The sequence below is a fragment of the Bactrocera dorsalis genome, chromosome 1 (assembly GCF_023373825.1).
Source record: "Bactrocera dorsalis isolate Fly_Bdor chromosome 1, ASM2337382v1, whole genome shotgun sequence".
In the NCBI taxonomy this organism is placed as follows: Eukaryota; Metazoa; Arthropoda; class Insecta; order Diptera; family Tephritidae; genus Bactrocera; species Bactrocera dorsalis.
The window spans coordinates 36,152,610-36,296,788 of NC_064303.1; the positions used below are offsets into that span (position 1 = coordinate 36,152,610).

At 36.3% G+C, this 144,179-nt stretch overlaps 1 protein-coding gene across 1 annotated transcript; it reads right to left on the reverse strand.

The window, feature by feature from the left end:
* Window positions 1-54,509: 54,509 nt before the first annotated feature.
* LOC125777470 (uncharacterized) lies at window positions 54,510-96,458 on the reverse strand. Its single transcript, XM_049452503.1, has 3 exons — window positions 96,306-96,458; window positions 55,355-55,468; window positions 54,510-54,952 (listed from the first exon to the last, which is right to left on the reverse strand). The coding sequence occupies exons 1-3, from the start codon at window positions 96,456-96,458 to the stop codon at window positions 54,515-54,517; spliced, it is 705 nt and encodes a 234-aa protein (XP_049308460.1). The 3' UTR covers window positions 54,510-54,514.
* Between the last annotated feature and the right edge of the window lie 47,721 nt (window positions 96,459-144,179).

The following is a 144,179-nucleotide window of genomic DNA, read 5'->3' on the forward strand; positions in this document are numbered from 1 at the left end:
AGTAGACTATGGCTTCGAGTCAAAGAAATGTGCTGTAAATTTCGCATATTTAGTTATCATCACAACAAAGCTTCTTATTTTTGTATAACTCGTCTGCTCTTTGAAAGCTGTAGTTTTAATTATCCATGATTAAACATAATCGAACAACATATCTCGCATAAAAAAAAAATCTTTTGAATTGATTTATTATCTGGTCGACAATATATTTAACTTGAAAATCATAAAATATTCACGAGGCATGCTCATCATGTGCCATATGGTACCGCCTCCCGTGTTATGCTGACATTAAAACTCAGTTAGTAAACAATTGTATATCAATTACGATTTTGAGAAGACTAAAATCTATATAATATGAGTAGGTGGAAATATTCTCTAAAAATACTCTTTGGAAAAGGCTACATTTTTCAAGGTAATTTACATACTACAAAACAGCACTTAATTTCAAATGTTTATTTCTTCACTTATAATACTGTCTTCACTGATCTACGTAGCAATCAATTTTCTTACTTATCAGCGCCACCCACTTTTTTTGTCGTTAACAATGAATGTAATTTTTGCTAAACTCCCAACTCTGCAAACAACTATTCTTAATAGTGTCTACTATCGAAACAATATAGTTAAATACTAATTGTTTCTCTAATACTCCATGACTCAAGCCAAAGAAGAAAACGTTGCATCGAAGTTATAAATTTCTCAAATAAAAAGGTTCCTTAGATGATTTGATTCCGATTGTAAAATTTGTATCACAGCTATATGCTAAGTTATCCAACTTGAACAGTTTGCGTAGATATTGTACATATTATCTTATATAGAAATCCATGTCGAATTTAGTGAAGATATCTCGACGAATGAAAAAGTTTTTCAAGCAATAACTTCATTTTGAACTTTCAGTTTATTGGATAGTTATATGATTCGATCTGAACAATTTTTTCAGAGATTGCATTATTGCCTTTGATAATGATCCAAGCCAAATTTGTCGTCAAATTAAAAAGTTTCAACGTTTCCTCCTCGCTGTTACAAACCTCCTGCAAACTTAAGATGATATGTTCAGAGTATAAAAATATTATGTTTTAAAAAAAATAAAAAAAATACTGCTTTTTACTAAAACAAAGTAATATGTTAATGTATCAAGAGTTAAGTAAATTCTAATTGACATTTAATTTCCGTTCCCACCAGGTCGGTGGGATGCCTGAAGGTATGCGCTTTCAAGTGTTTCAGTCTTGACCTTCAAGAAGGGCATGTTCAAGTGAGCGAGTGTAAAACTTGAGAACAAGGTAGTAAATTTTAGCGGCAACAGAGAATAAGTATTGCCAGAAAAAGAAAGTGAAATTTGTGATAAAGATTCATATTATGGAAAGGAGGACCGCAAGTTTAAGATATTGGTGAATTTTAGTACTTGTTCATGAAAGCAAATTTCTGCAATGTCTAAACTAAGGGTCTTTTAATAATATTGATAAAATTTCAGAACTGTCAACACAGTTTTTTCTGTGGAGTAGTTTGCTACTTCGGACTGAGTAGGCAATTGAGAAGCAAAATCCTCTCTCGACAAACAAAAACCAAACTCTATAAGTCATCATAATTCCCGTCCTGCTATATGGTGCAAAGGCTTGGACGATGACAACAACTGATGAGTCCACGTTGCGAGTTTCCGAGAGAAAAGTTCTGCGAAAGATTTATGGTCCTTTGGGCGTTGGCCACGGCGAATATCGCATTCGATGGAACGATGAGCTTTATGAGATATATGACGACATTGACATAGTTCAGCGAATTAAAAGACAGCGGCTACGCTGGCTAGGTCATGTTCCCGAATGGACGAAAAGACTCCAGTTCTGAAAGTATTCGACGCTGTACCCGCCGCGGAAGCAAAAGAAGAGGAAGACCTCCACTCCATTGGAAGGACCAGGTGGAGAAGGACCTGGTTACGCGTGGAATATCCAATTGGCGCCGGGTAACATAAAGAAGAAACGACTGGCGCGCTGTTGTTAACTTGGCTATAATCGCGCAAGCGGTGTCTACGCCAATTAAGAAGAAGAAGTTTCGACAACAATTTAGTATTTTTAGAAATATCTGATAGGCAATTCTTTGGTAAGGCAAGAAGCTCTATTGATAAGGATCGTTATTATCAAAGCAGGCACGAAAACACACCAGTGAAAAAGAAAGGTACATGTACCATATATATTCCATCTAAAACTCGAACAGTGATGCTAAACGTTTCAATATAGGTATAAACTAAATAATAATTATACATATTCTATTTTTGAAGAAAATCTTTTTTAAATAAATTCCTAACAGATTTTTCCATGAGTTCTTAATGCATTTTAAAAATGTGTTTGCATATGTTGAATCTATGTATGTATATTCGAGTTTTAGTTGGATGTGAAACGTTCAGAATGTTGAAAAAGGCTTTCGGTGATAATTATTTGGCGCGAACCAGTGTGTTCGATTGCTATAAATTATTATTAAAAGAGGATCAAGAACGTGTTGGTGTCGAACCACGAATACGACGACCATAATCAACTAACAATCAACACGTCAATAAAATAAAGGAATTGATATTTGAGAATCAACAAATAATAGCAGAGATCTTACTGTCATCGTTGGAATATCGGGAGGATCAGTGAAAACCATTTTGAAAGATCATTTGGGCCTAAAAAGAGTGAAAGAACGATTGGTTCCAAAATCACGTAACTTTTTCGAAAAATAGCATCGCATTAACTTCTGTGAAACAATGCTTTCTGGTTACCAGGATGTGATGAAAAGTATTATTATTGACGATGAGTATTGGATCTATGCTGCCAACACGGAAACAAACGATCAATCGGCCAAATATCATGGCAAATGTGAGCCGAAGCCGAAAAACCACGCCAAAGCAGGAAAAACATCATGATTACGTTTGACAGTTTTCTTCGATTATTTAAGTGTGGCATATTATGGTGTGAAAATTACTTCTGATCAACCAAACTGTCAACAAACGTAAAGATATTCTTAAAAATGGACCGGAAATATGGGACGGCAACTCTTGGTTTTTCCACCATGACAATGCACTGTCGCATACTGCATTAATTCTTCATGGGTTTTTCGCCAAATTTTCAACCAATATCGTGCTGAAAGCAAGGTACTCGCCTGATCTAGATCCGTAGAACCTATGCCTATTCAGCAAGCTCAAGCTACCGCTCTGGGGAAATCATTCTGAGTCAATTGGAGACATTAAAAGTGAATGACTTTAACAACTGATTAGAGGATTTGAAAGAAAGTTGGGACAAGTGTATTGCTTTGAGGGGGACGACATTGAGTTTGAAGACTAAATTGAGAATTTTAAATTATAAACAAAGGCTTACTACTTTTTGCTCTTAGTATTATGTCATCGAAATTCATAGCAAATCTATTGGTTTTTCGTATAACAGTGTATCTATTATGTGTAGAATGGGATCCAAGTTTCATTTAGCAAATGAGGAAAGCTGAGGGATTGAAAAAATTTTTGTATATGCTAATAAACAAAACCTGTCTAGCTCTAAATTGTTCTAATTGCCCTATCAATAGTTTTGCAGACAGATGGACAAACAGACCAACAGACAGCTCGTCAAGCTAATCATTTAAATATATACTTTAGAAACTCAAGATACCCCGTTTAGGGTATAAAGGATTCTCCACACTCACAGTCCACTTAAATTAAATTCCACTTTTTAATACATATTAAGTTTCAAACTTTTATTTTGGACGCACATATAGTTTCTACAAAAACATTTTATTAGCATGGAACCCATTCTTTCTTTAAAACCGTAGCGAAGTTTTCTAAATATTTCATTGTCATTTTCTACACTCTTCTTTAGTGCCATTGCCAACTATTTGTTTTTTTTTATACCCTGAACAGGGTATATTAAGTTTGTCACGATGTTTGTAACACCCAGAAGGAAGCATCGGAGACCCTATAAAGTATATATATAAATGATCAGTATGTTGAGCTGAGTCGATTTAGCCATGTCCGTCTGTCTGTCCGTCCGTCTGTCCGTCTGTCTGTATATATACGAACTAGTCCCTCAGTTTTTAAGATATCCTTTTGAAATTTTGCAAACGTCATTTTCTCTTCAAGAAGCTGCTCATTTGTCGGAACGGCCGATATCGGACCACTATAACATATAGCTGCCATATAAACTGAACGATCGGAATCAAATTCTTGTATGGAAAACTTTCACATTTAACAAGATATATTCAAAATTTCGAAATTTGGTACAGATTATTTTCTAAGGCTACAATTTAATCTCCGAAGAAATTGTTCAGATCGGTTAGCTATAGCATATAGCTGCCATACAAACTGAACGATCGGAATCAAGTTCTTGTATGGAAAACTTTGACATTTGACAATGTATCTTCACCAAATTTGGTATAGATTATTTTCTAGGGCAACAATTTAATCTCCGAAGAAATTGTTCAGATCGGTTAACTATAGCATATAGTTGTCATACAAACTGAACAGATAGTTACTAACAGAAATGCACCTGTGAAGGGTATTTAGCTTCGGTGCAACCGAAGTTAACGTTTTTTCTTGTTTTTATGTGCAGATGATTCATCAGTTCTCGGACCGAGCTGACTGCATGGAATATCGTTTGATGTTAATGTTACATTCGCATGTTAAATATTGATTAATCAAAAACGATAAAAATGTAAAAAAAAAATCATATTTCATTACTGCAAAAATAGAAATGTGAATGTCAGTCTCAGTAAAATTTTCACAATTCCATTTTCAGAAACGTACTTGGAAATGCGCTTGCCCACCTGCTGAAACCACCGGAGTCATTGCAAGGGTAGGTTTAATTTGCTGTGGCAAGCAGAGTTTGGGGCTCGTTTCATTTCCACTTCGACCCAGAAATGGGTATGGTGCAGAAAATTTATCGTACACCCATACTTTATATATAAAAGTGCATATTTGTAGGAGTATATATGCAAGTTTTCATGTATGCACATGTGTATATTCATATATTCAAATATTTTTGTTGCGTTTGTGTTTTAATGAGCGCAAGATTACGTATTTCACACTCGTTGGTAATTTATTTACCAACAGCAAGAAGGCGTGTATTTATGTTATGCAAAATATTAAAATTAATTGTTTCTAACGACAATCTTGTGTAAGCCGCAGCTAACCGCTTTGCGGAAGCATAAATTCAGCCGTTTGACTTAGACGTTATTACGTATAAAATTTCGGATTTCTAGTTTTAATGACAGCTATTTAATATGGAATCTAATCTATTACCAACAGAAAATTTCAAGACCGGCGCATAATCTTTTAGAATTTAAAGAGGTGATCTAGGGACTTATGTCGTAGAAACTAAAATTATGAAGAGAACATTTCTCCAGCCTGCTGAATGACAGTAAAAGCATAACACCAGGACATGATCAACCCGATTTCCCAATCGATGACGATGAAGCTAACGTTCCATTGGCCGACCATGAAGATGTTCGAATAGCAGCTACCCATCTGAAGAAACCGCCGATATACTGGCAGACGAGCTATTCAAATAAAGCGGCGAAGAACCGATAAGGAGAATGCAACAGCTGCTTTGTAAAATATGGTCGGATAAAATCAAAGCCGCCGATTAGAATTTAAGTGTGCTCTACCTAATCCACAAAAAAGGAGACCCCGCAATCTACGCCAACTACTGTGGGATAAAACTCCTCAGCATCGTATATAAAGTTATATTTAGCGCCTTGTGTGAAATATTAAAGCCTACCGTCAACAAACGAACAAAATAAGTGTGGCTTTAGACTTAGAAAATCATTAGCCGACCAGATATTCACCATGCGCCAAATTTTCGAAAAGACCCGTGAAATGAGGTCTCTTCTTCGTCATTTTTAAAACTGCACGAAAAGGAGCTGGCCATAACATGCACGCCGTTAGTCCTGCTTTGTCCAGACTGGATAGGGAAGCGAAGCAAATGACAAAATATCTCCTGTGTTGACAGTCTTAACTTCGAAATCGTAGATAATTTCTCCTAATTTAGAATCAATATTAACACGAGCAGCAATGTCAGCCTCGAAATCCAACGCAGAATAACTCTTGCCAACGGGTGCTACTTCAGACTGTGTAGGCCATTGAGGAGTAAAGTACCCTCTCGACGAAAAAAAATTAAATCATTACGGGTTTTTCAAAAGGGACACTACGAAAGTATGAAAATAGGAACAGCATACGACAGCATATATTTTCCCGTTATTTTTATGTTTCTCTTCAGTGAGGTTTTCCATTCAGTCATGGAAAGGTATACCATCCAACAAAGAGTCGAAATTATTAAAAGCATCTTCAACGATGAACCTTATTTCTGGCTAAATGGCTTAGTCTAAAACAAAATATGCAATTTATTGAAAGATAAGTTTGTTGTACGTGTTATGTCACGAAATTGTCCACTTAATTCGCCGCCTCTGTCGTCCGATTTAACGCCGTTAGACTCTTCCCTGTGGCGCCTATAGTCCATGCCAACAAGCCAGCTACGATTAATGAACTTTGTACCAATATCAAGCTTGAAAATGCAACAGTATTGGCCGATTTATGCTTCAAAGCCGTCAATAATTGGGTTCAGCGTCTGGACTTCTACAAGCGTGGCCATGCAAAAAAAATCGATTTTCATACATAATGGCATCGAACGTACTTTTCCAGGAATGAAGAATTTCATTGATACCCCAAACCGTTTTTAGCGCTCTTAATAGAAACCCGTTACAATCCTCCTACATGATCCTCGTCCTGCTATATGGTGCAAGACATGGACGTTGAGAATATCTGATGAGTCGGTATTACGAGTTTCCGAGAGAAAGGTTCTGCGAAAGATTTATGGTCCGTTGCGCATTGGTAAGGGCGTATAGAGTATTCGATGGAAGGATGAGCTGTACAATATCCACGACGATGTTGACACTGTTCAGTGAGTTAAGAGACAGCGGCTACGCTGGCTAGGTCATGTGGATGAGAATATTCTGGCTCTGAGAGTATTCGACGCAATATCCGCAAGGGGAAGCAGAGAAAGGGGAAAAACCTCCTCTATGTAGCAAAGACCATGTGGAAAAGGGTCTGGCTATACTTGGAATCTCCAATTGGCGAAAAACAGCGAAAGGAAAGTCGACTGACACGCTGTTGTAAATTCGGCTATAATCGCTTAAGTGGTGTTTACGCCAGTTAAAAAGAAAGGTTTCATTACGGTATTCCACATCACCATCATCAGGTGTAAAGATACTCGGATGTTATGTCTTTATTATATGGGTGCGGGGTCAAGTTTTCTCCCGATTTTATCCATTTTAGACAATACACTTTTTGTAAAATACGCTCCCTCATTTTCATTGAGATAACAAACATGTTGGCCGATATTTGCGGTATAAAGTGATCCGGAAGTTCTGAAATTTTTGTATCAGGTATGTGGTATTTCAATTATACTATGTATATAACATATTAGCTAAAATTTGTCTTAAATTTTGACTGTAAATATTAGGCTCAAAATATTTGGTACCTAAGTAACCGGACAGCTCTAGTTGGATTAGGACAATTTTTTTCAGTCCATGACATATAGTATGTACTTCAAAAGCTTTTATTCATACTAAGTTTTATCCCATTATTTTAATCGCTTCCTCATTTGTACATAATATTTGGAAAGTGAACGAATCAATTAGACTTTAAACTTGTGATAAATGTTAAATTTGATCAAATTTGATGTAATCGTTATGGAACTTTTGTGAAGAACATTCCAATTGCTACAAATTCCACAAAGCGAAATAATTTTTCAAGTATTTGGAAGGGAGATAAGAGCCTTTCTTAGAGGTATCTAACACCCATTTTTTCAAAAAACCAAGTAAAAACAAACCTCGTTTTTTGAACTCATCCTAAAATATATAAATACGATGCACTTGCCGGTAACCGCGTCATTAATGGTGTTGGCATGAAAAACGAAAGCGGTGCTTTTCTACGTCACTTAGGACATTGACTCGTTAAATTTTTACGCCTTTATGCACTTTCTATCGTTTTACATTCCTTTGTTCTGCTACGAAATGCTTGAATTAAAGACGAAAGCAATCCCGTAAAGTTCGACAAACCAAATATTCGTGGCCCTAGGTGCCACATTTTTGTTGGCTGACTGGTGACTACTACACTGTTCATTACTAGGGCGATCAAGGAGTAAATGTTGTACTGTCGATGTGTTTGCTGCCCTTCTTCCATTTCCTCTTTTCACTACGTTGCATTTCCTGTCTTGAAATGCTTTTTCCCTTATTATACTTATAGTATTTTTTGTGGTTTGTGCTTTAACTATTTTTAATCTGTTTGTTTATACTTTGTTAAAATTTTTATAGTTTGCATAACAATCTTCAAGTGGAACATTAAGAAATTTCAAACCATAATACGATTACAATAGTATAAGGCTTTATATAATAATATTAATTTCCACTTTGTAATTTTGTCCGCCACAATAATCTTAGCCACACAATTTGGCTTTCTCAATTAACCTGTTTGCACCCCGTTAATTAAAAAACTTTCCAAGAAAACTAATACGGTTTTATAATGAACCACAAAGAGCAATCAAAACTGAAATGGGGTAAGAGATTTGCCAATATGTATAGAAAGAGAGCAATGGGAATGCCCCAACCTTTCTGTCCTGCCTTAAATTTTAGAAGTATCCTTATTTAAGGTACATTTATATGTGTGCTGTTAGGGTTGTATGTAAGGTGCTCATTTGGAACCAATTCAAAATTTAGCTTTTCGATTGAGACAACACTTAATTTTACATTCTCTTCTCTACTACTTCCGAAAAAGTTACACCCTTATTTTCCTTGTCGCAATGGAGGGTCACACTTCACTAGCTTTTGCACATTTATTAGCTCATTTGCTTGTTTTTGGTTTATTTGACCTTTGTAATAAGTTCTCAGTACTTCGGCACTCTGGTTGCGTGTAATTATGTCATTTATGAAACTTTATGAACCACTTTCTTCTTCATTAAACACCGGCCAACAAATGGCAATCTGAAAGTTTTAAGTGGTTTACAACATAGCCGCAAAATATTTGGAAAGTACACTATTTGATTTCAACTATTTTTTATTTTGCTGAGGGATTAGTTAATATTTTTAGTATACCCTACCTTTGTTTAGGGTAAATCAAAATTTTTTTTAATAAAGAGAGACTCATTTTTAATTTTATTACCAATTTGATATGAAATTTCGTATACATTCACATTTCCATAACTGCACATTTTTATATTATATTATTCATATGTTTTTAATAGTTACACATTCAAAGATTTTTGTATATGATTTTCAATATATTAATACTGTATTCCGTTCAATTTCACTTCGAGTGGTTAAAATCACGCTGCAAATATATTATTCATTATTTTTAAATTTACATACAAGTACATATGACGACTAATCGTCTGCATGCCTATCGCCTGTGGGAGAAAAATGCGAAAAATGTGTTTGGCTGCATAACCTTTTAAATAACATATAAATGACGATAACGGCACGCATAATGGGATACTAGCGTTAGAACACGAAACATATTTTTATTGCGATAACTGTCATTTTACTTTTGCTTTGCTAGTTCTCGCAGACAATTGTTAGTGCTCTCCACAAAATTGTAGGATAAATTCGTTTTGGAAATAATCATTAACTTAAAAAATATTCACATAATCAAAATATTAAGTATAGTTTCATAATCAGGCAGAAATTTTAATAAGGAAAGTATTATACAGAAGAAAAGTGGGAAACGATGAAAAAAATTGAGAAAACTTGGAAAAACTTATAAATGTCTCAAATTATAAAAATAAAAATTAAATTCATTGACAAAAGCGCAAAATATTCAATGCAGACGATCGCAATCTAGTTAAATTAATCTCTTTGCAGCAGTCAGGAGCAGTGACTAATTGCATTTGTCAGTTAATACTGAAACTGTTCGTAAGCGTTTGGTGCAGAACAAATTATTTACCAGAAGTCCAGAAAAAGTAGCGTTACTCAAAAAGAAACATGTAACTAGAAGCCCGCAACAATTTGCAGAAGTGCATGGCTCTTGGTCCTAAATGGCGAAACATATTGTGGTCAGAGGAATCCTATCTTGAGCTGTTTAGTGATACAGGTTCTCGGAACTTTTCCCAGCGGCCTCATAACTCAGGAGACAATCCTTGGCTTACAAAGAGAACCGCTAAACATCGCGACTCCAAAATCATGGTATGAAGCTTATTTCACATCGTGATTTTGGTCCAGTTCACTTCATTTATTATTATTGGATCAAAGGGCATACTACTGTGATAAAATTGAATTTTGTCCATTTCATCTCCTTCAAAGTAATTCCATCCCGCTGCAATACACTTATGCCAATGAATTTTCAGTCACCATAGCACAATATAATAAGCAATGCAGTATGATGTGGCGCATTATCGCACTTCTTTGTTCAATAAATTCAGACATAGATAAAATCGAAGGATTTACTTTTAGAGCCTTACAAAATGACGCGTATCTCAAATACTAATAAATACTTTGACATGAAATTTAGCACAGATGTCGCTAACAGTACTCCCAACTTACAGAAATAAAAATGTAGAAAAACTGTGGACCGATACCAAGGATATAGGAGAAACCAATCAATTCGAGGGATTTATGGCAGGTAGTGAAAAGTTCAAAAGGAGTACCAATAAAACGTTGCACGGATCTCCATGCCCGGAGATGTGATTCTGTGTTACAAAATCTATATATTATATCTATACTGTCAAACTTTGAAAGCATTATAAGTTAAAATTTTAGAACGGTCTCAGATTACATAAAATACTCTTTTTTATTTGATATATATTGCTACATAAAATTTTGTTTATTTTTAATTGAAATGTAAAAATATGAATAGATCCTAGCAAGTTCCATTGAAGAAACATTTAAAAATAAAAAAACATTTGTGTTAGTGAAAATTAAAATATTTGTTTTCCTCTTGTGGTCACTTCTATTTTTATGTGGACAATTGTATACAGTCTGTCAAGTAAGAGAGTGGTCGTGTTAATTTATAAAAAAAGTATTTTATGAAACTTTATATTTATATGTACATTGTACACATTACAAACAATCCACCGGTGTCGATAATTGCCTGGCATCTCCGAGGCATGCTTTCTACTAATTTGACAGCGTACTCGTAATCTAGTGGCAAGGATCTCCAGATCCGACGAATTTCGTAAGAAAATTGCTTCAAAGTGTATGTGCATCTTCCTCGACGCTTCTGTTTAACATATGCCCACACATTTTCAATCGGGTTTGCATTGGGCGACTGCGACGGCCAATCCAATGTAACGATGCCAAATTGAGTTTTCCACTGAATACAGAGCTTGCTGCGGTGTTTAGGATCGTTGTCCTCCTGAAGAATCTCATCTTCATTTTTTCTGCTGAACCATCGTTTGGCAGATGGCCTTTTTGTAGATTTTTATCATTTTCTCGGCATTTAAGTTGTCAGTAAAGAGGTACAAAATGCCAAATCCCTGCTTTGAGAAGCAGCCCCAAAGATGCGCCTTTATTCAATGTTATACGGTCCGCTGAACAAGCCTATTGGTGGAAGTTAACCAGGCTCGCATGAGAACAGAACGTGCCCATATAGAACATTCATCAGTAAAACATTTGACATTTTCAAAATCTCTATCAATATTCTCATGCCCCCAAGCGAGTCGCTTTGTCACAAGTTTTTCAGTCAACAGAGGCTTCTTCGTTGTGTTGCGCCATTTCAGATCATGACTATGAAGAAGGGTTCGGATAGTTTCGGAGGATATATCTAAACCTTTTGCCATTAATTTTGCTTGTCCTTGCCGCAGTGTAAAGCAGGATTCCGCGGAAACAGATTCACTATTTTCATATTTTTTATTCACTTTTTCTATCGAACCACGTTCTGGTAAATCATCGACATATATATATCGATATATATCGCTGTATCCACTTCTGTATAAATGCCTTCGATTTTCTCATATATTTAGCAGCCGCTGATTGCGACATTTTGGGACCTTGCGGGTGATGCAAAAGGACACAGCTTCGGAGAGCGACGCGTACTTAGCACTCATGGAGTTTAACATGATTCTCAACGACAACTGAACCTTTGTTGACAATGCATCGAGGACAAAGCTTCCTTCTATCGGCTTGCGAAGGAAATAGAGCGAAATCTTTCATTAACTGTCGGTAAAGTGGACCACGCTCTTATTTGACAGACTGTAATTATGCAAGCGCCACGATTTGCCACGATTACCATAGTTTTATTGCTCTGCTCTGCAACACTTTCTTTCACCACATTTACTAGGTTAGCCGTCTAGGAGGACTGCATTTTGGTATGTCGATAAACCACGTATAGTAGGAGATCCCACCATAGTACGACCATCACCTATCGTATTACGGGATGAAAATAATTTTTATATAAAATTTATTACATTAAAATATTAACTTCGAGGAGGTTGACTGGAAATTGTGATGCTAAGTGTAATTAATTAATAATTAAAAAAAAATTTTTTTAAACACTACACGCACTCTCTTACGCAATAAACTGTAGTCTAATCGAAAGTACATATATAGCTCATAGAATATACAAACACTGGGTTGTCTTCTTTTCTCCGGTGCAGCTTGATAACACATTTTTTGGTTTCTATTCCGGTGTACAGAAAATATGGTTTTCCAACTCGTGAGCACGTCTCGTATATCTGGTCGTGTAAAAAACATAGCATTTCCAAATTTATGCGACTATCCTTGTGTCCTGTTGCTTGTCATCTCAAACGCAATTTTCACTGGAAGCGTAATATGTTTGAACTGAAATGGCAAGTCATTGAAACTCAAAGGAATTCGTAGAATCAAGCATTCTGCCCCATTGTATTCGATAGGTGCGTCAAAATTAGTGGGGTTCCATCACACAGTTTCGGCGCATGCAGATTGCGAAACATAATAACGATAGATCCAACTTTGAGACGCAAATCATGCTGCGGCATACCAAGCCTCTCCAAAGAATTTAGAAATTTCACTGGATAATTCACGGCGTCGTCTTCATTTTCAAGACGATCGATCGATTTGTATTAGCGCCAGTCTCCCGGAATTCGACTTTGAATCTCCCAGTTTAAGTCAACAACATCGGTATTTTTGACAGCTAACATTGTGCGTGCACTTAAGGAGTAATAGTTACGATAATTTGGCCAATGTCCGAACTCATGATAAGTTCATCTTTCGTGAATTGATAAACGGCTGATGGAATTGATATCAAATCACCGGAAGCATCAACTGGTATTTACCCATTTCCAATTTTTTGCGAAGACGATATAACATGTCTACTGCAATATCATTTTTGTTCGTATCCCATACTCGTAATAGATGCGGATTTGAAGACTGACACATTGAAATGATTACCGCGAAAAGTGTACGAACTTCATTTTCAATCCAGTGATTAACATGTTCCAGCAATTGTAATTGCTGGCTTACTTCTCCAAAACTTGCACGCACCATACCATTCACAGTACGTAATGGCTCAAATGAAGTTGAACCGCATACATTAATCAATAGCAACCGGATGTAGAAACAATCGTCGTTTTTCGGGTGGATTGTGTAAATTCATCCTATGGCATTAGTTGAGAACACACCTGGATGTCAATCTACTGGTTGGCCTTGCTTTCTGCGTAACTATTTCTTCAACGATGGTATCAAAGTATTTCCGAATAGAGCAATGGTCTTGCAAACGGATCACTGACGAAAGTTGAGCAACAACTCGTAAATGTTAATTTTGTTGATGGCTGTACTGTATTCTCTGGAATGAAATACCCTCCTTGACCATTCTCAAATTAACTGCGAGACGCACAACAGTCGGAAAACGTTCATGAATTGCAAAAGTAAATATTCTACAAAGCGCTTTAGTGCAGCTCACGTATCGACCGTATCGTTCAGGACCAATAACCGGCTTGTTACTTCCTTTGGTGACGTACTTAAAACCTATTTGAACGATTTCACCAAACTGCAATATTCAACATTTACATGAGCTTTGAATGTGAATTAGACAACAGTGGCGAATATGGTACGATCCATGTGTTGTCGGCTTCCATATTCACTCTTCTAAATTGAATGCTGAATGTTCTGCCCTTGAACAGGTTCTGGTGAGCAAGGTCCATGAACCATGGTTTCCACCACTTCGTATAATACTGGATCTTTCTCTGCATCAGGAACTTCCGCAGAAATAATTTCATCAATTTGATCTGGTATAAACACCATTTACCATCCAAAGATGAATGCGTGCGTGCGGCAAACCTCTTTTTTTTGCAACTCAAGCATGAAGATAAAGTCCATCAAACATCGTAGCTGTTGTTTGAAAAGTGTTTCTGTGACATAGTGACGATCCTGATTGACCGCGATCCGTAATTCCGCACGTACGTCGCATCCTGGGAGTACTCGTTCAAGAGTGTTGAACTACCATACGTTGATGCCAAAAAAAACCCCGACGGATATTATCGCGACCTCTTGGTGGCATCGTAACAAATTTCAATATGTAATTGATCACTTTGTGTGAAACACACATAACGTTTTCATTGAATAATTTTCACGAATTTTTTTTGAATAGCCGCAATAAAGAAAGTAAATGGCAAATTTGAACGATTCAAAACAAAAAAGTGAAAATAAAAAAAATTTGTATGAAAAATATACTTTTTGGAATTCTGACTTTTCCTCACGAGAAGCATATGGTTTTTTTATTTTTAAACCTTCCCCGACCCACAGCGAACAACCTCTGAAAATTTCATCAAGATTGGTTCAGCCGTTCTCGAGCATTAGCGTTACTAACAAACAAACATTCATTCGTTTATATAGGGAAATAAGAAAACGGCTGTTTTTAGAGATTTTCCGGCAATGATTCGAATTTTTCGCGGTAAAGACCATCTGTGAACCAGAATGAACACTTAAAAAAGAATTGGCCAAAATGGTCCAGCCGTTTTTAAGTTATGCGCTTAGCAACACATTTTGCGATTAATTTTTATATACATAAATATGTACATATAGTAAGATAGAAAACACGAAACATAAAAAAATAGTAAAATATTAACTTCATATATTTTAATACTCATGTTTCTATAATACATATATAAAACTTATATATGTCGAAATTTATTGGCTCTTTAGCTTAAATTATTTGCTATTTCAACACAATAATTGCTTTCATATACTACAAACATATATAGAAAATTGTAAGTGGTAGAGCATTCCATTTACAATTAAGATTATTGTATTGATTATTTGGTAAATTACCCTGTTGTACATACTTACACGATTGTAAGTAAACATATGTTCAAATTAAGTATTAGTGCACATATTGCATGTTAGCGTAATATTTACCACAAAAAAATAAAAATAGTATCTTAAGAATATTTTGAATGAGAAATTAATTATAATTGTTTTCTTACCTTGTGTTTTCTTTTTCTTGAAAAAGAGATCAGCCGTTTATTTATATATTTTATTTACATATGTGTTTTCGATTATGCTTATATGGCAAATCATAAATTTTCTAAAATTGCACGCACATTCGTGAACCTGTCTTACTGTCTCCTACACGAATGTAAAACCTTTAAGTTGCATTTGTTGACCTTTGTTTTATTGTGTGGAAATTTGTATATATTTAGACGATTAACTCTTTAACAAATGTGAAAAATTAAAGAGTCGGGACGAATTTCAATGTTATTGATTCGCCAGTTCATTTCCGGCTATACCTTTTTTACCGGGCACCAATATAAAGTGCACTTGATTACGATCTGAAAAACAGTTCAGCCGTTTTATACACTCCTGAATCATTAGCGATATATCGCTTCAAATGCCGCTCGATTGTTGCTGAGTACGACTATAGTAGGTTGTGTAGGAGGTTTATCTCTACGCACCGACTCATAGCAAAGATTTCTGCTTGGAATATATGCTTCTATGAACTACGAAAAACTCTAAAAACTTTGTCGCAATGCAGTCTTTTCAATCATGGCTGTTACATATGATAAAGCTGGTAGCTGGAAGCTATGAGTGTACCGGAAATTATGTCAATGCCTAACAGAAGTGCGTAACAAAACATAATGGGCTATTGTAATCTCTTAACCGCCAACCCTAATGAAGTTATGCGAAGCGCATTCGGTTAGCCTCCACCAGATTTGCAATAATTTTAAAGATATCTACATATTTTACCTTTTGAATGTGGCTTCTAAACTTTTTTATTTTAAAATTGAGTTCATAGAATTCATGCTTTGTTCATTCCCTTGTTTCTTGTAACGAAATATTTTTATTACTTATTGCGTGTTAGTTTCCAGTTCCCGAAATTTATAGTTTTTTCAACATGTTTCGTATATTATCGCCAAAGCTTGGCTGTGTGACTGCTTATTAAGAGAGCCCGCCACAAGCCCATGTTTACAACGCCAGAATAATTATGATAACTAACAATTTTTATAAAGGGTGATTTTTTAAGAGCTTGATAACTTTTTTTAAAAAAAAACGCATAAAATTTGCAAAATCTCATCGGTTCTTTATTTGAAACGTTAGATTGGTTCATGACATTTACTTTTTGAATTACTTTTTCATTTAAATGTTGACCGCGGCTGCGTCTTAGGTGGTCCATTCGGAAAGTCCAATTTTGGGCAACTTTTTCGAGCATTTCGGCCGGAATAGCCCGAATTTCTTCGGAAATGTTGTCTTCCAAAGCTGGAATAGTTGCTGGCTTATTTCTGTAGACTTTAGACTTGACGTAGCCCCACAAAAAATAGTCTAAAGGCGTTAAATCGCATGATCTTGGTGGCCAACTTACGGGTCCATTTCTTGAGATGAATTGTTGTCCGAAGTTTTCCCTCAAAATGGCCATAGAATCGCGAGCTGTGTGGCATGTAGCGCCATCTTGTTGAAACCACATGTCAACCAAGTTCAGCTCTTCCATTTTTGGCAACAAAAAAGTTTGTTAGCATCGAACGATAGCGATCGCCATTCACCGTAACGTTGCGTCCAACAGCATCTTTGAAAAAATACGGTCCAATGATTCCACCAGCGTACAAACCACACCAAACAGTGCATTTTTTCGGGATGCATGGGGCAGTTCTTGACGGCTTCTGGTTGCTCTTCACCCCAAATGCGGCAATTTTGCTTATTTACGTAGCCATTCAACCAGAAATGAGCTCATCGGACAAAACGGCGCGTGAAACACATTTCGAACCGAACACTGATTTTGGTAATAAAATTCAATGATTTGCAAGCGTTGCTCGTTAGTAAGTCTATTCATGATGAAATGTCAAAGCATACTGAGCATCTTTCTCTTTGACACCATGTCTGAAATCCCACGTGATCTGTCAAATACTAATGCATGAAAATCCTAACCTCAAAAAAATCACCCGTTACTAGTAGAACAGCGTATTTATAAAAATTTATTTACCTCTGTGAAAAGTCACACCACCAATATCTATTTTCTTTAGATATTATATTTGGCCTTACCGTATATGGGCGGGCACACAGACGCATAAGCACTGCCATGTAAGGTATTTTTAGTTTTTCATATTCAAATTGTTACTTTTATTCTCACATAATCTGACACGCTCGCCATTGGTTTCATTATATTTGTAAGTTCGATAAGTAATTTACGTAAATTTGATATCCAACTTAGAAGTGTTGTCAAGTATAACGTAGAAGTAGATACGTACAACCTTTCTATCAATCATAATCTTAATATATGTATATGCTTCAATGACCTCAGTGTACTAATTTAATATTAATTTTCATCTCTCCAAATTTACCATTCATTAGCCTATTCAGCTCACTAGTTACCTAACAACTCTATTAGCATAGTGAAAACAAAAAAAAAAAAAAAAACAAGAAAAAACGTTCAGCTCGGCTGCACCGAAACTAATATGCCCTTCACAGGTGTATTTCTTTTAGTAACTATGTGCTCAGTTTGTATGGACTCTGTATGCTATAGTAATCCGATCTGAACGATTTTTTCGGAGATTATTGTTATTACCTTAAGCAGTAATCCAAGAGAAAATTCGTGAAGATACCACGTCAAATGTGAAAGTTTTCCATACAAGCCTTTGATTCCGGTCATTCGGTTTGTATGGCAGCCATATGCTATAGTGAGCCGATCTGAATAATTTCTTTCGATATTACATTATTTCTATAAACAATAACTCCTACCAAATTTCGTGAAGATATATCGCTAAATGAGGAAGTCTCCCATGCAAGCATTTGATTCCGATCAATCAGTTTATATGGCAGCCATATGCTATAGTTAGCCGATCTAAACAATTTCTTCGCAGATTACATTATTTCTATGAGCAATACCTCATACCAAAATTTCGTGAATATATTGTCAAATGAGGAAGTTTCCCATGCAAGATCTTGTCAAATGCAAAAGTTTTCTATACAAGAACTTGATCCCGATTGTTCAGTGTAGCAGCTATATGCTATAGTAAGCCGATCTGAACAATTTCTTCGTATGTTCCATAATTACACTGTGATAGTCAAAAAAAAAAGACCAGACCAAATTCGACGTTTTCCCCTATTTCGGGTCCTACGAATCGAACTGCATCATTACTTTTTTGAGTTACAATCATGGTTTCATACAAAAATTTTTGTTGAAGTTTTTCATCAAAGTGGCCCATTGTAAGAGAAAGGCATATTTTTCTTCGGTCTCTAACTTTTTTAATGTTGACTTTTTTGGTAAACTTTCTTTGGCAAAGCTTCTCAGAATAAGTCCGTCTTTAAGTTCTTAGATGACTGTAAACCCCAAACTCAATTTTTTTTGTGTCCTTATAGCCAATAAGTCGAAAAAACTGAAATTTAATCCATTTTTTTTAATGTTTTTTCCCTCACGTTTCGTCAATATTTTAATTTACCCTTTGATACTTATACATTAAGTGACATCTTGTAATAGTTAGAAACTTACGCAAAGACAACGTTCTGAACAAACTAACCATTAGAAAAAAAACTTAACAAAATTTGTATTTTTTAAAAAAGCTACGCTAACTATGTTTGTGTGCTGTTTTATTTTTTTTTTTGTATCTTATAAGTGTTATTAATAAGTATCATAAATTTGTACACAATATTTAAATTAAATTTAATAAGACTCATCTATCAATGTCCAACACAAATCAGCAAGCAACGAGTCAAGCTTTTAACCACTGCACTGATAAGAAATAACAACAAGTAACGTTTGAAAGAAACGTTAAATGCTTGCCTAAGAGTCAAAATTTAAGCATAGATTGCAGTAATTAATTTGACTTTGACTTCGCGGAAAGAACATTGTTTTAGTGCCTTGTGTATTAAGAAAATAAATTAAAATGAATAAGTGTCCAATTGGCCTATCGTTGTTCTGCTACGTATGTGGAAAATTTACAAGCCCTCGGAGTAGACGCAAAATATCTTCAGGAACTGCCGGCATCTACGAGGAATATTTCGATTTGCCCGTTATAAGAAACGTAGATTGGGTGCCAAATTCCATTTGCACGCAATGCAACAACAACCTGCATAACTGGTCAAAAAGACTGTGCCTAAAAATGGGGTTCGGCATCCCAATGATTTGGATAGATCCACAAGGGCATCATACTGGTAACTGCTACGCGTGCAAGAACAAATTTGCAAGACTAAAAAAAAAAACACAGTTTACAAAAGTGTTCAATCTGCACAGCTACCAGTATCTCACTCAGAAAATGGTCCGATACCAAGATGTCCAAGTCCAACTGACAGATATATTTCGCCAACATTTTCCACCGAGCCTACAGATCTACTCACAATGTATAACCGAACCGAAGTTGAAAGCCCATGTCGTCACTTGGAGACGTTTGAATACGATGGTACGACAGCAGAAATTATCGCAAAGACAAGCGATTTGCCTAGCACATCATCTTCGTTCGGTAAATATATTGTCTAAAGATGTGAAGGTGTATGGATACCGCAAAAGACAGGAGGAGCTTTTAGATTTCTTTGAGGTTAATGGCGACAAAACTTTTTCGTATTGTAAAAATATTCCTGGTCTTATGCAATACATGTACTGTGAGTACAAACCAGAGCAATGGCGCTTGTTTATTGACTCGTCGAAAAATAGTTTAAAAACAGTATTGATGTATGTGGATAACACAAAAAATCCGGTTCCAATCGCCATAAGCTCCAACACAAAGGAAACATACGAAGCACATGAAATTAATTTTGGACAGAGTTCAGTATCAGCAGCATCAATGAAAGATATGTGCGGATTTAAAAGTTATCGCCTTGCTTACTGGTTTGCAAACAAGATACACAAAAAATTTGTGCTTCATTTGTCATTGGGACACAAGCTTCGCACAGAATTTTCATTTAAATGTGACAAATGTTATCCATATTCCGCTGATACCAGCTAATAACATTTTGCTACCACCACTGCACATAAAATTGGGAATTTTCAAAAATTTCATAGAATCAGTAAATCGAGATGCCGAAGCTTTTAAATGTTTGACAGAAATATTTCCAAGACTAAGTGTTGCGAAAATAAAATAAGGTATTTTAAGTCGTTTAATAAAGGGTGATTTTTTAAGAGCTTGATAACTTTTTTAAAAAAAAAAAAACGCATAAAATTTGCAAAATCTCATCGGTTCTTTATTTGAAACGTTAGATTGGTTCATGACATTTACTTTTTGAAGATAATTTCACTTAAATGTTGACCGCGGCTGCGTCTTAGGTGGTCCATTCGGAAAGTCCAATTTTGGGCAACTTTTTCGAGCATTTCGGCCGGAATAGCCCGAATTTCTTCGGAAATGTTGTCTTCCAAAGCTGGAATAGTTGCTGGCTTATTTCTGTAAACTTTAGACTTGACGTAGCCCCCACAAAAAATAGTCTAAAGGCGTTAAATCGCATGATCTTGGTGGCCAACTTACGGGTCCATTTCTTGAGATGAATTGTTGTCCGAAGTTTTCCCTCAAAATGGCCATAGAATCGCGAGCTGTGTGGCATGTAGCGCCATCTTGTTGAAACCACATGTCAAACCAAGTTCAGTTCTTCCATTTTTGGCAACAAAAAGTTTGTTAGCATCGAACGATAGCGATCGCCATTCACCGTAACGTTGCGTCCAACAGCATCTTTGAAAAAATACGGTCCAATGATTCCACCAGCGTACAAACCACACCAAAACAGTGCATTTTTCGGGATGCATGGGCAGTTCTTGAACGGCTTCTGGTTGCTCTTCACCCCAAATGCGGCAATTTTGCTTATTTACGTAGCCATTCAACCAGAAATGAGCCTCATCGCTGAACAAAATTTGTCGGACGTAAAGCGCGAAACACATTTCGAACCGAACACTGATTTTGGTAATAAAATTCAATGATTTGCAAGCGTTGCTCGTTAGTAAGTCTATTCATGATGAAATGTCAAAGTATACTGAGCATCTTTCTCTTTGACACCATGTCTGAAATCCCACGTGATCTGTCAAATACTAATGCATGAAAATCCTAACCTCAAAAAAATCACCCGTTAGAACGAATGTTATGTGGATACACTATTTTCAGGTGTTCTCAATTGCCCCGATATGAGAAAACTTATGAAGAACGCAAAATTCGGAGAACTTCTAAGGCCAAATGAAAAAATTGCCTGGAACTCCGTTATGATCGTTATAAACCATTGCTTAGGAGTGCACCGGTCTGAAGATTGGAAAAAATATGAGGATGACATGGTAGACGCTTTTGAAGAAATAGGTGTGAATATGACCTTAAAAATTCATTTCCTTCACCATCACAAGGACCATTTTGAGCAGCAAGTTCCGACTGAATCCGATGAGCATGGAGAAAGATTTCACCAAGTCGCCGCCCCCCTTGAGCATTGGTATAGCGGCAAAAAGCTTGACTCGATGAGTCTTATTAAATTTAATTTAAATATTGTGTACAAATTTATGATACTTATTGATAACGTTGTCTTTGCTTAAGTTGCTTACTATTACAAGATGTCACTTAATGTATAAGTATCAAAGGGTAAATTAAAATATTGACGAAACGGGAGGAAAAAACATTAAAAAAAAAATGGATTAAATTTCAGTTTTTTCGACATATTGGCTATAAGGACACAAAAAATATTGATTTTGGGGTTTACAGTCATCTATGAACTTAAAGACGGACTTATTCTGAGAAGCTTTGCCGAAGAAAGCAGTTCGATTCGTAGGACCCGAAATAGGGGGAAACCGTCGAATTTGCTCTTGTTTTGAAAAAAGCTATCACAGTGTTATCTTAGAAAATAAACTGTGCCAACTTTTGTGAAGATACATTGTCAAATGTGAAAGTTTTCCATACAAGAATTTGAAACCGATCGTTCAGCTTGTATGGCAGCTATATGTTATAGTGGTCCGATATCGGCCGTTCCGACAAATGAGCAGCTTCTTACTCACCCGTTGTGCATACGTCGTTCTTTATTAATTAAAAAATTATTCCTTTAGTTATGACATATCTATACGACGAAATTATCCAACGTAAATTAGCTTTTTATTTTCAATTGTATTATAACTGTGCATAAATCACATTTCTTTCCCCACGAATATAATTACGGATTTTTTTACGTTTGCAGATTGTTGCTCGTTAGGGTTGAGATCAGGGCTATTTCCAGAACATAGAAGAGACTCAATTCCCAAGATATCTTTATATTAGTGCAAAAAAAATTCTTTGAAATTCCTTGTATGAATGGAACTTAAAAAAATTATTAATGAAAGAAAATGTCAATTTTATTGCTATCTTATATTGTTTGTCAAAAATGTCTTGCGGTATTTTCGCTAGTTGGCGCTGAAAGCGCGTAGTTCTAGTTTTATTCGTTGCATCGGGTCATGCTATATGTACCTTTTTGGAAAGCTCATTTCACGCGCTAACACGTGATTGATTGCCGTTTCTTTTAAGTCGTTCGTGAGTTATAGCGTCGCAAACATGGAGCAAAATAAAGAGAAAATACGACATATTTTACAGTACTACTACGATAAAAGCAAAAGTGCATCTCAAGCCACCAATAAAATTTGTGCAGCTTATCGACCCGATACAGTTTCCATTTCCACCGCACAACGATGGTTTCAACGTTTTCGTTCTAGTGTAGAGGTGGTCGAAGATGCGCCACGCTCCGGAAGGCCTGTCGTCGAAAATTGCGCTAAAATCGCTGAATTGGTCGAATGAGACCGGCATAGTAGCAGCCGTAGCATTGGTCAAGAGCTGGGCATGAGTCATCAAAAATTCATTTCAATTTCATTAAAAAAAAAGAAAATCAATAAAAATACCGCAAGACTTTTTTGACAACCCATTATTAATATTTCCCCAACACCATAACTTTGAATTACAATTTCTTACCGTCTTTTAATTAGAGGGGTGAGACGCATTTTTGCTGCAAGACATGGAGTGTTTATAGTTAATCGGTCTTTCAAATTTTTTTCTTTCATTTGACGTTTGAGAGTTAATTATATTTTATATACCCTGTTCAGGGTTTTGTCACGAAGTTTGTAACACCCAGAAGGAAGCGTCGGAGACCCTATAAATTATATATATAAATGATCAGTATGTCGAGCTGAGTCGCTTTAGCCATGTCCGTCGGTCCGTCTGTCTGTATATATACGAACTAGTCCCTCAGTTTTTAAGATATCGTTTTGATCTATCTACATATCTATCTTTCTGCAGCCAACATAACCCCGCCTATATGAAGCAAAAAATGAATGTCAACAAACACAGGGAATGTTTGACGTCGCTAAGCTGTAATCAAAAGAGACTCCTTACGTATAGCTGCAAACTAAACCATTGAGATTATGGAGGGAACACCCACTCTCCACCCCGCTGAAGGGCAGTGATAGCATAACACAAAGAGGTCGTAAACCCGATTCCCCAAATACTATGAAATACATATTTCCAAGCTTAGATGCATTCAACATTCAGCACGTTGCAAAAATGAGTGGTCGAACGAGGTCACATTACGTAGACAATTACAAGTTAACCTTTCGAAATGTGGTGTGTGCAGTAAAAAAAGGTCAACTGCGTTAGCAATGAATGCACGTACTTAAGGCATACAAAATTCTGTTCGAGACTTCGAAGAGTGTATCTCTTCATAATAACAGTATTTGTAGTACAAATGAATGCGTACTTGCACACATTCATACACATAGTAAGCTTGCGTGTCTGAAGTGCGTATATGAATAAAGTTTGTATATGTGCCAACAAATTGGTGTCTTAAGTAAGTTTGACCATAATTTTACCGTTAGTGCCTTGCGCTACAGTTATCTCTTTTATGAACATTGCAAAAGAGCAGAAAATTGACAGAACAAGACAGCATAAATTGCGTTTTTTGGTCCGTGCTTGCAAAAACAGCAAATAAAATATTCAGCTTAAGTAAAGACAACAATTTGCAAAAAGTGGAGAAATGGTTATGTAAATAAATTTTAGTGCATAAATGGGGTATTTCGTTTTTTGGGAAAATATAGTAAACAATTGCCACAATATGCACGTAGAATTTTGTGAAAATAAGATCGCATACTTAGAGAATGCCTTCAAATACAGCACAATGTTATAATATTTTAGTAAGATATAAGAACTTTATAGTCAAAACTTCAGAAGTTGTAGTAAAAATATTCTACAAATGATTTCACGATCTTTACAAGAAATATTAATAAACCATTAGGGTAAAGCGGGGTGCATTTGACATTTAATTTTCAAAGACCGATTTCCTTAAAGAAATTGTTGTATTTTTTAAGACAATACATTACTTTGGTAAAACGTATATTCAATACTAACTTAAAAAGGGCAAAGCCTAAGAAAACATTCATAACATTAGAAAATTACATATTTTTAACTCTAAATTATTTTATGTGCCCCGTACAAGGGGGACTTCACATCGTGAATTTGATGTAGGAGTGATGGGATCCGGAAGTTTCAATACGATCTAACTCCTTAAAGTGATGGAAACATACCCGACTTCCAGTTTTACTAAGATCCAAATATATGGAGACATGATATGAGCGTTGTACGCAGGAAACACTTCTGAAATTTCTCCAATATAATAAAATTTTTTCTAGCTGTATTCTCAAAGCAGTACTCGACCTTTAACTCCTCGTCGTCACTTAATTAAAAATTTAAAAACTTAATATCGTGGAATTTTTAAATTCGGAGTAACGTTTTTCGTAACTTTTGCTTTTTGTGGTTGTTTTCTGCCGAACTTGTCAGTATTCGTGCTTTTCTTGGACACAAACGGGGTATTGGTCTCTTAGCTTTAGGAGTGAAGTTTTTAAATCTGTTTTTATCTTGTTCACTTTCTGATGATGGAGCGTTGTGTCTTCCGGAATATTTGAACTTCAAAAAAAACCTTAGTTTCCACATAAATATTCATTAAAAAGTCTTCGCCTGCAAAAATCTGCATGTTGAGTGAGTAGATACCAGTCGATTAGAAACTCTTTAAAATAAAAAATTCCATCTGGAAAGGTTGGTTAGTTAATTTGACCATATCGTATATTGTTATTTTTCTGTCAGTAAAGGACCTCATTATAGACACATCTAAAGGCTGCAAGCGATGAGAAGAATGAGAAGGAAATGTCAGCAAAATAATACCATTGTCACTACAATAGGTAAAGCCTTCAAAACTGCAGTGAGAACAGTGATTGTTCATTAGAATATTATGATCGGCTGATCTTTGGAAGAATTGGTGCTAATGGTAGCTTGTTTCAACAAGCGTTTATAATGCCAACAATGGTGAAACCGCACGTTATCCTTTTGCTGCAATAATAATAAAAAAAGGTAAATATAGGTAAGTATTTTACTTTTGGCGACTCTATAGCAGTTCTTATGCTTGATTCATCAAGACTATAAACGTCCTTAGCCTCCAAGGAGTACTTTGAATACATCTTTATGTTTCCTTCCTTCAACGGCTTTATGTGTAAAGTCTCTAAGTCGAGCAAAACTTATGTAAAAGATAAATTTTTCAACTGGGAAAAAAGTTTTAACAAATGTAAATTTTAATTGTATGCTTGAATTTAAATAATGCATACGATTATTTTCAGTCTTGAATTATCCGTGGATTGCGTCTATCAGAAATAATTTGAGTCAAATTGCCACTCACAAATAAAAATTACCACTTCATCTGAAATACCAATATATGTATGTGCAAACTAACTGACATATTTTGAACAGCTGCCATTCAAACCAGTTTCGAAATGTTTACGATTGCATGCATAATTTCAGGCAATTATAGTAAATAAGTTATAACGTGGGTCGCTTAAGCGCATACTTTTCAAGACATTTTAAGCTTGACGTATTGTTCAAGTGCGAAAAATTTCGTACACAGGAATCCATAGCTCTTCTTACCAAACGTTTGACAATTATAGATAATAGTAAAATCATGCAAAGGTATTTAACTTTTACTGTAATTTTCTGTACTTTAAAAAGTTAATCGTTAAACTTCTCTCACGAAATGCTAATTCTTTGAGAATAATATAACAACGCTCCAGCCTACTCGGTGAGATGCCTACCAAAAAATACCAGAGACTTATAGAGGGCCATTTTCGACGCATGGTATTTAGCTTTTCGCATAAAAAATTGGGTGACTAGGATTAAGAGCTTAAGGGGAATATGCGCCCCAATAGAATGTATTAAAATTAATAGGAAGTATTATTTTTCTCAAATCAGCGTCTGCCAACCTTTTCTGTTTTTTTCACTGCAAAACACTTTAACATTCAAGGGCACTGCAGCGAAAATGCTTTATCTGTAATTTTTAAGGCATTTGTGAAATTTATATGTATCTCTATAAATGTATTGGGTCGTATATACGCACAAAAGCGGCATTTAGTGCAGGAGGTAATAACATGGTAAATCGAAGGACGCAGTCAACATACGTATTCGTATGTAAATATATACAAAGTGCTAAAGAAATCAGCCAAAAAATTTATTCTATTTGGAAAACTCATTTCATGTCTGGACTCTGCGTATGTATATGTATATGAGTTAATTACGCGTGAGATACCGACACTTTTATGGTAGGACAGGCCTAGCGTTTCTTTCGAGCACACTTTTACACAACACTTTTTAATGTAAAGTTATTACAATTATATTTTTAGCTTTTTTATTGTCTCATACATATATTTAGATCCAATTTCCTCTTAGTGCATTTCAATGCTCTCTCGAACTCGCATAAAACTCATATATATTTTTCTTTTAGGTAAAGTCGCAATTTCTCACTCAGTTCGTCATTCAGTCATTTACACTCACATAAGTACTAAGAGCACAACCCGGTCCCTTAACAAATTAGTTCCCGAAGAGAAAAAATTATTTTAAGCTGAATTCGAATATTCTTAAGTAAAGTGAGCTTTTTATTTGCCGCAAATTTTGTCAGTCATATTCTCATTGAGTGTAACTCACTCAGACCGGTGGTAAACAAAACTGACATACCTTAAGCTAATTTAATTTAACATAGGCGCTTTGATGAGTAGATTTCTATGTGTATGTAAACTCAACAGAGGCTTTACAGAGGCGGCAAATGCTATTTTTTTGCTTCATATATGTACATGTTTAGAAACTTATTTAACGCAAGATGCAATTTGTCGAACCAAACAGCCAAGTGTTATAACAGAATTAATATCTCTGGCAACGTGCGAGAGTTACATAATTTATTTATTAACAGTGAGAGCTTTTGTTATCCGGTAGACTTGAAAAGAGTCACTGAATTGCAAAGAACTTTCTATGGACATTTGTTTTGGAATTATAGGTGATGCTTAGCTTGCTTTACGAAGCTGATAATTATGATAACTTAATTCAAATTATCTTAGAAATTATAAATATTATATACTAAAATTGGTAATGAAGCCAGTTGAGCTTCTTAATATGTAAATACCGGCCGCTGAAGATAAAATTTCCAAAATGTAAGAGAATGTATTTTAACTACGTTATTTGTACTCGTATTATATGACTACATTAGTCAGCAGATGTTTCGTTTTGAAACTGCACTTCCTCCCTTTATTCTCGTAAACACCGCTTACGGCGCTTATTTAATATTTGCTCGTCGAGAGAGGACTTTTCTCTGCACTTGTTGGACAATGTTTAAATATATTGTGCAGAGATTAGAAGTTATTCTTCTACAAATTCGGTTGAAATTTATACTCAGTTATGTTAAAAACTTTTTTAAGCACTTGACCTACTGTATATAAGTACATTTCGAAGTTACTCTTCATACATTTGTTTACTGCTACTTTTAACCTTTTACAAAATCGCTTTATGTCTATATTCGGTTCTGTTAAAAAATTTTATTTCTGTTAACCATCAAAATTTAGTGTCTTTCGAAATTACTCTCCATTTATTTATTTATGGCTAGAAAAGTTTATTCCAACAAAAATTCGGTTAACGTTAAACTGTCTTCTGTTAAAAACCTATACAAACTTTACTCCCGTTCATGCTGTTAAGATTAAAAATTCTATCATCTTTCGAAGCCAATCCCTAAACATACATACATATGTTAAAAGTAACCCTTACTCTTATACAAAGTCGGTTTATGTCTCTTATATTAAAATTCTCTACAAACTCCCTAATTTCGAAAATATTCATATATATTTATATATTGTTAGTAACTTGCTCTTATACAAAATCAGTTTGTGTTAAAGGCTCTTATGTTAAAAATCTCCACAAACTCTCTGCAAGCTTATATTTTTAATCTTCAAAATTCAAATGTCTTTCTCCATATATATATTTATTGCTAAGTAATAACCGTTAGTTTTACCTAAACAAAATCATGTTAACTTTGTACTCACCTATGTTAAAAATGTCGACATGGTCTTTATTTCTCCGTAGACAAAACCAATTCACTCGCTGCAACTGCATTAACAACCCAATTAACCAAACTATCATAGTTCTTAGGAAACGAATGCGACGAACAGTCACCAATCGGTGCGAAAGCGTCGACGTACAAAGCGCAAACTTCGTGATTCAGTTTTACTAAACGTTTTTCCGGCAAATTTCATTCGTCGTGCTAAAAAAGAACATTTCTCCTGTACGACTTCGTAACTCAAATAAATATATCTTTTATGACTTTCGAAGTTTCGCTCAACAACGTTGTCGCTAAAAGCTTCCGTACTACGTTAGCAAGCGAAGTTAATTTGGCCGATGGGATAGCTTCGCTAACTCAATTTGCTCATATCACCAGTACATGGGGCTTGCAATTTGCAATTTAGTTTAGTTTTACTTTGGATTTCGTTACTGATGATTGTGTAGTGGTCTTACACATTTTGCTGAGCGTGTATTTGAGTGCGTATTTATGTATGCTGTTATTGCAAAATCATTAAATCTAATTAATTTTCTTACGATTAATATAAAGATTCTTTGGAAGTAAAAACTTGAAAGAGGCAACACTAAACTTCAACGATAAATAAGTCATTAGTTCTCGCGTGCGCGCCATGGGGTATACTTAACCAAATTAAATTTTCCGATATTTTCTACTTTTTCATTAAATTGTGCTAACGCGCGTTTTTCTGTAAGGGTAGTTGTGAAGCAGATCATTTTCACTTTCTACTTTTTGAAATATGACTTTCCAAATTTGAAATATGACTTCTATTTCTACTTTCTTGGTAGTCTGTTCGGTATTCCCATTAAATATTTTAACTAAATATGTTATGGACAACAGTCCATACGCAAGTTCGTGATTTAAAATAATCCTTATCAGCTTTACTAGATATCATTTAATCAAACTACCAAAAACAGCAGGGCTAACATTATTGCTGACATAGAAATTAAGGCGATTCTAATTAAGTCTTACCAGTTAAGCACATTCTAAAACTCTAAAGAAATTCAAATAATTATTTAAGGCTGATAGCAGTTCGGATTATCTTTGATTTGAATTTCGGTACCTTTTTACCTGGTAAATTGTGTTTGCCATCGTCGAAGTTTATTTTTAGCCACATTTTAAACCTGCATTACCACAAACAGAACATCTTACTTCGCTGCCACCGCCGTGGTGTATGACTTTATAAAATTTCAGCATTTTCTTGGCAGGGTAAAAGCGGACACAGTGTGCGATAATTACTTGCATCACTAAAAAATGGCGCAATATTTTTCTGGAGTTTTATAGTCAATTCCTATGAGCTTCTTTGGTATTTGACAAAACGGATGGAGCAAAACTACTGAAGCAGAGTTCTGACTAATATGCGTGTATAGATAAAGGTATTAGATCAGTGCAGTAGTCTTCGAAAATGCTAAGGAGTGTAGGAAATTCAGAACACTTAAAACTCATTAGAAAAGAAAAACTAAATAACAAAATTGAAAGGAAAAACAAGTAAGGAAGGGCTAAGTTCGGGTGTCACCGAACATTTTATACTCTCGCATGATAAAGTGATAATCGAGATTTCATTATCCGTCATTTACATATTTTTTTATTTTGCTGTAAATTTAATTAGAATTAAATTCTGAGAGATTTACCGATATTTTCGGTGAAAAATCAGGTTAGGTTAGGTTAGGCACTGAGTTCTTCGTGTTCGATATCAGCGACCTTGAAAAGTTGTAGTCAGATCACGACAATTTTTCCACAAGGGATACCTCAGCTCAAATACCGTACTTGTGTAAAGTTTTATTCCGCTATCATCATTGGTTCCTAACGTATATATGTATTATACAGAGAAGGCATCAGATGGAATTCGAAATAGCGTTATATTGGAAGAAGGCGTGGTTGTAAACCGATTTCACCCACATTTCGTACATGTCATCAGGGTGTGAAGAAAATATTATATACCGAATTTCATTGAAATCGGTCTAGTAGTTCCTGAGATATGGTTTTTGGTCCATAAGTGGGCGACGCCACGCCCATTTTCAATTTTTATTAAAAGCGTGAGTGCAGCTTCCTTCTGCCATTTCTTCCGTAAAATTTTATGTTTCTGACGTTTTTTGTTAGTCGGTTAACGCACTTTTAGTGATTTTTAACATAACCTTTCTATGGGAGGTGGGCGTGGTTATTATCCGATTTCTTCAATTTTTGAACTGTATATGGAAATGTCTGAAGGAAACGACTCTATAGAGTTTGATTGACATAGCTATAGTAGTTTCCAAGATATGTACAAAAAACTTAGTAGGGGGCGGGGCCACGCCCACTTTTCCAAAAAAAATACGTCCAAATATGCCCCTCCCTAATGCGATCCTTTGTGCCAAATTTCACTTTAATATCTTTATTTATGGCTTAGTTATGACACTTTATAGGTTTTCGGTTTCCGCCATTTTGTGGGCGTGGCAGTGGGCCGATTTTGCCCATCTTCGAACTTAACCTTCTTAGTTTCATCGTGATATCTCAATTTTTACTCAAGTTACAGCTTGCACGGACGGACGGACAGACAGACATCCGGATTTCAACTCTACTCGTCACCCTGATCACTTTGGTATATATAACCCTATATCTGACTCTTTTAGTTTTAGGACTTACAAACAACCGTTATGTGAACAAAACTATAATACTCTCCTCAGCAACTTTGTTGCGAGAGCATAATAACACAGTACAACAGCTAATCTGGGGGTGAGAAATTCCAAGTCAGGGTGATGGTACTAGGTCAGTATAGTAAAACCCTCAAAGGGTTTGGCGTTCGTATGTGTCAGTTTTTTTTATGACCTTTTAAATTTTTACTTTATCTTGATGTTTTTTCGCGAACCACTTGTCCGATTTTGATAAAACAAATTTAGAAAAATTAAGAATTACAATTTCTATTTGTTTTTATTTGTTTTTATTGAAAAAAGTGTCATTTATCCCCTTATTTATAAATTTTTTGTAGGCAATATTTATTAAAATAAATATAAATAAATAAATAAAATAAAAATAAAAAATTATAAAAATGTTTACTTTATTTTTTTTAGTAGTTTATGTAGTGTTTTTTTTTAATTTTTTTTTTTTAAAGGCGATAAATAACACTTTTTTGAATAAAAACAAATAGAAATTGTTTTTTTTTAATCGATTTACTTATTATGAGTATAACTAACTAGCAGTTGAAAAACTTTTTTGTTTACAAGTATACTTCAATAATTCTTTTAACATGCATGCTATTTTAAGTATTAAAAAATACGCATTGAATGTCATAAACACATCAAACTATGATTTCACTGAAATAAACGGTAGAATATTTTGCCTTATTGCAATGCCAAAGCTAAAGTAGTGCAGCAGCTGCGGCAAAAAGTAAAGATCTTGATTCCTAATTTATAAAGTGTGGCATATAATATTGTGTTCACACAGCAATTATAAATTAATATATAAGAAATTAATAACTTACCGAGTCATTATTAAATGTGGACTATTAGTTCTATATCATAAATAACAAAACTTATTCGTTTCTGCTTAAAATACATTCTATATTTAATTGTTATTAATTCTCCACAATCAACTGGAAGGAAATGAAATGTATTCAAGCATAAAAGCATGTATGCAAGCAATTTATATATTATGTCAAAAATTTTAAGTGTATAGGGTGGAAACCAACATATCTAATTAACAATAAACGGCAGAACAAAAAAAATCGCGTCGATACTACCCCAACTCTCAAATATAGTATTACGTATAATATTATATATATAACATTGCTTGGACTCCGACACTCTGGTTGATGTTTTACATCGTAAGGTCCCTGGTTTTGATTCCTGAAAGTTGCAAGAGAATAAAAAGTTTGGTTGCACCCGAACTTAGCCCTTCCTTGTTTGTTTAATTTTATTATAAATATGTATCCTACTAGCATCATGCACTCACATACTTCTACATTGAGATTTCTCACCGCAAGCTTATTAACACAAAGTGTGCTTATATTGCGGTATTCATCCATTTTGCTATCCCCGTAAATCTATGTGTATCCATTTATTTGCACTAAATTGATACCACAATTTTATTATAACCCAAAAGCGCAACTAACTAGATACTCAACTTTGCACAGCGTACTTTTATTTTCATATTATATTTTTTCAGCATTACATCCGGCTTTCTTTCATGCTGAGGCGCATGAGTTTTTCAGCCGCACTGGCAATTAAACACAACCAAAAGTTCATAATATGTTCAATTTTGTTCTTGTAGAATTATTGAGTTAAATTCTGTTTTCTTGACATTTCCTTTTTATTGAATGTGCAGTGCATTTAAAATGGCCATAGCAAGGGGAATCAATTTCTTTTATTTTATTTTTTCAAAGAATGTATGGAAAGCCTCTAAAACAGTCGATATTGTGTACTCTAAATTCTATAACTATACAACTAGAAAGCAAAGTATCTAATAAAATTTTTGAAAGATAAAAACAAAAGAACTTCTGAACCATAACTTTTGCCTTTTATAAAAACTAGAGATATTCTTGAACTTAGTGAAGCAAATCCCTAAATGTTGGATGGTTTTATTTCCTGTATGTTTGGTTATAGAAGATGAATTGAAGCTTGTTATCCTATAAATACTATATTTTAAGTTAAAAAAGAGTCAGTATGGTAATCTTTTTTAAATTTTTTTTTTTGCATTTCCTGTTCCTTTATATCTTTAGAATTAATGTAGGAACCCACTTTACCATTGGAAGGTTTCGAAAATGGCCAAAAAATAATAATACCGCTCGACGTTTGGAGCGCTCGGAGTGCACACCTAACACTTTAAACGAGTTTTTCTCAAAACACACTTTTTTAAACTGGCGGACATGATTCCGGTCAAACTACTCAACCGATTTGCTTAACTTTTTTTAAATGTTCACAATTACAAACAAACACAACACTACAAATGGCATGCTAATAAAAGTGGTGGATATAATGGCCTTGGGGATGCTGGCTGCTTTCTAAAATGATACCAATAGTGACTAAAGTTTTGGAATATAACTAGTTAATAATTTTAGTGTTTAAGTTATAAATTTGTTTTCTAATTATTTATTTATTTTTCAATGAAATTGGAACCAAATATGTCGCTGGATCAGAATAGCTTCCTTTGAATCATTTATATATATGTATGTAAGGTCAAATAGGACCAAAGTTTATTAATACAAATGAGTTTTAATACATAAAAGTTGATACAAAAAGAAATTAAATTATACAAAGTTGAACCTCAGTCTTTGAAAGCCAAATTCACACTGTGTTGCTGTCGGTTTTTTGCGTTCTCTCTTCCTCACCTCTTCCTGCCCGGCTGTCCTATATTGACCAGCGTTGCCACCTTACATATATATATATATTCACCCCCATCTGGCTTCGAATATTTAATTTATTATAAATCTCTAAGGTAATAATTTTAGAGAAGCAAAATCATCCGGATGGTAAAAACTTTCTGGTCAGATAAGGTCAGTTATCTAATAGTTTTAATAAAAGACAAATAAGAAACAAGAAATTTCATAATTGTAGATGTCACGCAAACTGCTACAGAAACTCTTAAACTATCTGAAAAGTACCCAACAATGAGCAACAAAAATTTCTCTACCAAAACTTCTCACCACAAATGATTCCTCGTCGGGCAACAAGTTTGAATAATTTACTTTTGTGGTTTGTTAATGTGTTTAAAACACCATGAAAGCTGAAAATCTAGATTAATTGTTGGTTATAAAGGGAAGGTGTGAAATGTGAACACGCCATTATATCAGGTCACTTTGCTTGTTTGAATGCACCAATCATTTTAGTAAAGTGCGACCAGAGGTTGTCAAATCAACGGAGAAATTTGTATGCTTTCGTTTATATTTACAGACAAATAAAACTTAACATGTTTGAAATAATTCAGGTAGATCGTAATGGTGATAAAGACTTTGAAGAAAAATTTAAAATATAAGTATTAGGGTGTTTTTTTTATTGAACTATTATTTTTTTTCAGCTCGTTACGTAATTTCCTTGGAAATACCATAAAAAAATTCCCTGAAAATTTTAGCCCTTAATATTAACATTAAGAACAGGACCAAGGTATGTAAAAATTTTCTATAGAAAATACACTACAATCGTTATTTTTCATCTTTAAATTCCTACAGATCAGAGCTATTTTACGCCATCTTTTTAACATTAGACGCATAGTTCTCAGAATTATTGTTCACTCTACAAAAGTTCAAAATAATGAGCTCGCTTAAAATTGTTTTATGGAATGCAAATGGTATACCTCGCCATAAACTGGAGCTGGCAAAATTTCTCAACGACAAGGAAATAGATATAATGCTTCTTGCAGAAACTCACCTAACCAATAAATACAACTTTAATGTATCGGGATATACCTTCTATTGTACGAATCATCCAGATGGAAAGGCGCATGGTGGAACTGGTATCTTAATAAGAAGTCGCATTAAACACCATTGGAACTGCTGAAAATTATCTGCAAGCAACATCAATATGCGTGCAGACAAAACAAGGTGACATTACTTTGTCCGCCGTTTATTGTCCCCCACGTTTCCCGATTACAGAAAAGCAATTTATAGATTTCTTCAGCTCGCTGGGAGAGTGCTTCCTTGCTGCAGGTGATTATAACGCGAAACACCCTCATTGGGGTTCCCGGTTATGTAATCCTAAAGGCAAGCAATTATATAACGCCCTTATATGTAAAAGAAACAAACTGGACTACGTATCTCCTGGAAAGCCTACATATTGGCCGACAGACCCGAATAAGCTGCCAGATTTAATTGACTTCGCAGTAACTAGGAAAATTCCTCACAGCCTTATTACTGCAGAAACAAGAGCAGACCTCTCATCAGACCACTCACCAGTTCTCTTCACTTTGCGGCATCAGTCACACTATAAAGAGCTACCTTATATGCTCACGTCAAAAGCTACAAACTGGTTAAAGTACAAAAAATACATCAGCACACACATAGAACTCGAACCAAATTTAGATACACCGGTCGATATTGAAAATACCATCGCAGCATTCGAATCAACCATTATAACAGCCGCCAAAATTTCAACTCCCCAAAATGGTTACATTCAAAACAAAAAGCATAGCTTAACTAATAGGGAAATTGAAATACTCGTATTACAAAAACGACGCCTACGAAGGGAGTGGCAGGTTCATAGATCACCAGCCTCAAAACAACTGTTGAAAGCGGCCACACATGCACTGACGAGAGCGCTCAGAAGTGAGGAACAGCGTGCGCAGTACCAGTATATTCAAAAGCTGTCACCGACTAGTACAAAGCACCCATTGTGGAAAGCACATCAAACTCTAAGTGCGCCAATAGAGTGTGAAATGCCAATACGTGACAATAATGGCAAATGGGCTCGGACTGATGCAGAAAAGTCAGCAACTTTCGCTGCTCATCTAAAAAATGTCTTCCAGCCAAACCCAGAAACTAATGACTTTACACTTCCAACCGTACCCTATTTGATGGAATCTGAGCCAGTGAAATAATTAATTAAATAATTATGGAGAAATTAAATCCAAGAAAAGCTCCTGGGCACGACTTAATTACTCCAAAAATGATTATTGAGCTACCAAATTGTGCTATAATCTGTATCTGTATGTTTTTCAATGCAATCACAAAACAAGCTCACTTTCCTCAACAATGGAAAAAGTCAACTATAGTGATGATACCTAAGCCTGGAAAGGACAAAACGCAGCCATCGTCCTATAGGCCCATCAGCTTGTTATCGTGCATGTCGAAATTATTTGAAAGACTTCTTATGCTCCGCATTAAGCCGCATCTTGAAACCCACAACATAATACCATCTCACCAATTTGGCTTCAGGGAAAAGCATGGAACAATCGAGCAAGTACATAGGATCACATCTGAAATTCGAACAGCTTTTGAAAAAGGGGAATATTGTTCTGCAATATTTCTTGATGTCGCGCAGGCTTTTGATCGAGTATGGTTAGATGGTCTTATGTACAAAATAAAAACGCTTCTCCCGCAAAACACCCACGAACTGTTTAAGTCCTACCTTTATGATCGAAATTTTGTAGTTCGATGTAACACCACTACATCTGAAGCCCAAACGATTGAAGCTGGTGTACCACAAGGTAGTGTTCTTGGCCCAATGCTATATGTTTTATTCACTTCAGATATCCCAGTAAGCGACCGCTTGACTATGTCTACTTTTGCCGATGACACTGCAATAATCAGCCGCTCCAAGTGCCCAATTCATGCAAATGCGCTGCTAGGAAATCATATCGTAGCTGTGGCCAACTGGCTCGCAAACTGGAGGATAAAGGTTAACGAGCAAAAATGTAAGCACGTTACATTTACCCTAAACAAGAGCAGCTGTTCGCCTTTGACACTGAACAGCGTACAAATACCACAAAGCAATCATGTTACTTACCTAGGGGTCCATCTTTTAAAACCAATCTGGACCTATGGGTGTGAGCTGTGGGGCAACGCGAGTAGCAGCAACATCGAAATTCTTCGTCGTGCGCAATCAAAAATTCTTCGTACAATCACCGGAGCACCGTGGTATATCCGAAATGAGAACATCCAACGCGACTTAAGAATTCCAGACGTACGAACTGAAATAGAGCAACGAAGCGCGAAGTATGCATTGAAACTTTCGGTTCACCCAAACCAACTAGCAAGATCGCTATTGCGTGTGAACAGGAGCTCAAGACTACGTAGAAACGACTTACCAGCCCAGATGTAATATATTTTAGGCCCAGTTTAAAAAAAATAATCACCCATGTAGGGTGTAAATTAAGTGCGTAGTTTAAGATTCGAAAACTTATTGTTAGGCTCTTAAGTAGGGTAGATTCAATAAATAATAGGAAAGTTAATAAAAAAAAAAAAACTCTACAAAAGTGCCCATTGCGACAAAGTCGAACTCACACCGGCGAGGTAGTACGGTGCTCTAAACCTGATTTTTCTTCGAAACTCCCATTTTTTGTATATATCTCGTAAAGGACAAGAACTCTAATAGTAAAAATTTTCTTAAAAGTCGTTTTTGTTATGTAAATTTTAACAAAAATATATGGAGTCAACGATTTGAGTGCGACAACTAGAAACGAAAATATTTTATAAGCAAAAAATAATGTATTACACAAATTTGTTTACTTTCAGTTAGTATTTTGTTGCTTAACCCTTATACTTCGACTGTGAATTGACCTTATAACCGAGGATTAAATTCTTGATTGATTGGACGGCGAACATACCTTCGACCATCAAGACCTTTGCGAATAATTTTTGTTACATCGCACACTGATCGATTTCATAGGCCAAAAAAAAAATAAAAGTTTGAAATTTACCACTGTTTGTAGCAAAGCCATTTCTTAACCACCAATAAAACTAAATACATTTTTACTCTATCCCATTCGTAGGGGCTACGAAAAGCGAGAGAAGTGAGACAATAGGAACACGTGGACTGTGCAGTGATAATAGCTTAGAAATTATCTCTTATAATAAATTAATATGCAATAAAAAATCGTGTTTACTCCCCATAAATCGAAATGAATATTGAGAACAAAGACATATGTTATACTATTGTAACAAAGTGGGTTTTATGTAATAATATGTTGATTTATTATTTTAAAACAATTGTTTTATAAGTGCCCTTTTGAGTGGTATGTTTTTCTTTATTCATCGATTTATGGTATACAAAAAGTTGCGATCCTTGTCTCGCCCTTAAATGAATCAAGTTTGTTTATATTAGTTAATATTTACTAAGTCTATGCTTTTGGTTTCAGCTGCAAATTTTTACAACTTTCTTTGTTATTCATGTTATTCTACCAGGCATGCGATTTTTTGTGTGTTACTTTTTATAATTTTTGTATTTACGTGTATGTATATAATTTATTTATTTTTTTATGTTTTTTTTCGTCACACATACATATATATACATATGTATTAGAGCTTTGGTTTTCATTTTATCATTTTCTCACTTTTATCAAATGTTTTTTTTAAACGCACATCATATCAGTGTAAACCTTCATGCCTATATAAAATAATATATTTTTGATTTTTGGTATTTAGAAAATGTGTGAAATAATATCCCTTATCACCGAAGCAAATTTAATAAAGCATTAGTATCTACTTATTAGAAGCTTCGTTAACACAAAATTTGATATTAACTTTTTACCCTGTTATCATAACATTTTAAAGGAAAAACAGTTATCATGAGCAAATAATGGTCTCAGAATCTGATGTTGAAGTTGAGATAAAAAAATTATTGAACCACACTGCGTCACGAATGGAATTAATGGACGCAATGAATCCTGTAATTACCTATTATTAATAGGAAAATGTGGCCTTGATCGCAGTTCTGGGTAGAGCGAATATACGCAGAAATTTGAAAATAATAACTTGGAAGACAATAATTCATATATAACGACATACATATGTCACTCTACAACTGATAACAAAATCGCAAAATGATGAAGAGTACAAACAACAGAGAGAACAGTCCTTCGTCCACCCGATATTGCTGTCATGTTCGGATTCAATTTTAAAAGAAATCAGTTCAATCAACCCTAAATGCACTAGATTTGCGCTAGATCCTGCGAGGGAATTAATTTCAAAATTTCCTGGTGGTGTGTTCAATATGCACCAGTTTCAATTGGAGAGCTCTCATAAGAATCTGCTGAGTAGAAGAAAAGGAACGTTAAGATGTATCGACTCCATCACACACGAAAGAACTAATGGATCGCTACAAATCGGAACTTGCTAAACCTATTGCTTTTGAGCTTAGATCCTTTCTTTCACCAGTCAAAGAAACTATCATGCAAAAGTAAATCAATTTTATTAAAATTAGTTTTTGATTAATTGAATAATATTCTTTTTTTCGTTTATCAACATTTTTAATTTAATATAATTAATTAAAATTTGTTACCATGGGGGGGTGGAGTGAAAAACGAGAGAGAAAGATTTTAAAAGTTTTGGCAAGAGCTTTACTTTTATATAAGCAGTAGAAGTATTTTTGGCCGCTGATTCCATACCAGACCGACCACTGTGCGTCGCTCCAAACGACATACTTTCATTGACTTGTTGCCCAAGACTAATAAGAGTTGGCAAAGTCTACAGATTCTTTCCTTTGAATTTTAGTCAGAAGTGGTTTCATGCGTGCTATTCTGCCGTGAAGTCCAGATATGACCAAACACCGCGAAATTCTTTTCTGGATATATTCGTCTTGAATTTCACGTAGAATGTGAGTGGAACTCTTTTTTTTTTTTTGTAACATTGGAAAAAGTTTTAAAATTCTGTATATCCTTAAGTACATTCGAAATTTCTTTGCACATCTTTCCAGACCGACGAAGGTCAAAAGTGTAACTGTGAAGGGCAGGTGTATAGTTGTTGCTTTTCCCCATTAAAAAACTTAAATAACACATCTATACGTTTATATAAAAGAAAGTTGTGTTAGTTACACCATTTATAACTCAAGAACGGCTGAAAATTGGTGGGAAGGTAGTTCAGAACCAATGCGAGGATATAGGATACTTTTCACCTCTTTATGTTAGAATCCAACACAATTTATAAATACAAAATTTATATTATACTAGCTGACCCCGCATACGTTGTCCTGCGTGAAATTATGTGTTTTGAAATGAAAAGAAAGTTGAATTTACGTTGTGTCAAAAATCTTTTATTTTCGATTATTCTAAATTTTTTTAAATGTAACGCAGTTTGATAAACAACATTTTTTAGTTTTTATTCCGGAGCGTAAATGTACAGAGAAGATGGTTTTCCAACTCGGGAACACGCCACGTATAACTGGCACGCACTCATGCAATCGTAGTTACGATAATTTGGCAAATTTAGCATAAACATTCGTGATGAGTTCACATTTCGTTGAAGTAAACTGACAAAAGGCAGGTGGACTTGATATCAAACCACTGGAACCGAAAATTGCCTATTTCCAATTCTCATCGAATACAATGTAAAATGTCTTCGGCAATTTTGTAATTTTGTTCGTATTCCAAAATTAACGCGGATTTGAAGGCTGATATGTCGAAATGACCCCCACGAAAAGTGTGCGAACTTCAGTGGCATGCGAAGTGGCTATCGAATCGTCATTCGTTTCCATTGATTATCATGTTCCAGCAATTGTAATTGCTTGCATGCTTCTCAAAAAGTTACACACACTCTACTATTCACAGTGCGCAATGACTCAAATGAAATTGAACCACGTACATTTATCAATAGCAACCGAAGTTATTAGCAATCGTCGTTTTTCGGGTGGATTTCGTCATACCTTAGGACGACTTTATTAATTTTAATTAATGAAAAACAAAATACATATTTTCATAATAGCGTTTATTCCATAGGGTTCCATAATTTCACTTATATTTTTACGAATCGCTATTGAACAACTTGGCATTTTGAAGTAAACACTGAGCTCAACACCACGCGCGCTCTAGACAGCAACTAATAGCCTCTATACCCTTCACTGCTTCTCTCTATTCTAATGCTTTTCGATAAACTATATTTTTAGTTTTATGTTCTGGCGCATAAATAAATAATGTTGATGGTTTTCCGACACGGGAACAGGCGACATATAATTGGCCATGTGCAAAACATGGATTTTCTAGGTTGATGCCACATACATACACTTAGCGACTGCCCTTGCGATTTATTTATTGACATTGTAAATGCAAGCCGCACTGGAAACTGTAAACGTTTAAAGCTGAATGGTATGTCCTTCGGTATCATAGGGATGCGTGGGATTAAAACATCTTCGCCTTTGTGGCTTCGATGACGTTGTTCAATAATTTCTTCACCGCAAGCCGGGTACCATTACATAGGCGACATAATAATTACTGATCCGGTTTTTAATTGCAGATTATGAGGTGGTAAGCCGGGCAATTCTAGCGAATTTAAAAATTCTGTTGGATAATTGACAACTTCATCTTCATTAGTAATGGAATCAACTGATTTGTAAATCTTCAATTCGCCAGCTATTTTCTCTTGAATATGAAAATTCATTTCATTCACATCAACATTTTTTGCGATACGTGATGATTTACGTAATTTTGAGCAATGTTTGGGAAAACCATCTCCATGAGTTCGATCTTTGATTCACAAAAGTTACAAAAATTGGTAGGGAATGTAATGTATCCAGATTTGTTAAAAATTTAGGTTTGTAGGAATCATTTAAGAATTTCAACCTCACATCTATATATTCTATATATATATAAAAGAAAATTGTGTTAGTTACACCATTTATAACTCAAGAACGGTTGAACCGATTTGGCTGAAAATTGTGAAGGTAGTTTAGAACCAGCGTAAAGACATAGGATACTTTTCATTTCTTTATGTTAGAATTCAAGGTTGTAGGAATCATTTGAATATCTGCGCACAATTCTAAACATATTCTTCCTCAAAAATAATACAATTGCTAAGTATATATTTGGAATAGTAGCATAGAACTGCAACCAAATACACCGTAAAACAGATTTTAACTGACTCATTAATTTTTTTTTTTTTTTTCTCAAATTCTTTATTTACAATCTGTCTGTATTCAAGACAATAAGCAAATGTTCTAAAATATACATAACTTTATACTGTTGGACCCCAGTGGGCGCAAAAGTAATATTTTATCTATACTTAGCTTAAGCTAGTGATAAAAAAAAAAATTAATGATTATTTATTTCCTGTACGGGAGGTCTAGAATGTGAAATCGTTTCAGTCGAAATGTTTCATCTGTTTCATCCAATAAAGCTATAGCTAAAGGGTTGGAATGATTGCTCAGCCTTTCAAGATAACTAGAACTAAATTTCCTAATTTCGTCTTTGACACTTGGTATATTTAGGTAGTTGTTAATTGTGATATTTGAAACAAACCAAGGAGCATCCAGAATCTTCCTGAGGGTTAAGTTCTGATAACTCTGCAATATTTCAATATTTGAGTTGCTGCAAGAGCCCCAAAGCTGGATTCCATACGTCCAGACCGGCTTTAGTATGGCTTTATAAAGTAAAATTTTGTTTTCAAGACTCAATTCCGATTTGGGTCCAATGAGCCAGTACATTTTATTAGTCTTTACTTTAAGCTCTTTTCGTTTTGCCTTAACGTGATTTTTCCACGTTAATCTTCTATCAAGATGGAGGCCTAAGTACTTCACTGTATTGCTGTTAGGAATCTCTTCATTGTTCATAATAATACTTGGACAGGAGTCTTTTTTCATTGTAAATGTGATATGTATAGATTTATCTGTATTAATGGCCATATTCCATTTTTTAAACCATGCCTCAGTAATTCGTACCTGATCCTGAATCATTTTCGACGCTTCGATCCTAGAACTGCTTGCCGCAAGCATTGCAGTGTCATCCGCATAGGTGGCGACTAAGACATTTTCAAGGACAGGCATATCTGAGGTATATATTGTATACAGGATCGGACCAAAAACGCTTCCCTGTGGAATTCCAGCACTAATAGGATATATTTTCGAATATTCGTCTATCCATTTTAGAGAGTTAACAAGGATATAAATACATGAATATATAAACAAGTTGTATATGTGTTTGTATGAATAATGGAAGAAAGTTTGGAAGCTACTTAACTACTTACTATTTTTATTAAATAAATCATTCGCTTTACTCTCCCTCTCTCAAATATTGCGTTGCACTCAACTGTTAAGTGACTGCAAAATATTGCTGCTGGAGCGAGAATTTACTTTTATACTCAAACAGTAAATAATAAATATAGGGAACTAATGTTACGAAATGTTGTTTTTGATTGCTTCTTTGTTGATATTGTTTCTGACAGCTTCATTAGCCGTATTGCCTTCTAACCAAATTTTTTAAGCTTAATATAAGATAAATATAGATAACGTTTGGATATTCAACTATTTCCCTTAGCCCCCATATATCCAATATGTATGTATGTATGTGTTCTAACTTCCGGTTGAATTTATATCGTATCTGTAGGTGAATATATCAGAAATCTAACTGAAATTCAGAAAGAACCTTTTTGAATAATAGTGTATTGTCTTTCCTGTGGTTGTGGATACTGAACGTAATACTTTCTTAAATATAGGTGACAATCACTTTTATCACTTTACATTCTTCTTCTTCTTTTTTACTTACTCGGATATGGCTTACGCGGTTATAGCCGAGTTAGCAACAGCGCGCCATTCGTTTCTTTTTTCGCTACGTGATGCCAATTGGAAATTCCAAGCGAAGCCGAGTCCTTCTCGACTTGGTCTTTCCATCGGAGAGGAGGTATTTCTTTTCTTCTACTTCCCCTGGCGGATACTGCGTCGAATACTTTCAGAGCTGTAGTGTTTTCGTTCATTAGGACGACATGACCTAGCCAACGTAATCGGTGTCTTTTAATTCGCTGAACTATGTTAATGTCGTGGTATATTTCATACAACTCATCGTTCAATCGAATGCCATAAATCATTCGCAGGACCTCTTTCTCTCGAAAACTCGTAAAGTCGACTCATCAGATGTTGTCATCAACGATTCTTTTACATATGAGTCAAGGTGAAAAATTCTTTCCACAGGGTTGTGCGCTGGGTAACGTAAAAAAACGCACCCAATGAAAAATCACTTTACATTGCGAGAATATAAAATGTTTGGTTACACCCGGACTTAACTCTTCCTTGTTTGTTCAATATCGTTATCTAAAATGCAAGTAATGTAACATCAGTTTTCATAGGTTTGCAGGTGAAGGAAAACGATATACATAATAGAAACCACTCATATTGAAACAAAATTTGAATATAAAATGATTATACATATCGCTCATTTGCTGCAAGACCGGCATAAGTCAAAAAAATCGATTTTCCAGAAAACGCGTTTAAAGTTTTCAACTGACTACAACCTTACACGGTGACACCAACCTTACCTCTTCTCAAGCGGAGCATATAAGAGGTATTCATATGAATTTTTCACTCAACATGAAGTATTATATAACGAACAATTCTGCAGCATTAACTCAAAAACCACGTTTTTTGATTTATGCCGGTCTTGCAGCAAATGAGCGATATATTGGTTATATCTAACAGCGGAAACTGAAAATTTTATGCTGCAAGTACTAAGTGTAAATCGAAATTTCGAAATTTCCAGAACGGAAGTGAGCGAACCATTGTTGTGCTACACGACACTACATCATCATCATCCTAAACTTCACAAATTTCATTGGTGGATTGCGTGGCATTCTTCTCTTTTTTGTAGAAAAGTTTCAAAATATATCGAATTTCTTTGTTGTTTTCAGTCATTTTTGAACAGCTCTAACTTTTTTTTAGCTTCGCCGAAATTATTTTTTTTTTTTGTTAAATAAAGCTTAAAATCTCACCTTTGCAACACAATATGATACCATACAATGTGATTGGTAGGAGATATACTACTGCAACGACATCTATGGACAAAATACGAAAATACTTTTTCGACTACCCAATATTCGCACTATTTTCATCTTGCTTTAGGCCGTTCCTTCTCTATTCAATTTAACTTTTAACTTTAGATCGGTATCAACCGATGATGAGAAGATAAACAACAACACAAGGACATACCGTTCCGCCTTGTTATACTCGTGTGTTGTCATCAATGTTTTCGTGTGACCTTTCAGCGAATTATGCGCTAATTTTGCTTTGTGGGTATATATTAAATATTTGGCATGTAACAGATTTTTCACTAATTTATCGCCAAGTGCTTCAGTTTAGTAGCAATATATTTTTTTCAGTATTAAATAAATATCTTTGTGACTGCTATCACCAAACCATTGCAATTTTGTTTTGTTCATGTATTTCTAATCTCTACGGTTTGCATTTACTTGCTCTTTCTTGTTACAGTTGGTATTTTGTTACTTATTGTTTCGAGTTGCATTCAATATCTATTTTTAACTGTTTTGCAATTCTATTCTATAACGAAATGTTAATTGTGTGATTATTGAATTGAGGTTTTCCTTGCTTTTTTTATGTAACCTTGTTACATTATAATGATTGGTCAAACATAATGATCTGATTTCGGCAGGCAAGGAATGTAAATATGTAATGATAAATGTCCATATGCACGGTGTGATATCACATAACATGAAATTACCTACTCACCGAAGTGTTCTCTCAATATATCCATTGACTGCTGCGATATGTGGGAAATAGTGCCGTTTTTTGAAACCAAATGTCGCCGAGATCACAAACTTCAATTTAAGGCTTTAAATAGTCGGTTTTTATGGCGCAATAACAGATATTGATGGTTCTCACCGGCAAAATTTTTAAAGAAATATGGACTGATGACTCCACCGGTCCACAAACCACATAATAGTGTCGTTTTTTCTAGATGAAATCACTGTTCTTGAGTCTCTTCAGGTTGCTCTTCATCTTAAATGAGGCAAGTTTGCCCCATTCTCAACTACGGCTGCTATCTTTTCTTCAATGCGTGCTGAACGCGGTCTATTCGGTCGAATATTATCCAATAATGAATGCTTCTCTACAAGAAATTTGCAAAAATTCCTTATTTCGAAAATAGTACATATAAGATATACTCAATTGAGTGTCCTGACACGTTGACGCGTAGTATTATTATATATATTCTGAGGTTGGTATGGTATAACAACTACATTTCTTAATAAACTTTTAGCTTTATGGAAAATGTTACCTACAACTTTAAAACTAGTGATATTGTAAAGTCGCTGCAAACAATAACTAGTTTTGTTCACCTGACGGTTTTATGTATCACCTTAAACTAAGCGAGATAGATATACGGTTATACATACTTATATAAGTAATCAAAATAACGAGACGAGTTAAAATCCGTGTAATTGTCTATCTGTCCATCCGGCTGTCAATGCAAGCTGTAACCTTAGATAAAATAATACAACCTGATACATGTATTTCGTGGTAAAAAATGGAAGACCAGTTCGTTGATGGACTACTGGCACGCCCACAAAATACTATTGAACGAGACATATAAAGTGCTCTAACTTATCACTAAATTTAGATATATTTATAACAGCCCAAAAAAACGTTGAATTTGGTCAAAAATAAATATATGGTTTGAGTTATAGGAGATTTCCGACGTAGCTTAAAAAAACGCTCCCACTGCTGCAGAAATTCCGACTTTCCCCGTTGATGGAACCCAAAAATAAAGAACTGTTTTTAAACTTAGAAATATTCTCCATACAATGACCAATGATAAAAAATGGGTGTACCTAAAATAAATATTTGAAGTTTTTAACCCAAATTTTGGTGGTTTTTTGATCTCATCCAAATCAGATGGGTATATAGTTTATGTACTGAATATTCGCAAAAACTGACATGATTATCAGGTCATTTGTCTTCGTTTTACTGTAGGAAATTTAAAAAAAGTTATTTGGAGGAAAGAGAGTTAAAAGCCGACTAAGAAAAGGCTAAGTTCGGGTGTAGCTTAACATTTTATTAGGTTGTCAAATATCTCCCTTCCGCCTTTTTGTTCTTTATTCAATGCTTTATAAAAAGTCTAGACGGCAACTTCAGAATACCCCCCTCGTAGAAACACCCCTCCTTATTTGCCAAGAACTAGGACAGCCACTTTTCACAAGTCTTTTTTGAGTTCAACTTTATACCAACAAGAGCGTTCGCCATGGACAGGAACAGGTGGTAATCACATGGCGCTATGTCCGGGCTATATGGTGGATGCGAAAAAGCCGCCCATCCGAGCTCCCGTAGTTTCTAACGAGTCATCAACGAAGTGTGTGGTCTGGCGTTTACTTGGTGGAACACTACACCTTTCTTGTTGGCCAATTCTGGACGTTTCTGGTCTATCGCCAGCTTCAAGCCGTCCAGTTGTTCGCAGTAGATGGTAGAATTGAGCCATATGGGAGCAGCTCAATTCGGCCTTCCTGGCCGTCAATCCCGGCTTGGCCACTGTTTGGGACGATTCCGGCCTTCGTCCACGACCGTTTTCGCTTCATATTGTGATATGTGATCCATTTTTCGTCGCCAGTCACCATGCGTTTCAAAAATTGGTCGAGTTTGTTCCGTTTCAGCAGCATATCGCAGGCGTTGATTTGATGCAGAAGTTTTTTTTACGTCAAATCATGCGGCACCCAAGCATCAAGCTTTTTTGTGCAGATGGTTTAAAATGGTTTGGTGACTAACTTCCATCTTCTGGGCGATGTCACGAAATGCCACATGCTGGTCGTACATGATGTTTTCCATGATTTGATCGGTATTCGTCGTCACAGGTCTTTCGCCGGGTGACTTATCCATGGTGCCGTTTTCACCCGCTCTGAATCGTCGAAACCATTCGTCCGCAGTTCGAATTGATAGAGTACCATCCCCCGAAACAACAATAATCTCACGAAACTTTTCTCTAGCGGATTTGCCTTTAACGAAGGAAAACTTTAAAATATCGCGAATTTCGGCGTTAGTGAACTCTATGTTTACATGTCTATAACTGTTGAACGCAACATTCAAACTAATTATGCATAGCGTCGTTTTGTAGGTTATGACAAGGCCTTTCAAAAATGTATAGTATTGCCAGATACGGGCTCTGTAAAGCTTTATACATAGCCGCGAAATTCAAAAAACAAAAAGGCGGAAGGGAGATATTTGACAACCTAATATAATCTTACGACTTGACAGGATCAAAATCAGGCTAATATCTTTTTGAGCATAAAGATACACCATTATAATAGAATCACACTCCTTCAACTTTATCAAAATAGCCTATATACTTGCCGATATATGCGGTATAAATACAATTGAAAGTTCGACAGTTGAAAATGAATAAAAATGCATGATTAAATATAATAATGCAATATATTAAAATAAAACAAGTAAGTAAGGACTAAGTTCGGGTGCAACCGAACATTTTATATTGAATATATTTGAGAAGGGGGTAGTTTCGACCAGATTTTATATATTTTTGCTCGACCCACTTACTACTAATATGCCACATACTCAAAAAAATGTTCCCTCGGTTTCATTTAGGTACCTTACATACAATCAGCAATCATATGGAGCAAGGTCGAGTGGATGTCCGAAAATCTTGGTAATAGTTATATAGGTGGGGGGGTTGTGTTGGAGGGGTCAAGTTTTCGCGCAATTGTATCTATTTTAGCATTTGCAATTTTCATTGAGACTTGACTCAAATATTGGCGGATATATCCAATATAAAGTGACCTAGAAATTCTAAAATCTTTATATTAAGTATATGGGGGCTCAGGAAAGTATTGACCCGATTCAACCGATTTTTGACACAATGAAATACTATTGTCAGAAAAGGATTCTGTGTGAATTTCAATTTCATACCACACACATTGAACGATATTTCCGATCAAAAATCAAGTATTGGTATCGGGTTCACATATTCGGTACCTAGAGGCTTGAATAGTTTTGGTTGGATTTAGACAATTATTTTTCAAAAGGTGGCTTACTTTAAGGGAATTATTACCGCAAAATTTTATTCCGTTAGATTAATTAATTATTTATTTGTGTACTGGAAAGTAAAAGAATCAAATGGAATTTTAAATTGTGTTATATGGAAAGTAGGCGTGGTTGTAGTCCGATTTCGCTCATTTTCGCAGAGCAACACAGGAAAATGATAATAATGTTACGATCTAAATTTTGTCGAAATCGGTCCGTCGGGTCCCGAGATATGGGATTTCACCAGAAAATTGACGGTGCCACGCCCATTGTCTAATTTTCACACCGGCTCCGATAGAGCCCCCTATACCACCCGTATAGAATAATTTAACAGGATTTCAGTATTTAATTAAAAAAAATAATAAAGCAGTACTAATTTTAGCCAACTGACCAACTTTTTTCAACGTTCTTTTTTAAAGGAGGGGAGAGACGGGGAAAACGTGTAAGCTTATATGTTAAGTAGAAATCCTTTTTTTACTAGGAAAAATAATTCATTGCTCGATCTCGCCCGACACTATAAAAAAAGTCAAGCTTGAACATATTTTTAGACTACATAAAGTAAAACTTTTTTAATCAAAAACCACTTTCTTCAATTTTTAAAAAATTTCTAAAATTTTCCATTTTTTTTGGAATTTTTTTAGTTTAACTAGAAGATAAGTTATTAAAAAATATGAATCTTTTTGAAGTTTTTGTTTCCGATAGAAAGTGCGACCTGCATCCTGCCCATCCGACAAATGCACATGCACAATATCAAAGATTTGGTATCCAAAAATTTTGTAAAGGATTTTTAAAAATATAACTATAAACCCTAGAAGTTTCGCTGTAATCAAATATTTCTTTCCCTCCCGAAAAAGTCCCTAAAAAAATCGAGGCTCCCCCTTTAATCGCCGTAGAGATGGAAAATCTTGAAAAATTGCTCAAGGATATTCGGGATGACGCATCTACGATTCCTATACCTGAAAAAGGTGAGTATGAAATATATACGCAAATGAAGCAAAAAACATATGTAAGATTAAAACTATAGCGCTTTAGTATTTATTTGTTTTAGCAACATGTAATCTCTTGTATTTTATTTTCAAGTCTTTATTCATACAAATTTATGCTTAACAAGCAAGGAAGTAAGAACATTTTGTACTCTTGCATCTTGCAAGAATCATTTATATATATCCACTTTGGCCGATATTTTCGATCAAAAGTCAACCAGGGTCTTAATATTCGGAACCTAGGAGTTTCAACGCTGTTTATTGGATTTAAAAAATTTGCACGAATCAAGTGGAATTTAAAACTGTAAAACTTGCTTGATTTATTCCATTTTCACAATGTGACATTATAATATAAGAAGAATGCCACATATCAAATATTGTCGAAATCGGTCAGTCGGGTCCTGAGATATGGGCTTTCCCCGAAAAGTGCGCGGTGCCACGCCCATTTTCCAATTTTCAAAGCAGCTCCCATAAAGCCCTCTCATATCATATCGGTGGTACAATTTAATGTCTCTGGCGTGCTTAGTCATTGATTTATCGTGCTTTTAGTAGTTTTTAACAATACCGTTACATGGAGAGAAGGCGGTATTATCCTCCGATTTCGTCCATTTTCTCACTGGTTTTTAATATTTGTACTCAGCAAATTTGGTTGTTGTAGCTTAAGTGGTTTAGGAGATATATATATTAAACTTATTAGAGGACGGGGTCATGCCCACTTTTTTGGGATAATTCTGATATGGACAGCGAAAATGAAGATATCGACGACGGTGATTTTTTTTTTTAAGTAATACTGGACTGCATAAAGGGGATGAAAATGACATTGATGTTGAGTTGATAGAGAAGGTTGTTGAAGATAGCATAGAACTAGGTACGAAACTATAATCGAAGAAATAGCACAGGTAGTTATTTATTTATTTTATTTATTTATTTATAATAATTCATATAACAAAAGGAGTTTTATTATATAAATACTTAAACGCAGCACTGGCTACCAGGCCTTCAGCCGCACAAGTAGTTAAAAAAGTTAACTTAGATAGTTTGAGATGGAGAAGTATTGGGATGAATGATTGCGATACTTCTTGGAAAAATGAAGTCATCCGCAGTAAATGTACAGATCCACACATCATATTTTTCGACTTTTTTGATGATGAAATTATTCATTCTAAAGTCTTTAAGCTCTGGCTTAAAACTTCAATTCTTAGCAAATCGTCTGCAGCGCAAGCGCGGAAAAAAGTTATTTATAAGAGCGGAAAAAGGAGAGTAAAACGATAAGAGAAAGATACAAATTGAATCGGTGGAAAGATAATACCTTTTCCATATCTAGAAACAGGATTTAATACATAAACCTCTAAATCCAGTGACACCGAAGTTATAATATCTTTCACACATTCTAAATATGTATTTATATTTTTTAAAACTTTATCGATCATTTTGTATACGTAATTTCTTTGAATATTGCACCTTGAACAATAACCAATGCCAAGCGTGGCGAATATGAAATATGATGAACTATCTATTTTAATAGCAAATTTTCTATAACTATGTAGTATATAAAAGAAAATCATCTTAGTTACACCATAACTCAGGAACAGCTGAACCGATTTTTCTTAAAATTGGTGGGAGGTACCTTAGAACCAGGGTTAGGGCATAGAATACTTTTTATCTCTTTATCTTAAAATTCAATACAATTCATAAATAAAAAAAAATATATTTCAAATCATAACCAGTTGTTCAAAATACATGTACTCGTAAGAATCATTTGAAATTTTTAGTAATTAAAAAAAAGAAATAAGTAAATTTATTTTGTATTTTCATACCCATACATGCTTAGTATGTGAGTTATGTACATTGCTTTTGCTTATGAACCAGGCAGTTTTTTTTAGGACGAACCCGTCGGATATACATTAGGCCAGGTCGATTTGTATGGGTGAAAAAAAAAACAAAGCGGCTAGCAAAAACGAAAACTACAGAAAATTCTAGGAAAGTTTGCCAAGAAACCATGGGTCTAAAATTAATTCCCAGTTCGCGCAGAGCGACTTTAGATTTTGAGGTCATACTCGTACTTATTAAATTGTACTCAAAACCCTATACTATTATAAGAAGCGATCCGGAAAATTGTGCTTGGTTTTTTCGAATATAACGAATGTTTGTGCTTTTATGTATGCAGCATACAGATATTACCATATTTTTCTAGGTCAACTAGATCAAAGTAGTCTGAGCATTCAAAATTTATTGCATGCTTTTTATCATAAACCCTTAGATTAGGCGGATCACAAACTTTATCACGATAATGTAGTATCTTTTTTATGGTTCTTTCGCGAACATCTTTTCTCTTATCATAAAGCATTGTCAGTAAGATATTTTCAGGATGAGCGAAATAAGAATTATTTTGGATTACAGTGTTAACAATTTCTCGCAGCGTTGGTGGTAAATATCGCGTGGACTGTATAAATTTTAAAAACAAAAGACTGCCGTATACAACTGAGTTGTAGAACTTAATATTAAAGTACTCGTACATCGGTACGTAAACTTTCATTATGTATGTTGCCAAAGTTTTTAACTAGTTGTCTCGTATAAGAGTCTGCTGCCTTTGTTAGCCATCCAGAGTGAAAAATTTTCGGGGTAGAAACCATTACAAACTACATTTGCAATTCGATGCAAGTACTGAACGTCAGTCGAGAGCGTTTTTTCATGAATGGGTGGAGGCATATCTCCCAACGAAATGGCCTCAAAGTCGGGTACAGCCTACAGAAATATTTTATTTATTTAGCTCAGATAAAAATATACATGTCAGTCTCTTTAAAACAATTGTTTGCTTACCGCCATCTGGGCCCTATTCCACAAAACAACTTATCAACTTTTCACTTTGTACTTTGCAAATTTTTCGTCAATTTGCAAAGCTTTCTGTTCCACAGAACTATCAAATTTGATAAACGATAAGTTGAAATTGATAAGTGTAATTTGCAAAGTCTTTGCAATTTTTATGTTCTCTGTGTAATTTCTGTTCCTCGTACGTTCTCTTGTGCAAAGTGCAAAGCTTATATTGAAAAGTGTAATTCGCAAAGACTTTGCATATAATTATGCTGTTCCGTTCCACAAAAACTGTAAACTCTATTTTTGCAAAGCAAAATTTGATAAGTTTGTCAAAAATTTGCAAGGTAAATGATCGCTTTGCAAATTCGTATTATCATAACTAGTCAAGCTTTCAAAATGTTAAGACGTGACTAGAAATTATAGAGACCGAATTAATTTTTCGGGACTACAAAATTTCAATTGAGTGCTTCCGTTTAAATCCAATCCAGGTAGATTTTCTTTTAAATAATGTTGGACAAAAATTAGAGCACAATACACAGCGCAGTCATGCTTTGTCGGCTGAAAATCAACTGCTACTGTGCCTGCATTGGCTCGGAAATGGTTGCCAGTACCATGGAGTTGCAGCTTTGCATGGTGTTGCAAAATCCACAGTTTGCAGAACCATCCATAGAGTTGTCGACATTATAATAGACGTTTTATTTCAAAAAACAGTGCGATGGCCCGATGATGTCAGTGGTATTGCTGAAAAGTTTTTGATGGCACAATCATTAAAATTGATGCGCCTCCATTACACGAGGAAGGATATGTTGACCGGCATGGAAACCACTCATTAAATGTGATGATGATATGGTCAGACTACACATTTTAGAGTGTAAATGCAAGTTGGCCGGGCAGCGTTCATGACTCAAGGGTGCTACGGAATTCGGCTGTAAGTCAAAGATTTGACAATGGATGGAGACCATTTCCGGATGCTGTTGTTTTGGGTGATAGTGGTTATGGATTGAAAAACTGGTTGATACCACCATTACGCCGAAATCCCAATAATCCTGCTGAAGAAGTTTTCAATCGTTGCCACAAAAAAACACGCCGCATAATTGAAAATAGTTTTGGCATTCTTAAAGAAAGATTCCCGTGTCTAAATTATTTGCGACTGAGGCCTGAGTTTGCAGGAAAGACAGTCATAGTTTGTGCCATCTTACACAATATTGCCTGTAGCATCGGAAGGAGTAGTGAAAATATGCAACCCACTGAAGACACTGACAATGAAAGCGAGGAATTGGATGAAAATGCTGAAGAGTAAAGTGATGCCCTTAATAATATAGATCAAGAGAGTGAAATGAAAAGGGTTACTTCCCTGCTACAATACTTTACCTAATGCCAACTATTATAGTATTGTTTTAAAATAAAAGTGGTGTTTCGGCCATGACTTTTTTCCACTGCAAAAGCGTTGTATCTTATTGGGTTTGAGATTAAGGTCTCAGGGAATAAATAAAAAAGGAAGTATTTTTGTATTTATTTACATCATTTTATTAATTTCAGAGCTTTTTTGTTTTTATCACAAATTATTTCAAAATAAAATGTTTAGAAATCAAACACAAATGAAAAATTGGCCTTCGGTAATCAAACCTCCTCAAATAACAGACGCGATACATTTTCTGTTTCTGCCGTTGTAATTCCCTGTGTGATAGCAGAGGGTGGAAGTAGGAGCTCCCTCTCCAGTTTTAGGCATTGAAGTTTCCGGTAGTAAACCTCAACCTCAAGAAGCTCCATCCGGCATTTTTTCTCTCTATCCAAAGTTTCACTTGGAAACTTGGTAGAGCGCTTCCTCTTTCTTGGGTTTAGAGGTGGATTGGCAATTGTTTCTTCTGAAATAGATATTCTGGAATCATTCTCAGCTGACGGTAGATTTTCTGAGTTGCCATAACTTTCTGGCAAATTCAAACCATCCACCACAGCTGAGTCTGATTCCAGAATATCGAGTATGGCCAAGTCAGCTTCATCCATTACCTTCTCCTTCCCACCTCCGGATCCAGTATTTCGGGCGTTATCCCTTTTACTCTGCAAATTAATAAAATTAAATTCGCAAAAATACAAAAAGTTTCTCGTCAAAAACCGGAAGCTCGATTTTGATTTTAAAGCCATGGTTTATTGGGCAAATTTTCTTAGAACTCATCGTAGCTTACGATTTCGATAACCGCTTCGTCGAAAAAAATAGATCCACTCTAGTACACATAGCAATTAGTAATATTTTGGTTAAACCGGTTGTTATCAGCAAGAGTTGTTGTACAGTGTACTCAACTGTTAACTCACAACAACAATGTCTATGATGACATTTTGTTTTGTTGTTGTCAACAACATGCTTGTTAGTTATTAGCAATGCACAATAAAATAATTCCAACAACAACAAATGATGCAAATATAATTATTTGATATGTGTAGGCATAAAATTGTTGTACTTACCATTGTCCGGCTCTTCCAGAGCCCAAACAAACTGTCCCTTGCATAGGTCCATGTTTGTGCTGGCCAGTTGTAGAACACATCCTCCCATGCTGCCTGTTTATCTAATTTGTTAACCTTCACAAAGAAATGTATACTTAGATATGCTTGAAATTTACAATTATTTATTTAAAAAATACTTACTCTGTTGTTTTTAAAACTAGCAAATAAAATGCTTTTTTTTTCTTTTATCACATTTAAAACAGCAAGTTTTTTTTCAACTTGTATTTTGCGGCTCATTTTAACAACACATATAAAGCAATGCGAAGTGAAAAGTGATGAGACAGAAATGCAAAGTTGATAAAACGCTTTGTGGAACACTTTGCAGACTCACTTTGCAAGAGAGTGCAAAGACTTTGCCAATAAAGCGCAAAGACTTTGCACTGAGCGGAAAGAGCGTAAAGTCTTTGCCAAAATATGCTCAATGCAAAGTGAGATTCGCAAAGAATATTGTGGAACAGAAACGCTTTTCACTTTGCAGTACAATATCAATTGATAAGTGCAAAGTGAAAAGTTGATAAGTTGTTTTGTGGAATAGGGCCCTGCTCGCATGTTTCGATTTGCTTTGTTATTATCCCACTAGCTGTGCTCGGTCCGCTTGTAATGGACTTTTCCAATGCGGAGAACAAGTGACCAAGTGAAAGTTCATTAAAGTGTAATAAAGAAACAAACCAGTGCAATGGTCTATTAAACATGACTTCGAATCTCCTTAAAATTCCATTTTCAGAACCTGTGTTTGTTGCTTTTCTATTACAGCAAATTCCAATCAGCCTCTCAAGGGACATATTTTTTTTCATAAGGAACTCGCACAATTGCCTCTGTTTTATTTTAGCGTCCTCGGCGTCGACTTTTACGTAACCCAACAATCTGCTCTCAGGCTCCTTAAGAACCACTAAATGTGATTCTTTTACCATTCTCGGATGATAAGTATCTTCCATTTTCTTCTTCGCTCGTCAGAGAGTTGTTTTTTCTGCCATCAAAGGAGAAGGCTACCAGATCACAGTCATTGCGTTGCTTTCATCAAAGTGTTGATTGTTGGTCAACAGCAATCGCCTCGAATTCGGGAATGGTTAGCTTCCTCTTACTGTGCTGATCAATCATAAACTCTTGGAGTTCAATGGGTATTAAACTACAGCAGCAAGGCAATGTTTTTGCGCACTGACATTTTCCAATATAAAATACTTGATCAATTGTTTCCAGAAACGTTGAAGACTTACTTGGCCTACTTTTAAATTTTATTTCATTATGATATTTATTTAGCAATGTTTTAAGTTTTTTCGAGGCAGTTTTTTCATTGATTAACGGAATATTTAGTTTATTCCAAATTTTCCACATTTTTTTTGCCACTTGTGTGTTAAGGTTACCGTACGGTTGCTTTTTTTGTTATTTTTTGATCAGCCACGCGTTAAAATAAATAGTAATTTAATACGTCACGATTACTTGGTAGATTTAGATTACTTAAATCTCTTGGCAAGCCAATATTCAGACTGGGAAGAACACAAGACCCGGAGTTCATTGAAATTGTATCAATTTCTGAACCTGAATCAACTGACACTGCAGACGTTTCCATTATATTTTATTAATCGAAAACTATTTAAAACTTGAAACAAATTATTTAGAACACACTATTGTTTATTCAACGCAGACCACTTGTGTAGATAGAGTACCGTATAACGGAATAACTGGAGTGTTTATAAAAAGGTCTATTACAGTGTTGTCCAACGTGACTGTGTGCACGTTATGCTTGTGTTGGTTATTCTAGCGTCAACTGATCGCAAAATTCTGCTTTGTTTGCCTACGAAGTTGAATACAGAAGCACAATCGTGCTTTCACAGACACTTGTCGCGACATGTTGGTGTGAGGTGTTTGGCACTGTCCGTGCGCTATTGTGCGCATAGGCCGTGGACAACGCTGGTCTATTATAATTTGAGATACACAGAAATCTTTTCCAAGCATTGCACAGAACCGTGCAATATTTAAGCGGGAACGATAAAGTATCTGCGTACAATTTCAAACTGATCCATTCTAAAAAATAATAAAATTGCTAAATATTGGAAATGGTAGAATAGAACTGCAACCAAATACACAGTGCAATGAATTAAAACTGACTCAGTCAGCCCAAATTCAACACTATTTTTCCCTCAAAAACAAATGCTTTATTAACACAAAATGCCTTTTGAATCAATTTTTTTTTGTAAACTAGCAAAGTTGCATCACCCAAATGCTATATCTTTTTAACTAATTGTTATAATCTAATTAATAGAAATCATATAAATGGTATTAATAGTACTACCTATGTATCGGCCACAGTAAAACGTGGAAAATTCCAACGTTTTACACAATTCGAAAGGGAATAATGTTTTATTTTTAAAATAAGTCAAACTAACCAAACAATATTCTCTGTAGTCAAATAGCATTATGAATTTGTTAGTAATTGTATTTACTTTGTCTATACTCCCATTGTTTGCACGGAACCCTAATTGTTGCTCTAGTATTTTATTATTTTTGTGGAGTAAAGTAACAAAATAACTTTAAAATGTAATTTCTTCGTCGAACATCATTGATTGTAGTTGTAATAAGTTCTATATACATATATTATCATGTGCTACATGGCGTATACGCACATGACAGAAACGTGTATATTAAGTGTTGCTCAATTTTAATCTTCTGAAAATTTCCTCAATGTATTATGTGCACTCACTGATACATCTCAATATCGGCGAACTAGCAAATGCATTTAACAGCATTTTCTATTTAAATAAATATAGTTTAAAAAAACTAAAAAACACGCTTTTAAAGCATATCAAACTAAAAAGTGAAAAAAAATTCTTTGTATAAACTAACAATAATAATGAAAGAAAAATTACTGCATTATTGTGAGAAAAGCGTGGGGTGCTTTGTGACATATTTTTCATATGCACATATATCGCGTAATGCACCGGTTCCACCTCCAACGTTTCGACGCGAATGCCGCCTACTGCAGTGCTCTTCTTAAACCATGGCTAAGCCATCAGACTTAAGATTAAGTTTAAAGGTTTTTCATTTGTAATATAATAGAAGCAAACCAGTAAAGCTAATCTGAAATATTATGGCATTGGCTAAAGTATATCTAACTGCATGGTTAGCAGCCAAGCAGCTTGCTCAACTTAAATTCTATCTTTTAAAGACTTAATAAGCATATATGTAAATACATGAATATATAAAACATTAGAGTATATGTTTGAATGTATAATATGTATATAAAGAAAGTTTGCTGCTAGTCAACTTCTTACAATTACTATTTTAATCAAATGAATAATTCGCTTTACTCTTCCTCTCTCAAATCTTGCGTTACACTCATGTACTGAACACATAACGACGACAGCCGACAAACGACAAACGAGAGTACGAAAGTGAAATGAAAACAAAACAACGCATGTACACAAAACAACGCAGCTGTCCATTTTGCATGTACACAATTTCGTTGTGGCCATACTAATACCTTGCACTTCAATGAAATTTTAATATTTTGTTCAAAGTTAAATTTTTTATGCAAAAAATAAGTAAATAGGTATATATTTTTGTTTTAAATTATCAATTGTTATTACAAATGATATAATAGAGCTATTTTATGCTTTTATTTGTAAAATAACGTCAAGTTTGTAAGAGCTGTGAATAATTTTACATTTTACATATTAGTGGCATCACCACTCTTCCTCATCTCTCTTCTTCCATTCTACTGTCGTTCTACTGTCGTTGGCAAATAGGAATTAGCGAGAATGACAACTGTCGGCCTACAGTCGTGTTTTCGTGTCGTCGTCAAAATAAGTGTCCATAAGAACGTGTGTAATATTTGACAGATGTCGTTTGTCGTCTGTCGTCGTTATGTGTTTAGAGCATCAACCGTCAAGGAACTGCAAAATATAGTTACAGGAGCAAGGATATACTCTTAAGCAATTATATTACATATAGGAAACTAATGTCACCGCAAATTTTTCATTGCTTCTTAGTTGGATTTTTTGTTTTTGGATAAAAGGATAGATTTGTTTTTCCAACTTTATTAGTCCTACTGGCTATGTTATGAAGCTTATGAAGCTAGAGAAGTTACAGTTTTTTAAGTTTAATATTAAGAAAAAGCAATGTACCATATTTTGGACAAACTACTTATATTAAAAGGGTTTGGATATTCTACCAGTTCCCTTAGCCCCCATATACTCAATATACATATGTAAATGTATGTTTTCTAACTTCCGGTTCACTTTATACTTCAACTTTCTGTCAATACATTGTGAAAAGAAAGCACCCGAAATTGTAGTTCACGGGTAAATTATATTTCAAAAGATATATTTTGTTAAGTTGGTAGAACTGTTCTTGTTTACTATGCCAAATATGAGCGTGACCTGTTAACCTGTTTCTTTACAGCAGCTGCTTAAGTCGGTACACCTCAGTAGTACGTTGCGATTTTTACAATGGAAGAAAATATCGAACAGAACTTGTCTCAAATTATGTATTTCTAACTAAGTGAGACGATCGAGAGAGCAAAGAAAACATGCCTAATTCTGGACGTCTTTTGATCTCTTCAATTGATGAAAAATTTAAAAAGAGTCCGTTCGAATGGTTTGGTGGATATTTTAGCTATGAAATGTGTTTTTGCTCGACTCGTCCCGATAAAAGTAATTTAAAAAAAGAGTATCTTTGAACATAATTAATCGTACGAATTCCGATTTCACATTCATTGAAGGCATTAAAACTGTCGATAACACATATGTTAATGGGTTTTACGTGCAAACACACACAAGCGTCGAATGGAGGAGAAAAAAGAGCCACAGCCAAAAAAAGAACCACACCAAAGCTGGTCTAAAAATCAAGGTGGTGCTCTTTGTTTTTTTTTCGATATCATGTGTTGGCTTTCCTATGAGTGAAATTACTGAATGCAATACTTCCGTAAATATGTGTGATAATCCCTTGTATCACTTTACCTTGCGAAAGCATAAAATGTTACATTAGCCTTTCTTGCTTGTTAAATATAACTTAGCTTAGCTTCATCTGTTTCTGTTCATCAATTTCCCCTTTCAATTGTTCACTTTCGTTCGCTTTCTTCTTGCATGCACTTCACCTTCTTCCATTATATTTTACGTTTTCATAACCAACCGTCAAGTAACGTTGAAAAAATAAACATCAATAAAATAGCATTATGCTTTTTCGCCTTATTGTGTGTTGTGATTTTTTTCATTCTTTTCATTTTCAATTTGTTTGGTATTATGCTTCTAGTTGGCGGTAACCAACTTTTCTAAGTTTTCTATATAACTTTTTGTTTACTTATCACTTAACCATTATCAATTTCGCTTTTTTCTGTACATTTTTTATTTCTACGATTTCTATTTACTTGTTCATTTTGTTCCACTGTTTGCTATTTTTGTTAGGAATTACGTTCATTATCAATTGCTACTCAGTTCCTTTATATTCCAAAGAGCTCATGTCGTGACCGTTTAAATCGGCTTCTGGTTTGGTTTGCTCATTTTTATGTGCCGACTCAGCTCGCGTGGAATTTGGAACTGCCATAAGAAAGGGTGCTCCATTTCAAGCTTCCCTACTTTTTTAAAGAAAAAAACACAGAATCTTCAAATTTAATGGGGAATATTTATTGTCATTTAAAAGAACATTCGTGGACATTTAGTTTTTAAAGATCATCCCTTTTAAATGATGGTCGCGGCTAAGTCTCAGATGTTTCATTCGTTGCGTAAAATTTTCGATGACTCGATACGCGTAATGTTTTACTCCAAGGCTTGAGACGAAGCCGGATTGTCCGCATAGACCTTAGACTTTTCCTACCCGCCCAGGGAAGTTTAACGGTGTGATATCACACGATCGTGGTAGCCAATCGACGGGCCAAAAACGTGAAATTATCTGCACACCGATGTGTTTTCCCAATTAATTCATTGACTAAAGCAATGTGTGGAAAGTGGCGTCGAATTGTTGAAACCAAATCTTGCTGAGACCATGACCTTCAATTTCAGATCTCGCATAGGCGGTTATGATGGCGCGATAATGGTTGCCATTGACGGGGACATTTATGAAGAAATATGAACCGTTGATTCCACCGAGACACAAGCTACAACAAACCGTTGTTTTATCTGGATGAAATGGCAGATATTGAATCTCTTCAGGTTGCCCTTTGGCATAAATAAATCAAGTGTGCTTGTATACATATACACTGAGCCAGAAATGGGCCTCATCGCTGATCAAAATTTGGGTCAAAAACGTCGGATCTTCTTGGTACTTTTCAAGAGCCCATAGAGCAAACGCAATTTCACTTGGGACAGTTGAGCGGTCTCATTTCTCGCACAAGCTTTAATTTTTACTATAGATGTCTTAGCTTAAGCAACAAAGCCACTGTGGAGCAATTTAAAGTTATTATTAATAATTTAAAACGCAGACATGTTTTGTCAAAATAGCTAATATACATATGCTGTTTAGCTGATGTGATATCTTAATTGCAATAACCACACTGGGCAGAATGAGCCAGTAATTAAAAAGTGAAGAAAAGTGAAAGTGAATTTTTAATTTATACTTCGCGCGTTTTTCGAATCGGTAAATTTTCTTTTCTTTAAGTTGGTAGTACTGTTAGCGACATTTATGGTAAATTTCACGTCAAAATATTTTTTAGTATTTGAGATACGCATTGGAGGATGGAGTCATGTGTAGGAGGACACGCAAGTGAGGAAAGTTCTGATCGCCATTCACTTGGAAGTGGGCAGGAACGATTATTTTACATATGGTTCAAGCAGCTCACGACTTCCGGTCTTTGACCAAGTATCTTCTGGGTAACCTAAGCATATCCTTTTGAAGGCAAGCTAAAGTGAGAAGGTAAAACACCCCCTTCCCAGAGTTGAACTACCAATGAAAAATCGTAAACAGCCTCGGATGAGAGACCTCCTTTTTCATGACGACCAATCGTGCTTGACGACTTTAACGCTAGGGTGGGCAAAGAAGGTATCTTTGGCACTACGGTCAGTAAATTCAGCCTCCACGACGAAATATCCCAAATGGATCGAGGCTGACCGACTTCGACAGTGCCCGAAATATGGTTATCTGTAGTACTAGATTCCAGCATATGTAAATTCATAACGCCACCTGGCTGTCTCCGGATCGAAATACCACCAACCAGATCGATCATGTTGTGACAGACGGAAGACACGTCGCCAGTGTTCTAGACCTGCGTACGCTCCGACGTCCTAACAAATCGGACGCTCGGATCACTCTCTTCTTGCAGCCAAGATTCACAGCCGCCTCTGTGCAGCAAAAAATGCACGTCAACAAACAAAAGGAAGGTTCGACGTCGAGAAGCTGCAATCATAACGGGTAGCCGAACGATTTTCTACTCGACTTACACTCCTGCTCTCTGAGAGCACTCGTTAACAACTCGGTATAGAGAACTGCAACGAATACTTCTAATACAGTACCAAAACAGCCAATGCAAATAATAAAAATGAAACGGAAAAGTAAAATACCGGAATAATATAGAAATTTTTTCATATCGATGCATTCCAATTCAACTGATAGCGAGGCTATGGAACCTTTCAATGCCTGCTCGCTGGCTGTGTTATCGAAGATGGTTGCACTTCATAGTAGTAAATCTGCCGTTACTTTAATGACAGCAACTGAAGTTGATAGATATTTGCTAACAGTATGCCCATCCACCAACTTCCCCCCAAAACTTTGGTCATTTCATAAAGAAGCGCACTGCCGTTTACTTCAGCGGCTTCTTCCCATACACAAAGACAAATATCCGCCAAGCTTTTCTTTAGCGACCTCATGATCCAAAAATTCAGATATGAAGTCAAAAAGTTCTAAGATTAATGAATGTACACATGACACATGTGCAATTATAATCCCAAATCCACAGAGTCTAATAACAACTTTATCCGTATACCTTCCGGATATATCCATGGGCTACTATATAGTTAATACGTACATACGTACGTAAATAGTGTAAGTGCAGTATGCATATTATTTGAAGAAAAATTACCGTAATCATCATCAGCTTCACACCCGGTGCGGCTCTTCGTTTGTTCGAAAATTACAGATGTACATTGAGATTTTCAAATAATTCCGCAAAATACAACATACATATAACGTAAAGATCTGTATTGACATTAAAATCTCCCCTTTTCGACATCAGAATAGAAGGACATTTTTATTGAAGAAACTGAATTATTTCAATTACAGTTGATGAAATATTTTATCCACATTTACGAGCAAACCTAGTGAGCAAACGTCTAGCTTTTTAGACATAAATTAACTGTTAACAGATTAAAGTTACAGAACAGCTCTAACTCACTCACTCACCGCGCTGATAAAAATAGCAACGTTTTAGCTGAGAAAAAGTCTTGCGCGAACAAAGGTCAAGCAAATGCATGAGCATTGTTATGCGTCACAAAATGTCAAAACTTTACACGGCGCACATTCAGAAAAAAAGTTAGCTTAAAGAAAAAGTAGTTGAAACTTTATCAAAAGTACTATACTAAATATGTTTATGTTATACATCTTATGTCTATGAAAATGTGCTTACTACTGTGATCGAAATACAAGGTGAATTTGTTTGGAAAATGTAAATTCCTCATTTATTATTCCCGATCGTAATGTAGGTTTTGTTCCTTTTTGTGCTGTGGAAGGCGACTTTAAAATCGATGAAGAGTTATATGTCGATCTTCCCTTCATGGGTCTTTTCTAAGATTGGCGCAAGGAGAAAATCTGGTCGACATTAGATTTTCCAGGTCTAAGGCCACACTGATAAGGTTTACGGAGAGGTTCAGCTTTTCACACACTACGCTCGTTAAAACCTTATAAGCGATATTATACAGGCTTATCAGTAGATTTATTTTCTGCCGCTTTGTTGTTCGTCAGGCGGATAATATCTATTCGAACCTCATCATCGATTCCATGGTCGTCGAAAGGAGAATTGGAGTCGCCAGACCAGAGAAGTAGTATTCACTCCATAACTTCATGATATGAACATCAACCTACAGATCTCCTCTTTGGGTTCAACAAGGGTATGCTCTTGTCTTATGACCGTTGCTGATGAGTGCTCTCAGACAGCAGGAGTAAATGTCGCGTAGAAAACCATCGACAATTCTTTAATAATTTTCAAAATATGGCCCTTCTGCGTCGATTCCAGTGCGATTTCGAAGAATTGAAGGCGTCACGGAAGGCGTTCTCCGGACTAGCCTTGAGAGCCGAGGTACATGCTGCTTGGCGGGGGAGACGCCGGCGAGTGCCACTCGGAAGATTGCCTCTTTGCCACGAGATCATACTCAAACATCCATGACTCGTCAAATGGTGTTACGTTATTCAAAAATTGGGGGTCACTTTCACACATCTTCAAATTTTCATGACACACTTCCACTCGCCGCAATTTCTGGTCGTCTTTTGGGAACATCTTCGTGCACGCCTTGCGCAAGTTCAAGTGCTCCGTCCGTCGCAATGTCATGAACCACTGATTTTGATAAATTTAACATCTGAGCAATTAAAGGTATACTTAGTCAACGGTCTGAGGTCAAAACTTTGCGCACATTAGTCACATTGTCGTTGTTTGTCGAAGTGGCAGATCTCCCAGCATGGTCTTCATCAACGACCTCTTTCCGGCGCTCCAAAAACGCCCAGGTGAGCCTCCGAAACTTCTTCCTAAAGCAAAATCTGAGTAAGCCTGCTGGATCATGTCAAACGTCTATGTCGCAGATTTACCGAGTTTCGCACAGTTTTCGCTTGCATCACTCATAGAAACACGACGCTCGAAAATGTTTGACCCTCCTCTCTAGGTGCTCGGAGACAACCGATCATCTGCTCGTTCGTTAATGAATGGAAAGTTGAGTGGCTGGTGGTTTACAAGGTGAACTGCCCTTGTGTCTGCGGGTAGCGAATGTAAAAAATGAACTAGAACTGTAGCGCTAGGCTTATGCAAAACCAATCTTAATTGTTCTCACATGTACTCGTATATATGTACGTACATATCAACATATTAAAGGATAAAGGCAAATGAGGAATTAGAATAACGAGTAAGATAAGATGTAAGCGACAAGATAACAATTAATATTAAATATTTACAACTAATTCTCACCACAGAGGGTGGTATATGTGTGTGTATGAATTTAGTTAAATTAAGTATAAGTTATACAATTACAAAGCCACCCCGAAGTGTGAAAATCTTTATATAACTAGTATTTAGTATATGGGGTGTTAGGACAGTATTGGTCTGCTTCAACCCATTTTTGACATGCAGGCATATCATTATAAGAGAAGGATTTTCCCTTAATTTCAGTTATATATTGGGTTGTCAAAAAAGTCTTGCGGTATTTTCGCTAGTTAGCGCTGAAAGCGCGTAGTTCTAGTTTTATTCGTCGCATCGAGTCATGCTATACCTTTGTGAAGAGCTCATTTCACGCGCTAACACGTTTTTAATTGATTGCCGTTTCTTTTAAGTCGGTCGTGAGTTACAGCGTCGCCAATAAAATTTGTGCAGTTTATGGACCCGATGCAGTTTCCATTTCCATCGCACAACGATGGTTTCAACGTTTTCGTTCGGGTGTAGAGTTGGTCGATGCGCCACGCTCCGGAATGCCTGTCGTCGAAAATTGCGATAAAATCGCTGAATTGGTCGAAAGAGACCGGCATAGTAGTCATCAAACCGTTATAAACCATTTGAAGAGGTTTGGAGTCACTAAGAAGCTCGCTGTATGGGTGCCACAGGAATTAATTCAAAGAAATACCGCAAGACTTTTTTGACAACCCAATTTATCACACATTGGCCGACATTTTCGATCAAAAGTCAACTATAGGTTCCGGGGTCTAAATATTCGGTACCTAGGGGCTGAAACAGTTTTTATTGGATTTAAAAAATTTTTGGTCATAAGGTGGCACACTCTAAAGACATTATTCATATGAAGTTTTATCCCGTTATAATAATGCCTGCTTGATTTTTGCACTGGAAACTGAACGAATCAAGTGGAATTTAAAAGTGTGCTTTATGGGAAGTAGGCGTGGTTGTAGTCCGATTTCGTTCAATTTCACACTATGATATTAGAATGTAAGAATTTTGTTGAAATCGATTGGTCGAGTCCCCAGATATGGGATTTCACCAAAAAGTGGGCGGTGTCCAATTTCCACATCGGCTCCCATAAAACTCTCTTATACTATCTCGGTGTAAAATTTAATGTCTCTGGCAAATTTAGTTTCATCCATTTTCTTATTGTGAGTAGAAGTTCTTATATGACTTGTACTCAGCAAATTTGGTTATTGTGGTTTAAGTGGTAAATCGATTAGAGAAGGGGCCATGCCCACTTTTTCAAAAAATTTTTTTCGCAGGTACTCTTTGTTACTGTGATCCCCTGTACCAAGCTACAATTTTAAATCTTAATTTAGTGCTTAGTTAGGTAAATTTATATCTTTTCAACTAATTTTGTTTGTAATAAGGAATCCACATACCTAATTTCATCGAACGGACAGACAGACAGACAGTCTGGATTTCAACTTTTCTCGTCATCCTGATTATTTATATAACCTTATATCTATATCGCATAGTTTTAGGTATACATACGTACAACCATTAGCTGAACAAAACTATATTGCGATATTCTATAGCAACTGGTTGCAAGAGCACAGTATAAAAATAGTTTGGTAGTTGAAACCTAATACATATGTGAGCCAAATAAGACCAATCGCAGCACTGCCCAGAGTGTAGTAAAAAAGCAAACCCTTAACTCTTTTTTTTTTTTTGCGGTACTTTAATTTAATACAAAATTTAGGTATATTAATTTTCTTTATTGACTCTTCTAATGAGCTCTGTAAATATAATTGCCTCATAAATCCACTTATCGATAAACTCAAAATCCATCAAGTTTGTTTTTCCTTTGCCCATAGATTGTTTAAAATTTTTTTTAACTATAGTTTAGTCAATAGCTGTGACGTTATTTCATTTCTTCGCACGCCGTAATACATGTTGCTCTAGTGCTGAGTTGTTGATATTGACAGTCAACAGTTGGACTGCAGGAGAAGCTGTTACTAGTTTGGTAAAATCAGAAGTGTGTTTAGATGCTTCAGGGCATGCTTACTTTTCTTGCATTATTCTGCCAAAACAACGACAGCAAAGAATAAAAATAGAGCAACATACTGAAAGCATCAGTCTTTACACAAGAGAAGGGCTGGTTTTGTGCATATGCTTGATTGTGTATGGTAACTTTTGTTTTGTTAATTTTTTATAACACCATAATCTAGCCGCATTGCATTCGGATGGTGAATTCCAACACTCCTCACTGTATATAAATATTTGTATATATATACTAGATGCTTACTTTCGGGCTGGTGCGATGAAGTGTTTGGTACAGCTGTTAGTAACATACAGTTAAATATGTCTACTGAAGCATGGAAAATTCGCTAAATTGGTCGCCTGTTCCGTATTTATTCCTAACAAAACGGGAGGCTTAAAGTCTCGAAATTAATGGCCTCACTTAATATGGAGCATTGAAATTAATTTTAATTTTAAAACTACGTTGTTTTAACATAAACTAGCTAGACTAATGGAAACTATTAAGACATTTTACAATTAAAATCAATAATTAATTTATATTTTAGTGTGTATTCTTACATATATTTCCATAAATTTCAAAATAACTGATAAATTGCGGTTTTTTTGAAATCCTAAAATGTTTTTTTTAGGTTATCACTATTGGTCTGCCCTCTCACTTAATAAAATGAAGTCAACAAAATATAAATAAATATGAATAAAATATGAACTAATTTTATAAAGATATCACGAGATATTATTTTGTTAATTGCTAACATTAATTGCTAAAGTAAAATCCTAAGTAATATGTTATACGTAAAAGGGAATTTTTTTCCTACTCTCTTTATTAAATTAACAAAAGTTTTGTTCGGAATCGTAATATTTTATGCATATGTACAAAAGTGCTCTCCCACCGTTCAACACTCAACACTGGCATAACTTTTGTGTCATAAACTGACAAGGTCAATTACATTAAGTGTTTGAATAGCCACTTGTTGCGCATTGATACTTCATGGAGAATGACAGACATAGTAAAAGAACGTCAATATTAGTATATAACATGTACATACATATGTTCGTAACTACAAATGTATAATTCTATATGTATATGTGCCTATTATAACAAACAGAAAGTTCAGCACTTTCTGTCTTTTGTTCCCATGTCTGGTATTTGTGATGTGGTCTAGTCGTCTGTGTTGTCTGTGTTCACAACGTCACGACTCGGTACAAACATCCTGTTTTACACGCACACATATCAGTCTGTTGTTGTCGTTTGTTTGGAAATGACTTGAACTTGCTTGTCAAAAAAACTTGTCGAGTGTCCAGCTTATCCTGAACGAAGGCTGCATTTATTGTATTTAAATAATAATGGTGTTTATATTTATTTGCTACATGATGTAACTAAAATTTTTAAATTTGAAGCCCATATTTGCTCTTATTTCGTGATTTTACACATGTTGCTTGTTGTATAATTTGATGCAAATTTAAGACATTTGTGTAGTGGAAAGTGAAAGAGTAGAGTGGAACTTAAAATTGTGCTTTATGGGAAGTAGGCGTGATTGTTGTTTGATTTCGTCCATTTTCGTACTGTGAGGTTGAAATAATATTTCAGTAGTAAATTTTAATGACTTCGACTCTTTGTTGGTTGCACGATCTTTCCTGATGAAAAGGCAAACCTTACCGAAAAATATGACATCGTTTGCTGTCCCTATTGGTTTACTTTTGTAGCGACCCTAATGAAAACCCGGGAAAAAGGCTTGAGAAAATGCTACAGTCTCCGAAGAAATTGCTAAGATTAGACCACTTTAGCCTGTATATATCATACAAAGAGAATGATTAGAATAAAGTTGGTTGTATATTCATTAATATGTACTGTAGATATTTATTATTGAGAATAAAAATTGTAAAACATTTTATTCAGTAGTTTTCTCTAAAACGATTCCGTTTTGGGGAAAATGCAACCGGCTATGTACATATGTGTGCATATGCAAAATAAACGAAACTTATTCAAACAAATAGACCAATAAATAAACCAATTTTCACATGAAATTTCTTATCTCTTTCCGTTCGCTTTTTAACTGATACCACCGGCTCACAAACATTACCAAACTGTTGTTTTTCTACATAAAATGGCAGCTCTTGAATCGCTTTACTTTACAACTTGACATGATTCACATGTGATCTGTCAAAAGGCTATTGAAAACGGTAGGGGTACCTGGATCTACCTACTACTTGGATCCTCCCCCGTTATACTATATGCGGTACATAACTTTACATAACTTATTCTTTACAGTAAGGAAAATTGTCAGAAGGAATCAAAATAATATATAGATAGAATAGAATAGATATATTCACTAGTAGTATATAGTTATTAGATATATGTATAAGTTAACTATATTTCTATCTTACTAACAAAATATGTTTTTACTTCTCTTCACTTTCTCGTTTGCCAATTTGTTCTTTTTCCCATTTGCAAAAAAAAAAAACCCCAACAACTTAGCATCAACTGATGGATCTTATCTGCGTGGCATATCCAAATGTTATTAACATTTTCATGCAACCCTATTTCCAAGAACTAAATACAATAATAATAAACGCAAAAAGAAAATTATGTCAATTTTCACTAACTTTCCCTGTGGCAGGGAAGTTTTAACATTTCATCGTTGCTGGTGCTACATACCAATCACGTTCCATGTCAAATTCAGCTGTTACATCATTATGATGCCAACGACGCTGACTTTTCTAGACAACATAACAATGACTGGGAGTATTGTGTCACCGACATGCAACGCCATACAATGCAATATTAACAATACAATTTTCACTTTTTGCTCCATCACTGTGGTATTTTATTTGCTTTGTTCATGTTCTCGCGTTCGCTTTAGCTGCATTTAACGAAAGCAGTACCACCTGATATATTCGACTAACTGACCAACACAAATATGGTGATATCAGAGAGCACCCACGTAACACTGGAATGTGAAGCAGTTGGCTCCCCAACAGCGACTATAACGTGGCGACACGGTGGCGAACAAATATCCCTACTCAACAAAAGGTGAGTAATATGAATGGAGGACAATTTGAATTTTTTTTTAAATATATTTTCTCAATTGCACTATTCGAGCATACTGAAAAGTGAAAAATGGAATTTAAAATTGTGTTAATTAGGAAGTAGACGTGACTGTAGTGCGACTTCGCTCATTTCGACACTGTAAAATGGCAATATCCATAAACTGGGCGCCCGTCGCCGAAATTTTACCCCACCTCCATTAAAGCCACATCATAGCACCTCGATGTTAAAACTTAATGTCTCTGGCATATGTAGTTATTGATTTATCCCAGATTTAGTATATTTTAACAGAACCGTTAAAAGGAGAGTGAGCAGGGTTTTCTTCCGATTTCATAAATTTTCACACTGTCGTTAGAAGTTTTTATAATATTTGCGCTAGAGCAATTTGATTATTGTAGCTTTAGTTGTTTAAGAGATACGCACGCACATTAGGCTTATAAGAGGGCGAGGTTATGCTCACTTTTTCACAATTTTTATCCTCAGATAAACCTTGCTAATTAGAGTTTCATAACTTAATGAAGTGCTTAGTTCGTAACTTTTTGGATAAGGAAGAGACATACCTAGCTTTATCAAGATATCTCAATTTTTACTCAAGTTACAGGTTGCACGGAAAGAAGGTTTTAAACTAGTCTCGTACTCCTGATCATTTATATACATATACATACCAGTAAATCTGCCTCATAATCGTGATACAAGGGCTAAGAGATGTCGGCCCAAAGATCCGGCCTCTTTTTACGAATAGCCTCGCGCATAACACTCAAATAGTGTCCCTTATTGACAGTCAACGTCGGGTGTGTTTAACGTGGGTACCTGCTGTCGACAGCCTTACCCCACGAATCAAATCAATGCGTTGATCAGCGCTCTGAGAACGCAAGGCATTTTCAGTACCTATTGGCAGTGTGGAATGGACACTAACCACCTTGGTCGGGTTCGTGGCCCATCTCAACTGACAAAGTCAGTTCTTCCCGCATTTGGGTTTTAACCTTTAACATTTCTGTTTAAATTTAAATTTAGATACAGATACAGACATTTTGAATTCTGTGTTCTGTTGAGAGAATATAAGTGATAGAACTCGGCGAAATCACCGACAAGAGTGAAGGAACTCGATGAAAAAATATTTGTGTGGAGACCTATCCGAACGTGTCCTTTGGCGTAGGTGAATGAATGTGAGTGATAGCACTCGGCGAAATCAACGTCAAGAAGTGTGGCCGCAAGCCGATTTTCACCTTGCGCTGTGGCGCGGCGCCTTTTCGCTCGTACCTCGGGAACGGTTCGTCCTACGGCCATGATCACATTTCGGTAGCAAATGACGTGACAAATAACTTTTGTTTTATACATTTTGCCATGAGATGCGTATTTCAGGTGCTAGGTAGACAATTTCACGATTTTAGGCGAATTTCCGAAATTTCAAGGCCGAGGTTCGGGTTGAAGATGCAATCCGATCTCAAAACAAAAAGTTGCATTGGAATCAGGAAGTACTAAGGCAACTTTTCCGCACTATTAGAAATACCGAATCGAAAAAAGTCCGGAATCGACCCACCCTAATAGTCAACCCAGATATTTGCCCTGCGTGACATATCTGATGCTGACCCCATTCACACGGAAAATCGGTGGACGAACCGGTGACGATGTGCCCTTAAGCAGCATTGCAACCGTTTTCTTACTCGATAAGTCAACTCCCACACCTACACCGCAAATATTCCCGCCCACTCTAGCTTAGACCGCGAGCGACCTTCGACCATAAGAAGAAGCTCGTCCGCATACGCACAACACTTACAGAGGGGCGCGAGCTGCCCAAGCAGAGTGTCCATCATAAGGTTCCAAATATATGAACCACAGATGAAACCCAGCGGGCAGCCACGAACAACTTCAATCGCCACACTCTCATTCATGCCGACAAGAGAGGACTTTCTGTCCGAAAAATAACTCCGCCAAAGAGTAATTTCCGGACAGCCAAGCCCCTCTAGCCGTTGCAAATATGCCAAGGCCATATTTGTCGACATTCTCTCTAATGACATTCCGAAAGTAAAACCATGCATTCTCTATACTGCGTCTTTTACTGAATCCATATTGCCTATCTGACCACATACCCCGCCTTAGCTCCTGAAGCCGTTTCACCATGAGTCTTTCCAGCACTTTTCCAAGTACTGGAAGGAGACCGATGGCCCGGTAAGAACGATGTTCCTCCCAGACGCAGTTAATATAAATGGCCTGCAGGTATTCCGGAATGAACTTCCACAAGACCTAACCAAAGGCGTACCCTCACTCCTCATCATCGAGTGGAAGTACAGGCACTTCTTGTGCTTAAGTTACTTGCACCTCCGACCTGGGAAAGAACATACCTAACAGAGCCAACACTATATCCCAAAATTGCTTATTATAACAATTTTTCCTCATGCTCATTAATGTATTCTTTTTATATGGAAGCTATATTCTTTCTTTTTTTTAACCTCTTTTTCAAAAATTCAGTTTGCGCTTTAACTCAGTTTACGTGTTTTTCTTCTGTAGTTTGTTAGTTGCCACCGTTGTAAAACTGAACAGGGTATAATAACTTTGCCCCGATGTTTACAACGTCTACCTGCCCAGTAGATATAAAATATGCGTACATGTAGATGATCAGCATAACTAGCTGAGTAAATTTAGCCATGTCTGTTTGTCGGTTCGTCAGTATATACGAGAACTAGTACCTTAATTTTTTAGATATTAGATAATAACCACGTCCTTTTCTCTCCTATCCTCCGTCTATACCGGATCAAATACTTGTCAACGTTTTTATTTGCACAAATTAAATTTTTAAATTTATTCCACTTCAGCAAAAAGCAAACGTTCACCGGTAACATTTATTTATATTGTTGGCGAGAAGTTATTGCACAACGAAAAAAATAGAACTAACAAGTATGTGGTAACTTGCAGCCAGTTAACGGCACGTTGTTGCAAGTTTTATGATGCATTAAAACTTGTTTGGTCTGTTGAACTTTTCCTTCAGTCTCAGGCTAACTATGAAAGTAAGCGCGGTAATAATGCAGCGGCAGCTCATTTCATGAAGACTATTGCACAAGTGCTAATATAAATTTTGTAATCTCAATTATTATTTAGTATGCTGTTGCGCTCACTAGTAGACAAGTGCTGAAAGAATTAAATATTTAGTCTTAAACATAAAATACTAGAAAACATTTGTCATGATGATAATATACTCGTATAAGATATTTTTGAGACGATATTTGATCCCTATGAGACGGCGGTATATGCCACAAAGTCAAAAAAACAATCTATTTATTGAAGGAAAATTTTGGGGAGATTTAATAAATCTTGACCATTTTTTGTGGAGTTATGTAAAGTCACTGGTATGCAAATAAGCCCGAGAAAATTGACGCGTCGGAAAGGAATATTCGTTGACATGACCATAGTTGATGCAAAAAGTGGGCCCGGTTACTTGACCGAAATCATATTCAAAATATTGGGTTGTCAAAAAAGTCTTGCGGTATTTTTATTGAATCAATTCGTGTGCCACCCATACATCGAGCTTCTTAGTGACTCCAAGCTTCTTCAAATGGTTTATAACGGTTTGATGACTACTATGCCGGTCTCTTTCGATCAATTCAGCGATTTTATCGCAATTTTCGACGACAGGCCTTCCGGAGCGTGGCGGTTCTTCGACCACCTCTACACCAGAACGAAAACGTTGAAACCATCGTTGTGTGGTGGAAATGGAAACTGTATCGGCGGCTAGAGATGCGTTTTTGCCTTTATCGTAGTAGTACTGTAAAATATGCCGTATTTTCTCTTTATTTTGCTCCATGTTTGCGACGCTATAACTCAAGAACGACTTAAAAGAAACGACAATAAATCAAAAACGTGTTAGCGCGTGAAATGAGCTTTCCAAAAAGGTATAGCATGACCCAATGCGACGAATAAAACCAGAACTACGCGCTTTCAGCGCCAACTAGCGAAAATACCGCAAGACTTTTTAGACAACCCAATATAATTGCAATTATAGACAACCCAATATAATTGCAATCATGCACCTCGTTGTACAGAAGACTTAAAATGAGGTGTTTGAGGATTGATTGAACCCTAACTATCCAGAACAGCTACGAAGGTCGTTTGAAATAACGAAGCAAGGAAGGTCTCAACAGCGAATTATGTAACCCAAATGGCTTCCTCAAGCCTTGACACGATAGTATGCAGGGCAGTATCAACTGATCCACCTTTACAATAAGCGCGTTGCGCTGTGCTGAAGACTTTGACCCACTTCCTTCTTTGTATTTCTATAAGACTTTCTAGGTGGACATTCTCCATCTTAACTGAAACTTGTGATCAAAGAAGGGTCAAACCACGTTAAGTGGTCCATGAAAATTTCGCAAAATCACCAATTTTGAAAATTAGCAGTTCATTAGGTAGGGGACCAGATGCATACCCCGAGATATAAATATTTCTTCAAAATTCTAGAATTTTAATTAACTTTTTGTCAGTTTTTTTAACCGAATTCGCACATATGGACAACAACAGATGAATGCTTATGTATATATATTAGGGTGCTTCAAAATTTTTTTTTAAATTTTTTTTTTAACTCTTACCCCTTCAAATGTTAGTGATTGACAAACAAAAATTCCTCCCTCATGGTTTAACTCTAAGGGGTCGCTATTTGTTTTTTTTAGGTTCCCATATATTTAATATAGAAATTTTCGTTTTTTCATTCCAACTGAAATTCCGCCAAATAATTTTCGTTTCTCAAAAATAACCATCACATACTCGTATTCATGAAGTTGGCTTTTCAAACTTTAAAAATTTCCGCGACAGGTTGAAAAAAAAATTCAAACATTTTTCTTGAAGCACCCTAATATACATCTCAACAGGCAGTCATTGCTATAACGCTATTGCTATAAAAGCGAGTAAATACTTGGACAAACAGTTATTAAAAGTCAATGAACAATCGCGTATATAAAAACATTGATACGCTGTAAAATAATTGCACTGAGAGAAAACAAAACTAAAAGAGAAGCAGCATGCAGCAGCAGTGAGTGATGCAACTGTTTAAAAGGATCCACATAAATCGTAAAAGCACTGCTCTGGACTGCTACACATTGCAATGCCACCTTATTATTGTTGAAAAGAATAAAGCAAAGTCAGAAAATAGTTATACATCTATTAAATATACATGCAAAAGGGATGATAGATACAACAAAAAACAAAACCAGTAGTGAAAAGATTTTTGATGATAAAGTTAACTTGTCGTGTACCCCAAGTGACAGATATGTGGCATAAAGGGTGGAAAGAGATACAATTAAGTACTATATATACGAACTGAAGGGTTTGTTCCGCACAAACTGACTGGCGACCAAAAATTGCTCAGAATCCAACATTCGAAGAAATTAAGGAGGTCAAAATGGACAACAACATCCTATACAATATTGTGACTGGTGACGAAACGTGGTGTTTCCATTATGATCCCTAAACGAAACGTCAGAGTGCTGAAGGGTAGGCACCGGAGGAGCCGAAACCCAAAAAATCGCGCATGGAGAAGTCAAAAGTGAAGACAATGCTGATATGTTTTTATGATTCCAAGGGTATTGTCCACACAGAATTTGTTCCACCCAGCCAAAACGTATATGCGGTATATCCTTAGAGTTTTGAAGCGTTTGGTGTGGCGTATTCGACGTGTTGGAAAAGGAAAGCATTATGCACACGTAGAGGCCAACGAGCTAAAACACTCGTTCGTCATACTTTGGGACCGTGCAAAAAGCTATATTAAAGCAGAAGGAGACCATTTTGAATAAAATAAATTGATTTTGCCGAAAAAACCATTTGTTCTGATTTTTTTAAAGTCCTGTATATTTTGGGAAGCTCCTTGCATAATTTTAAAGCAAACCCCATTTACTTTAAATATATTCCGAAGAAAGGCTAGAACTGGAGGGTAGTGCTGACTTTATAAATGTTTTAGTTCTCAATAAATTATTTGTTCTATAAAAATGTATGTATTCAGTTCTGGAGTAGTCCCCTAAAACTTCAATTCATATATGTAGAAAGTCAGATAAATTACATTTATTTGGCAGTAATAATAAATAAAGATGATCAGAGCTTAAATATACTGAATTTTGGGCTTTGCCAATACTTGGAATAAGAATGTATTGGAAATAGAAATATGATTTTCAAACATTTTAAATTGAAAAATAGAAGTTTGTTTACATTGTTTCTGGTTAACTATGCTATTTACGATACAAATAGTAAACTTGTATGTATATGTAAATATTCTGTAGTGATTTTGAAGTCGTATGCAAATAAAGCTGGCAAAAATTCGAGAGCTTAATACATTTTTGTGGTTCGACACGCAAATAAATTAAAAATTCAAAATGTTACGAAAATGTCGTATGTACAGGGTAAAAAGAGATCGGATCACGACTAAACTAAATTAATTTTTGTAACATACATATATATATTATATACGCATATATGTTAATATATTATGTGATATAATGTGATTTTTGGGGTGCAACCGAACGTTTGATACTCTTGTAAATGCAAAAAACAAAGACGTAGAAGGTCAACCAGAGGATCGGCATCCAAGAAATTTTATATGTACATATACTCTAAATAATTCGTACACTGACAGACAATTTCGGCATAAGATTTGTCAGAAAAATAAAAATCATTAAGTTACCTCACATGCAATCATCAATGATACGAAGCAAAGTCAGAGAAATGTTCGGAAAACTTGGTAATAACGTAGTTCATTGGGGTTTCGTCCATTTTTTTTAGTTTAGGCACAAAGATTATCTGTTATTATTAACATAACTTTCTAATGCTCATTAATACACCTCAAATATTGGCCGACATATGAAGCATAAAGTCACCCAGAAGGCCAAAAGTCTTTTTATTAGATATTTATAGGGGCTCAGGGAAATCGACCCGATTCAACCCATTTTTGATACACAGAAATATTACTGTCAGGGAAGAATTCTATATGAATTTATATTGTATATCCCATACATTGACAGGTATCTTCGTAAAAAGTCACATATAGATACTGTGGTTCCCTTTTTCGGTATTTAGGGGCCTGAACGGTGTTTCGCAAGCTTCGCTCAACTTATAGTTAACTTAATTGGCCGATTGCTATTTGCAACACCATCATACAACTTGAGACTCAGCATTCATTATTGGATAATATTCGAACAAATATACCACGTCCAGCACACAGTGAAGGCAAATATAGAAGCCGTGGCTGAGAGTATACGCGAAGACCTGGAGAGTACCAAGAAGATTCATCGAAAATTGGACTCATGGGATGAACCATCTGAGACGTAGACGCGGCCAATATTTGAAATTGTGATTTTCGAAAGGGAACACCCTTTTTTTAAACAAACTTGGCATAACAAACTAAACTACTGGAAGATCATAAGGGGCTATACCAGTGTGACACTTTCAAAAAAACACTTTTTTATTTACTTTTTCGATAGAATATATTTCCATAAATATCCTGTGAAATCGAGAAGATCGTAACTTGAATAGTTTTTGGATGGCAGCGTTCTAAAGAGCGACCACTCGGAGGTGCATATATATATATAAGTGAAACTTTAAACGCGTTTTTCTCGAAACGACATTTTTCAAAATTGCTGACATCATAACTCAACGAGAAATTGACCGATCGACTTCAAATTAAAACTGAGTATTTTTGAATACATTTACTATACAATGACCTACCACCTTTTTGATTGGTTAAAAATTGTTAATTTGGCATTAAAAAAACGACCATTTTTTTCCTAAAAAATATTTTTTTTTTCAAAATGACGCCATTTTGTTAATTTTTAATATTATAATATAATTTTTAATATTATTTTAATAAAAAATATTTTTACTCATTAAAATTCAAATGAAATTCTTTAATTTAGGCGATATTCAAACATTAGGCGCATAATAAAGTCAATAGCAAAAAAAAAAATTGTATATGCTTCAACATCAGCAATTTTTATTAGGCAATATACCCTGGACAAAGTATATTAGGCTAGTCACGAGGTTTGTAACACCCAAAAAGAATCGTACGTTACGTATAAAAAGGATATACTTTTATAAATAATCAGCGTGACATTCTTAGCCTATTTATGATATTGGGCAACACAATCCCCTTACTTGAGTTACTTACTTGGCACTTTCGAAAATTGTTGAGATAGGAGAAACTTCACCTCAAATAAGTACGTCAAAAACCACTTAGGCACTTTTTACGTACAATGTTCAGACATTTTTATGAGCTTGGAATTAATATCTTACCGGAAAGATGCAAAGAATAGATCAATATGGAAAATATTTAATTCCAAACAAACTTTTACATTTGTAGAACTTTACGAAAAAGAGAAGAGTTCTGAGAGCCATTTACTTGGCAGTGACCAGAAATGTTTTTTGTACATATGGCTCAAGTAGCTCACGACTTCCGGTCTTAGACTAAGTATCCTCTGGTCAGCCAGAAAACATTCGTTTGAAGGCGAGCTAAAGTGAGGTTAAGCGCTGGGTTTGAAACCGCAATGAAAAGGACATAAAAGCATACGCTCTTGCAAAATCGGATTACGATTTGCTTTCAATAGCAGCGCCACATTTTCCACTAAGGCAATATGACAAACAATTATGCCATTTAAGGAGTCAGCACTTACTCACGTCTGTCGGGTGACTGCTCTCTTTTTTTATTCCACACTCAACGCTATAACTCCGCTAGTAGAAGATGTCAGTTAAAATTCTGCAAACCAAAATTGATTATACCTTAAAGCAAAAACAGGCATGCGGGAAATATATGCGGATAACTGCGAGCGACGCTTTAAGAATCAGACAGTCCAAAAGACCAAAAACAGTAGAGTTAGGTAATAAGCTGAGAGTCTGCCGCCTTGCTCCGATTGTCTTTAGTCTAAGTGAATGAGTATTTTGCATTTTACAGGCAGTTTCCTATATGCAATTGCCTTTATGGCGCATATTATTGCCTACACGATGAGGAAGTATTGGCCCGTTAGGAGGTTATGTAAGCATTTTTCAACTTAAATTACATTTTCTGCATCTCTTTTCTTTCTGTTATCTTCAAATTTTACCATTGCATGCATGGTTTTATTCAAAATATATACATATTTATATGCTTACCATTTCACCCAATATGTATGAGCACAATTTTTTAATTTTTTTTTTCAACTCTTACGCCCCCAAATGTTAGTGATTGACAAACAAAAAATCCTCTCTCAAGTCAGGCGCTGTAGCTTAACTCTAAGAGGTCGCTATTTTTTTAGGTTCCCATATATTTAACATAGGAATTTTCGTTTTTTCATTCAAACTAAAATTTCACCAACTAATTTTCGTTTCTAAAAAATAACCATCACATATTCATAAATAAATCCCCATATAACGGCACTGTTCAAAACTAAAAGCGCTTTATGCGCAAATATTGGACGATGGCGGTGGCACTGCCCTCAATTGTCTTTTTCAGGTACAAAGATATACTGTTATGTGTTCTTTTTGTTGAGATAAATCAAATAGTGGACGATCTATTCAGCATAAAGTCAACTGTCAGTTCGAAAACCTTTATATCAGTATTAGGTACATGGAAGTACTGACCCGATTAAAATTCTGTCTATAAAGAATTAGATTGTTAGGAAAAGTTTCTGTCTGAATTACAACTGTATATTTCACGCATTGACTGATATTTTTAGTTAAAAATCAAGTATAGACATTAGGTTTCACATATACGGTACCTAGGGGCTTGACCAGTTTTTGTTTGACTTGGAAAATTTTTGGTCAGAAGGTGGCATACACTAAAGGCGTTATTCATGCAAAGTTTTAAAAAGTTTTATTAATTAGTTCTTGAGTTGTGTAGTATAAAGTAAAGGAACCAAGTGGAGTTTAAAATGGGCTACATGGAAATATAATAACAACCACGCCATCCGGTTTGGTCCATTTTCACACTGTGACATGGGCACATAAGAGGAAATTTAGTCGAAATCATGCAGTCTGGTCGCGATGTATGGAATTTTAGCACAAAGTGGTCGGTAAGATACCCATTTACATTTTTTGCTAAGTTAAAGTTTTAACTAAAACACGTATATTTTCTTTTTCGATGATTCTGTAAGGAGTTATCCTGGCATCGCAATGGCCGATATCAAAACATTTTTTTTCCAAAAATTTCAGAATTTCTTTCTTAATACTGTGTGTTTGTAACAATAAAAAATTCAATGAAATATTTTATTTTTTATGTGTTGAAAAAAGGGTTTATTTTACCCGAGCAAAACCATGCAACCCCTTAAAATACTGACATGTTTATAATAAAACCATAAAAATAATAGCTCCGGGAGTTTATTTTAATTGGAGATATGTGCATATATGTTTGACTGTACTGTTAATATGTAACATATGTATTTATTTTTGTACTGAATCGTAACTAGAAGAAAGGATTACATAATAAAATTTTTGGACATATATAAGTTTCTGTTGAAGGTCGTAAAAGGTAAGAAAAATTTTGATTGCTGGAATAACTAGTTTTGACAAGCAAAAAAAGCATACTGCCTTTTAAAATCTAAAAAGTATAGACTAGTAAATTACCTTTTTGCTTTTCCAGATTTGACATGCAACGTTCAGCACCAAGCAAGCATATATTGGGTCGTTCACTAAGTAATTTCGTTTGTTGACAACAGCTGATCTATTTGATTTTTTTCGCAGTCAACTTCACACTTAACTGTTTTACCGTTATATATTTGAACAGCTTGTTTGTAAAAGATAAAAACATTTTGTTGAGTTTTGTTTAATAGTCATTAGTTAGTGCTCTATTGAAAATGAAATTTCGAAAACATTTCGGCATACTTTACTATTTTATTGGGTGATTCATTTCCATGTTCAGTACTTTTCAAAGAAAAAAAGCAAAACTTCAAATTTAATGGGAAGTGTTGGTTATAGTTTGAAAAAAAAGTGTTTGACATTTATTTTTTAAAGATTATCTCTTTCAAATGTTCGCCGCCGCTACACACATGGTCCAAATTTTTCGCATAGAGTGTCACCGAGATCATGAGCTTCAATTTCAGGCATCAAACAGTCGGTCGCGATAACGGTCAACATTAACAGTTACGTTATCACCGGCATCATTTTTGAAGAAATATGAATCGAAGATGCCGGCGGCCCACAACCACACACCACTCCGTTAACATATTCATTCAGCCAGAAATGGACCTCATCGCTGACATCGAAAACTTCGCATCTTCTTGAAACTTTGCAATAACCGATAGGACAAGGGAAGGTCGAGCAGCTTCAGTTCTCGACGTACAATATCCCTACTTATTCCATGTTGAAAAAGATACTTCTATTTGGATCACACTTTACTTTCAAAAGGTACAAATATAGTTCAAGCAAAGCGAGAATTGTGTGTACCATATCCTGGAAGACCTCCTTTAAGTCGTTAGTCAATGCAAATTGTCGAATAACAACTCGAGAAATTGCTGAAAAATCAAATATGTGGGTATCTCAAATCTCTACAGAACGAAATTGTGATCAGCTGTACAAAATGGGCTTTCATCAATATAAAGGATGAAGTGTTTCAGCAGAATAATGCAAAACCTCTTACAAATTTGATGACCCGTCAAATGCTTTCTCACCTTAAATTAAATTTTCATCTTCGAACAATTACTTATTCCTGTCTCTGCAAAATTTTTTGAATGCGGCAAATCTCATCTTAAATTAGGACGTCAAAAATCACTTGGAAAAACTCATGAATGAGCAAATTCAAATTGAAAACGATATTTCTTGTTTTTTTTTACATCATTGGCATCGTCCACCATGAATTTGCTCCTCCTGGACAAACCGTCAACGCCAAGTTTTACGTAGAAGTCCTCTAGAGACTCAAACGAAGGGTCATTCTGGTCCGACATGACATCGCAGCCGATTGGAAATTGCACTACGACAACCTACCTCACCAAGGCTGGCATCCTAACGATTCCGTAGCCGTCCTTCAGCCCAGATCTGGCACCCTGGCTTTTTTTTGTTTCCTTGTCTGATAAGGCCGATGAAAGGCATTCATTTTGAGACGACACAGGGGCTCCAAGCAGCATGCACCTCGGCTCTCAATGCTTGGAAATCGCACTGGCAGTGCTGCATCGACGCAGAAGAAGCATGTTTGAACGAAATCCATACTTATAATGTACTAAGACTTAAAATTTAATATACTATAATTATGGTTAATGGTATTTTCTGTCATAGTATAAAATTATGTTTAGCTCTAAAAATGTACCGACAAACCACATTAGTTAACGTTAAGCGACATCAAGTGATCCCTAAAAATTTCGCTAAATCACCGATTTTGAAAATTATCACTTCATTTCTTTTCAATCTACAAAAAAGTTGGTCAGATTGAATTACTATAGCATATAGCTGCAACCAAACCGAGCTATCAAATTAATGTATTATACTTGTATGGAAATATTCAAAATTTTATTTATTGAGATTTCATTTATTTCATAATTCAATTTAATTAATTAATTTAATATTTATTGTGGGTGCTATACAATTCTAAAAATATTTCCACGAAACTAATAAAGTAGTAATCAAAAATAATTAATTTCAGAAATTTTATTTCAATTTTATTCGTTTTTACTCGTAATAGTCAATTACAAATATTTCATTGAAACGTTAACCATAGTGAATATATCAAAAATTTGAATCTAAATTCTAAAATTTCCATGTATTAAATAAATGGTCCCACAATTACATATGGCTTGGTTCAGACAAATGACAACAATAATGTTCGCAGTAAATTTTTCACTCAAAACTTTTTACACAAATGAAATGAAATTTAATTAAATCGAAAACATATAGTCTCGTGTAGTAGTGTGGATATTTCAATTTTTAATCAAATTGACTTAAATTACTTGAAGGGGGGGAGCGTTAAACGTACAGTATAACTGGAAACCAGCAGATACACATCAGAGATCTGCAACGGACACACAATTTCCGTGCACACTCGAACACTTACCCAAAACCGGCTTGTATCGCTTTCTTGGAACGAGCAGAAGGATTGCTCGTTAGCGACCAGAGATAAAGAGATGTTTAACTCCTGTCTCACTGGAAGTGAGAGAGCAATTGCTAAACGTCAAAACCACCTAAACTCGAGCAACTGTCAAAGTTTTTTTTGACGTTTTAGCAATTGGAAGCGAGCGATGGCCAGATTGAAATCTTACCAAAAAATATATAAACGGAGGGATTTGTTGCATCGTTCAAGACCACTTATAAAAAATTTAAAACAATGAAAATTAAGTAAATATTTTAATGAATGACAGCTAACAAGTTTAAGTCTTTTTATTGGGTATTGAAAGGTCAAAATTCAGTTCTTCGAATATACTTTAAAAAAATTTAAATAGTTTCTCCATATAATAAATAACCACTACATAGTAATTTTTATTCGTACTAATTGTTGGGTGTTTCAATTTAAAATGCCCAAAAATTCTTATTTTGTTCGATCTGGCCATAATGGAAAATGTTATAAAAAACGCTTATTTTGAGGCGCTCTCACACTGGAATTAGTTTAACAACCCTTTATCCCTGTTAGCGACTGTGCGCAGACGAACGTGTTGATCACAACACTCGAGTATCGTTCATACGTGTTTGTTTGGGTAAGGGTGTTTTGCGGATCAATATGTTCGAGTGTCCGAGTTTAGGCTCGAGTGTGCAAAGCATTTTTTGTTTATGTGTAATCCTCAGTACAGTTGATTAATTTGTTTTGTGAGTGTTAAGAATTTTATATGATACGTATTACATGATATTTATTGAAAATAATGGCCGAAAAAGAAGATTCTATTGGTTGCAAAATTGCAAATGGCAGTTACAGCTTGTCTGGTCAGTGCAAAGGCCGAAGTTTCGTATAGAATATTTTATCAGAAATTTTGAAACCGGACGGAACTGTACTGGAAGGTTTTGTTTACTGCCGCACTTGCTTAAAATATTGAAATATTACAATGGTCAGACGTCTAACCTAATTCGTCACCCATGCTGCAGAAATATTAAAACATCGCAAGAATTAAGAACCGTCACGTTGGAAGACAAGAATGAAGCTGTAAAAAAATTTACATCCTGGGTTGTTGAAGACTGCCGACCATTTTCAGTTGTGCAAGGCTCAGGCTTTATTAAACTTGTGAAATTCTTCATAAAGATAGGTGCATCGTATGGCGAACACGTCGATGTGGAGGATTTGTTACCGAGCGCAACAACAATTTCCCGCAATGTTCAAAAATGTGCAAATGAAAAAAAAAAGAACTTAAAGAAGAAATAAATAATATTGTGAGCAGCGGTGGAGCTTCAGCCACAATCGACATGTGGACGGACAACTATGTGGAGCGGAACTTTTTAGGAGTTACCTTCCACTACCAAAAAGACTTGAAATTCTTCGACTTGGTTTTGGGAATGAAATCTATGAATTATGAAAGTTCGTCGGGTGACAATGTTCTTAATAAACTTAGCAGTATGTTTAAAGAATATGGTGTTCAAAATATGAGCCAAATTAAATTCATTACTGACAGAGGAAGTAACATGGTGAAAGCTTTAAAACAAAATATACGTCTTAACTGCAGTAGCCATCTATTTTCCAATGTATTGGACAAATCATTCGAGGAGACAGAAGAGCTTACAGATGTGTTAGCTTCTTGTAAAAAAATTATTAAATATTTTAAGAAAGCAAATTGACAGCATCTTCTACCTACTTCATTGAAATCCAAATGCCCTACTCGGTGGAATTCTAATTATAGAATGATTAAATCCATAATTGACAATTGGTTTGAAATTAACAATATATTGACTGATAATGAGCAAAGCCAACGATTGTTACACGTAAATGTATCCATTCTTAAAGTTTTGGTTTAAATGTGCAAAGATTTTGAAACTGTATTCAATAAATTACAACTTTGCAGTTCTCCATCGCTATGCTACGTTCTTCCGTCCATTTTAAAAATAAAAAACATTTGTGAATTTAATAATGTTGATATAGCTGCAATTTCAGTCTTAAAAGAGAACATAAGAAAAACAATTGAGGAAATATGGGTTGTCAATTTAAATATATGGCATAAGGTTGCAACTTTTTTATACCCACCTGCTATAAATATGTAGCCAAATGATTTGGATGATACAAAAAATTTTTGCATCTCTCAAACTCAAAATAATGCAATATCAGCACCAACTTCAGCAACATCTGCGGGAAACGATTCCTTAAGCCCAACCGCCCTCTCACCTACTTTGACAACGCATTTTTCTTTCATTAAAGTAACCAAATAGATCAAAGCCATTCTTCTTCTTTATGTTCAAAAACTGGAGGCGATACATTCTTTTTCACTTATTTGGTTAAACGAACAGCCCCACAAGCCACAGAAAAGCCTGAAGATGAAGTTAGAGATATAGCAGAGAAGAGGTAGAGATGACTGAAAATTTTAATCTGATGGAGTGGTGGCAAAGTAATCAGGGTAAATACCCCCATTTATCAAAGTTTGCATTGCAGATTCATGCAATCCCAGCCAGCAGTGCAGCGGTGGAGAGATCTTTTTCTTTAGCTGGCAACTTAATTACTGAAAAACGTAACATAATAGCGCCAGGCTCTGTTGACAGTTTGCTGTTCTTAAATACATATTATAAAAACTATAATGCTTAATGGTTGGGAGTTATAAAGTATGCGTGCAATGATAGTTTCATAAACATATTTTTCATTATTTGTATTTAATTTCAAGAGTGATAAAAAGCATGGAATGCGTTTTTTTTTTAATGATTTTATATCTAGTGAAATATCATTTGTTTATGCGAAGTCTGATTTAATAAAAGTATATTAAAGAATGAAAACAGAAGTTTTTATAATTATATAAGCATATTTGTCGCCAAGAGGTTTGGCGGGACATGTTATTGAAAACGTGGTCAGTGCCCCCAAAAGTGGGACGTATGGGCATCCTACTCTAGGTTGGATATTTTCATTCATTTACCCAGTATTATGTTCTGCTGTAATTCAGGATCACGATCGCGCAAACAAACAAAGAGTGTGAAACTTTGCGTTATACACTTCAGAACTCAAACGCATTTTATACGGACATTCATCTTAAAATTATTTTAGTTTCGTATGACACTTTTAGCAAGCTTAGGCAGCTTTTTATATTTACATACATACTCCTTGCGCTCGCTATGATACTTTCTACATATTAGCAGGTAGGTTAAGTGCAGGAAGTAGGTATGCCTACATACAGCTTGAATATTATGTGCGATCATATAGTAAAAAACTAAAAAAACTATTATGATGAAACTGCAGCTGCACTCAAAATTAGCTGTTTAGGCAAACCCAAATGAGTGTGCAGTTGCAGTTTCGCCACAATTCCCAGAAATTTGCAGAATTTGAAGTGGCGCAAATGGTTTTTGCCTACTTTCTTCACTTAACTGACCTGTTAATATACGTAAAGGGTCATAGCAAGCGCAATGATTATTTAAGTAAGTATGAATGTATATCTACACTAGCCACTCTCTTTATTAATTGGTTTTTCCCAAACACAAAATGCAGTCTAGTCACACTGCTTGGAAACACACGTATGCATGTAAAAAAGCAACTATCATTATTCTTCTCTTATTCTTAACTGGGTATTATGTTATGGTTATGCAAATATATTTTTAATTTTAAAATGCGTCATTCCTTTGATACATGCATACATATAGTTTAAATGCTGTATTTCAATAATATTGCCTGTTAAAGTGTATACAACATTAATAATTTCTCATATTTTTGCTCAGAAAAATGTGATAAACTTCTTCTACACTCGTGTTCTGTCCGAGTATCCGTGGCAATAGTTGAACACATTTCGGGTTAGCTGCGGGTGTCGAGTGTGGACACTCGCTTGTGATCGTTTTGAAGAGAGTATGATCATACAGACTCGAACACACAGAAAGCAGCTGCCGGGTGTGCCACTTGATCAAACCCATTGCTGCCGAGTGTGGCGCTCGCTCGTGCTCGATTTTTAATGAGGGTGATCGAACAGGTTCGAACACACCCAATGCAGCTCTCTGATACACATTGACATAGTTTTCATGTGAGCTTATACATATTTAGTTCTAACATTTGGGAGTGAATGGGTGGGTGTTTTAAAGAATTTCTGCAATGTGAGCTATTTGGATTTATTCTTATAGCATGATTCTGTAACCAGTCTATAGTCTCTATTTGAGTCATTTTAAGGCAAAATCTCAATTTGTGACTAGTTACTATTCACTAAACAGTCTCTTGCGTTAGTCTCAAAATATTAAGACCTGGTAGTTAGCAGGTCACAAAACTAAAAAGAGCTCTTGTCTGCCGTTTTGAATATACTGAATAGAGATCATCAAAGATATTAATCGATTGTCGTTTCTTTATATTTTGTAAGCAACTCAAACACGAAAAGGTTAAAACTAAATCAATTTTACATAAATTTCGTAAATATTATGAAACAAAGTCAACATATATTTTAATTTTTATTGATAATTATGTTTTTTTGACTATGTTACAGAAAATTTAATATTTGTTATCGACATATTATATTTATTATCATTGAAGTGTAAAAACATCTCTGAATAATGAAATGTAATAAATTTTGTGACTGTTACTTACAGAATAGCAATATCATCTCAAGTCTCAAAAATTATCTCTAACTTAAAATCTCAAATTTAGAGACTTGAGACTGTCTCACGTTACAGAATCGCACGGTTAACTAACACTTGTGACTAGATGTGGTTATTAACAATAGGCATCAAATTAAAGCCTAAACTTCACAGACGTTATTTCAATGCAGATTTATTAAAATAAATAATTAGTAATTCGTACAATAATATTATATTTACATAGCTATTTAAATAAAAATTTATAAATTGATAATTATTTTTCCAGGAATAGAAAGAAATATTTTTTTTTTCACTTCACGTTCAAAATAAAGATCCTTAAACAAGGTTGCTTATATGAAAGCATAAACTTAGAAAAAAAACAAGTAAGGAAGGGCTAAGTTCGGGTGTCAAAGAACATTTTATACTCTCGCACGATAAAGTGATAATCGAGATTTCGTTATCCGTTATTTACATATTTTTTTATTTTGCTGTAAGATTAATTAGAATTAAATTCTGAGAGACTTACCGATATTTTCGGTGAAAAATTAGGAGTAAAGTTTTATTCCGCTATGATCATTGGTTTCTAATGTATATATTATACAGAGAAGGCATCAGATGGAATTCAAAATAGCGTTATATTGGAAGAAGGCGTGGTTGAGAATCGATTTCGCCCATATTTAGTATATGTCATCAGGGTGCTAAAAAAATATTATATACCGAATTTCATTGAAATCGGTCGAGTAGTTCCTGAGTTATGGTTTTTGGTCCATAAGTGGGCGACGCCACGCCCTTTTTAAATTAAAAAAAAAGCCTGGGTGCAGCTTCCTTCTGCCATTTCTTCCGTAAAATTTAGTGTTTCTGACGTTTTTTGATAGTCGGTCAATGCCCTTTTAGTGATTTTCAACATAACCTTTGTATGGGAGGTGGGCGTGGTTATTATCCGATTTCTTCCATTTTTGAACTGTATATGGAAATGCCTGAAGGAAAAGACTCTTTGGTTGACATAGCTATAGTAGTTTCCGAGATATGTACAAAAAACTTAGTAGGGGGCGGGGCCACGCCCACTTTTCCAAAAAAATTACGTCCAAATATGCCCCTCCCGAATGCGATCCTTTGTGCCAATTCACTTTAATATCTTTATTTATGGCTTAGTTATGACACTTTATAGTTTTCGGTTTCCGCCATTTTGTGGGCGTGGCAGTGGGCCGATTTTGCCCATCTTCGAACTTGACCTTCTTACGGAGCCAAGAAATACGTGTACCAAGTTTCATCATGATATCTCAATTTTTACTCAAGTTACAGCTTGCACAGACGGACGGACAGACGGACGGACGGACAGACAGACATCCGGATTTCACCTCTACTCGTCACCCTGATCACTTTGGTATATATAACCCTATATCTGACTCTTTTAGTTTTAGGACTTACAAACAACCGTTATGTGAACAAAACTATAATGCTCTCTTTAGCAACTTTGTTGCGAGAGTATAACAAAGCGTTTCGTTTAAAAGTAAATTTATTAATTAGTGCTCTTACATTTGTACTGAGTTACTGCTCGAAGACGTTTTGGCATGCTTCGAAACAATTTTTCAGATATACTATTTTCATTGGAATAATACCGTATGGACACTTCATCGCTAAGAAAAGTGAATGCAAGTCTGTATGACCTTTTTTGGTATTTTCGAGTCGAAAACTTACCAAAAATGCTTAATTGGATTTAAAACCGTTGACTGGGCTAAGCTTTCTTCAAAAAAAAGTGTTCGTGTTGAAAGATAAACGACTCCAAAGTTCTTTCTTTCTGAACTTATTGTCGAATTTTCGGTAAGAATGTTAATGGAAACATCCATACCAATAGTTCCGATCATCTCCATCAATCAAATTTCTCGGTTTGCAGTAACTTTTTTTCTCATAAGCCGCTCAGCGTGTGTAGAAACTTTGGGCTTTGGATCCGTATTGAGTCCTTTTCTTAAAGTTTTCTAAAATCTTTCTTTCCACTTCAATTGAAATGACATAGTTTTCATATATTTTTCGATACGTTTCTTTAAATCATCTACAATTAAATTCCGAATTTCTTCAGTTTCAGTATTTTTTACTAGGAACGTAACAAAAAAAAAATCATCATAAGAAAGGAATTAACCAATACTAGTCTCATTGACGCGCAATCATAGGCTCACCACTCTCCATAAATATTTTTTCTGTATAAATAATAACTTCAATATTTACTCCAACTTTTTATTTACATAACGGTGCATCTTCATGATATACTTTATGACTTTATTCTTAAGCGAAAATGTAGGAAGTAAATGAATGCTCTGAGGTTTCATTTGATGCTGAGTGTATGCAATATTAACAAGAAAAATCGTTAACTTTGGTCTTAGTACCTATTAAGAAAAGTTTTTTAAAGAACTTAATTTTGACTCGCCATTTTTTACGAAAGCTTTATGATAAAGTAAACCATTTCCACCGCTATTTTAGATAGTAATAATCCATGTCGATACCGTGAATATCAAATACAAAAGTTTACCACACAATCACTTAATTTCGATTATTCAGTTTGTATGGCAGCTATATGTTACAGTGATCGGATAACTTCTTCTTCTTCTTAATTGGCGTAGACACCGCTTATGCGATTATAGCCGAGTTAACAACCGCACGCCAGTCGTTTCTTATTTTCGCAACGTGGCGCCAATTGGATATTCCAAGCGAAGCCAGGTCCTTCTCCACTTGGTCCTTCCAACGGAGTGGAGGTCTTCTTCTTCCTCTGCTTCTCGCGGCGGGTACTGCGTCGAATACTTTCAGAGCTGGAGTGTTTTCATCCATCCGGACAACATGACCTAGCCAGCGTAGCCGCTGTCTTTTAATTCGCTGAACTATGTCAATGTCGTCGTATATCTCGTATAGCTCATCGTTCTATCGAATGCGATATTCGCCGGTCCAACGCGCAAAGGACCATAAATCTTTCGCAGAACTTTTCTCTCGAAAACTCGCAACGTCGACTCATCCGTTGTTGACATCGTCCAAGCCTCTGCACCATATAGCAGGACGGGAATTATGAGTAACTTATAGAGTTTGGTTTTTGTTTTTCGAGGGAGGACTTTGCTTCTCAATTGCCTATTTATTCCGAAGTAGCACCTGTTGGCAAGAGTTATCACTGCGTTGGATTTCTAGGCTGACATTGTTGGTGGTGTTAATGCTGGTTCCTAAATAGACGAAATTATCTACAACTTCAAAGTTATGACTGTCAACAGTGACGTGAGTGCCAAGTCGCGAGTGCGACGACTGTTTGTTTGATGACAGGAGATATTTCGTCTTGCCCTCGTTCACTGCTAGACCCATTTGCTTTGCTTCCTTGTCCAGTCTGGAGAAAGCAGAACTAACGGCGCGGGTGTTGAGGCCGATGATATCAATATCATCGGCGTACGCCAGCAGTTGTACACTCTTATAGAAGATGGTACCTTCTCTGTTGAGTTCTGCAGCTCGAAATCGGATATCTACAGTTTCGTAAAATGAGTAAGTTCTTGTCGAGAAAGGAAGAAGTTTCAGATCAATATCTCAAAAACGCAAAACGCAAACCTTTCTTAAGTAAAAAGTGCTAAATCTATATCCAGTTACCAATTATTTAAACTTAAATATTACCAAAATAATTTGTTTAAGGCCACAACGGCGTTCTTTTGTATATATTTTGATGGTGTCAAATAACTAAATAACGGGTGATTTTTTTGAGGTTAGGATTTTCATGCATTAGTATTTGACAGATCACGTGGGATTTCAGACATGGTGTCAAAGAGAAAGATGCTCAGTATGCTTTGACATTTCATCATGAATAGACTTACTAACGAGCAACGCTTGCAAATCATTGAATTTTATTACCAAAATCAGTGTTCGGTTTTTTTTTTTTTTCGGACAAATTTTGTTCAGCGATGAGGCTCATTTCTGGTTGAATGGCTACGTAAATAAGCAAAATTGCCGCATTTGGGGTGAAGAGCAACCAGAAGCCGTTCAAGAACTGCCCATGCATCCCGAAAAATGCACTGTTTGGTGTGGTTTGTACGCTGGTGGAATCATTGGACCGTATTTTTTCAAAGATGCTGTTGGACGCAACGTTACGGTGAATGGCGATCGCTATCGTTCGATGCTAACAAACTTTTTGTTGCCAAAAATGGAAGAACTGAACTTGGTTGACATGTGGTTTCAACAAGATGGCGCTACATGCCACACAGCTCGCGATTCTATGGCCATTTTGAGGGAAAACTTCGGACAACAATTCATCTCAAGAAATGGACCCGTAAGTTGGCCACCAAGATCATGCGATTTAACGCCTTTAGACTATTTTTTGTGGGGCTACGTCAAGTCTAAAGTCTACAGAAATAAGCCAGCAACTATTCCAGCTTTGGAAGACAACATTTCCGAAGAAATTCGGGCTATTCCGGCCGAAATGCTCGAAAAAGTTGCCCAAAATTGGACTTTCCGAATGGACCACCTAAGACGCAGCCGCGGTCAACATTTAAATGAAATTATCTTCAAAAAGTAAATGTCATGAACCAATCTAACGTTTCAAAAATTTTATGCGTTTTTTTTTTTAAAAAAAGTTATCAAGCTCTTAAAAAATCACCCTTTACAACTAATGCCTGCTGGCTCATAATCCAAGTTTTACATTTAGATGCTGTTTAAATAAATTTACTACAATCCGACAATTATGAGAATATGATCAGGAAATATTTGGTAACTTTGGAAACCGAATATATGTCATCAATTTGGATATACAATTGCTTTCGACTGCTTCGTGCATACCTCAATATTGCAAGGTATAACTTGAGCTGGCCGATTGTTAACATTTCGACTAAAATGTTTTGTTTTAAGTAAGATCCGAAAGTCTTAATTTAAGGCTAATGGAAATATTTTAGAGGCAGATGTCAGTTTAAAGTACCAACTAATTATACAAAAATCGAAATTAAACTTTAATCGTCTTTCACCTTCAATTTGTGTAAGAGCCGTCTTATCAATGCTCGTTTCTAGTTCCAGCTTATTATCCTGAAGGATGTAAGCGACAACCAACCAAACAGTTCACTAAAACAATCCTTTCATCGACTCAGCAAGTTAGTTTGTGCAACTATTGTTTTACTATTTTTCGTTGGAGAAACTGTTTAAAGTTGATAGCATTCCGAACTTGTGTGTACATCACCTGTAGCTGAAACATTCCATTTTTAACAAAATTACATATGTATATACAAATGTAAGTAAGTATGTATGTGCTGTTTCACAATTCATCTGACTTTATTATACATACCCATATCTACCATTTTATAGCAACAAGAGATATCCCACAAAGTTCCATCAAGTCCCAAACCGTTCAAACCTTTTTGCTTACCGACTGCTGCTTGGTGTACACATGTACATACATATGAATGAAAAAGTAAGCTCTACTTTCAGTTCGTTTTTCAAACCTTAAATGTCAATATCATCGACCAAGCTTGGAGTAGTCGCCACAACGACAGCAACAGAGGAAGTGACATTGGCTTTCATACTTGGCATCAAGTGTATATTGCTGCAATTTTTTTCGAAGATACGGCAGATAAGGGGTAATAACTCTTTGACAGAACATTAATAATAATCCTAAATCTCATGAGTCTCCGTAGGAATTACTTTAACTCGAATTATCCTCATTTCCAACTATAAGTCTGTAAGCCTAAATAAAAGGTACGAGCACCTATAACCCTCTATTTTCACATTAAATCGTTAACTCAATATAATCAGCGGGGCTAAAACATATCAGTCAGAATTCTACATCAGGAGATGTTTTCCTTCCTAGTCTACGAGCGAGTGTGTGAACTTTCTTAAAGACAGTTCAACCTAAATGTAACAAGCTAAGCTAAAAGACAGAATTTTCAAAAAAATTTTAGCTTTCGGTCTTAGCCTGTTGTCTCAGAAAGAATTCTAAAAGTTTTTATTTATTTCTAAATTTGCTAAATATCTATTGCCTATTCCTTACCATGCTCAACATAATCATGTTAGTATTATTTACTTATTATTGATAGTAAGGAAGATTGCTATTAGTTGATGAATGATCTCTTCACTTTCATAAGTATTTTTTGAAAATAACATATCTTAATTTTTTATATATCTAGATATTTTTTGTCTTGGATGTCGCAGACGCACTGGTGCTTGTCGTCGACCTAAACTTTCTGAGCGCACGAGGTCTGTTATCGAAAAACACTACAATTAAGGGAGAACTACATGAAAAATCTCACTGCTCCTCTTCTCCAGCAATTTCTCCGCATCTCTCACCTAAATTATAGAACAGAGTGGCCTCTATGAAAGCAATTGAAAAAGGAGAAAATTTCGGTGTGCTTTTTCGAACCCCTTTATACCAACCTTTCAAGAGATTTAGAGCAGACTTTGTAGCAATACATTTGCCGACAATGTCCACGGGAGCTATATTTAAAATGCTTTTGTTTTGTGTACCGGATTTGCCAATGAGAGCCGCTAATGGACATTTTTCGGGCGCTCTCCACTGAACGAATGCATCATAGAATGTAGTTGTACATTTTGTAGAGCCAAAACGCTATCTTTGATGAGAATGCTCGCATTTTACCAATAGCTCTTCTACAGCAATATAAGAATCGGTTTCCCTATGCTCTTCTCGGTCTTCCCTACTCTCTCCTTAATATTAGGCCTCCACAAAAGCTTTCTTCCAATGAAAAACTTTGGGATTTTACACTAGCTAGTAACTACTATTTCAATTTTATAAGCCACTTCCCAGTTGGAGACCATGGTGAAGTACCTTTCAGTTAGCTGGTAAATGGTGTTTAGAAATTTTCCTTTAACTACAAGAACAACGTTGTTCGCGTAGGCAAAAACCCTCGTATCCCCGTTCCCCGAGTTCTTCAAGTAGAAAGTTGATTATAGTACTACTAGCAGCGAGTAAAGAATTAAATTTGCACTATCCCATTCCACTAAAAAAGACGATTTATGAGGTGCTTCATCTAACACAATTCGGGTAGATAGGGGTCAGTCAGCTGCATGACACCTTGACCGACCGCTGCAGTTACGCCGGTATGATGCCATCAGGGCCTTTGGACTTAAATTGTTTGCATGAATTCTGCGCCGTTCATTCCAAAAATCCAAGAAGGTAGTTTCTTCATTGTTCGTCGCACTTAGTTTGGGGGGTATACTTACTCTTGCCAATGGTTATGTATATCAAACACTTGTGTTTCCGGGTAAATTCAATCTTTGCACTTGAATTCAGTTCACTAATTTTTATATTTGTTGTATAAGTATACAATAAAATTTTCTTTTTTTTAACAATATTTAAAGGTTTAAGAACTACGGATGTATGTATATGTGTACATACATATATTGTATTGTATTTGATGTATATGAATTTTCACTGCTGCTGCTGCCGGTGTACAACCCCACGACCGAACGGATTTTTTCGAAGGACCACTACCTCGACGACAGGAAAAAAGGCTCAATCGCTGACGGGACGCGTGTTGATTCTGCGGGTGTATAGATCGAATTGTGTTCACCCCCATCTAACCAATCCTTTTTGATCGGTTAGGTGGTGAAACGATAACGTGTGGTGTGTAGTGTGGTTGGTTTGTTGCGTGGGGTTGCGTGTATGATGGTGTATGTTGTGTGCTGAATGTTGTGTTGTAGATGAGTGTGAGTTATGTGATGAATGTTATGTTGTGTGCTGAATGTTGTGTGGTGTGATGAATGTTGTGGTGAGGGGTGAGATGCCATGAAGTCGCATAAACATCCCGGCCCCCCTAGGCGAGTTAATTGCCTAGAAGCCGCTGCAGTTTCTGGAGGGTGCTTACTACAGCGCTGAAACTCGTCGCCTTTCGATGGTTGCGATGGTTATGATGTGGTGGTGTCGGCGAACGTGCACCTCGGGACGGCTTAGAGCGATGGGCTCTTCGGTGTTGAACCTGACCTCTATGTTGATTGTGCCGCTGTTGACCACGCCGGTGACTGGCTTGTGATGAATGATCAGAGCGTCGAGGAAAACGGTGGAATAGCGTATGATGCGGTCGGTGGCAGTACTGACAAGACCCGTCTGACATGCACTCCATCGTAGCGTGCGTGTCTGCCAAGCATGTCATGCAGTGGCCGTGGGCTCTAGCTATCTGTTGGCGCTGAGCTGGCGTCATCGTCTTGAAGATCGCACACTTCTTCAGGAAATGGGGTCGATGGCATAGGCTGCATCGTGGCGGTACGTATTCCTCGAAGTGCTCCTCGCCTACTTCCCTGGCTGGTGGAATGGATGATTGTTGCCGCCTTGGTGCGGCGATGGGTGTAGCGGAGGATGTATTTGCAGTGGTTGCGGACCTCACCGACAAGGGATTACTGCGTATTTCTTCTACGTCCATTTCTAGTGGAATAGGAATATGTATATTAAACATGGTTTTGCTAGTAGTATGAAATATGCTACTCATTATATATGTGTATACTATATATATAGATCTATGTATTTATGTCTTTATATGATACCTTTATTTATAGGTATTATGTATTATTTATATATGGATTTTGTTATTTATTATTAATCGCGTTCATTATGGTTTTGATTTGTACGTACGGATTGTAAACGGTGTATGTTTAATTAATTATTGTTTGATTATGTATGTGTTTGCGTTCGCTTGGTTTCGGTGATTGGTTCTTCGGTATTTGGAAGAAAACACAATTTCACTAATGGTCGAGTTAGTAGGCCAGTTTGTGTTCGTACATCTACTACTCTTATATGACCATCTCGTCCCCGATGTACCTTTTCAATGCGACCTAGTCGCCATTCGGTAGGGGGAAGGCATTCGTCCTGTATGATGACGCATTCGCCAGTACTGGGTTCCTTCTGGATCGTTTTCCATCGATATCTCTTATGGAGATCTTTAAGATAGTCCTCCTTCCATCTGTGGCTGAATTCATGATGGAGAATCTTGATTCTTTCCCATCGATTTATTAAAGTGAGTGAGTCTCCTTCTGTCTCAGGTATGGCGAGAAGAGGAGCTCCTCTGAGGAAATGTCCAGGTGTAAGAGCTGTGAAATCGGAGGGATCTTGCGAGAGTGGTGATATAGGTCTTGAATTTAATACGGCTTCGATACGAGTGAGTAGTGTAGTAAACTCCTCATAATTAAATTTATGATTACCAGCCGTTTTCTTTAAATGGGACTTAAAGCTTTTGACTGCTGATTCCCAAAGTCCGCCCATGTGTGGAGAACATGGAGGTATAAACTGCCAATCGATCCCTTGAGGTGCATATTTTTTAACTATTTCAGGGGATACTTCTTTCATAAAGTTTATGAATTCTTTCTCGGTAGCTCTTTGAGCTCCGATAAAGTTTTTCCCATTGTCGCTCATAATCTTTGAGGGAAATCCGCGTCGTCCGACAAAGCGTGCAAATGCTGCGAGGAAAGCCGCAGTTGTCAGATCTGAACAAAGCTCTAGGTGTACTGCCTTTGTCGTAAAACATACAAAAACAGCCACATACCCTTTTCTAAAGGAAGAAGATCTTAACATCGAGGCCTTTATCTGGAAAGGTCCAGCAAAATCAACCCCAGTAATAGTAAAAGGTAGAGCATAATTGCAGCGTTCAGGTGGTAAAGCTGCCATGATCTGCGTACGCATTTTATGTTTGTACAAGGTACATTGTTTGCACATAAAAACCGTCTTTTTAAGTTGTGGCTTTAGTCGCGGTATATAAAATTCTTGTCGGACCATTTGCTGCATCAAGCGATGCTCACCATGTAGTGTAAGCTGGTGAAGGTATATTAAGAATAAATGAGTAAAACGGGATTTCTCAGGTATAATAATGGGATGCCGTTCGTTGTAACTGAGGCTGGAATTCGCTAATCTTCCATTTGCCCTTATTAATCCCTTAGCGTCCAAGAATGGATTTAAAACGAGAAGAGAGCTTCCCTTTTCGAGTGGTCGTCTTTCGACCAACTTTGCTTTCTCTCGACTGAAATAGCGAGTTTGGGTGTAGGTAATGAGACTAACTTTGGCATGTTGCAAGTCGGTATGCGTTAGTTGTACGCAAGGATCATTTGGTATCCCTTTCATTTTTTGTTTAAGTCTTTGGGTGAATTTGTGCATGTAAGCGACTACTCTTAGTGCTCTAGCAAATGACGAAAATCGATGGAGAATATCATCCTCTTCTGGAGTGATATGAAAATTTTAAATTTTCCGACTTTCCGGCGGTATTATATTACGAGCGGGAGACTTTGGCCAGAATTCTTGTGATTCTGTTAGCCATGTTGGACCATTCCACCAGAGTGTAGTGCTGGTGAGGTGCAGTGGCTTGCAACCTCTTGTCCCAAGATCCGCTGGGTTATCTGCACTTGCAACATGTTGCCATTTTGCTGGGCCAACTAAGTCCAAGATTTGAGATATTCGGTTAGATACATAGGTCTTCCAGCAATAGGGTGGTTTTTCTAACCATGCCAAAACTATCTCTGAGTCTGACCAAAGATATGTTTTATGATCGGTTAATTTCAGGTGGGTTTGAACTATTGAAATTAATTTTGCTAACAGAAGAGCACCATTCAGTTCAAGCCGTGGCAGACTGAGTGTCTTCAAAGGTGCAACTTTGGCTTTGGCTACCAAGAGGTGTGCAGATATTTTGTTATCGTACTGTGTGCGTACGTAAACTGTTGCGCAATAAGCCTTTTCAGAGGCATCACAGAAACCGTGTAATTCTGTGTTAATTTTAGGGGTGAAATTTACCCATCGAGGGATTCGAATTTCTGCTATAGTATGCAAATTGTTAGCAAATTGTACCCATTTTGTTAAACGTACAGGTTTTACCTGTTCATCCCATTCAGTGCCATCTTGCCACAATTCTTGAATGAGGATTTTTGCTTGTATCATTATTGGCGAAAGCCATCCTGCGGGGTCGAAAAGTTTTGCCACCGAGGAAAGTATTTGGCGTTTTGTACTAGCGGACATTGCAGATATTGACTCAATAGTATATGAGAATTCATCTGTTATCGCATTCCATTGAATCCCTAGGGTTTTTGTTGTACTGGCCGTTTCAAATTTAAGGAAATTTGTATCTAATAAGTCTTCCTTTTTTATGTTTTTTATTATTTCGGGATGATTTGCTGTAATTTTCTTTAAGGGGAATCCCGCTGAATTTAGTGCTTTGATCACTTGAGATAGTGATTCGCACGCTAATGAGATACTGTGGCTACCTGATAGTATGTCGTCCACGTATGTTTGTGTTTGCAACACAGAAGATGCTAGAGGCAAATTTGTTGCATTTGTTTTTGCCACTTCATGTAGTGTCCTGATCGCCAAATAGGGTGCGCAATTGATGCCAAAGGTGACGGTTTTAAGTTTATAGTCGCTGATTGGACTATTACTTGATTTGCGGAAGACTATACGCTGGAAATCTTGGTCATCTTTATGTACTAGAATTTGTCTGTACATTTTCTCTACATCCCCATTAAAAACGTATTTAAACATGCGCCAATTTAGTATTAGCAGCATGAGATCAGGTTGTAAGGTTGGGCCAGTATATAGTACGTCGTTAAGTGATTTGCCTGAGCTCGTACACTTTGAGGCATTGAAAACCACTCGTACTTTTGTTGTGAGTTTATCAGGACGTATTACCCCGTGATGTGGCAGATAAAAAGATAAATATCTACCTTTAGATACTTTTTCATATGGTACAGTTTCTTCCATATGATTGAGGTCTAGATACTCGTCCATCACATTATCATATGCTGATTTAAGCTCACTTTTTTTCATCAGGCTTTTTTCCAGGCTTAGAAATTGCTGGACTGCTGATATTCTAGAGTGGCCTAGAGCTATGGTTTCAGGAAAAGTTGGTTTGAATGGTAGTCGCACAACATAACGACCATGTTCGTTTCTTGTTGTTGTGGACTTGTAATAGGCTTCGCATGCCTGATCTTCTTCTGAAAGTTGAGTAGTCTGAGGCAATTCTTCTACTTCCCAGAATTTTTTGAGTTCATTATTTAAATATTCGTTTGAAATATTTTCAACTTCAGTTGTAAAAGAATTAATTTTTTCTGTGACTTGGCCACTTAATATCCACCCAAAGATTGTATTTTGGGCTAACAATTTATTGGATATTTTTTCTATACCTTCAAGAATTATTTGAGGTATTAAGTCACTACCTAACAACACATCGATTTGTGATGGGGTATGGCAGTTGGGGTCTGCTAATTTGAGATATGAGCATTTTTCCCATTGCTTTTTATTTACTTCACAGCTTGGAAGCAAATTTGTAAGTTGCGGTAGAACGATGGCTTGCGCATCTATTCTAATATCCGCATTTGGAGATACTATGGTAATTGGGCATATTTTGTTCGAATTTTGGATAATTCTTCCGCCCATTCCTGAAATTTGGAAGTTTGAATTTTTGACAGGCAATTTTAGCCGATTTTGAGCTTTAGATGATATAAAGGATCTTTGAGAACCTTGATCTATTAATGCTCTTAGTTTGAATAATTCTCCTCTATGTTCAATAGCGATGACCGCGGTGGGTAAAAGAATTTTGCTTTCATTCTCTGAATGAAGAGCTTGAATTTTTGCTGCTTTAGAGCAACATGGTTGTTCTTCCCTTTTTTCGGGATTTGAGATTTCGGGATTATCACTTTTGGTTGTAGTGACTAACCCGGTGGTTTTATGGAATTGAGTTTGCTTCATATTTTGAAAGTTCGTAATATGAAGCAGTGAGTGATGTCTTCGTTGACAGTACACACAACTAAATTTGCTTTCACAGTCTTTTGTCGTATGAGCATTCGACAGACAGTTGATGCAAAGTTTATGTTGTCTGACAAGATTGTTTCTGTCAGAAACGGATAATTTTTTGAATTTCTCGCAAGATCTTATGTTATGACTTCCCTTACAAATTTCACATAATGGTTGCCATTTATTGGTTTGGTTTGACACGAAAGTGTGACTTTTATTAACGTGTCTATTGTATGGCATATTATTGCTGGCTTGAGGTTTAAACAAGTTTTTACTTGAGTCATTTTGATGACTTTTTATATTTATAATTTTTTTGTCTATTCGCTCAGCTATCTCGTATTGAGCAGTAAGGAATGTTTTCATCTGTTGCCAGGTGGGCATTATTTTTCTTTCCACTAGAGATTGTTCCCATCGTAGCAAAGCAGCATCAGGCAGTGTTCCTGCGCAAATGGTTACTATCATAGGGTCCCACGATTCTGTGGAGATATTTTGTGTTTTTAACACTGATAAACAGTTGGTCACTGTCGAGTATAAGTTTTGAAACTCCTTGCTAGTTTCTTGTTGAATCTTTGGCAAATGCAATAAAGTTTTTATTGGGTTTTCTATCATAACCCTTTCATTTTCGTATCTTTCGACTAGTGCTTCCCAAGCCAGCTTAAAATTTTCGTCATTTAAAGCGAATCGCTTGACGATACTGCCTGCTTCCCCTTTTGTTTTGTACCTTAGATGGTATAACTTTTGTGCTTGTGATAGTTTAGGATGGTTTATATAAACGGCAGTGAACATGTCCCGGAAGGACGGCCATTGATCATAACATCCATTAAAAACTTCAGTATCACAAGCTGGTACTTTGAGATACATGCCTTTATCTAGGTCTTCTTTTGGTGTTGTAACTACTCTGGGAGGGGGAGTAGTGGCTCTACTTGGCCTTACTAAACTTATTTGTTCAGTTATCATTCCCTTAGTTAATTCATACTGATCGCGGCAGTTATCACACTTGGCTGTCGCCGAAGCTTTTGCGTTTTCTGGGAGTTCTGCGTCGTCAGTATCTAGTACTGTATCGTACGCTGCCAGAAGGCGAGCCCAGAGATTGTTCACAATTTCTAGTTTTATATTTAAAACTGATTCTGTGATGTCAGTAATAGGGGAAGCTTGAAATCTTGTACAATATCTTATAAAACTGTCACTTTCAGTGATGAATCTAGATATTGTCTGATCTTTTGATCTTTTTTGTTTTATACTCTGCTTTGAGCGTGTAGCTTCAGCAGGTGTGCCTTGTAGTTTATCTTCATCAGCCATTTTCGGAATTTCTAATGATAGAGGTGTTTTTGGCTTAACCTCTTTTGATTTGTCAGATTGCATTAATTAAATTGAATTGGAAGCTTTGAGCTTAAAATGTTTGGCTTGAAATACTACAATTGTATAACTGGTATGATGAGAAATTATATACAAAATTTTTTGTAAATATTTCGTTAGAAATAGAATTGTATAATTGGAGTTGTAAAAAATGTTTGTCAGTATTTCGTGTGAAATACAATTGTAAAATTGGTATTGAAAAAAAACCAAATTTTGTAAATATAATAAATTTTATGATAAATGAAATATATTTTAGGACTTTGCGAACGCTTATTCACCGCATAAATCGATTAATCCTTTGTTTTATATATGTATGTATTAGTATGCAATTGTTTTATTAAATATTTTTTTTTTCTTTTTTTTTTTTTTTTTTACCGTGTATTATTTAAACGTATCTGCGATATACTCGCGATTAATTTGTATATTATTCCTTAGTACGTCTATCTTTGAGATAAGAACGCAAAAGGAAAATAAAAATGACGCAAAAATATACGTATGTATGTATGTAAACTTATATGCATATATAACGAAATCCGGCTCGAAGGACCATTTGTTCGTCGCACTTAGTTTGGGGGGTATACTTACTCTTGCCAATGGTTATGTATATCAAACACTTGTGTTTCCGGGTAAATTCAATCTTTGCACTTGAATTCAGTTCACTAATTTTTATATTTGTTGTATAAGTATACAATAAAATTTTCTTTTTTTTTAACAATATTTAAAGGTTTAAGAACTACGGATGTATGTATATGTGTACATACATATATTGTATTGTATTTGATGTATATGAATTTTCACTGCTGCTGCTGCCGGTGTACAACCCCACGACCGAACGGATTTTTTCGAAGGACCACTACCTCGACGACAGGAAAAAAGGCTCAATCGCTGACGGGACGCGTGTTGATTCTGCGGGTGTATAGATCGAATTGTGTTCACCCCCATCTAACCAATCCTTTTTGATCGGTTAGGTGGTGAAACGATAACGTGTGGTGTGTAGTGTGGTTGGTTTGTTGCGTGGGGTTGCGTGTATGATGGTGTATGTTGTGTGCTGAATGTTGTGTTGTAGATGAGTGTGAGTTATGTGATGAATGTTATGTTGTGTGCTGAATGTTGTGTGGTGTGATGAATGTTGTGGTGAGGGGTGAGATGCCATGAAGTCGCATAAACATTCATGATTCTCACGGTCTAACCACAAACCTATATTTCAGGATTTTTCGCTGATGACAGTCCCCTTCAAATCCAAAGAGGCTCTTCATGAAGATCCCTTGGCTTTCTTCAAGTCAAACTTGTTTATAGCGGGCCCTGTCTTATACAGCACTCAGTCGTCACTAGAGCTGATTCTGTGACGAACAGTCCTTTGCTCGAAGATTTGATCTCTTTTAGCTCCAATGTCCACCAAATGAGTTTCTATTTACATTTCTGTGTTCTCAGAGGACAAGAGCTTTCGCAAGTAGTCCTACTCACAACGCTGAAAACCTCGATATGCTCAGCAATCGCACCCTCGGATAGGATCCCGTCCTTTTTGGGCTCAATTGAAAGAGTTGCTCGAAACTTCCTGCCACACATCTCCCAACTGGCATTTCTGAAGCTTTCATAGGATTTTATAAGATAATGTAACGTCAAGGACTTCCGTATTATTAGCAGTTACAAACATGGGCAAGTTTTCCTTATTGCACTGAGTACAAAATCAAAAACTGCCGATATGCCTAGAATAGGTATCCGAAGAGTAGGTATTACTCCTAACCTTTTGGCCTCTGTGAGAGCTCTCCTCAGCAGGTCCGGAGATGGCTTGACCTCTCTGAGCAGGTATATGTTTGAAGTTGTTGAAAACTAATTTTTATTATGAAGCTCTAATCCAAGACAATTTTTCTGAAAAAAATTCCTATTAACAAATTTAAATGTAAAAGTAGCATTATTTAGCGCTTCAACGTAAAAGAGTTGCAGCCATTGACATCTTTAACAAAGTGTACCTATAAATTTGCACATCTTAGCATATTCGTATTTGGCTACAAGTACATTTACGATAATCCGATCTTACTTGTATAACGTCTCAAGACTATGTTTATATTCGATGTATAATTAGTTCCCTGCAGTCACCATTAATTAATTCATGATATCTTATTAACTAGGTAACATACATTGAGAGTACAACACATGCAGTAGTAGACTTATACCAAATACTTTCGGTTGTACGTCTGAAGTAATTTCCTAAATATTACTATATCTGTGCTAAACTCCTACTCAACCAAACCTAAACATAAATATATATATGAAAATTGTAGTTATGTTTAATATTTGTAGAGGTGTTCTCACTCTTGCATAGCAATATTCCATAGCACCAACATAAAGCTTTAAACTTCACACCTTAGGCATACCTTTACATATACGCATACGACTCCAAATACATATAAGTATTTAGATCGTCAACGCACACATGCATAAGTACTAATAACAGATTCACAACCATTGAATCATAAAGTAAAATGAGGAACTTAACTGACACAGTGGCTCCTGCTACTCCATAGAGTATATTCGTTCCTAAGAGCCAGTTGCATTGCTCGACTATTAATTGGGAAATATTATTATAAGGATAAGATTGTTGTCTTAAACCAAATGTGAATTTGTCGAAACAAGGATGCACATTTTGCACAAAATTCCCGAAACCATTCATATTTTATGATAATGTGAAACTGTTCGAAGCTAACATTTTCCAGATAAAGACACATGGTATACCACAGAGAATTAAAGAAAACACACAAATTTGATCAAAATGAATTCAGTTATTAACTTGCTATGCACATAATTTTATGCTATTTACGATTTGATCACAATGTCGGCCAATGGTCACTGCGGCTTTGTTTGCTTATACTTATCCACTGTCTATGTGCAGGTGCAGCATTTCGTCTGGAATTTCGACTATAGTGAGCTAAATGTTGTCTTCGAGCTTCTAGTGCATTGCTGGTCGATTGACGTAAACTTTGGATTGAACATAACCCAGCGAGAATATTATAGATGCGAGATAAAGCATTCTTGGCGGCTATTTGACACGGCCATTTCCTGAAATTAACAAGTCGCCACACTTTGCATGCAATGTGCCTATGGTTAGACGTGACACAAGAAATTTGACCATTTTTTTTTTAAATAAATAAAAAAAATATAAAACAAGTAAGGAAGGGCTAAGTTCGGGTGTCACCGAACATTTTATACTCTCGCATGATAAAGTGATAATCGAGATTTCATTATCCGTTATTTACACATTTTTTTATTTTGTTGTAAAATTAATTAGAATTAAATTCTGAGAGATTTACCGACATTTTAGGTGCAAAATTAGGATAGGTTAGGTTAGGCACTGAGTTCTTCGTATTCGATATCAGGGACCTTGAAAAGTTATAGTCCGATCACGAGAATTTTTCCACAAGGGATACCTCTGCTCAAGTACCGTATTTGAGTAAAGTTTTATTCCGCTATCATCATTGGTTCCTAATGTATATATTATACAGAGAAGGCATCAGATGGAATTCAAAATAGCGTTATATTGGAAGAAGGCGTGGTTGTAAACCGATTTCACCCATATTTCGTACTTGTCATCAGGAAGAAAATGGCATATACCAAATTTCATTGAAATCGGTCAAGTAGTTCCTGAGATATGGTTTTTGATCCATAAGTGGGCGACGCCACGCCCATTTTTAATTTTTAAAAAAAGCCTGGGTGCAGCTTCCTTCTGCCATTTCTTCCGTAAAATTTTGTGTTTCTGACGTTTTTTGTTAGTCGGTTAACGCACTTTTAGTGATTTTCAACATAACCTTTGTATGGGAGGTGGGCGTGGTTATTATCCGATTTCTTCCATTTTTGAACTGTATATGGAAACACCTGAGGGAAACGACTCTATAGAGTTTGGTTGACATAGCTATAGTAGTTTCCGATATATGTTCAAAAAACTTAGTAGGGGGCGGGGCCACGCCCACTTTTCCAAAAAAATTACTGCCAAATATGCCCCTCCCTAATGCGATCCCTTGTGCCAAATTTCACTTTAATATATTTTTTGATGGCTTAGTTATGACACTTTATAAGTTTTCGGTTTCCGCCATTTTGTGGGCGTGGCAGTGGGCCGATTTTGCCCATCTTCGAACTTAACCTTCTTATGGAGCCAAGAAATACGTGTACCAAGTTTCATAATGATATCTCAATTTTTACTCAAGTTACAGCTTGCACGGACGGACGGACGGACGGACGGACAGACGGACAGACGGACGGACGGACAGACGGAGGGACAGACGGACGGATGGACGGACAGACAGACATCCGGATTTCAACTCTACTCGTCACCCTGATCACTTTGGTATATATAACCTTATAGCTGACTCTTTTAGTTTTAGGACTTACAAACAACCGTTATGTGAACAAAACTATAATACTCTCCTTAGCAACTTTGTTGCGAGAGTATAAAAAATCGGCCAACTTCGAGATTAGCAGGGATAGTTGTCAAATTAATTGAAGGTTTTTTTTGAGGAAAAAAACAAAAAAACAAAAAATGGTGAACTTCCAAAAAATTACGATTTTACTTAAAAAAAAAACCGATTATTGTATTTTATATAATTGATCGTGTTAAATTCTTTTCCTGTATGTTTTCGAAAAGTTCATTCAAAAACAAAAATTAAAAAAAAAGGTCGCCAAAGGTCAATTTCTACAAAAGTTATGGCTATTTGAAAATATCATAATTTATTTGAAGTTGGACAAAAAATTTTGAAAAAATTCTCAAAAATGTTTTTCAAAGGGTAGAAAAGGATGGATAAGTTTCAGCAAAATCAAAAGGGGTCGGGTTCAAAAGTGGTCGATTTGGTACGCAGCAGCGTTTATTGCGTTGTCTCAATCCAGAAAGTATTTGTCTCGGCCTCGGCCTTGTAAATTCAGCTCAACTCAACGCCTGTTCTTAATAGACAATAAAATCTCGTTTTGCAGTCAACGATGAATTTGAAATCAGATTCAATAGAATGAGTTAAAACAACAGAAACACAATATGCGGATTCAATTGGCAATCATTGGTTGTTTGTGTAGATGTTTGTAAACAGGTGCAAATATATGCAGCTTTTTTAGCTTTAGTCATCACAATGACTGTTTTGTTGTTCTCGGCATTCAACTGCATTATGGCATATAACTATGAGTGCACTGTAAGTACTCGTATTTCCTAGAAAAAATTTGCTTTCAGAGATATTATTCAATACATACTTTTCTTTGGAAGGCATAATTTTAGACGACATCTGGAAAGTGTGTCATATGTTAAATAATATCAATTATTTTTCATAACTATTAGCAAAAGCCTTAAAATAAGTATAAACTACTTTGCTTTGAAGTAGAGGTAACTGAATTATTAAAGTAAGTATTTTTGATCTATAAACAGAGTGTATTAAGTTTGCCCGATGTTTATAACACGCAAAAAGATACGTCGGATATAAAAAAAAATGATCAGCATGACAAGCTCAGTCCATTTCCATGACCGCCAGTTTGTCCGTTCGTTTGACTGTCGGTCTGTCTGCATAAACGCAAACTCTCCCCATATATCTGCCATACAAACTGAGCAATTGGAACCAAGTAATTGTATGGATAGTTTTTCCATCTGAAGAGAAATCTTCAAGAAATTTGGTATGGAGTAGCCTCCGAAGAAATAGGAATCAAGTTCTTGTATAGAAAGTTTTTTCATTTCAAAACTTTAAGTATAAGATCCGAAGAAGAATTTGCAATGAAAATCACGGGCGATAATCGAATCGGGGCCGGTCTGACCAATTCTTTTTGATCGGTAGAATGATGAAAACACGATGGTTGACGTGTTGGTGAGTAGTGTGGTTGGTTAGTTTTTGACGTGGTATGGTTGCGTTTCGTGAGTGATGTGGTATATTGTATGGTGTTTAAAAATAATTTAATTTTATCGTCACAATAATCCTTCTCCAATATCTAAATATTTAACAAAACAATCTTCCCTGATGAGGCTTACTTCATCTGAGTGGTGCTGTAAATAACAAAACTGTCGACTTTTGAACGAAAAAAATCCACAAATAATTCATGAACAATCATTACATTCACCTAAATTGACAGGGTGGTGTGGTTTTTGGTCAGGTGGAAGCATCGGTTCGTACTTCTTTCGAAATAATGTTGGTAACACCGTTACTTTCAATGGTGAGCGGTATGGATCGATGGTAACCAACTTTTTAATGACCGCAATTGGAAAAAGTTGATCTTGAGAGAATCTGGTTCCAAGTGCCAACAACCGAATTATTGCACGAAAAGTTTGTTAATTCGGATATTTCAAGAAATTGTGACATTGAATGGATGTCTCTTTCTTCTTGAATGGCCTCCAACGTTTCCTACGATTGTGTGATAAGAGTGTTACTAACTTTTTGAAAAAATTAATATACTTGTTTTTGGGCATAAAATATTCTGTAATAATTGACATGTACTTTTAGTTTCCAGAAAATTAAGGAAAATAATAAACTCAGGATATACATACAAAGTATATTATTAAAACAAAAACTCAATTTAGGTTAGACTGGTGGCATACATAACGACAGGGTTTGTCCGGATTTGTCGATTTAAAGAAATTTATTGAACCAATCGCTACAATTTTTTAATAACTTTCAAAATAGGATCACTTCGCCTCTTTGATGGGGGTCACTTTCATACAAGTTCAAATTTTTTTGGCCCACTTCCACTCACCGAAATTTCTGGTCATCTGTGAGCACTTTTGGGACCATCATCGTGCACACCTTGCGCATGTTCAAGTGCTCCGTCACAATGTCATGAACCACTGATTTTGATAAATTTAACATCTGTGTAATTAAACGAATTTTTAGTCGATGGTCTGAGTTCAAAACTTTGCGCACGCGAGTCACCTTGTCGGTGTTTGGCGAAGTCGAAGGTCTCCCAGCATGGTCGTCATCAGCGACCTCTTCCCAGCCCTCCAAAAAGACCTGGTGCTACCGAAAAAAAAACGCTTCTTGCTAAAGCAATCTGGGTAAACCTGATTGATCTGTGTAAGCCTGATTGATCATATCAAACGTCCCTGTCGCAGATTTACCGATTTCCCACAAAATTTAATCGCGTACCTATGCTCTAAGGAACGCTGCATTTTCGGCTTGCACCACTCACAGAAACACGTTGCGCGAAAATGTTTGTCCTGACTTTCTAGGTAGTCGGAGACAACTCGCTCGTACAATAGCTAGGAACGCCCTCTACGGAATCCAGTCAGTGCGCGCACGCTCCGAAGTACAGTCGCGGCGGAAGCAAATGAGTTCTATTACATTCCGAACAAACCATGTGTACCTATAATTCATAAACTTAACTCTGTATTTTAACATTGAATCATTCTAATTAAATCCTGGACTAAAAGAAGAAGATGTTCATTTATTAGTATAGTAACTAAGAGCGTGGAGAAATTTTTAAAAGTTTTGAATTTTATAATATATTTATTTATAGAATGCAGCATGTTGTCATACATGTTCGCTTCTCTTCAAGCAGAAGAAGAGTCTCCTAAGTATAGCGTTAATCAAGCGTTACCAAGTACAGAGCAGTACAATATTAAAGACCAACAAGGCAGCGAATCATTCAACAAGTACGAGGTATGACAATTAAGTAATGAGACTGATTCCATAAAAACCGTATATTTGAAAATTATTCTACAACTTTGCCATCCACTTCGAAGTTGTCCCCTTGGGCAGCTATACTGCGATTCCAGCGCGTTTTCCTTGCTTCGTAACACTTCTGGAACGCTTCGACTGGGATGTCCGCGAGTACCTTCGTCACGGCCGCCTGGATGTCCGTAATCGACACAAAATGTGTTCCTTTGACCACCGATTTTGTTTAAGGAAACAAAAAAAGTCACAGGGTGACTTTCGGGCGAATAAGGCGGCTGTTGCAACACGGCGATCCTTTTAGAGGCCAAATACTGGGACACGCTGAGGGCGGTGTGGCACGGCGCGTTGTCGTGATGAAGGATCCAGTTACGAGCAATGTCTGGGCGCACCCTGTTCACTTGTTTTAGCAATTTTTCGAGTACTTGGCAATAGTAGACTTGATTCACAGTTTTCCCGGGTGGAACGAATTCTTTGTGGACGATTTCACGGCTATCAAAAAAGGCAATAATCATCGTTTTCACCTTCGACTTGCTCATGCGAGCTTTTACCGGGCGGTGGGCGCGGGGAGACAATCATTGTGAGCCTGGGTGACACCTGGGCACGACGAAGAGTAGTATTAGTTACTGAAAATAGTTTGCCTGTATGTGCATTGCATGTGTACCTGACGTCTCATAATTGAATTTTATGTAATTCACAAAGTGTTTGTTGGTGTATTTGGAAGATGGGGAAAATATCAAAGAAGGCGCATGAGTGCACCAAAATGCAAGAATTAGCGACAGTCATGACAGTCATCATTAGGACCATACAATTTTACGATAAAACTCAAATGTGATGGAGAAAAAGAAAATACCTTACAATATTGTGAGGCTTTTAGCTCGAAAATGTAAAGGAATAAAACTAAGCAACTATCCGCCGGTAGTTTGTTTACGTGAGTGCTAGTAGCTAGTGGGAGCAGCTCTGTAAGCGCGACGCATAAAAAGAGCAGTGTTTCAGGCGCAAATGGAATAATGACATCAAATACAAGGAGACAAGTTTGGAAGTTTGAATTTTATTAATTCTAGAATATCATTAAAAAATGTACTCTGGTTGTGGTAAGTTTATACGAGTATATGCATACTTCTGCAAGAAATTAACTTTTTTATTATTTGCTAAAATATTTTGCTTTTTTATTATTTTATTTATTATTTTTTATTTTACTATATTTTTATTTTTACTACACGGGGAAGGTTATTTGGCGTCGCGTTGTACCTTTAACTAATTTGTAAAATCTTTGTTGAATTAGACATAAAAATAGGTTAAATTATGTTAGTAATGCGAGATTTGAGATAAAAAATTCATCACTCAGAACGTCAACATTTTATGCAAACATTAAGAACAGTTCATTACTGACGTTTGATACTTTGTCCAATTCTTTGAACTCTAAAGCTCCTAGATACTGGAGTCGAGTTCTAAATAGCGCTGGAAAAAGTGTAGGAGGTGCTCCAGCGTCTCTCTCATGTTAACTTCTCTGCACTTTCTGCATGTATCGCTATCACTTATGGCCATCCAGCTCACAGACCGTTTGAGTAAGAAGTCAGCGAGTTTTTCTCCTGCATGTACTTGAGGCATTTCATCTCGTCTTGATCTGTCAGCCCTTTCGGAAATGTGGTTGTATCTTTCTGTACTTGTTCAGGTACATTCGGGACGTTGGGTTCATTGAGGATAACCCAGACTTCAGATTTTGTCTGAGTCTGGGTTTTCTGCTTACGGGGCATGGCCCTCTGAATGCATTTTTGCATCAGAGGCACCTATCGGATACGTCGCGGTGTTTTTGTGGGGCAGTTTTAGAAAACTGGTCGCATTTAATTGCGAAGTGCCCGATGTACTCGGACATTAGGGATCTGGGTGGTATGGGGATTAGCTGGACTGATGGACGATTAGATGTTAGTGGTGTCATCTCCACTAGTCGGAATACCGAACAGTTAGGGTCGTTTGCGCGTGAATTATTTAAGCGGCGAAGGCGGTTAGCTGGAAATTAGGGTTTTAGTTTTTTGTATGATTGGTGTATGTAAGTGATGTATGTATGGGGTCCAACCCCTGGTCACCAGTCCAGGGGAAGCTCAACTGGTAGTAGTTTCGGCTACGAGGTCTGACCGGAGACTTAATTCTGGTACCACGGGGAGCAGGAGCCCTTGGAGGCAACTCCAACCTCCTCATGTGGACTGGACCCTCGGGGAGTATCGTGGTGGTTGTGGTTGAAACCCTAATCGCGGGAAGAACTGACTTTGTCAGTTGAATGTGGAGTTGCATTGCAACTGGGTGCCGGACTCAAAGCACGGCAGAGGTTTTAGATGGGCCTCGAACCCGACCAAGGTGGTTAGTGTGTCCATTCCACACTGCCAATTGGTACTGAAAATGCTTAGCATTCTCAGGGCACTGATCAATGCATTGATTTGATCCGCTGTGCTTTTGAGCGCCGTGGAGTAAGGTTGTCGTCAGCAGGTACCCACGTAAAACACACCGGACGTTGTACTTGTTCGGTTTTAAGTGGGCCTGGAACCCGACCAAGGTGGTTAGTATGTTCATTCCACATTCTCAGGGCGCTGATCAACACATTGATTTGATCCGCTGTGCTTTTGAGCGCCGTGGAGTAAGGCTGTCGTCAGCAGGTACCCACGTTAAACACACCGGATGTTGTACTTATTCGGAAGCCAGACGGATGACACATTTGGTAATCTCATCAGCTGCTTCGTTTCCCGGAACTCCTTTGAGGCCAGGAGCCTAGTATATATGCAACCGCATCCGCTACATCTACTGCTTCCCTGCTTCTAAGGACATTCTCTGACAGAATGCAATGTGAGATTATTGCCTTAATTGTTGCCAGGCTATCAACGTATATATTTATATTTTTATGTTATTTCCGCGTTCCCAGCTATCTTGGCCGCTTCTTCAACAGCAAATATTTTCGCCTGGAAGATACTGCAGTAGCCTGAAATCCAGTTCCGAGCAATAGATTCTGGCTCCCACTTCATTGCCCATTTTGGATCCATCTGTGAGGATATTGTAAGTTTGGCTCGTATGTCGCAGGCTTTTTCCTTTAGTCTGGCTTGGAGAAAACTCCCAAATAAGGGAACTTTTTCACAAATTTATTTCTTAAATATGGATTGAGTCATTTTATTCGGATCTTTTTTACATTATTCACAAACTTTTGAAAATATAGAGTACTTTTTTTAATCACTTTTTTAGTTTAAAAATTTTAGACTACTTTCTCATATGACTACATTTTCAAAGTCCGTATTTACTGTCATTTCAAAACTACTTTACCGATTCATTTCAAGCTTTGTACACATTTTTCACATATAAAATACTTCCCAACATCATTTTGTAAATCTTGTTTTTATGTTAAGTGTGCTTTACTCCTCAAAATGGCGGAACATTTTTTTTTTTTTTAATTTCTGAGAAACTTTTTGCAGAACGTTCAATTTCCTACAAAAATAATTCGGTGCCGCAGTAATGTATCAATTGGTTTTGCGAAGAAAAAATTAATTGCAAAAACCAATGAATAATTCCAAAAACCTCATGTTGCGTTGCGGCACGGGTTATTATCAATATTAAGGGCTCATATGGGTTTCATAATTTTTTTTAAGGCATTTACTAAGAATTTTGAGGGCGCTGCAGACTCAAAAAAAAAATTGGAAACTAACGGACACCCTATTGTATATACACTTTGTTTCATTGTTATAAAGACCTTTCATCACGAAAAAAAGCATTTCTGGGGTTAATAAAGCACATGTCTCACAAATAGCTGTTTTCAGCTTAGAAATCGTAAGGTCGATATTTTTACGTTGAGGCCACGTTTTCGTTGCCCTGCATTACGGATTAATGTGTTGTTTTGTTGAAAGAAGAGAGATTTTGAGGATAACTGTATATGTAGGGAAGGAGATTTGTTTCAAATACTTTCATTCAGAAGTATTCATATGACAAGAAGGGAATACTAACGATAATGTCCCAGAATTTGGGAATGTACCCCATACAACAAGTAAGCCTCCGCCGAGATCATTCCTTGAAAAATATCACGGTTCTTTCCGCAAATCTTTCCAATATTCCAAAGAGCCTTCTGAACAATCAATGTTGAACCTTTTCTCATCGGAAAAAATTGCCTAGGACCAATAGTAATTTTTTTTAAAGCGCATTGTCTACTTTATCCCATCCGTATTAATACATTTTTATACTCTCGCAACAAAGTTGCTAAAGAGAGTATTATAGTTTTGTTCACATAACGGTTGTTTGTAAGTCCTAAAACTAAAAGAGTCAGATATAGGGTTATATATACCAAAGTGATCAGGGTGACGAGTAGAGTTGAAATCCGGATGTCTGTCTGTCCGTCCGTCCGTCCGTGCAAGCTGTAACTTGAGTAAAAATTGAGATATCGTGATGAAACTTGGTACACGTATTTCTTGGCTCCATAGAAAGGTTAAGTTCGAAGATGGGCAAAATCGGCCCACTGCCACGCCCACAAAATGGCGGAAACCGAAAACCTATAAAGTGTCATAACTAAGCCATAAATAAAGGTATTAAAGTGAAATTTGGCACGAAGGATCGCATTAGGGAGGGGCATATTTGGACGTAACTTTTTTTGGAAAGTGAGCGTGGCCCCGCCCCCTACTAAGTTTTTTATATATATCTCGGAAACTACTATAGCTATGACAACTAAACTCTATAGGGTTGTTTCTTTCAGGCATTTCCATATACAGTTCAAAAAGGGAAGAAATCGGTTAATAACCACGCCCACCTCCCATACAAAGGTTATGTTGAAAGTCACCAAAAGTGCGTTAACCGACTAACAAAAAACCTTAGAAACACTAAATTTTACCGAAGAAATGGCAAAAGGAAGCTGCACTCAGGCTTCTTTTAAAAATTGAAAATGGGCGTGGCGTCGCCCACTTATGGACCAAAAACCGTATCTCAGGAACTACTCGACCGATTTCAATGAAATTCGGTATATAATACTTTTTTAACGCCCTGATGACATGTACGAAATATGGAGGAAATCGGTTCACAAACACGCCTTCTTCCAATATAACGCTATTTTGAATTCTATCTGATGCCTTCTCTGTATAGTACAATATATACATTAGGAACCAAAATAGAAAAATATGTAAATGACGGATAATGAAATCTCGATTATCACTTTATCATGCGAGAGTATAAAATGTTCGGTGACACCCGAACTTAGCCCTTCCTTACTTGTTTTTTCTTAATCTTACCTGACGCCAGTGTTTATTCTTGTGATTTCGGGCAAAACTGAGACGAGAGACTTTATGGCTTTCTGCTTTTGCTCACGTACAATGCTGGATTGCGACACATTTCGTTTGTCTGTCGCGTGTTAATATTTTTTCGCTCATATTAAGTTTTCTTTGTTATTCGGGTAAATACACACCACTGTTACCGACCTTCACAAATTCCGAGTAATGGGACGTTTGGTTAAGCCCTCACAATTTAAAACGTCTATAGCTTGTTTCTCTTTATCGTTAAGTATGCTTTTACGCGGCATTCTCCGATTAGCCAACACAATTTAATAAAATTAATTCATAACTCTTAATGGCACTGATCGGTATGAGTGTTTTTATAGCAACGAAACACCGTTTTCAGAACATATTATCTACAATAGTAGGAAAAGCACCGTTAGGAAAAATTGTTTTTATAGAATTGTTAGCGTTACCATATAGTTTTCATATCACAACATTTGTTTTTGAAATGGACAGTATTTTCAGTATTTCACATAAATATAATGGTTTTATAGCAATGAAACAAAGTCGAAGACGAACAATCTGAACTGTCGTCAACTGAATGACTCGACTGTTTATGAATGGCATTTAAACTGACCTGGCAGAAGTACATAAAAATATATGTATGAGTATTAATGTGGGGTACGTGTACATATGAATAAATGCAATGAAACTGAATAGCTTTGAGAGCAAAATGTAAGTGCCGCTGAAGTGTTTCAGGTTGAATTAAAATGAAGAGGTACTTTTCTATAGGGGTACAAGGGTTTTATTGTTTAAAAAAGAGAAACTCCATTTCATTACTTCTAAGCTCTTTTCGAGTAGTCTGTGAATATGCACGTTTTTGGAGATTTGTCATTTTTGTTGCTCGTACAATAAATATATCGTATAAATATATTTTAACGCGCCGTACATTTGTTGTTTGATTCAAGTTCTCCATTCCAAAATTTTTTCAAAGCAATCAACCGGAATGTTTAGGGGTTTATTCTCGTAAGGAGACAATATACGTTTATACAAGGTGCGTTCCAAAGTATATGGGACTTTAAAAGTAAAACGAAACAAATGGTGGTGCAAAATCAGTTCATTTTATTCAAAATAGTCTCCTGCTTCAACATAGCTTTTTACGCGGTTCAAAAGCATGTCGAACGAGTGTTTAAGCTCGTTGGCCCCTATGGCCGCCAGTATGCCGGTGCAAGCTTTTGAATGGCCTTTACGTCTGCATAACGCTTTCCTTTCGTGGGCAAATGCACTTTTCCGAAAAGGAAGAAGTAGCACGGTGACATATCACGTGAATAGGGGAAGTGGTTAATGGTTAAAATGTGATTTTGTGGTCAAATAATCGTCTTTCGAATAGTGGATTCTGAGCAATTTTTGATCGTCAGTCAATTTGTGCGAAACAAACCGGGCACACACTTTTCGTAAGCCATTTGGGCTTCGGTCAAAATGCGATTAGTCACTGTTCTGGAGATGTTCAATTCCATTTCCATGAATTTCAATGATGATTTCGGCTGATTTTTGATGAATTCACGCATTATTTCGATTGAATTTCCGGTGATTACAGAGTTTGATCCTCTCGATCACTTTAAATACGTTGAACCACTCGTGTACTCTACTACGGTATAGGCAATCATCGCCATAAACTTGTTTCAGCAATTAAAAAGTTTCGATAAAAGTTGCTCGAAGCTCATTTTTGCACCGATAACACATACACACTGACACTTAAAACGCAATAACTTCACTTCAAATCCACGAAATGTCATGAAATTCTCACTCGACAATCGATAAAGAAGCAGATTCGAACGCACCAGTCAATATATAGATGGCGCCACCAGGGGGGGTGCTAGATTGGAAAAGTCCGTTTTATATGGAATGCACCTTGTATTATAGACAGCCTCATAGAATGTTGTCACTATGCGAGGCAGCAAAATATTTGAATAAAAAAATATTTTGCAAATGATTAGCATTTTTTTTTACGTGAGTTAGCCAAAAAATTTACATTTAGCTAAAATTTATCGCAAGATAAGTACACTAACTTCTTGTTCCTTTATGTATGCTGTTTTCTTCTAAATAAGGCTATATGAACGGAGTTCGAGAAAGAGAAAAAACTCAATTAAAATTACATTTTTAATAATTCTACCGATTTACATATACATTGCGCGTCATCAGGTTAGCACACCGCTGGTTTTACTAGTTTTGGCTAATTTAATTTAAAACTAAAGAAGCTAAAGCTCTAATTCTCTTAGTGGTTATAAACAAATACATTTTCTACTAAATAAAATAAAAATTAATGATTCTCTATTTATCATTTTTTTTTTAATTTATTTTTCAAATCAACCAAAAAATTAACAATTTCATTTAGGTCATCAGGTTAGCACACATACCTTTTTTTTAATTTTTTTAACCTTATCAGATGAGAACTTATTTCTAATCTTATATATTAAATAATTTACATATTTTTTAATAGTTTTAATAATGAGTCGATCCTCCCTTGTTGAGAATGATTTCAAAGATGCGGTTTGGAAGCGATTCGTATAACTTCCCAATATAGTTCAAAGAAATAGCTGACCATGCACTTTTAATGCCTTCAATTAATTTCTCTTTGGTGGAATATTGTCTACCGGACTCGTAAACTTTGCGAGCCAGCCACCCCCACACGTTTTCGATTATATTTATGTCCGGTGAGTAAGGCGGCCACTGTAATAAATCGACATTTTGCGCTTCAATCCAAGACTTAATCATCCGGGCAGTGTGGATCGGAGCATTGTCGTGTTGGAAGCGCCATGGTACATTTCCAAACAAACTTTTAAAATGGGGAAAAGCCGTTTCGAGTACGTTTTTATATGTATTTGCATTCATATTCGTGTTTAAAAATTGCAGGTCGCACGTACCATAGTAGGAGATGGCTCCCCACACCATTACTCCCCCCACACGACTATGAAGTCGATCCAAGTGATGTTCCTCCTTCCGAAGATCATGGAAGTAATAATTGTATCCATCGGGTCCTTCTAAATTAAATTTCTTTTCATCTGAAAAGACAACATAGTGCCAATCAGACTTCCAGGCCATGTGTTCTCGTGAGAAATTTAGTCGTAATTCCTTTCGTGCATCGTTAAGTGGTGTTTTTTTCTGTAGTTTCAGTCTCTTCAAGTGTGAAGCATTCCTTATAACTCTTTGAATAGTAGATAAACTTGCTTTTACGCCAACATTTGTCCTGATCTTTGCGGTCGACTCGTGAGAGTTGGATGCTTCTCTCAAAATCGCTCTCTTATCAATATCGGAAAGCACTTTATTATTACCACCTTTATTATTTCGACCATATCCCGACTTATTACGTAAGAAATTGTATATAACTTTTCGACTCCTGATGGTTTTTTCGATATTTCAGTTATTGAAAGCTTTAACTCTTCAAAGGCTTCGATTTTTATTTTCTCTTCAACCGATAACGCTTTTCCTTCACCCATATTAATGAAAATAGATCACGTGAGCAGTACAAAAAATTTGGTGTCAATAGGTATTCAACTTCCGAAGATAAATGAAAGACAAATTGCATGTGCTAACCTGATGATGCAAAAATTGTTCATTTTCCGATTAGAAATAGAAGAAAATAACAAAAATCAAATAACGGAATATTATTCTCGCAAGTTCTCTTTGCCAGTGATAGTGCATACACAGATGAAAGAAATAGAAAACAATAAAGTAGCAGTTAGTTAACAACAACAAAAACAGAAGCAATCATATTCGGCTAATGAAGATGTGCTAACCTGATGACGCAAAGTGTAAGTATAGTATATTGGAACTATCTTTTGATATATCTCCCACAGCATAAATATACTTAAAAAATCTATGCATTTGATTAGTTTTCTCGATGCTTTGTACCAAACTAGCTATATACATATTTTGCATATACATATATCTACTATATGACAGCTTTGCTAGGACTGGCTACTTTTTTATTGTGTAGAAATCCGTAACAACATCATTAACTTCTCCAATAGTTAGCGATCCAACACAAGATGGATATACTACAGTAAGATATAAAGATGATTAAAAAGATATGAATATGGGGAATGCATGGTTCACATTTTTTATATTCGGATTATAAACTTTATCGTTGAGTCTTTAGTAAACCTTCAATTACGATTTTTGAGATCGTCTAAGCTTACTAATTTTCAGTCATGTGGACTTGCCAATAAGACTTTAATAGCATAGAAGCCAAGTATTGGATTCAATACGCTCATATCATTATGAAGCCTTTCCAAGCGAAAATGTTGGACGCCAATTTTCTTCACCAGTTTATTATATAATAGGGTGGGTCGATTCCGGACTTTTTTTGATTTGGGATTTCTAATAGTGCGGAAAAGTTGCCTTAGTACTTCCTGATCCCAATGCAACTTTCTGTTTTGAGATCGGATTGCATCTTCAACCCCAACTCAGGCTTTGAAATTTCGGAAATTCGCCTAAAATCGTGAAATTGTCTACCTAGCGCCTGAAATACGCATCTCATGGCAAAATGTATAAAACAAAAGTTATTTGTCACGTCACTTGCTACCGAAATGGTATATGTAATCATGGCCGTAGGACGAACCGTTCCCGAGATACGAACGAAAAGGCGGCACGCCACAGCTCAAAGTGAAAATTGTTGCAGCTCTCAGCTAACCTATATTGGTCACCTAGAACCCACCGCGTGGAGGTGGCTGCTCTTCGGGTTCCTCCCAAGCCCAACCCAACCAACCAACCATTTTAGTCTTGTTTTAGTCTGAATCTGTGTCAAATTTATTGATAAAATCAGATTTTGTGCTAAACTTTGGCACTGGTTGCCTAGATCTCAGTGTAGAGCATATAAAACGATAACGAGATTGGGGGCCAATAACTTTAGAATATGCCTTTGTCACCAGTTTGACGGTTCTCTCGACTGCCACGGTGTGAGAGGGGAATTCACTAAATTTCCATACCTCTGCAGTGTCTCCCGACAGCCCTTTTATGAGTTCTTCGTTAGAAACTGAACAAAGAACTGGTGGAACAGTCAAGGTAATAGTCTTCCAGTTAATCATATTTTAATAATTATTAGCTTTGAAATTCAGCTTTGGCACTTTATTACATCTAACCCTTCCATTTACAGTGTCAGACTCTGCTTCTCTGGCTGCCAGAAGACGGTCAAGGGCCAACTTTCTGACTTCTATCCGTTCGTCAGTCATCAAACTAAGGAGAATGTTTTCTGGAAGAGCAAAGAAAGCATTATGTTGAATGGATGAATCGACAACCTTGCGCAGTTTAGCAGGTAAGTATCTCGACCTTTGAAATGCAGCATAGAGATGGCGCGAGCCATCTTTGATTGAACTGTTGAATCTTATTGAGAACCACAAAGGTGAGTAAACTGTAAGTATGTACTTGACCAAAATCTTTATTTCCTTTGTTGGTTTGTCAGTAGAAATGTATAATCTCAGAATTCTATTTGCACAGGTGAACCAGCGAAATTTGCACATGTTACCTGGATGCATCGACGCTAAATCTGAGGAACATTGACCGGAAATAACAGCTTCTGATATTTTATAGGGATAAGCTTGGTCTGTGCTAAGTTGGGTCTGATTAATAACCTCAGAAGGTAATTGGCAGGATGGAAAACTTTCAAATTTGACAACAGGCAACTTCTCACAATAAGGGACCAGTTTACCTATGTCGCCAGAGAATGTATTTGGACTCTTTGAGACACCATCTATGTGTTCGAAAAGAGCACGGAATGGAAGTTCGTTGAAATGTGGAAGAAAAACACTGTAATGACCTACCTATTCTTTCTTCTAGTTTCCGAATGATTCCACCTTTCCAACCTGTGTTCGTGTTGGTGCCATCAGCACCGACAACTTCTAGATGTTCCACATCAACTGAATTCTCTTGTAAATGTTGCCATATAGCTTGCGTCTCATCCTCAGCTGACCCGGAAGGAGAGGTGACGTGGCCAAAGTAATGACAACCAGGATCCGCTATAAGAGAAATATGTTCCTCTTTGACGGTGTCGCGGTAGTACTTTTCACCTTCGCTGACTTGTGTAAGTGTATTGTCTTTGCGGCCGTCAAAATACAGCCCATATACATAATACTTTCGGTGTTTTGGAGCTTAACTTCAACACTTTTTTTTGCCCGACTAATCTTGCATTTGTCAGTGACAAAGCTAGCCGGATCCTCTGTTATTAAATCTGCTTTTTTGGCATCCAGAAAAGCAGATTAAACAATCAAGGCCGCTGCTCTATCACTTACTCCAAATCTTTGGGCAGCTAAAGCAGTGTGTTGTAATACTAGTGTGTTTTGTTTGGTTTTAGAGGATGGAAGAAAAAATTCATCATCACCATCGTTTTTCGAAGAATCCATGTGCGACGCACCTTCATTGTTGTCGTCTGTATGAGTCTGAATGGTCACGTGTTCTAGCTGATACTTTTCTGGTAAGTGTTGATGTTGAACGACGTTTTGAAAGCTTTTCTTTACGTTCATTTTTCTTTGCAATCTTTTTTGTTTCAGGTAGATCAACACTTCCAATGCGACCAATTCTTCTGGGTCTCTGGTCCAAGAGAAATGGTTGTTCATTGATAGGAACTTTCCTTTCCTTTGGACAAGTGCAAGAAGAAAAAAAATAATGCATTTACAAGCAGCGACGTCAAATAATTTTCCGGCAGAAGAGACAAAGTCGTCTCTTTTAGAGCTCAAATTTATTCTTCTTCTTCTTCTTAATTTGCGTAGACACCGCTTACGCGATTAAAGCCGAGTTAGCAACCGCGCGCCAGTCGTTTCTTCTTTTCGCTACGTGGCGCCAATTGGATATTCCAAGCGAGGCCAGGTCCTTCTCCACTTGGTCCTTCCAACGGAGTGGAGGTCTTCCTCTTCCTCTGCTTCCCCCGGCGGGTACTGCGTCGAATACTTTCAGAGCTGGAGTGTTTTCATCCATCCGGACAACATGACCTAGCCAGCGTAGCCGCTGTCTTTTAATTCGCTGAACTATGTCAATGTCGTCGTATATCTCGTACAGCTCATCGTTCCATCGAATGCGATATTCGCCGTGGCCAACGCGCAAAGGACCATAAATCTTTCGCAGAATTTTTCTCTCGAAAACTCGCAACGTCGACTCATCCGCTGTTGACATCGTCCAAGCCTCTGCACCATATAGCAGAACGGGAATTATGAGAGACTTATAGAGTTTGGCTTTTGTCTGTCGAGAGAGGACTTTGCTTTTTAATTGCCTACTCAGTCCGAAGTAGCACCTGTTGGCAAGAGTTATCCTGCGTTGGATTTCTAGGCTGACATTGTTGATGGTGTTTTCGCTGGTTCCTAAATATACGAAAATATCTACAACTTCAAAGTTCTGACCGTTAACAGTGACGTGAGAGCCTCGTCGGGAGTGCGACGACTGTTTGTTTGATGACAGGAGATATTTCGCCTTGCCCTCGTTCACTGCCAGACCCATTTTTTTTGCTTCCTTGCCCAGTCTGGAGAAAGCAGAACTAACGGCGCGGGTGTTGAAGCCGATGATATTAACATCATCGGCATACGCCAGCAGCTGTACACTCTTATAAAAGATTGTACCTGCTCGATTAAGTTCTGCAGCTCGAATAATTTTCTCCAGCAGCAGATTCAAGAAGTCGCACGATAGAGAGTCGCCTTGTCTGAAACCTCGTTTGGTATCGAACGGCTCGGAGAGGTCCTTCCCGATCCTGACGGAGCTTTTGGTGTTGCTCAACGTCAGTTTACACAGCCGTATTAGTTTTGGGGGGATACCAAATTCAGACATCGCGGCATAAAGGCAGCTCCTTTTCGTGCTGTCGAAAGCAGCTTTGAAATCGACGAATAGGTGGTGAGTGTCGATTCTCCTTTCACGGGTCTTTTCCAAGGTTTGGCGCATGGTGAATATCTGATCGGTTGTTGATTTACCAGGTCTGAAGCCACAATGATAAGGTCCAATCAGTTTGTTGACGGTGGGCTTTAATCTTTCACACAATACGCTCGATAGAACCTTATATGCGATGTTGAGGAGGCTAATCCCACGGTAGTTGGCGCAGATTGTGGGGTCTCCTTTTTTATGGATTGGGCATAGCACACTTAAATTCCAGTCGTTGGGCATGCTTTCGTCCGACCATATTTTACAAAGAAGTTGATGCATGCTCCTTATCAGTTCTTCGCCGCCGTGTTTGAATAGCTCGGCCGGCAATCCATCGGCCCCTGCCGCTTTGTTGTTCTTCAGGCGGGTGATTGCTATTCGAACTTCTTCTTGGTCGGGTAATGGAACGTCTGCTCCATCGTCATCGATTGGGGAATCGGGTTCGCCTTCTCCCGGTGTTGTGCTTTCACTGCCATTCAGCAGGCTGGAGAAGTGTTCCCTCCATAATTTAAGTATGCTCTGGGCATCGGTAACTAGATCACCTTGGGGGGTTCTATAAGAGTATTCTCCGGTCTTGAAACCTTCTGTAAGCCGCCGCATCTTTTCGTAGAATTTTCGAGCATTACCCCTGTCGGCCAGCTTATCGAGCTGTTCGTACTCACGCATTTCGGCCTCTTTCTTCTTCTGTCTGCAAATGCGTCTCGCTTCCCTCTTCAACTCTCGGTATCTATCCCATCCCGCACGTGTTGTGGTCGATCGTAACGTTGCGAGGTAGGCAGCCTGTTTTCTCTCCGCTGCGACACGGCACTCCTCGTCGTACCAGCTGTTCTTTTGCACTTTCCGAAAACCAATGGTTTCGGTTGCAGCTGTACGTAAGGAGTTTGAAATGCCGTCCCACAGTTCCCTTATACCGAATTGTTGATGAGTGCTCTCAGAGAGCAGGAGTGCAAGCCGAGTAGAAAAACGTTCGGCTGTCTGTTGTGATTGCAGCTTCTCGACGTCGAACCTTCCTTGTGTTTGTTGGCGTGCGTTTTTTGCTGCAAAGACGCGGGTGCGAATTGTGGCTGCAACAATATAGTGGTCCGAGTCGATGTTAGGACCTCGGAGCGCACGCACATCTAAAACACTGGAGACGTGTCTTCCGTCTATCACAACATGATCGATGTGGTTGGTGGTTTTTCGATCCGGAGACAGCCAGGTAGCTTGATGTATCTTCTTATGCTGGAATCTAGTACTACAGATAACCATATTTCGGGCCCCGGCGAAGTCGATCAGCCAAAGATCAGTGCCAAAGATACCTTCTTTGCCCACCCTGGCGTTAAAGTCGCCAAGCACGATTTTGACATCGTGGCAGGGGCATCTCTCATAAGTGCGCTCCAAGCACTCATAAAAGGCATCTTTGGTCACCTCGTCCTTCTCTTCCGTCGGGGCGTGGGCGCAAATCAGCGATATGTTGAAGAACCTCGCTTTGATGCGGATTGTGGCTAGACGTTCATTCACCGCAGTGAATGATAGTACTCGGCGACGGAGTCTCTCTCCCACCACGAATCCAACACCACTGTAGTAAATGTCACAAGGACCTACTTGTCTCTGTCCTTGTCCCGTCCATCGCATTTCTTGGACGGCGGTGATGTCAGCCTTTATTTTCACGAGGACATCAACCAGCTGGGCAGCGGCACCTTCCCAATTAAGGGACCGGACATTCCAGGTGCATGCCCTCAATTCGTAGTCCTTATTTCGTTTGCCATGGTCGTCATCAAAAGGGGGGTCACTCATCCGAGGCTTGTTGTTCCTTTTCATTGGGGGTGTTTTTTTACGTGGCGGGTCCCAAACCCAGCGCACAACCCTATGCAGGGGATGTTTCGCCTTCTCACGTTAGCTCGCCTTCAAACGGATGTTCTTAGGCTACCCAGAGAATACTTGGTCAAAGACCGGAAGTCGTGAGCTGCTTGAGTCATATGCAAAAGAATCGTTTCTGGCCACTCCCAAGTGAATGGCGATCAGAAAACTTTCCTCACTTGCGTGAACTTCTACACATGACTCCATCCTCCAAATTTATTGGGTTCCTTAAAAACATTTGTTTAACTGTTAGAAATTTCTTATGGTATGTGGTGAGCATTTGTACAACTCTGGTGTGTGAAACTATCGGAATAGATGACTTTTTGAAAGTATTTTCAACCTTTTTTGCAACTATTTCTGTAACCTCTTTACTCCTAGGTTCATAGTTGCCGCCTCGGAGTCGCCCTATACGAAATCTTTCAAACTGATAACACAAAAGAACGTCCTGGTAAGTAGGTAACTGGGACTCAGAGAGATTGTACGGATATATGCCAAATGTCCTGTCAATACTTTCGGTGTTTTGGAGCTTAACTTCAACACTTTTTTTTGCCCGACTAATCTTGCATTTCAGTGACAGTCAGTGACAAAGCTAGCCGGATCCTCTGTTATTAAACCTGCTTCAATCCGCTCTCAAAACAAAAAGTTGCATTGGAATCAGGAAGTACTAAGGCAACTTTTCCGCACTATTAGAAATCCCAAATCAAGAAAAGTCCGGAATCGACCCACCCTATTATATAACTACTTTACTTTCTCATAGTTCTTTCGCCACCTTAAATAGCGCTTTATTTTTTAAGCTGACCACATTTCACACGCTTTCAGTTTTTACGCTAGTGATACTTTTTACATATTTTTTTTATACTCTCGCAACAAAGTTGCTAAGGAGAGTATTATAGTTTTGTTCACATAACGGTTGTTTGTAAGTCCTAAAATTAAAAGAGTCAGATATAGGGTTATATATACCAAAGTGATCAGGGTGACGAGTGGAGTTGAAATCCGGATGTCTGTCTGTCCGTCCGTCCGTCTGTCCGTCCATCCGTGCAAGCTGTAACTTGAGTAAAAATTGAGATAAGTATCTTGATGAAACTTGGTACACGTATTTCTTGGCTCCATAAGAAGGTTAAGTTCGAAGATGGGCAAATCGGCAAACTGCCACGCCCACAAAATGGCGGAAACTGAAAACTTATAAAGTGTCATAACTAAGCCATAAAAAAGATATTAAAGTGAAATTTGGCATAAAGGATCGCATTAGGGAGGGGCATATTTGGACGATTTTTTTTGGAAAAGTGGGCGTGGCCCCGCCCTCTACCAAGTTTTTTGTATATATCTCGGAAACTACTATAGCTATGTCAACCAAACTCTACAGAGTCGTTTCCTTCTGGCATTTCCATATACAGTTCAAAAATGGAAGAAATCGGATAATAACCACGCCCACTTCCCATACAAAGGTTATGTTGAAAATCACTAAAAGTGCGTTAACCGACTAACCAAAAACGTCAGAAACACTAAATTTTACGGAAGAAATGACAGAAGGAAGCTGAACCCAGGCTTTTTTTAAAAATTGAAAATGGGCGTGGCGTTGCCCACTTATGGACCAAAAACCATATCTCAGGAACTAGTCGACAGATTTCAATGAAATTTGGTATATGCTATTTTCTTAACACCCTGATGACATGCATGAAATATGTAAATCGGTTCACAACCACGTCTTCTTCCAATATAACGCTATTTTGAATTCCATCTGATGCCTTTTCTGTATAATATATACATTAGGAACCAATGATGATAGCGGAATCAAACTTTATACAAATACGGTATTTGAGCTGAGGTATCCCTTGTGGAAAAATTGTCATGATCGGACTGTAACTTTTCAAGGTCTCTGATATCGAACACGAAGAACTCAGTGCCTAGCCTAACCTATCCTAATTTTTCACCGAAAATATCGGTAAATCTCTCAGAACTTAATTCTAAACAATTTTACAACAAAATAAAAAAATATGTAAATGACGGATAATGAAATCTCGATTATCACTTTATCATGCGAGAGTATAAAATGTTCGGTGACACCCGAACTTAGCCTTTCCTTACTTGTTCATTGGAAGTTTTGTACGTGTTTGAATAGTGCAGCACCACTTTGGGCAACAAATGTTTGCATGGTACAGAAAGTTCTTAAATAGCTTTAAGTACTAGTGGTGGTAACACCACCAGAACTAACAAAAATAAAATAAAACTCTTGAAGAGAATAGTAGAAGGAAATCTTAAATTAATGAACCAATGTTGTTAGCAATAGAAGGCAATAATTAACAGCTCATTGCACCTATTGATTCAGTTTGCTTATTCCCAACCGCATTCAAGCACCCCACCATAAAATAACACCTGCAAATAAAAATAATTGAACAAAATAAATGTTTTGCAACCAGATTATGTGTAGATATTCATAAAGTATATTTACATATATGGTATACACTGACCGATATATTGGACATAAATTTTGCTAGAAAAAGAAAATCATTATACGAGTACATATTATATGGAAGTGAGGTAGTATCGACCCGAATTTATTTATGTTTGCCAATATTATTTACTATTAACATAAAGTATAATAAAAAAATATTCCCAGAGATTTAATAAGGCACCTCACATACCTTCACCAATCATATGGAGTAAAGTCAATCGGATGTTATATGTTTATCGACAATTTTATCCACCTTAGACACAAATACCTTCCCCCATATTAATTGGGATAACCCACATATTGTCGAATATATGGTATGTGGCATAAAGTCACCCGAAAATTCGAAATCGTTGTCTTAGGTACAAGGGAGCTAAAAGTAGTACGAGTATTTAATCCAGTTTTAGCACGCGGACATACTATCAGGAAAGAATACTTCTGAATTTCTTTTTTTTTTTTCTCACAAAATGACCGATACTTTCGTTAAAATGTTAACTATAGGTATTGGAGTGCAGATATTTTGAACGTAGGCGCTTTAATACTTTTGACCCCGACTGTTATAAAGCTGTCTAACACCATCTTCACTTTTTCAAATTTTTTTGTCCACATGTGCCGCTTTCTGCTGCGATCCCCTTTGCCAAACTACAGTTTTATATATTGATTTAGTTCTTAGTAAAGTTACTTTATACGTTTTTGGTTAATGTTTTACAGGTTTTTACGAAAAGTTGTATTACTCAACGTATTTTTAATACTTGTATAGCAGTTCCCTCGCGAAAATTCAGTTATTATAGGACACGATTTGTCTTGTGCACAAAGTGGGTATAAGGATAGTTGAATTGCGAAAAATCATATTATACTGTTGAAAAGAATGAGTTAATTATGCAACTTGACAAATAATTATGCACGTGATAATGAGGAGCTTGTAAAGTTAACTATATACTACGTAAAATGGTGTGTAGAGGCGGGTTGTCGTGCGCATGTGTGCATAATAATGCGCATGATATATGTATTACTAAAAAACAACATGTTGATGAATATTATTATTATGTTTGTATATCCACTGACCTTGTCGTATTAAAGTAAATGAAAACTCTCGACAACAAACAGTCGAGAATGTTCATTTACTTTATTTTTATCTAATACAAAACAGGACTGTTAAAAAAAACAACAAAAAATTAATATTTTTCAAAAGTTATATTTTTTTATTCAAAGTAGTTTCCTTGTTCTTCGATACAGCGTTTAGCCCGGTCAATTAGCATTTCAAATGAATGTTTAAGGTCATTTTTCGGAATGCTCTCGAAGCTTTAAAAGCAGTGAACAAAACGTCTTTTGGGAATGTTTTCAAAATTTTACGCATATTGACGTTATTGCCTGTTTCAATAGCATCACTGGAAAGAAGTTGTTCAAGTTTAAACAGAATTAAAACCTATTTACGAAATACGACAGGTCAAGATAGGCTTAATGGTCTAGCATCAATGAATATTCATAGGGATATTGATCTGTGCGTTGATGAAATACTAGAAGAATTCTTTCAAAAACCAAGGAAAATATAACATGGAATGTGAGATCCCGTGTAATCCTCAATTAATCACTGAGCTTCAGCGATATTGCTTGTATAAATGTAGAGAAAGTTCGAATTATATGAATAGCAACAAAAATTGTGTAACTTATTATAATTGCTTATAATTTGACTTGATTTTTTTGATCAATAACCTCATTCCAAACCCATATTAACACATATATATTTTTAACACCAAAAACAACCCCCCACCCCCCCGTGGATCCGCCACTTGTGTAGTTACTCCCTGCAGTCATGCGTGTTATAGCATTTTTAACAGCGATTGGGCAGTTTTACACCAATGTTTTCAATCTGAATTTTGTATTGTATATGTAGTTACATATCTATCTGTGTACGTATGTGGCGCCGTATGCTTTGTGAGTTTGTGGTAGGAGTGTTTACGATTTTGGGCAACTTCCGCTAGGAAAAATGCCAGGGAAAATAAAAGCAGCAAGAATGAACAATAACAATACACACGGGACCACTGCCATATTCGATAATAAAAAACTATCGAGCAACCACAACTAATATCAAAATTGGTGTTGTTCAAAACGTTTCCACAACCTTTACTACTGAACACTAAAAGCACCGAAATCAAAAACGTAAGCAAATTTTTGCGTTTTCACTTTTTGTTTGCTAATAAAAATGTTGGTGCACAAATCGTCAGGAAAAGTAAATGACTAGATTTCTGATACTATTTCAAAACTCTTGCAACATGGTGCTACAGAGGAAAATAGATTTGCTTACTTAACGGTAAGGACGAGTTTCTAGATGGGCGTAATCGGGCACTGCCACGCTCGCAAAGCGCTATTAACCGAAAAAATATACATAAAGTTCCATAACTAAGCACTAAATTAAGATATAAAACTTTAGTTTGGCAGGAAGATCGCAGTAGCAAGGGTCACCTGTGGGCAAAAAGTGAGAAAAAGTGGCCGTGGACTCGCTCTTTAATAAGTATAATGTGTATATCTCTTACACCACTGAAGATAAAGCAACCCAATTCGCCTACCGCAAATACTATAAGAACTCCTATTGACAATATTAGATTAAATCAATAACTAAATACGATAAATTTACAATTTTACATCCGAAATGGTCTAAGAGGGTTTGATTTTGGTTTAAGACATTTTTCACACATACTTATGTTACAGTATTCTCTGTGGATTATCTCAAAATTCAGAACATGTTTTACTCATAACGGTTCATCTTAGTGTTTAAAGTGGATTAATGACACCAATGGAACATTTTTAAGCATGTGACATGATAATAGTATGTGTTGCTGGCAAAAATTGATAACATCGGGTCAATAATACCCTCAACTTCTATATTTCCCTGAAGAAATTTCTCGGACTTTTATTCTTGTAATTTGCAAAAGTAAATACAAAATGTTTGGATACACACGAACTGAGCCCTTCCTTACTTGTTTTGTATACATTTGAATTTGTTGTTAAAAACTTTTCGTTCTAGAAGTGGTGCGTGAGGGTTCGTAAATTGGTTGACTAGCGGTCAATTTTGCTTTATCTCACCACCAATTGAAAATATTTATTTTACTGACTGGTGCTGATTGAATTTTGATTAAATTATGTAGTTGAGTATATTAGTATTACAATTGTGATAAAATAATTTCAAATGAATTATTAAAATAGCTTGCTAGTTATTAGAAATGCAAAAAATAGGGGTACTGTCGACACAACAAAATTAATAAATACCTGTTATACAGAAATCCCATAAATTTTAATATAATTTACGATGCCGATGAAATTTGGCGTTACATTATAACACATAACAAAACATTAACGTACATGTACTATTTAGCTTATAATTTTTTTTACATTCAAGCTAGCTATGTATGAAAATCAATTGAATTGGGTTTTCTTGAGTAAAAATTGCTATGTGAGATTCGTGAACTAAGGAAACCCGAGCTAATCAGAACGACGGAAAGGTTTATAAAGCGACATACTTACGGCTTTCAATTAGGGAACGAATAATGTTTGGTAGTAAGGATGTCGCTTGAAGCAGATCTATCAATTGAAATTGTATTTGAAATAAATTTTTAATTACGACTAGTTGACCCCGCAGGCGTTGTCCTGCGTGAAATTATGTGTTTTAAAATGAAAAGAAAATTCAATTTATATTGCCTTAAAAATTATTTATTTGCGATTTTTCCACATTTTCTTTTAATGGAGCGTAGTTTGTTTCGGTGCGAAAATGTTCAGATAGGATGGGTTTCCGACTTGTGAATGCGCCACGTATAGCTGGCCATGTGAAAAATATGGCATTTCCGGATTTTCGTCACACACTTCTAGCGACTATCCTTGTGTCCTGTTGATTGTCATCTCAAATGTAATTTTCCCTGGAAACTGAATAGGTGTGAACTGAAATGGCAAATCGTTGGAACTCAAAGGAATTCGTAGAATCAAGCATTCTGCGCATTGTATTCGATAGCTGCGTCACAATCAATAGGGTTCCATTACACAGTTTCGGCGCATGAATATTGGGAAATATAATAACGACAGATCCAGCTTAGAGACGCAAATGATGCGGTGGCATATCAAGCATCTCCAAAGAATTTAGAAATTCCACTGGATAATTCACGGCATCGTCTTCATTGCCATGACATTGTGTTCATCTTTTTTGAATTGAAAAACGGCAGATGGAATTGGTATCAAACCACCGGAAGTATCAACCGGAATTGATCCATTTCCAATTTTTAGCGAATACGAAATAAAATAAAATGTCTCCGGCAATGTCATTTTTGTTGGTATCCCATAATTGACGCGGGTTTGAAGGCTGTTATGTCGAAATAATCATCGCGAAAAGTGTGCAACCTTAATTTGCATTCGAAGTAGCTATCGCATCGTACATCGTTTGATTCCAGTGATTATCACGTTCTAACAATTGTATTTGCTGGGCTGCTTCTCCAAAACTTGCACACACCGTACCATTCACAGTTGAGAACTCACCTGGATGTCCATCTACTGGTTGGCTTGCTATGTATAATATCAAGGCAGATCCGAATAGAGAAATTTTCTTGCAAACGGATCACTGACGAAAGTTGAGAAAAAACTCGTCAATGTAAATTTTGTTGCTGGCGGTGTTTCCTTTGGCTGTACTGTATTCTCTGAAAGTAAATATCCTACAAAGCGCTTTATTGCAGTTCAGGTATCGACCGTATCGTTCAAGACCAAAAACCGCCATGTTGCTTCCCTTGGTCACGTACTTACAAACGTATTTTATCGATTTCATCAAACTGCAATACTCAACATAGATATGAGTTTGAATGTGAATAAGAAAATAGTGGCGAATATGGTACGGTCCATGTGTTGTCGACTTCGATATTCACCCCTCTAAGTTGAATGCTACATGTTCTGCCATTGTCGTCTGGTGAGCGATGCCGATAGAGTTGCCATCGTTTGCAGTTTGTGTTTCCGAAAGAAACGTGGATAGCGTTTCGTTCATTTATTGTCAGAAGTACAAACCGAAGTGGGATTGTGATGTCCGTAAGGTCCATGAACTATATTGGTTTTCATCTTTTCGTATAATACTGAATCCTTCTCTGCATCAGGAATTTCCGCAGAAATGATTTGATCAATTTGATCTGGTGAAACCACCATCCAAAGAAGAATGCACACCCCTCTTTTGCCACTCAACAGAGTACATCTAGCGTCTAACAGTACCACATATACGTTGCTTCAAGATAAAGTCCATCAAACATCGGAGGTGTTGTTTGAAAAGTTGTGCTATGACAACGTGACGATCGCTTGCTAATTGACCGCGATCCATAATTCCGCACGTGAGTCATTGAATCCTGGGAGTACTCGGTCATGTGCCTTGGGCTGCCAATGTATGTTGATGCCAAAAAGAACGCCGACTGATATTAGAACGACCTCTTTGTGGCATCGTAACAAATTTCAGTCTGTAATTGATCACTTTGTGTGAAACACACGTAAAGTTTCCGCTGAATAATTTTCAATAACTTTTTTTTTTTGAATAGCCGGAATAAAGAAAACAAACAACAAATTTGAACGATTCAAATAATTAAAAACCGAAACAAAACAAATTTAAAAAAAAAATTATGAAAAAAGTTACTTTTTGGAATTTTCCAATTTTCCGACTTTTCCTCAAGAAAAGCATACATACATAGTCCCTTTTTTTTATTTCTAAACCTTACCCGATCCACAGCGAACAACCTCTGAAAATGTTATCAAGATTGGTTCAGCCGTTCTCGAGCCGTTACTAACAAACAAACTTTCATTCGTTTTTAGGGGTTTTCTAACCGTAAAAACCATCTATGAGCCTCAGGGAACATTTAGAAAAAAGAACTGGCCAATGATGTTGTTGACTTAAACTGAAAGATGCAAAGTCAAATTCTGGGAGACTCTCATATACTTGTAAATTGATCAAGACGATCGACAATGAACGCGTCGCCGTGAATTATCCAGTGGAATTTCTAATTTCTTTGGAGAGGCGTGTTGTGCCACCGCATAGTTTCGTCTCAAAGTCGAATCTGTCATTATTCTGTTTCCCAATCTTCAACGCCGAAACTGTGTAATGGAACCCGACTGATTATGACACAACTATCGAATATAAGGAGGCAGAATGCTTGGTTCTGTGAATTCCTTTGAGTTCTAACGATTTGCCATTTCAGTTTCCGTATTCAAGTGAAAATTGCATTTGATATGACAATCAACAGGGCGCAAGGATACGAGTAGTTGCATAGTGTGTGGCATAAATTTGGAAATGCCATGTTTTTCACACAGTCAGATATATGTACGTGGCGTGCTTACGATGTGACATCGCGTCACTTATGAGAAATAAAAAATGGCTGTTTTGAAGGTTTTTGCGGCAACTATTCGATTTTTTTGCCTTTTAAACCTTCCCTAGACCTCCGCGAACATTTCAAGACTAAGGTAAGATAAATTCGTTCAGCCGTTCTCGAGTTTTAGCGAGACAAACGAACAGCAATTAGTTTTTTTATTTATAGATTCAGTCATTTAATGTCATTTAATGTCAGTATAAGAAATTTATTCGCATACATCAAATTAAAGAGTGGTATACGTACATAATTATTTTAACATATTTTAACAAATGAGGAAAAAACCAATGGATACTAAAGTGCAATTTTGACAAAGCTGATAAAGAGGAAATTTTAAATTAATCAAAGGGTGAACGTAAGCAAGTGACTACCAAGTAATGTATTTCTTTACAAACTTGTAAATGAAACGTTTAAGTGAATACCACCAAGCATTTAATAATTACAGCTAATACACTTACTTTCACTTCTTTCCATTATTTATCAGACCAAGGCATTTAAATGAATGCAAAGGAAAATGGTTCACGTCTTTGCTACCTGAAAATATGGCAGAAATTTCAATTACCTTAACTACACCTTCTACTTACCACTTACTCACCAAGACGTGCAAATTAGTCGTGTCAATGCTCAGTGACGTTCTTTGAAAACCGAAGTTTGGGAGTGTGTGTGTATACACTAGGGTGATTCAAAAAAAAAATTTTTTGTTTTTTTTTTATTGGTACTCGGAAAAATGGGTTCCTAGACACCTCTAAGAAATCATCTCCAAATATGAGTTTTTAATTGTAACGGGAAGGTCCTCCGCCTAACGGTTTTCTAATTTTTCTTATTATCAGATAGAAAAATTTATATCTCGCTTCCAACTACTTGAAAAAATATCGTGTTAATTAGGTTTTGTAGGAAATTGAATGCTCTAAAATATGGTCTCTTATGATTTTTTTCGTAAACCCAACCGTTTAAAAGATATTAACGGTTGAAATTTGACTATTTTTGGAAAAATTCTTTATTTCTTATTAATTTTATAACTCAATGAAAAAAAATTATTATGAATAGGTTTTTGGAGAGGATTTCTTAGAGGTGTCTAGGAACCTATTTTTCACAGAACCAAACGAAAAAAAAAATTTTTTTTTTTTGATCCACCCTAATATGCATTGATGTTTGACGATGAATATCTCGTAAACGCTTAACTTAATCGAAAAATCATAGTAGACCATTTTTATAGAGCAGTAAATTTCCTACAAAACTATGTGTTTCATCATTCATAATAATTTTTTTTTCATTGAGTTATAAAATTAATAAGAAATAAAGAATTTTTCCAAAAATAGTCAAATTTTAACCGTTTAATATCTTTTAAACGATTGGGTTTACGAAAAAATCATAAGAGACCATATTTTAGAGCATTCAATTTCCTGCAAAACCTAATTAACACGATATTTTTTCAAGTAGTTGGAAGCGAGATATACATTTTTCTATCTGATAATAAGAAAAAATAGAAAACCGTTAGGCGGAGGACCTTCCCGTTACAATTAAAAACTCATATTTGGAGATGATTTCTTAGAGGTGTCTAGGAACCCATTTTTCCGAGTACCAATAAAAAAAAAACAAAAAATTTTTTTTTTGAATCACCCTAGTATACACCCAAAAGTTGGCTTGTAAAGTCAGCGTTTTTCTTTTTGCAATAAAAAGACAAACATATTTGTGGCATACTTACACACACGTTTTGCTTTCATTGCTCAAGAGTTAACTTCCTTGCGACTTTTCACTTGGGAACACTTATGTAAATTTGTTTCTAATTTATTTTCAAAGTTGAATTTAGAGTGATTCCGTCTTTCCGAACTGGACCACTGCCATGCCACAAAAATTATATTAATCGGAAACTTATAAATTGCCATAACTCAGCCGAAAATGAAAATATTTACAAAAATTAATTTAGTGCTACCAATAGAAATAAGGTGGGCCACTTTTATGTAGTTTAAAAACTGAAAAATATGGGCTTACACCGCTCTAATGGGTTTAATGTAACGATATCTCGAACCATTCAATCTAAATGACACAAATTTTAACAGAGTAAGCAATATTGACCTTGCAAAAGCCTGAAATAATATGAAACTGAATTATAAATATAATTTCGTCAAAAGCGGACCATTACGTTCTAGGCCTTCATATACTCCGGTGCATATGGCTGTTTTTGCCAAAAATGTCGGTCAAGATGTGAAAGGTATTATGGACCGATGCTTTCACAATACCAAAAACTGGTTATTTAGGTTAATGTAATGGTTGTTCATGGAGGGTGCGGAAACGATTATTTTACATATGGCTCAAGCAGCTCACGACATCTGGTCTTAGACCAAATATCCTCTGGGTAGCCAGAAAACATTAATTTGAAGTATTGTGGTTCGGGACTTGCAACGTAATAAAAATACTACCAATGAAAAAGTTTTAACAGCCGCGGATGAGAGACCCACACGATTTCACATTCGTGCTTGGAGACTTTAACGCCAGGGTGGCAAGGAAGATATCTTTGGCACAACAGTCGGTAAATTTAGCCTCCATGAGGAAACATCCCCAAATGGGTTAAAGCTGATCGATTCCACCGGGGCCCCCAATATGGTTATTTGAAGTATTAGATTCCAGCATAGAAAAATTTACCAAGCTACTTGGCTGTCTCCGGGTCAAAAAGCCACCAACCAGATCGATCATGTTGTGATAGACGAAAGACACATTTCCAGTGTTATAGATGTGCGTACGCTCCGAGGTCCTGACATCGACTCGGACCACTATCTTGTTGTAGCAAGAAACTCACGTCAACAGACACAAGGAAGGTTCGATGTCGAGATGCTGCAATCACAACAGACAGCCGAACGATTTTCTACTCGACTTGCACCCCTGCTCTCTGAGAGCACTCATCAACCACTCGGTATAAGGGAACTGTGGGACAGCATTTCAATATCCTTACGAACAGCTGCAATCGAAATCATTGGTTTTTGGAACATGCAGAAGAACATCTGGTACGATGAGGAGTGGCGAGAGGAAGCTGAGAGAATCAACATTACGATCGACCACTACAGGTGCGGAATGGGATAGATACTGCGAGTTGAAGAGGGAAGCGAGACGCATTTGCAGACAGACAAAGAAAGAGGCCGAAATGTGTGAGTATAAAGAGCTTGACAAGCTGACCGGCAGGGGACTGCTCGAAAATTCTGCGGCGACTAACAGAAGCTTTCAAGACCGGAGCATACTCTTGTAAAACTCCCAGCGATGATCTAGTAACCGATGCCTAGAGCATACTAAAATTTTAGAGGGAACAATTCTCATTTCTTCTGAAAGCATAACGGCAGGAAAAGGCGGACCCGATTCCTCAAGTGAGGACGATGAAGCAGACGTTCCATTGCCCGACCCTGAAAAAGTTCGAATAGCAATTACCCGTTTGAAGACAGGAAAGACAGGGGGCCGATGGATTGCCGGCCAAGCTATTCAAACGCGGCAGCGAAAAATTGTTAAGGAGCATGCATCAGTTTTTTTGTAAAATATGGCCAGACGAAAGCATGCCCAATGATTGGAATTTAAGTGTGCTCCACCCTATCCACAAAAATGGACTGAGTAGGCAATTGAGAAGTTAAGTCATACACTATTCCCATCCTGCTATATGGTGACAGTTGTGTAGCGTCGGCCTTAGGAGTTTTCGAGAGAAAGGTCTTGATTTATGGTCCTTTGCGCGTGGGCCACGGCGAATATCGCATTCGATGAAACGATGAGCTGCATGAGATATACGACGGCCCTGGCATATTTCATCGAATTAAGAGACAGCGTCTGCGCTGGTTAGGTGAACGAAAACGCTCCTACTCTGAAAATATTAGACGCAGAGGAACGCATGTAAAGAAGAAGAAGAAGCCATATTGACACCCCTGGCATAGCGTGAAATATAGTGAAACTTGTCTACCATGTATGCCATCCCGAGTCTAAATTTGTCAAAATCGGACCACTACTGTTCAAGCCTTCACATACCCTAGTGCGTATAGCTGATTTTGGCAGAAATGTCGGTCAACATTACAGCCCGATAATTCCACCAGACCAAAAACTACACCAAACTGTCAATTTAGGTTAATGTAATGGTTGTTCATGAATAGTGTGTGGATTTTCTTTGCATCACAATCGACAGTTTTGTTTATTTACCGCACTCCTCAAATGAAAGTGTCTGAACGACTGAAATATTTTTATTACTTCGAGCGGTTCTTTGTCTCGCTCGGAATTTTCGACGATTCTACGAATAGCGAGCACACGTTGACGTTGAATAAGATGCTTAAAAAGTTGCAATTGGAGAACCATAACTTTGACATTAAAAAAAAATAATTTGTAAATGTTGTTCTTACGTAGATCTTTGATGATAAATTGTAAACATTACTAAATGCAATTAAAAAATTTAGAGATGACGACATATTAATAATTGGCGAACGAAATAGCATACTTAAAAATCTTATTGCAACACACTGTATTATAAGAAGGAAACACTCCAAATTTTTATGGGCAAACGCCACTCTCATTGTCTACTTTACCCTGCCTCCTATAAATCTGTTTTAAACCATCTCGGGAGCAAAAGGTAATGTCTCTGCCGTACTTAGTAATTGATTTATCGTTTTTACTAGTTTCTAACAATACCGTTATATGGGGAGAGAGCGGGGTTATGATCCGGTTCCACTCATTTTCACGCTGTAGGTAGGGGTTATTATAAGATTTTCACTGAGCAAATTTGGTTATTTTCGCTTGAATGATTAATACTATACTATTATCGAACTCCTCAAATCGAGTCTCATTCTTCTATATTTTTAGAACGCCATTTCTACCGCGAAATTCTGTATCAATTTACAGTGGAATTCAACTCGTTACATCATCATGATCATTTATAATTGCACCCATATCTATCTCGCTTAGTTTTAAGTGATACAACAACCGGTAGATGAAGACTCTTATTCTGTTATTTTTGGGTGATAAAAACAACCGGTAGGTGAATGAGGGCTTCTCTGTAGCAAGATATTAAATAGTTTACTAAATTTTTTAAAAGTTTAAGTCCATTTTATACTAATATTTTCAACATACAGATTTTGGTTTATTGGATAGTTGGTTGAATGTGCTTTTAAGCATTTTCATATGATTGTATGCGATTCAAAGTGAATTCAGCTGGGAACATTTTTCTCAACATTCAAATATTAGCGATAACAATAGTAACGTCACTGCAATACAAATATGTGCGAAACATTAATAACAACTACATCTACAATAGTATACACTACAAATAAAAACGGTGACGTAGCGCAGGAAGTTTCCGCTTCTAACAGCAACAACAAATTCAATTGCACAATAAAAGTATGTAGTAACAACAAATGAGAGTAAAAATATGTATATTTTTTCTTTTTGTATCAATAATAAAAAAATCGGTGAACAAATTGCCAGGAAAAATACGCTACCAGATTTTGAACTCCAGTTTTATATCTCTTTTTTGATATTATTGTTTTTGTTACTACGTTCTTTTTTGTTGTTGATGTGCAGCATGAAGATTTGGCAGTTGGTTTCCCAGCTGTCAAGTTGAGTTTGCCTTAAGCGGCCCACTCACGACAAATTTGTTTGACAAATCTGTTTGAAGACGGTTGAGCACTCACGACAAACCGATTTGACAAACTTTATTTCCATTGTGTGCTTCGCGGAGTTAACATGTCTGATTATAACGCGGATGATGTAATTGCGCTACTAGTAATACACCAGTGCATGAAGCGAAAAAAGCCAAATGCAAAAAAAAAAAAATAATGAAGAAAGAATGGATGAAAGAGTGGTTATGTGAGAGATATAACCACTCACATGTAAAGCTATTAAATTCAATGGAGCTGAATTTTTCCACGACTTATCTTTTTGGCATTTATTCTTATAATTTTCACTTTTGCATTGCCATAAGGCCGGTTCATTTTTAAATAATTCAATAAATTCTTCCAAAAAATGTTTGCTCACGCTTGCCATTTTTTTATCCACTGATGTTTACTCTGCAAAAATTTCAAGCAACTGACCAAATGTTTGCAAACCACGCCACTCACGACAAACAATCCACAAATCGGTTGTTAGTTTTTGAAATTTGTCGCAAACCTTCAATCCGTTTGACAACATGCCCACTCACGACAAAAACCACCTCAAACTCAAACATATTTGTCAAACAAATTTGTCGTGAGTGGGCCGCTTTATGACAAATTCAAAATTTTATTTTTTTCAATGGTGTCAATTGAATTGGAACTAATTTTCTTTGTGATATATTTTCAACATAGTGAAATAGTTTTGGTTTGGTGTCATTTCACTGGGTAAAATTTTGAGAATTGTTCTACAGTTTTTTTGTGTAGTTCAGATCAATATAATTAAAAGTAACTGTTAAGGAATAAGTGACATTTGTTCACAGTTTGGTGAACTTGGTGAGTTGGCGGAGAGATCGACAGTCTAAATTTTTTTTTAATAAACATAGTCATAGTCATATTTCGAAAGTTAACGTAACAATGGTAACATTGCAATAGCTAAAATGTTTGAATCGGGTAAGTGTATGAAATATAGTGCTGATGGCTTCAGCTATTACTAGGAAACATTTCAAATTTTAGATTGTGACAGAAATGTAGCCGAGTATTGTAAACAAAACGAAAAATATTTAGTTATTCATCAATTTTTATTTTGTCGCCTTCAAAGTAATCGCCACCAGATGTAATACAATTATGCGAACGATTTTTCCAGTAGTCGAAACACTTTTCATAAGCACTTTTTGAAAGGGCCTTCAGCTACTTCAGTGATATTCGATCGACTGAATACCGTGTTCCACGGAGCGCAATTTCAGTTTGCGGAACAAGATAGAATTCAAACGGTCACAATCGTGATTCGATTCGGCGATGCATTATCATCGTGTAAAATCCATGAACTGTTCTTCCAGACTCACGCAAACACCTCACTACGGCCAAATCGAACTCCTTATTGACCGTCTGTTCCTCCAAATCGGAATTTGCATGATGAAGCATGTCAAAAAGGACTTACTCTTTTTGAAAAAAATGTTTACCAACTTAGCGCTAAGGTAATTATTTAATTTTATAAATTTATTAGTGATTTTTGTCTTGATACATATTTCAAATTATTAGATGTATGGTATTGGAACACTAATGGTGTTGTTGAAGAGGTAGTATTTTCAAAACATCGAAATAAATTTTTTTGCTCTTTAGATAACTAAGTAATAATGTAGAAACCTTCCTTTGACTCAGATGGTATCAGAAAGTTTTTTTTAAAATGAGATCCACCGCAAGGTGTCGTGCGGTCGAATCGCACAGTTGGCGCTCTTTAAACGCGCTTTTCTCGAAACAGTGTTTTTTGACCTGGAACCCACGATTCCCGCCAATCTTTTTGGTCGATTTGTCTAATTTCTTTTTGAATTTTCAGAAAAGACTTGGCTATCTAATGACCTATAATCATCAGTGTTAATAGATATTTGACAACATTATGACACAGTTAGAAACAAAAAACAAAACAAAAAAAATAAAAGGTGCCCTATTTGTTTATTTATCAATGAATTGTTTCAGTTGAAGGTCATTAGATAGCTATTCATATGTACTCTAAAATAAAATTCATCCCTTTCATTTCAGATCATCCACAATGGAGAAATCGTGGGTACCACTTTTAAAGATGGCGTTTTCCGGTCACTCATATCTCCACCGCATATCAAGAAAAATTAAGAAACAAATTTTTTCTCTCTACTGTATTACATGTAGAATAACATATTAAAAACCTGAACTCTCTAATAAAAATTTATGTGGAAAAAATTATTGAGAAAAATGTTGCTTTTACTATACTACCCCCTTAAGACTGACCACTATCAGACGTCTCCGATTCATCTGTTGAAAAAATACAATAAAATAAAACACTAGTTTTATAGAATGAATATTTCTGTTAGAAAATTTATAGTCAAAATAATTTATTGCATTCAATGATTGCATTTGGATAAATATAGATAAACATGTACAGATATCGAAAAGAGTGCATATGTATATTTCATTGAATCGAGGTTCTAATTAGAAGTTAGTTTCAAGCTGCTTTTTAGGAGAATTTTTCATCACCGAAATATTTCACCTTCAGTTTGCCATTGGCCAGAATAGCTTTTAATCAGACGGATGCATAGGAACTTCTGCATTAAACCGCTGAAATTTCTGACGAATCACTACGCTGTATACATACATACATACATATATATCACTGTGTTTGGCTGCGCACTTTGTTTGCTAATTGTCAAAGTCAGAACCATGAAAATCCACAGAGTTGTAAATATAATTAAATGATTTAAGCCGCTCACCTTTTCGCTCCTTTTTAAAAATTTTTACAGCGACAGTTTTTACTTGGTGTTTTTAAAGTGTAAGCTGATATGTTATGGATGTATACTGTACCTGTACGAGTACATGTCTATCGTTATGATGTACCCAGTAGCTGAAAACTTAGTTATATTTTGTAACACATACATATAAATTTTCTTTTTAAAATTCAAGAAATGAGAAAAATGCAGAAAAACGTACAGAATAGTAATCTTTGATGTCTTTGCTACTTGAAAGTATACTATTAGATTATAGTTGAGGAATGACTGCGACTTAGGGTATATTGTATTCGGGAAGTACGAGGTTTGTACAATAAGTATCGCAAATTTTAAATTTTCGCGGACTAAGTGTGTTCGATGTTATTGTTGCGTTATATTGGTACTTCAAACTCTGTTCTTACTTATGCCGATAAGCTCTACCCTTTACATGTTTGGTAAATTTTTGACGCTAATTTTCTTGGATGTCGTCTGGTCCTTTGTGAAAAAGTTTTAACCAGTATATAGCTTTATTTTCACTTTAGTAGGTTAAATCGAATAGTTATCCCGCACATATGAAATAAGAATACCCGTTTATTTGTGTAACACACTTGTGTAATATATAAGGTAATTTATTGAGAAAATCTTTAATTTTATGTAAACGTTATTTTACTTAAAATTAAATGTTTATTTATTTCGGAGGTCCATGACGGTAATCGAATTGAACGGGATTGTATGTGATGCTAACTGTAGCGTTGAACCTGCTCAGGGGACCATTCTTCATGTTGAGTGGGTTAATGTAGAAGTGTGGTAAGTCGTATGAGTACGGTGTCATCGGATGTGGTGCATTGTGCACAGTTGTTTTAGGATGTGCCAGTTTTTCCGGGTAGAGTGGATGGATTCTTAACTAATTTAAACAGTTTGCGTAAAATTGTATGTGAATGACAACATTAAGGGTTCAGGCGTATTCCCAATGTTGACTGCATATGGCGAAGCTTCCTTAAATAAGAGCAACATTAATCGGTGGTACAAGGTGTTCAAAGAGGATGGGGAAGATGTAGTTTTTTTAGCTATTGCACCATAATAACGCTCTAGCATCGTTGCGTGTACTTAGCCAAAACAATCCAACAATCGTGCCGCAGCCACCGTGTTCCCAAAATCTGGCCTCCTGCGACATTTTTTGTTCGCAAAACTAAAGAGCTCATGAGCTCTAAACAACACTTACTTTTTTAAGTGGTTTGAGAATTGGAAAAAATACTGGCAGAAGAATGGTGACAAGGTGCGTATTCATGAATAAGTAGACATTTTCTTAAGAAAATCGGCATCGTTTGAACAAACCTTGTACCATTTAGACTAAAATAACCTAATGTAGCTGCACGACTTAGTCACCAAGTTTACTTACAGATTTGGGAATGCCAGTTTTATCACAATTATTTTTTAATAAATAATTTCTAATTGAGTAGAATATAAAGTCACCATATGGGGGCTAAATGAAGTATTAACCCGATTCATCCCATTTCTTGTATACAGACATAATAGAATAGCTGGAATGGATTCTCTATGAATTTCAATTAGAAATCTGCCTCATTTTTCCAATATTTTCAGTAAAAAGTCAACTATAGTTACTGGGGTTCAAATATTCGGTACCTGAGGGCTTGAAAATGTTTTCTTGGATTTGGACAAGTTTTGCTCATAAGGTGGCATATTTTAAAATAACTATTAGCACAAATTTTTATTCCGTTGTATTCATTATTTCATAATTGTACACTTAAAAGAACGGAAGCCAATGGAATTAAAAATTGTGTTGTATGGAAACAACGCGGGGCCGTAGTCCCGTTTCGCCCATTTTCACACTGTAACATACAAATGTCAGAGGAATGCCACGTACTTAATCTGATTGAAATCGGTTGGTACCACAACCATAGTCCAATTTTGCCCCTGCCTACGCTAAAAGCCTCTCATACCATATCGGAGGAAAAATTTAGTGTCTCTAGCTTATTTAGTAATTTTTAACAGACCGTTTATGAGGCGTGAGCGAGCTTATCATCTCATTTCCTCAATTTTCAAACGTCGAAAATAGATTGCATTCGGCACGGGAAAACATCATCAGTGATTGGAGCAATGTAGTGTAAACAGGTGAGTGAATATTTATATCAGTAAAGATCTTGAGACTTGTGTAAGAAAGGGGATAAAATTTTTTCAAAGGAGTGTTAAGCAACCCTAACAAAACTTGATAAAAATGCATAAAAATGGTTCACAGAAGTTTGGTGAAA

Excerpts from the sequence above, each read along its gene's own strand:
- LOC125777470 (XM_049452503.1), bottom strand. The coding sequence starts at position 96,458 with ATGGACGTAGAAGAAATACGCAGTAATCCCTTGTCGGTGAGGTCCGCA. Across the intron at positions 55,469-96,305 it reads AGGAGCACTTCGAGGAATAC|GTTAACAAATTAGATAAACA; the intron begins GTACCGCCACGA and ends TTCTTTGTGAAG. Across the intron at positions 54,953-55,354 it reads TCTGGAAGAGCCGGACAATG|AGTAAAAGGGATAACGCCCG; the intron begins GTAAGTACAACA and ends ATTAATTTGCAG.